Source organism: Homalodisca vitripennis, chromosome 1 (genome assembly GCF_021130785.1).
Source record: "Homalodisca vitripennis isolate AUS2020 chromosome 1, UT_GWSS_2.1, whole genome shotgun sequence".
In the NCBI taxonomy this organism is placed as follows: domain Eukaryota; kingdom Metazoa; phylum Arthropoda; class Insecta; order Hemiptera; family Cicadellidae; genus Homalodisca; species Homalodisca vitripennis.
In genome coordinates, this window is record NC_060207.1 from 58703983 (window position 1) to 58848161 (window position 144179).

General features: G+C 33.8%; 4 protein-coding genes across 6 annotated transcripts in view; all 4 read right to left on the bottom strand.

Annotated features, from left to right (window-relative positions):
• Positions 1 to 9257: 9257 nt before the first annotated feature.
• LOC124362322 (MTOR-associated protein MEAK7) lies at positions 9258 to 39447 on the bottom strand. 2 transcript variants are annotated; one of them, XM_046816743.1, is made up of 8 exons: positions 39097 to 39447; positions 36782 to 37012; positions 34706 to 34819; positions 27890 to 28265; positions 22888 to 23006; positions 21836 to 22018; positions 15257 to 15406; positions 9258 to 9485 (listed from the first exon to the last, which is right to left on the bottom strand). In XM_046816743.1, the coding sequence occupies exons 1-7, from the start codon at positions 39220 to 39222 to the stop codon at positions 15284 to 15286; spliced, it is 1272 nt and encodes a 423-aa protein (XP_046672699.1). In that variant the 5' UTR covers positions 39223 to 39447; the 3' UTR covers positions 9258 to 9485; positions 15257 to 15283. The 2 variants fall into 2 exon arrangements, with proteins under 2 accessions (XP_046672699.1, XP_046672690.1); XM_046816734.1 differs by having other exon boundaries at positions 34706 to 34861; positions 39097 to 39446.
• A 6715-nt stretch (positions 39448 to 46162) lies between these two features.
• Positions 46163 to 73500, bottom strand: LOC124362334. Its single transcript, XM_046816755.1, has 8 exons — positions 73350 to 73500; positions 65048 to 65174; positions 64759 to 64902; positions 58155 to 58288; positions 54809 to 55021; positions 52360 to 52829; positions 50562 to 50992; positions 46163 to 46643 (listed from the first exon to the last, which is right to left on the bottom strand). The coding sequence occupies exons 1-8, from the start codon at positions 73404 to 73406 to the stop codon at positions 46618 to 46620; spliced, it is 1602 nt and encodes a 533-aa protein (XP_046672711.1). The 5' UTR covers positions 73407 to 73500; the 3' UTR covers positions 46163 to 46617.
• A 673-nt stretch (positions 73501 to 74173) lies between these two features.
• LOC124362341 lies at positions 74174 to 88707 on the bottom strand. Of its 2 annotated transcripts, XM_046816769.1 has the most exons (5): positions 88597 to 88689; positions 85359 to 85426; positions 80610 to 80699; positions 80293 to 80382; positions 74174 to 75040 (listed from the first exon to the last, which is right to left on the bottom strand). In XM_046816769.1, the coding sequence occupies exons 1-5, from the start codon at positions 88615 to 88617 to the stop codon at positions 74929 to 74931; spliced, it is 381 nt and encodes a 126-aa protein (XP_046672725.1). In that variant the 5' UTR covers positions 88618 to 88689; the 3' UTR covers positions 74174 to 74928. The 2 variants fall into 2 exon arrangements, with proteins under 2 accessions (XP_046672725.1, XP_046672733.1); XM_046816777.1 differs by lacking the exon at positions 80293 to 80382 and having other exon boundaries at positions 88597 to 88707.
• A 13558-nt stretch (positions 88708 to 102265) lies between these two features.
• Positions 102266 to 144179, bottom strand: part of LOC124362353 (serine/threonine-protein kinase NIM1-like) — a 46832-nt gene continuing 4918 nt past the window's right edge. The window contains exons 2-7 of the mRNA XM_046816789.1: positions 125944 to 126096; positions 114738 to 114849; positions 114230 to 114386; positions 113126 to 113234; positions 109963 to 110205; positions 102266 to 103834 (exon numbers count right to left, since the gene is read on the bottom strand). Of these exons, the coding sequence (XP_046672745.1) occupies positions 103485 to 103834; positions 109963 to 110205; positions 113126 to 113234; positions 114230 to 114386; positions 114738 to 114849; positions 125944 to 126096 (1124 nt within the window). The 3' untranslated portion in view covers positions 102266 to 103484. The remainder of the gene's footprint in view (positions 103835 to 109962; positions 110206 to 113125; positions 113235 to 114229; positions 114387 to 114737; positions 114850 to 125943; positions 126097 to 144179) is intronic.

Below are 144179 nucleotides of genomic sequence, written 5' to 3' on the forward strand. Positions count from 1 at the left end.
TCAGGCCTTACCAGGAAAAAAAAAAAAAGGGATATGATGAAATTTATATGAAATGATGGAATGAATGATGAAATTGGCTCCAATGGATGAATGAAATGGTGATGAAATTTTCATGGACAAAGCCCGGAATGAATGAAACATGAAATTGAAATGAATTGAAACAGCTTTAATAAGGTAATCAGGAGAATTGAATAAATTTTATATGAATTTATAATTTATGACCCTTTTTTTTTTTTTTTTAATAAGATGATTTCAGATTTAAGAAAATACGAATACGCAAAATTAAACTGTTTTTAAAATCAAAATTTCTACGTGTATAGGAAAAAAAAATATTCTAGTTTTGTGTTCTAGGATAAATAAAAACCCAGTACCATTCCTTTTTTAATTATCTTTGGCTCAAGTTTCACTATAACTATGCTACATATGATTAATTACTCGTCTCTCAGCTCAATTTATTTATGATGACCTGATTATCATCTAATCTCTTTATAAATAAACTACCAATTTCCGATGAAATTTTTATACATAGTCAAATTTCCCTTTTCTTTTTTTTAATAAAAAATAAATAAGGTCACTAATGAATAAAAAAAAAAAAAAAAATTAAATTGCATTATAACACGAACTAAAACCACACATATTTGTATTATCATTAAAGGGTTTTTTTATTAATTTCACTAAATTTATTTTTAAAACTCAAGATAAATCACATCCAACTTGCTCCTGGCTGCATTATTTAAAAAAAATATAGTTTAGAATGGTATGAGTAATATTTGAATGTTTTTTTAAATTCGTTTTGTATGCTTTTGTAGACTCATAGAAGAATTATGCTTTTATTTTACTAGCGAATTGCATAGCCAAGCCTAGGAAGAAAAAGAAACGGGAAAGAAATGATGGCCCATATTTCTACTAAGGAATAATGAATAGTTTCAAAACGAAGATACCTGACTGTAATACAGAGCTCACAAGAAAGAACAATGTGCCATTCAAGTGCCAATCGCAGTTGGGTAAGTTTTGCTTGTGGTGTATGGCAAGTAAAAGCTCTTTTTTAAACACAATCTTGGTACGACGCTACAGAAAACAATGTGCCTTCATAGGAGGCAATGCAATGGTTTAAGTTGTATCTGTTGGTGTATATATAGAGAAAGTCACAACCAAAAAACAACTCTTTTAATATTTAAGCTCCATATAAACAATGATCGCCTTTCAAGTTCTTTCCAGGTGGGACAAAGTTGCTGTGGTGCTAGTTTATAGAGTACAACCAAAATCAATATTTGTGAAAACACTCAGATACAACCAATCGTGCCTTCAAGAGTCAATCAGTGAGTAAGTTGCTGTTGGTGGTATTAGAGGAAAGCCAAAACACATATCTTGTAACGCTCAGTATTGAGAACAAGAAACAGTGTGCCTTCAAGTGGGCAATCGAGTGGGTGGTGGGTAAGTTGCTCGTCCACCTGTGGGTTTTTTGTATAGAGGAAAGCCCAAAACAAACCAAACAATCTTGTAAGCCTACTCAGAGTAAAGCAGTTGTTGCCTTCATAGTGACAATTAAGCATGTCATCCCCCAAGGTGGTAAGTTGCTTGTTGGTGTATAGAGTAAAGCCAAACATACAAAACTATCTTGTCCAAGCTCAGAAACAGTGGTGCCTTCTGCATGTGCATTCAAGTGGGTTAGTTGCTATGGCTTCCTTGTGCTCCGCTGTGGTTGTATAGTGAGAGGAAAAGGAAATGCCAAAAACCACATCTTATAAGCTCAGAATTAACAGTGTTATGGTGCCTTACAAGTGCAATCGGTGGGTAATGTTGCTGTGTGGTGGTATAGACGAAAAGAGAAAGCCAAAAACAATTCTTGGTAAGCGCAGAAAAGCTAGTGTGCCTTCTAAGTGCAAATCAATGGCGTTAAAGTTGCCCCTCTCTCCTTCTTAGTGGGTTGTATTACTAGAAGATATAAGCACCAACTCCCAAAAAACAATCTTGTTAAGCTCAGATAGAAATCAATACTGCCTTCAATGAGTTCATTCAGTGGGGGCAAGGTTGCTGTGGCTGGTATAGGAGTATAAGCCACCAAAAAATACACATATCTTGTTAAACTCAGGAAAACAGTGTTGTGACCTTCAAGTTTGCAAATCACGTGGGGGAAGGGGGTAATCGTTAAGTTGCTGTGTGTGGATGAATTACAGAGGAAAGTCCAAAACAATCTTGTCTTGTCGTAAGCTCAGAAAACAGTGTTAGCCTTCTAAGCTGCAATCAGTGGGTAATGTTGTACTTGTGGTTGTATACTAGCATGAAACGCACCAAAAACAATCTTTGTTTAGCTCATGAAAGCAGTGTTGCCTTCCAAGTGCAATCACTAATGGGGTAAGTTGCTGTGGTGTATAGAGGAATCAGCCAAAACAATCTTGTAAGCTCAGAAACAGTGAGCCTTCAAGTGTCAATCAGTGGGTAAGGTGCTGTGGTGTATAGAGAAAGCCAAAACAATCTTGTAAGCTCAGAAACAGTGTGCCTTCAAGTGCAATCAGTGGGTAAGTTGCTGTGGTGTATAGTAGAAAGCCAAACCAATCTTGTAAGCTCAGAAACAGTGTGCCTTCGCAAGTGCAATCAGTGGGTAAGTTGCTGTGGTTGAATAGAGAAAGCCAAAACAATTGTATAAGCTCAGAAACAGTGTGCCTTCAAGTGCCAATCAGTGGGTAAGTTGCTGTGGTGTATAGAGAAAGCCAAAACAATCTTGTAAGCTCACAAAGCAGTGTGCCTTCAAGTGCAATCAATGGGTAAGTTGCTGTGGTGTATAGAGAAAGCCAAAAACCAATCTTTTAAGCTCTTAAACACAATATGCCTTTCAAGTTCAATCAGTGGGCAAGTTGCTGTGGTGTACTAGAGTAAAGCCCAAATACCAATATTTTAAACTCAGAAACAATGTGTTTAAAGAGCAATCAGTGGTTAAGTTGCTGTGGTGTATAGAGAAAGCCAAAAACAAGCTTGATAAGCTCAGAAACAGTGTGCCTTTCAAGTGCAATCGGTGGGTAAGTTGCTGTGCGTGTATAGAGAAAGCCAAAAACAATCTTGTAAGCTCAGAAGCAGTTGTGCCTTCAAGTGCAATCAATGGGTAAGTTGCTGTGGTGTATTGAGAACAGCCCAAACAATCTTGTAAGCTCAGAAACAGTGTGCCTTCAAGTGCAATCCGTGGGTAAGTTTGCTGTGGTGTATTAGAGGAAAAGCCAAAACAATCTTAGTAAGCTCAGAAACAGTGTGCCTTCAAGTGCACTCAGTGGGTAAGTTGCTGTGGTGTATAGAGAAAGCCAAAACAATCTTGAAAGCTCAGAAACAGTGTGCCTTCACGTGCAATCAGTGGGTACGTTGCTGTGGTGTATAGAGAAAGCAAAAGACAATCTTGTAAGCTCAGGAGAAACAGTGTGCCGTTCAAGTGCAATCAGTGGGTAAGTTGCTGGCGGTGTATAGAGAAAGCCAAAACAATCTTGTAAGATCAGAAAGACAGTGTGCCTTCAAGTGCAATCAGTGGGTAAGATGCTGTGGTGGTATAGAGAAAGCTCCAAAACACTCTTGTAAGCTCCGAAACAGAGTGCCTTCAAGTGCAATCAGTGGGTAAGTTGCTGTGATGTGATAGAGAAAGCCAAAACAATCTTGTAAGCTCAGAAACAGTGTGCCATACAAGAGCAATCAGTGGGTAAGTTGCTGTTGGTGTATAGAGAAAGCCAAAACAATCTTGTAACGATCAGACACAGTGTGCCTTCGCATAGAGCATTCAGTTGGGTAAGTTGCTGTGGTGTACAGAGAAAGCCAACAACAATCTTGTAAGCTCAGAAACAGTGTGGCTTCAAGTGCACTTCAGTGGGTAAGTTGCTGTGGTTTATAGCGCAACGCGCGCAAATTACACAATCTTGTAAGCTCAGAAACATTGTTGCCTTCAAGTGCACTCAGATGGTTTCCGCCACACACATTTGTGCGGGCGTGGGGTTTGTTGGGGGGGGGGCGTGAGTTGCTGTGGTGTATAGATAACACCAAAACAATCTTGTAAGTTCAGAAAACCTTTGAAACAATACATTCTGCATAAACCACATAGTGGATATTACTTGAGGTTGTAAATCATCAATTTTAAAAACCCCCCCCCCCCCCCACCCCCCCCCCCCCCCACCCCCCCCCCCCCCCACCCCCCCCCCCCCCCACCCCCCCCCCCCCCCACCCCCCCCCCCCCCCACCCAGGCTTATAATGTTGAACAAAAAGGGAAGTGTTGTGCGTGGACTATTGCTTTTGGCAACATTACAGAAGCAATTAGACAATTTCAGGTTGCCTACCCAGGAGTTGAACCACCTAGCAATCCAACAATAACCAAGTGGCAAAATCTTTTGTTAGAAACTAGAAGTTTGTGTAAAAAAGTACTTTAGAGGATCAAATGAGGAAAGAGAAGTACTAGTATGTGCATCAATGCTCTGCTCTCCAGGTAAACTGAAGTCACTAAGGAAGGTTGAACTTGAAAGTGGTGTTCCAAAGTCTTCAGTACAGAGAATAATTAAGAAAAACAAAATTAAGTTTTACAAAAGTCACCTAGTCCATAATATTCTTGAAGATGATCCGGACAGGGGAGTGGAATTTTGTTCTCGTATCAAGTTTCATGAGCTAGATCCTAATTGGCATACTCAAATTGTATTTTCAGACGAGTCCACTTTCTACCACAATGGTGCTGTAAATAGGCATAATTGTAATTATTACAATACCGGTAATCCACACATTCTTGAACAGACTCTACTTAAATCAAAAGGAATTACTGTTTGGACAGCTGTCAGTTGTAATTTCAGACAGTATAATGACTGAACAGTATGAACAGGTTTTAAATGAACAAGCCTTGCCTCATTTTACGATTCCAGAAATGGATCAAGCAATCTTCCAACAAAATGGTGCTCCTCCTTGTTTCACAAATCCTGTCAAGCGATTACTAAATAACAACCTTCATGGCCGTTGGATTGGTCGTGGAAGTGATATTTTAGATTGACCACCCCGATCCCCAGATTTAATTGTGTGATTCTTTCTATGGGGTTACTTAAAGGAACAAGTTTATACTCATAGCTTCAATAATGGTGAGGAATTAAAACAATCAATTGAAGAGACTCTTTTCCAGATACAGCAGAATTTCTTTGTAAGAACTTATGATTCATTTGTTAAGTGCTGTTATCAGTGTGTTGCAGTGGATGGATTAGTTCGGATAATTGTGGACTGTAATTGTAGGTTTTTTTTATGTGCTATGTTCTAATTTTCTGACTGAAATGCTTTATTTCTCTAGAATATGACAATAAATAATTTGACAAAACCAAAAATACTGTTTTTAAAGTATATTTATTTCAAAATGCCACAATTTTGTTTCAACAATTACTAGAGAGCTGAAATATTCTTAGAATATTTTTAAAACCAATGTAATGAATTGTGTACAGTTTGAAAATGTTCGGTGCCTAAATGGGCAAGGTAATATAAAATAAAACGTTTTAAAAACTCTTCGTGGGACAGTCTGTATATATATCTTTGTTGAAGTACTTGTCGTATCTAAAAACTACAATTTGAATGCCTTCTTCAAAGAAAATTTGCCACCTGCTTTCAAGTTGAGAATGCATGGTCATTCTCACTTCTTCGTCATAGAAGTACCTCTCACCAAAGTGATACTTCAAGTAACAAGAATGTGATATTACGGTTGATGACCCAAAAGAGTTAATCATTTCCTGAGTCTGAGCAGTAGTAGTGTGAGGAATTTTACAGCAAAAGATCATGGTCATAGTTTTTTGAATAAGCAGGAAATTTTCCCAGAAATAATATAATTCAGAATAAAAAAAATATTTATTTGCAATAATTTTTTTCAAAATCTGCCAAGTGAACTAAAAAATGAAAATAATTGAAAGATAAAATAAAAATCATATTATTTAAAGCATCATTAGACAGACTTGCATCTTATTCAATTGTGAAGTTTTAGGGCAATAATTCAGCATTATTGCTGATACTATTCCTTTTTGAATTTCAAAATTAATTATTTTACTTAATAGTTCAGATTTACCATATATTAACGAGTTTTAATAAATAACTATTAATGTACTAATAAACTGTACAAGGATAAACAGAATTTTGACTGACCTTGCTAGTGAAATTCATTCCAATGCGTGGAACAACAATCAATGCAGAAGAATACTGCGCAATGAAACAAAAATTTCATTGGTGTCTGTCTATCTCACGATATCTCGGGAACAAACCTACCTAAAGTCTTTACATTTGTATGAAGCTTCATTTCTATTTAGGCAACATCGAGTTTGATGATGGTGCATGTTCCTCCATAGGATTTTGTTGAACTTCAGTAAGTATTTTTTACATTGGTCTTTTGTAGGCAACAAGAAAATAGCAGAAGAAATAAATTTGTAAACAAACTGAGTGAGTACAATAATATGATATTCTAACATATGACATTTTTATTCGTAGAGTGAGCAGAAAAATTAGAGTGTAAAGTCGATATTACGTCTGTCACAAAAATTCGATTTTGTACTCTTGCATTTTTTTACTGTAATCAGCTCCCAAGTACTTGATTTTTAAAATTGACAAAACATATTTGGACACAATTTATATATATTTATATACTACCAGTTAACTGTGGCTTTGCACGTTATTTTTTAGGCTTTGCAAGTGTATGAGCACTTCTGGTTCAAGTGTATTATATATCCAACGCCAATGTTGAGTTTGCCTTGTTTTCCCCTGACCAATAAAATATATATACATACACAGGTCTCTCTTTTCTCTCAAAAGACGACTAAGATTGGTCTTTTAATTTACCGTAAAAATTACACAGAACTTTGTCTTTGATATCTGCACTACATACATAATACTTGCTAAATGTACAGTTAAATGTATATTTTTACTAACATTTTTGATTTTTTATCTGGATATTTTCTCATTCTGTACTCAAAAACAGTTGTAGAAAACGTATAAAATAAGAAGGATTGTTAGTATCAAAGTTCCTCTATTACTTTCAAGACTTTAAGTTAAAAAGTAAACAAATTGAAAATAGTAGTTAAATTAATTAATATATGGTTTTCCTGCCATAAAACAATGTTTACACAGAAAAATTTATTACATTAAAAGGCCTTTTTAATTACTACTCTTTGTTTGCTGTAATGCCAAGACCAAGATGAGATTTTTCACGGCTTTAGAGACCAGGAGTGTGGCCCGAAGGTATTTTCAAATAAGAATAAGCCTACATGTTAATGTAAAAATATCCATGTGAAATATCAGTACAATCATTCCAGTAGTTTCTAAGTGTTTAAGTAAAATATGCACACTATTAGATTTTTATTCAATAGTGAAATATTAAAACAGACACAGCATATCTTAGGTGTTTAAATTGCTTTCCATTTTGTATAATAATTCAATATTGAATCAATATGTTGGAGGTATATGCAGAGATAGTCCATGTGGTGGACACATTATAGAGGGTAGTGACATCAGATTTCGACCAGCATTCTAAAGGCATGTTTGAATTTTTTAAATGTCTTATTACTATACTTTATTAGACAATATGTCTGTGACCCATAACTTCATTGATCAACATATCAATGTTTCCACCACTTCATTACTTGTTACTTTCATCAATCAGTTATGGAAATGGTTGGACATGAATGTGAATTCAGTCAAATAATTAGTGTCATAACAAACTTTTGTTTTAAGTTTATTTTTCACGATGGAAGAAATGTAAAGGAAACAGGATTTTCTGGACATTTGCCGAGATTCAGTGATAAAAAAAATCAGTAACAACATTTTGAGATCTGCGATCAGATCTCTTCCTCAAGTGAATAATGTAACACAGAACTACAATCTAGGTTAAAATAAACAAGTCATACGAAGCATTTGACATGCATAAGTCAAGAGTCACAGCAACCATGGGGGAGCTGATATACAAAATGGTTGTTGTCCTCATTTATCCATGTTGTAACGCTCTAGTATTATTTGTTTGTTTTAACCTAGATTTTAGTTACGTGAAGGCTAGTTATTCATCTAAGGGACCAAATTACAAATCTCAAAATGTAGTGTTACCGTTTTTTTGTTTTTTTTGTATCATTGAACAATAGCAAATGTCTGAAAAAACTTGTTTCCTTCATAACAAATCTATTATTGAATCTTGCCAATTAATTCTTGGTTCTAAATCGTTTGTGGAAATTCAGTGAATTATGGATTCGGCTTTGACGCATCATTAAATGAAGCATAATTTAAAAAATATAATTTTTTTATAAACATAAAAAATAATATATTATTCCCTTCAAGCATCTTGTAGATACATACATAACTAATATAAACATTTCATACACCATCCATTTTTTGTGGAGCTGAGTTCAAGATGGCCCCCAACAACGTAAATAAGTAAAAGCCTACAACTGAAATAAACAAAAAAAATTATTTTTATTTTTCTTGTCTTCGGCAAGAGAGTTAAAGGAATGTGATTAAAACTAATAAATTATCTATAAAAGATTAACTGAACTGAATACTGATTGTACCACCTTAACTGGTTAATTGATGAAATATTATACTCTAATTTATAGCCAACTTTCATTGGATACTTTACTTCATTTAAGATTCAAGCCTTTCTTCTTTCTTTCAGCTCAATATTTCTAGATCCTTTCAGAGCATAATTTTATTCCCTCATGCGTTAATTACTCTTTCTATGCTCTGCTTGTTACTTGTTAACAATAGTGTGAATAAATATAATACTATACTCTTAAGCTTTTAAATATACCCTAATGGGGTATTTTTAGAGCAATTAAGTTTAAACATTTAAAATTCACTGACTAATAGTAATCACACAGTTTTCCTATATAAATGTATAAATTGTAATTATTAGTTGCATTGAATATCCCATTATATTAAATAGTAAACAAAAAAATGATTAAATGATTCTGGGACACCTTGAGATAATGAATGTGATGGTTTGTAATAAGGTAAGTTTTATCAGTTAATTTACCTTACAATATTGGTTGTATTTATAACTGATTGAATGCATTTCAGAATTAGCCTTTTAGTATATAAGTGTTGAATGAGTCACTTGAATCCACACATTGACAGACACTGTCTGATGTTGAATGAGAAGGACTAAATGTATTATTCAGTGGTTTCTTCATAACTAAACAAATTAACACAGTAACATGTTTTGTACATGATTTAAAAAAGATGACATTTTACTTCTAGTGCTAAGAAACGTTATAGGGAAATAAAAAGTTAAACACACTTAACATACATCCTCCTCCTTTTACTTTGATGAATGCTACAGACTTAAAAGGTAATATTTACAAACATGAAAGCCACTTACAGTACGTGAATAAAGCAATAACCATAATAACTGCGATAAATTACTATCATTTTTAACAGAATTAAAGATTTTCTACAAAACAAATTAACCAAACTCATCAACCATAAATGCTTGTGCTCTTGGCAGTTTACTTCTTCACAAACTTTCCTGGAAAATACAAAAATGGTTATAATGTATGAATTTCATGTATATGTTAAGAAACTAAAACTAAGTACTAATATAAGACAATTTTTTCATATTTTGAAATTAATTAATTAAAAAGTAATTACATTTTGATGTATACATAATTTAGTAATTAGTTTAAATGTTCACATCAACAGGTAATTCGTGGATGTTGTATTTACTGTTGCATTTTTCAATAATCATGTCTATACACCTTAATGTTTCTTTTTGGGTAAAACCTAATTGCAATTATTTAATGACTGGACATTGTGTGTTTGGCACTAGTTTACATATACAAATGAAGCCATTAGTTTGAACTACTACTGAGTTTCATTTTATGACAAACTAATATTTAAAACATATTGTTTTTTATAATTTTAGAAAGGAAGATATACAACTGGTATTAGGGATGTTGACACGACATGGCCATTTTAGGAAACATCTTATGAATGTAGGTCTAAGCCAGACTGATGAATGCAGACACTGCAGTAGTAGAAGAATCAGCAGAACACATATGGCTAAATTGCCCTGCCATGCAAAATCATTAAAAATTTCCAAGGAGCATATTTTTTCAGCCCTAAGGACATCAGAGACCAGGAGCCCTAAAACCATACAGGCTTCTGCAAAAGTCCCAGATTTGAGGGCCTAAATTTTAAGTAAGGGAGGCACAAAGGTCCTTATGTGCGGAGAATCCTCCCTCTCACTTTCCCTCCATCCCTTATTAAAAAAATGACTTTTATTATTAAATAACGTAGACCTCAAAAATCAATGATTGTGTGCCCGGTGAGGAACATGGTAATGTGAGGCATTTCTGTAAGTGCGGGCTCATACTTTATAAACCACATATATAGACAGATTTGTAACTCACGAGACGATGTCGAACATGTGTACCCAATTGAGTGCATAACACACAACTTGTGCTCAATGTGTGTTTGATCGGATACATGATGCCAGTTATGAAAGATCACATGTACCTCATGGATTATATGTAATTTTGAACGCATTAATATTTAAGTAGAAAATAAAATTTCACTATGGTAAAGATCAGATTATAGATTAGGCACTGCAATTGTGCAGTGACTGAATTCTACCAATATTGTCACCATACATTTGAGGTCATTGTAACGTATGTTAATTTAACTGAATAGAATTATTTTTGTGGTATATGATGTTTTCACACCAGCCTATATGTAAAGACACATATATATCCAAAAGTCTGTGAGAGTGGATCTAACGCTGCACATGTGTGGCACTTTTTTAGAGACACTATCTGTAGATTTTATTATTCAAATGATTCAATACTTATTATCAGTGGTGTAGTGCCGAATTTAGCGGTGCCGGAGCGACCATGGTGTAAGTATAATAGGTGTGCTACCGCGCAGATTCCCCCCGTCCCCCTCGCACAGGTATGGCATGTGTCGTCAGCTTGGCGTTCCGACGGCGGCATTACATTTGCAGACTTCCACTTAAACTGTCGTTTTACCCACTTAAACTAGAGCGATTGTAATAAATGTTATATATTCTGGTTCATTATTAAATATACTTCATAACAGTAGTTATTTCATGGTGAAAACTGTAATATAAATATATTATACTTACACCATGGGAGCGGCGAGTTGCTGGGTATAGCAATACAAATTTTTTTGATTATTAATAAAGTACATTTTATTTCGTAAACTAGGCTAACACAATTTGTAATGACAAACAGATAAGCTATGATTTTAGACATATTTTGAAAAATTACTGTGCTGTTGTGCTAATACATTATTGTAGCCTGAAAAAGAATACCGTAAAAATGCATTGTAAAAACTATTAAATATTGTAAAAGTAATATTTTTACATATTTTCAACGGTAACACGAGCATGAATATTGTGCGATAACCTCTAAAGTATGTCCAAAAATTCCTCTCCTTTTCCATTCCCATTTCCTTTTTTTGGAGGTTCTGCTATTCCTGTTTGGGTGTCGGCTGCTGAACAATGTCTTCTTAGCCATGTCATGACATAGGGGTCAGGCTTCCATCTGCGGAGCGGGAGACCTTGGAGTTTTAAAAACAGTAGGGCTGAGACATGACTTACTGTCATTGAGTTCCTTAATGGTGTGAGTATGTTATTCATACTGCTGAACCCTTTTTCACAGTCAGCAGTTTCGCAGTGCAGTTTATAAGCTCTTGCAGTCCATCAGGTACCCGCCTGCTGTTGTCCAAGTAATCCCTGTAAGCAGACACAGCTCTGTTGATGTTCAACTTGAAGCGTTTGCAAAGCTGCTCCACTTGAGTTTGGCCAAACCCAGCTTGAATATCAGTAGGCCAGTATTCGGATTCCAAAACTTTTAGTTGCTCTACAAACTCCTCGTTCTTGACAATTTCTTCGCTTAAGCTAGCGGTAAACATTCTCTTCTTTAAGTTGCTGATTACACTAGAAATCAACTGCTCACCATTAAATGATACGATTTTAGGGTTTTCATTTAACTTTACAGAAGCTAAACAGCCTTCCCTCATGGCGACTTGTGCCTCCAGAACTCTTGTCCCAGGTTTTTCTTTCAAAGATTCCAGATATCTGATTGATCTATTAATCAGTTTGTCTGCAAATACAAGAGACGTACTTCTGTTTTCCAGACTTTCAGACAACAAAGCCAATTCAGCAAGAATGTCATACATAAATGCTAAGTTTAACAAAAACTTACGGGAAGTCAGCTTCTTCAATAAACCATTATATTTGCATCTATCAGTGGATGTTCTCTCAGGATCATCCATTGCTTTAGAGAATTGACTGGCTAAGGCTTGATAACCAAACCACACGGCTGAAACAGTACGAAAACTGCTTGCTACCCACCTTGTGCTTAAAATTCTGCCGATTTTATTCATTTGAATATCGAGCTCCTGTGCACATTCTTTTAACTCTCGCTTATTCTTTGGAGATGTGCTGTACAATGAATAAAGTTTATCCATGAATGACTGGAAATGGTTAACCCCGGCTACTTCACTTATGGCATGGGGATGCCATAGACAATAACAATAGACAATTCCAGTCTGTGATTCATACAGTGCCATATGATAATATTAGGGTAAACAGATAAAAATCTCCTTGCTACACCTGAGTGCTTTCCCAACATGGCGTTCGCCCCGTCTCTTGTAAAGGAAACCAAGTTTCGTTTTACGTACTCGCCATTAAAACCATATCCTTCAAGGCACTGGTGAACACTGTTAAAAACTGTCTCAGCTTTTTTGATCAGAAAGCTCGACTAAGTCCAAAAATAAAGTACTTGGTGGTTTATCCTTGCTAAATTCACATTTTAAATATACAATGAGGACGGATTTAGAACTAATGCTTGTGCATTCATCAATGATTATTGACAGTTTTCAGAAATTTCCTTTACTTGTTTCAAAATGCGCATTTTCATTTCCTTTGAAATATGATCTATTATTTCGACCGCGCTATACCTTGAATGAAGGCCTACGCCGACATCTAACCCCTTTAGTTTTTGTAGCTCAAGCAATCCGAAATGGTCGCTGTACGGACGGTCGTTTTGAGCAATAAAATGTGCCGATCTAAACATAGCCTTAGATGAATCGAGCTGAGCTTGATTCATTTGATCAATTACTTGTGGCATCGAATGTTTGTTTGATTTGTCAATAATTTTTTGAGCGATTTTGTGAGCTTTCGACTGTTTATGTTCAATAAACTTTTTCCTCAAAGATTTGAGTTGATTTGTTCTATTTGAGCCATAAAAAACAAACATTGTACGAACGCCACTCATAAGAAAGCGAAACATGTTCTTTTTTGTAGGCTCCCAAATTACCGACTTCAAAACAAATGTTACAGCCTAATTTACCTTCCTTGAGTCTATCCAAGGAAAAGCCGCCTTCTTTCTATCCCACATATCTTCTGTCCAAATTTCAGGCCACTGCGTTCTGTGAGGGGGGGGGGGTGGTTCATCTGCTCGAACTTTCTTTTCATTAGGCTCAGGCTCAGCGAGGTTACTTATTTTAATTTTAGCTTTTGGATTTGAGTCAGTCATATTAGGGGCACTAAAAAATTATGTTATATATTTTTGTTTAGGTTTTGGTTCCATCACTTCACAAAATTCACAAACTAATAATTAAAAAATTAGTAATAGGCTTTCACAAATGTATTATAGAGGACTCAACTCAAACAAAACTAACAGTATATACGGTACGCTGTTTGAACTCAACCACTACGACTATGACTTTCGACGATAACAGCTTAATACAAGCACTCACAACAACATAGAGACCGGGAACGCGAATAACAAGTTTCGACCTGTCTGTGTAAGTATACGTCCACTCCTGCAGTAGGAGATGGACGGGCGGGGTGGTGTGGCACACCTGTCATGGGTGGAGGAGAGGGAGAGTGAGAGAGCATCCTGATTTTTATGAAGGCGCTAGTTGCGAGTTGTCTACTGCACAGTGCCTACAATTACCTTGATACCACTCAACGGACATATTAAGTGATGCGGGTTTGTTCTGGCCTTTTTATTATCCAACGACTCGTCACCCACCTACCACTCTTTACAGGCGGGTGGCGCTCCAGTTCACAGCTCCGGCTCTAGATGCTATGCCGGAGCGACACTCTGCTTCTTAAAGCTGTGCCGGAGCGCCGCTCTAGCCCCACTACACCACTGCTTATTATACTATACATTAAATACATTAATACTATGAATGAAAGACAATAATTTAACGTGACTGTCTCTGAATTTTTTTTAAACATACAATAGAATAATTTATTAAACAGGATCCGGAAGGTTAAATGTAGAAAATACAACAGGTTAACAACTGCATAAATATATGAGAAGAAATAAACAATGGCTGTTTGGAATGTAAGGTCCAACTCTGTTTGGTACATGCAGCAGAGAGGTTTTTGTAAAACGGTACCTGGCTAAATATGAGCCTGGCATTGTCATAAAATATCCTACTGATTTTGGATTCTTTGCTATAATTATTTATATATGAGCAATATACATATAAACTGTATAAATTACTGTGAAGTTTGTGCAGCATGCAGAATAAACTGGTGAGTAACAGTACTGGAGAAAAATTGTACCACTTTGAGACTATCGGAAGAAAATCCAGTTCTGCTTTCATAGTTCTGCACAATAGCGTTAGGCTACATGTGCTTTATATATTCAACAGTTTCATTATTTAGTTCAACGTTTCCTATGGCTGGCACTTGGTATTTTTTTTCAAATGATTCCTAAGATGAAAATACAGCTCAGGTCACAATGGTTTGAAGATAATAACAAGTTTAATATTTTTGAATTGTTTCTTCATAGGAAACTACCTTTATGTAAGAGACGATTATAATAGTAACTAATAATTATAGCTTTGTCAAGTATAGTAAGAAATCTTTTAATGTATTGGCATTTTTTATAACTAAAAGTAACTTACTTTCCTAACTGGCTTTGTAATTCAGTCCATATCATAAACCATAAATAGCAGTTAGCAGTCCATTCTCATGACATTTGCTAAACTGCAATAATTATAGTATCAACCAAACCATCACAAAAAAAGAAGATTTTTAGTGGTTTTATAGAAATATTTATTTATTTGAATATTAGTATCCAATATTATAAATTCATTTTGCCATTTAGTTCAGACACAAGATTTGGTGGTATATTTTTTGTTCGACACGGGAAGCCAAGAAACTACATAAAGCATTAAAAATAATTGTCTTTACAATGTAATTCGTTTACAATAAAACTACATGTAAAAATGACAAAAAACCTTGTTAATACTGACCTTGAATTATTTTTATCCTCAAATGTTTCAATTTGGAATATCCCTTCCGATCCCCTTGCTATACATCTTGCGGCCAGCCATCTCCAGCAGATGTGTATGCACAGACTCTCGTTCCAACACTGTCGTTCCTGCCCTTGAATCTCTCTCTCCCTGCACATTCACAAGCTATAGTTTATAATTATCCTTAAGAGACTAAAGAGAAACTACATGTTTAAGCTCAGCTAAAATAGAACTTTACTGTTTTGATACTGATTAATGAAGTTTTCAACCACAACTACAGTATCAGTAAATGAATCAAAGATTTATTTCCAAATGAATTATATCTACCCAATTATTGTAGTGTAAGTTAGGAGGGTTTTAAAAATCAAAATGCACACATTACATACTCACATTTTCTGTAAAAAAACAATCAATTCATTTGAAATATTATTTACTGGAAAACAACTGTTGTTCAATACAAGTCAGGTAACTGATTACGTCAACTGGCATAGTAATATTAATTGGCATACAAGGTCGTTGTAACTGTTAACAACAAACTAGGGTTTGTGAAACCAAATACTGAATCTGCTAACATATTTGGGACATACAATACATGTGTATGCCATATAGAAACATTGTTTAAAGTATTTATAAATTAACTTATTTAATATATACCTAATGAATACATAGTAAAAATACATCTATTAAATATAATTAATAACATGTTTTATAAAGAAATTACTGTTATTTTATATGATAAAAATATTAGACACCATACATAACATAAAAAAATAAAAATAATGTGACTTCCAATGTAAAAAAGATATGTTTACAATTCAGTCATACAAGTAACACAAAAATTACAAATTTAAATCATAAATCAAAATTGGGCTTTTTATTACTTATTGGCAATATAGTAGAGAGTTAATATGAGTTTTAGGTCTAATACACATAACTACAACAATTTGATTACCTAATTGTTAAAAAAAGAAGTTTGTTAAAAAAAAAAACACGCTAAGAAGATTCTAAAAACAGTAAACTTTTAGGTTTATAAGTTGTATGACAAGTACAAGCATTAAAATTTGTACAATTTGTTCTCTATACAATTTTTAATTCTATCTTTTTAAGAATTTTAGGACCTTAACATCTTGGGTATTTGAAAATACATATTACTTAGACAATTTTTGAAAATGTGATATATGTAAAATGTTTCTTATATGAGACAAACTTTGTAAATAATCTCTTCAACAGGAATCAATAGGTAATCAAAAATCAACTCTACTTTGATTCATCAGAAAATAAAATGCTATACAAATATTCTTTTAAAACTATTGTGTGAAGTTCAGGTCTTCTCTCACAAAAAATGTAGCATGTTAATTTCTAGTGTCAATTAATTTTTGTGCCATTGTAAAAAAAAAACACACAGACATCCATTTGACTAAAATTAATTCCACTGATTAAAAAAAAATTATGTAACATTAAAAACTAAATAAAAAAAAAATTAAATATATACGGTTTACAATTAATTATGATAGCAAATATGATTTGAGTTAGCTGAGTGAGAAAAGTTACCTTATAGCTTTTTTTTACTACAACATGAGATTTAATTTTTAAGTAAACCCCATTTTCTGAAATAGTAAAAATACCAAAATTTAACTTTCACAATAAATAAAAATATATACATTATTTTGTACGAGGTTTGCTTAATAAATATTGTAACTTTCATTTTTGCAGATTACATATATTTATTTTTTATTTTTTGTGATGTTATGTTGGTACACATGTATCTAACATATGCCAAACAGTTCGCGCATTTTGAATGTTCAGTTAATAGTTGACAGCTGATTTACTTGCACATGTCATAGCTCGTCTTCGATTTGTGTATATACTCAAAAAAATGAATCAATGAATCTGTATCAAACTTTGTGTTAAAAACGAAATTAAGTTCGCAGACACATTCAGAATATTAACTGTGGCTTATGAAGAGGTTACCTTGGACCGAAGCAATGTTTATCAGTGGTACAAAACTTTTTCAGAGAACCGAGAAGATGTGAATGACGAACAGTGTGCTGAACGCCTGAGCACGTCAAAAACAGATGAAAACATTGATGAAGTGAAGAAAATAGTATTGGCCAATCATTGAATCACCGTTAGAGGAGTTGCCGAGGAACTAAATATATAGATTGGCTTGTACCATTCGATTTTTACGAATGATTTGGGCATGAGACGGGTTGCCATGAAATTCATATCAAAGTTGCCCAATTTCAACCAAAAAACAGCAGTGCATTACCATTGCTAATGAGCTGTTGGACTCTGTTCGCGATGACCAAATTTGCTTCAAAGGGTCATAACTGGTGAGGAATCATGGGTTTATGGTGATGATGTAGAAAGCAAAGCTCAATCATTTCAAAGGAATCTGCACACAAGCCAAGACTGAAAATAGCGTGACAAGTTCAGATGAATGTGAAAGTTTTGGTTACAGTTTTTATCAATTGCAGGGGCGTGGTGCATCATGAGTTCTTGCCACAGACTTGAATTGTTAATACGGAATATTATCTGCAAGTTATGCTCTATTTTCACAAAACAATCTGCTAGAAATGCCTGGATTTGTGGAAGAACAAAAAATGGCTTTTGCACCACAATAACGCCCCTGCTCACACATCGTTACTTGTGCGTGATTTTTTGGCCAAACAAATGCACTAATGATGCCGCAGACACCACATTTCCCAGAACCAGCCCTCTATGACTTTTATTTGCTCCCGAAACTGAAGAGGCCCATGAAAGGACAACGCTACACTGCAATTGACGAGATAAAGACGGCATCGAAGCAGGAGCTGTAAAAGATCACAAAAACGACTTTTTTAAGTGCTTTGAGGATTGGAAGAAATGTTGGCATAAGTGTGTAATATCTAATGGGGATTACTTTGAAGGGGACAAAATTGATGATATTAATGAATAAATAAATAATTAAAAAAAAAACCAAAGTTGCAATATTTTTTGACCAGACCTCGTATACATAATGCTTGTTAATGGCTAACTTCTTGTCAAGTTGTAGCATCAGCTTTAGGATACTATCTTGAAAGAACTTGCTGTCTGTCCCTTTAACTAGTCAATTACAAACTCTATAAAAATCATGATTGTAGTAATAGTCTAATAATTTTTATAAAAATTTGTGCTACCACTACATAAAACCAACATAGTCACGAAGCAGAATGACGGCACTTGAGAGTTTACAATATAATAATATAAAACAGAATCAAATTAGTGCTTTATTTGATTTATTTAAATTATTTGGGATAAATCTCTCCTTTATTATTTCTTAGGATTACACTAAAACAAACCAATTATGAAATAGACTTTCAATTGATGGTTTTATTAATTGTTGTAGCACTATTTAACCTTTTCGCCGCGAATTAATATACCAACACTGTTCCAAGATTTACATTTTTTGACAAAAAAAAATTTTTTTTCTACAATTATTAAACATTATTATTTTGGTTCCTTGAGATGTTATACACATGTTTTAGTAAGAAAAATGCAAAATTAAAATTTTTTATGATGAATAATAAATGTTTTTTAGTTAATTTATCAAAAAATTTGTTTAAAAAAAGTTAAATTTTATACGTTGATGTGTAGTCTGAATGAACTTTAAATCATAGTTTAATTGTACATATACTCATATATGATATTGTGTAACAAGTAATTTGTACATAATAATATAAATTTACCAGTAAAGCTGAAAATGTGGTGATTCGCACGAGGCGCAGAAGTAGCAGGGAGTCCATCGTTTCACAACACTCACTTTTATACATTTAGAGTTATTTACACAAAGTTAAAACTACTCATTCTTCAATTTACTTTTTTAATCATTTCAAGTAATAAGTCACAATAAATACAAGTTAGTAGGCCTAAACATAAAAAATTAAAATGCAAAACTTTTGTCCAATATGCAAACATTCTCTTATAGCCTTACAAGATTGTCTTGGTTTTTAGCAATTGCAAGTTTTCTTATAAATCTTTATAGAGTGATAAACTTCAAAACAAGGAACTATGCACAGGGGTGGCTCATCCTGGCAAGTTTTACAAAAATATGATGTTTGCTTTCTTTTACAAGTGCCTTTCCTTTTTTTGGTGCAGCTTGATGGTAGGATACTACAGACAGCACAGTTGGGTTTGTGGTTTTTATCTCCATATTGGCTGATAAAATGGATTTTCCCTGATAGTCTGTCATCAAGAGGGTTGCTCAATTTTCGACCCTGTCGGATTGCAGTTCTAGGTTGCCATGCGCTTAGTAACCCGTCAATAACCTGTTCTCGAAACTTTTTGTGGGTTAGAGATCTTACACCATTTTGCATATTATAAGCTATGCAGCCATTTATCAATCCAATTTCAATGACAAAATGCCATAGGAGATGGTACCATTTCATTGATTTATGGCCGTAAGGATACGTAGAACAAAACTTGTCAAATAAGTCTACTCCACCCATATTTTTGTTGTACAGTACTTGAATATTGGGCTTTGTGACTTCTCGTCTGCCTGTCTTTGATCTGACTTCAATTAATTTTACTCCAGTGTCACCTACAGTAGAGAGCATGTTTACTTTTCCTGTATCTTGCCAGGAACATGCTATCATATCCTTAGATTCTCGGATCCATGTTGTTGGGAAGTCACCTTTCTTTTTCTTCAAATTTTTCATTTGTACAGGCAAATTTTTTCGGTTTGCTCTCACCGTACCACATGCTCCCAACCCACTCAACCTCAGGTCGTTGAATAAATCAACACTAGAGTAGAAATTGTCCATGTATACGATTCTGTTAGTAGATTCAAAACCTAGTAACAAATCTTTTACAACTCTACTACCCAGGCCCTCATCTTTACTATTGGTTTCTTTCCCAGAATACACCTTGAATCTCAACAGAAATCCATTTGAAGAGTCACAGAGCGACCATACCTTGATTCCCCATTTTGTTGATGGCTTGCTTGGGAGATATTGTTTGAAGGATAGCCTACCTTTAAATTTAATCATACTTTCATCTATAGAAAGTGCTTCTCCAGGCTCATAGTTGTCTAGATACGTTTTAGAAACAAAATCTATCAAGGGCCTTATTTTGAACAGTGGATCATACCCAGGATTACCCTTTGACACCTGATTGCTATTATCATTGAAATGCAAAAAAGACTTGATTAGTTGATATTGGTCTCTAGAAAATATTTTGGAAAATGCCGGAGTTTTTGTCAGCCAAAAGCCGTCTTGAAAATATGATTCTTCGTTTGGCTTATGAATGAGTCCCATTGAAATTTGCGTTGCTACAAAAGCTTTCATGTCCCTTTCATCAATTTCTTTTAGTTGATGTAGTCTAGAACGTTTGGGAATGTCAGTTGTGACATCACAACATTGTAAAGAATAAATATTTGTCTGTTCAGCTACATATTTATAGATTGCTTCAGGAAAGAATTTATGAAATGATTCAGTTGGAGTTAGGTTTTCAAATTTGACCTTAGGTGTATCACAAAGTGTAAATTTAGGTATTTTGTCTAATACTATGTTAGAACCTATTTGAATTTCATCCCACAAGGTAGCATTGTTTTGTTGCGATTTAGGCCTAGATGCTCTAGGGCTATTTCCATCTAATGGATCATCTATATCACTTTCAGAAGAATAGTCTACATTGTTATCACCTATTTCAAAATCTGAGTCCTCATTACCATGATTCAAATATTCATTAATCTCATCATCGGTTATTTGTTCCATTATTAAACAGGATAACCTCAACAGGCAAGAAATTTGTAAAAAACTATTGTCCCTGACTAGCCTACATACCTAACAATCACAGCCTTTTTGTTGTAAGATATTCACTACAGTAACACAACACTTTTTAATGTTTAATGTTAAAACACTTACTTGCATTAAAATATTAAGCAATAAAAACTAAACAGTATGAATACAATAACTCATAACAAATAACCAAACATAACCAATGTTGAATGTTAGTAAACACGGCAAAAGCAGCAGACGCGATCCTGAACAACTGCCAACATCGTCATGTGACTAGTCTAGTTCAAATGTTTACCGCGCGGCTGCAGCACTTTACAGAAGGCAGTGAATATGGCGTTTACTCACTTGGGACTATAGTCGACTTACACAGCCAACGGAGAAGTTTTTCTGCTGCTGTGGACTGAAGTCGATTTACGCGGCGAACGAAAAAAATGGTGAGTTGACTATTGTCGATTTACGCGGCGAAAAGGTTAATACAGTGGTATTATACAATGTACAGACTAGCAGTATGAAGAACTTATTTAAAAGAAAATTGAAATACCAGTTTCTTAGTAATTTTAAAATTTACACAAGTTACTCAATGAAATTGATTGGCTTAATTCATACAAATCTACCAATTAAGTGTTAGCCAGAAACCACACTGTTGTCTATCTATCTTATTTACTAGTAATCATTTCAAATCTTTCAAGCAAGGCAAGACCACTAAATTATAACATTAAACAGTCTTGATAGGAAATAAAAAATAGCCAATGGCATCAGCCAGAATCATAAAGGAAGAGATAATATTTGTAAGTTACGATAACGTTATGTGTATTTACTTTACCCTTTCATGTGGAGTGGGAGGGGGCTCACCAACCCCCCAAGCTTCCATTTTACTGATGCGGAACTTCTTCTTGTTTGTTAACATCTTGTAATCCTTAAACGTTGTGCATGACTCACTACACTCTCCAAAGCCGAACTGGGAATCTATCCACAATCCCCAGTAGTTGTACTGTCCTCCCATTCCCTAGTAACACATCAAGCAACTATTAGATGACCCCAGTTAGACTTACATGTACTTACTTGTAAACCGGTTCATTATATAACAACAATAAACCAAACAAGTTTAAAACCATATTAACACTCCAGGAAGAGTAAAATGAAAACGATAGTAAAATTTTTACTTTGCAATAGTATCTGCTAATTTGATACAATTTTAATTAATTTGATTTCATAATTGATTGTGGCTAGCTTATTTCTGTCCGAGTATAAACAATACAGCACTACTAATGTAACGTGTCATATCCAGTGTGAAATACCACATAGTTGTGATTCAGCTACAATGAGGAAACACAAAAATTGGAAATATCAACCAAAGCAGAACATAGCTAAAATCCAAACGTGTAATAGAATAGACCAAACAAAAGTACTTGCAAAAATTACATACTGTTACCCAAGGATAAGTAATCTCAGAAATGACCAAGAAGAAGAATAATTTCAACAAAGAAGATATCATCTGATTATTGAAAACCTCACAGCCTACAGGCTGTAACCTCAAAACAAAGAGGCTGTAGTGATCACTGATTAGTCAGATTGATCGATTTGTAAAGTTTCAGCCAATCACAATAAAGCTCATTCACTTGCATTACAGGCCCTGACAGTTTTGGTTTAATAGTTGCTGAATGCAGATGGCTCTCCACAGTGAGACCAAAATATCTCAGAATTAAAAAAATAATCTCAATAGTTCATTTGTCAGTCATTTGGAACAAAGAGCGCACAGATAAGTTTAGTGTACATTTTAAATTTAAGTGTTCTACTAAATTATTAGAATAGTGTATTTTATTTTAAAATTGTTATGCATGATGTTTACTGCATATTAACACAAAAACTACTGACCAATCCATTAGGAAGAGATTGTTGTTGAGAGTTGAAATACACATAATGGTCATTGTAGCCAGTGGATGGAAACATTGAAGCAACTGGGTTCAACCTAAATAAAAAACAATCACTATCTCCTGAAACAGAAAATAGTATGTTAAAGTGAAATAATGAATGTGTTGTTTGCCTTATACTTATAAACAATATAGGAAAACTTTTAACTGCAATCACCATTAAATATACACATTTATTTATTTGTTTATACGAGGGTAATTCGGAAAGTAAGGTCCGATTCACGTTAACCAGACAAACAGTAAGCGAGCAGCGAAATGCGCATGCGCCCTGACTCCCGGCATGCATTGCGCGCAGAACGACGCCATTTGCAGTGAAATCGTTCTAGTCTGCTGTTTTCTGTGCCTTTTTAAAATGTTTAAAACTATTGAACGTCCTGCTGACTGTAAAATACGGTTTGTGATACGGTTTTTGACAGCAAGGAACGTTTCAGCAGCGGATATTCATCGACAGATAAGTGTACGGTCCAAATGCAATGAGTGACAGCAAAGTGAGGAAGTGGGTGAGAGCTTTTAAAGATGGACGGGAAAATGTCCATGACGAACCACGATCTGGTCGGCCGTCAGTGACCACCGAAGATTTGGTGACAGCCGTCTATGAAAACATTCGTGAAGATCAGTGATTCACTGTTTCTTCATTACCAATAGAATTTCCAAACATGAGTAGAACCACATTGTTTAAAATTGTTTCTGAAATTTTGGATTTTTGCAAATTGTGCTCACGTTGGGTTCCCAGGCTGCTTACTGAGGACCACAAAAAACGAAGAATGGGTATTGCTCTTGAATTTTTGATTCAATATCATCAGGAAGGTGATAATCTTTTAGATCACACTGTGACGGGTGACGAGACATGGGTTTCCCACATAACCACAGAAACGAAACGCCAGTCGATGGAGTGGCGTCACTCGACGTCACCGGCATTTGCGTCGTCACTCGACGACGGCGGGCGACTTCTATGACATCGGCATTCAAAAACTTGTATATCGTTATGACAAGTGTTTAAACAAAAGTGTAAATTATGTAGAGAAATAGTGATTGATGTCAGGAATCAAATAAAACAAGTTTTTTGAAAAAATCTGATTTGGTTTTTTTTTTAAATAAAAAAATGGACCTTACTTTCCGAATTACCCTCGTATGTGCCATTGGTATGTTGCAAGTCCCACCCTTTATGGAACAAGAGTACTTAATATTTATTTAAATAGCTAAACATTTAAATATGTTTTTATTGTGCTGGTTATTGTTTTATTGACAACTTTATATTATTTTAACAATGCAGAAATACTTGTATATGAAGGTTATACTAAAAGTAGCAAAATACGCTATTTTTAATTGGCTGAGCATAAGCTAGACCACTAGTTGGTTAAAAAATGTGGGTCTCTTTTTCCTGTATCCACACATTAACAGCTAAATATTTAAGCTTTAACCTTAAATTTTGTGGAAATGCTACTCTTTATACAAGGAAGACACAACTCCATTTTAGAAATTGCAGTTTCAAGAACAGTGCATTGAGGAGGGGAGGGGGGAGTTAAAATTGCATGGTGAGTGCATTTAAATGCTAAAATATTAAGATGTGTTTAAAACAATTGTCTAGATTTATGTTTCAAGTAATAAGTCTATTATTTTGTATCTGTTTGATAAATACAATACAACAAGTTTTATCAATGTAAATACAAATAAAAAGTTGGTTTTGTTAAAAAATTGACATTTTTAGTGTGAATCTATATACATATATATATATATCTATTATATAAAAATGAAACTGTTCGTGTGTAACAGCATCACTCACAAACGGCTGGACGGATTCGCCTAATTTTTTTTTTAATTTGCTCGTCTTGATCTGTAGAAGGTTATAGGATACTTTTTATCCCTTTCCCGATTCAGGATTCCGCCCCACTGGTTACAGAAATACCCGTAAGAAATGCATTGCAGCAAACATATGTTATTAAGTGAAAGAGTCTTTTCAAATTTTTAATCAGCTGTTCTTTGTAAACATATATAATGCGACAAAAAATATATTTATATATAATTTAATTACTACACTTATAGTTTTAAAGCATAGAGTAAGCTTAAGAGAAACGACAAATTTTGTTTAAACTGTTTCTGCAATCACTGTTAAACATAGACTTTACTATCCAGATAATACAATTCAAATTTGACGTAAAAATTCACCTTTAACTGCAATATTTATTTAATATAAACCATGCTCATGCTTGATCAGAAGAGCAATGCAGATATCATAATTACTATCTTACGTTGGCTACAAATATAAAGAATGTTATAAAATCAACCTTAGTTGTTTTTTTTTGACAGAAGTATCAGGAATGTGGTACATACCTTCATAATGCGCCCAAGAAGCTCACGAAGGAACGACTATCAATTATCTCAGCAATGTTTAGAATGTGATAGAAAATGAATAAGTGAATATAGTGTACTGTTTTCAACGGGAAATTGCGTGCGAAGCCGCGGGAAACTTATTGAAATGCGCAGCGAAGCGCGCCGGGTCCGCTAGTATATATATAAATGAATGTTTGTGTGTTTGTCCTTTTTGGAATCGTGAACTATGTGGCCGATCATTATGAAAATTTGTGTGTATATGTATTTTTCCACTGAGAAGGTTTATATGCTACGCCCATTGATGTAACTCGTCACCAGACGGCGCTGCAAAAGATAAAAGTTTTCAAATCGCCTGCACATTATAAACTGCAATTGCAAGGCAGTTACGTATATTAATTAACTGCCAAATACTATTTGAAGGCGCTAAGTTATGATGTATATTTGTCTTTAAAATAAGTTTCTGGTTGAACTTAAAGGTTGAGTGTTAGACCACTTTATAATAAAGGTCATTTACGTGTACAATACACTTTTGATAGATTTTCATGATCGTGACATCAAGGCAAACTCTACATTGGCGATGGAAATATAATTTACTTGAACCAGAAATGCTCTTACATGGGCAAAGCTTACAAAAAGCGTGCGAAGCCACGGGAAACAGCTAGTGTATTATAAATAAAACAAACACGATTATGTAAAAATTGAGTTTACCCCTGTCTAAAGTACACATCTATTTAAAGAGATCCAGCATGACAGAGACAGTAGAGTATCTTGGCAATGTTACTTAGTACTTGGCATAATTTCAGTATTCTTGAACACTCATCAGGGTACTAAAGTAGGGGGCCAACCAATGGGTGACAACCATCCCAGCCATCAGTGACAAAGATGTTCAAAACATATTCTTGGATATTCAGTATAATTAAGATGAAAAGGTGTTCTCATTGTCTCATCAGGTGCACAAATGATGTTTTGGACACGATCCCAAAGCATGGTGGAGGAAATGAGTTTTCTGCACATAACCAGCTATGGTGGGAAGGGTTGATTCAATATGAATGTTGGGTTTAGCAACATTTTACTATGCTGTTTCGGTCTTGCTGGATCTCTTCAGACATACACTGTCGTCTCCAGATTGCAGAAGTCAAATCTGTGCAATATCTGATCTCAGAACCTGCATTATGTGGAAGGTGAAATGGCATAGTTGTGTTAGGTGTAGAAGCACGAGTATATTTCAAAGATCAATTATACATGTGTTTGTATGATTAAAATATATTTAAATTATGACCAGATCTGATTTTATGCCGCAGTTCTGTTTACTCATCCACATCACATTACATTACAGTTCACAAAAGTGCTGTGAATATTCGAGAATGCGTTAAGAGGTTAATTTATGACCAACACCCATTACCTGAACCAAACAGGAATGTGTATAATGCCGAAAACAAAACAGTAACCAAAGCTATTATCTATGCAAGGAGGGGATTGAATAGGAACGACTTATTATTGTTTTTTACAAGAATGAGAGAAAATTCTCAACAGTTGTATTGTTCCTATGTTCTAGGGTACTAAAAGAGATTAGCACTTGGTCACATAATTACTTGAAGCAAGTGAAACTGTAATTACATATTATTTGAAGCTTCGAAAAAATAACTTTATCCATCAGTGTATAAATTTACATTACCTTTTCATGTAATGTTTTTACCAAGCAATAAAACAAAAAATATACTTAAGGTAGAGGTAATGAATGTCTTATTTCACCAAATGAAGTTAGGGCTAAGAAGCCCTCTCTGACACTTAATCTAGAGAGTAGACAGTAGACAAATGCTTTATTTAAGGAAAGTTCACAATACTTTTAAACATTCCAAGAGCTCACAGAGCTCGTGCGGAAATCAACCTCTTAAAGGTGACTACCACAGATGGCCGAGAAGGCGGAACTCTTGCAGATAGGTTTGCTATATTCTTGTTATCTTGTGATAACGTTGTATCCAGTACACTGTGCACTGCACTGCTGATACTTTGATTATTTGAAAATTATTTGATTTCTACTTTTACAAGTGAAGTAAAAACTCTAAAAATTGAATTAGATTTATTTATTTGTTATGTGTTAGTTTTATATAAAAGTGCTATAAATTATTAAATTTTTTATTTAAATATATATTCAACATGACAGAAAAAATTTTTTTATTTTATTTCAGTATGAAATGTTTTTGTTATGATTTTAGGTACATATAAGGTTTGTTACTTTCAATAAATAAAACTATTTGATATATATTTCAAAATAACAGTTTTTTCTCTAAATAACTCCTATTTTTGTTATTCAAAAATAACTATCAGCCTTACAGACTGACAAATATATTTTTCAATGCAAACAAGTGAAAATGCAATTCAATTTACCTTTAAGATTGAAAGGGCTTGAGAGGGGAAAAGGTTAATTACTTTTCTTAATCTTATATGCTGAAAAACACTTGTTTGATACCTCTTTACCTCTTTGCATTTTTATAGTTTAGTTTGTATTAATCTTGAGTTACATCTTAACTCACTGCATAAATGTAAACAAGCCTGTATAGGCTTGCACCTATAAGGCTTCCAGTCACTAGGTGCAAGTTCAGAACATAACTCACCTACCCATCGTGGACCAGGCGAAATCTCTTCTGATATGAATCCGCCAAACGTGTGATTTTCTGCATGGACAACAATCACAAGAGCGCCTTGATTTGCTATGCTCCCAATAAGTTTAGCAAAGCTTTCACCATGAGTCTGCGTAGAAAAGAGAAATCGCCACAAAGTCCTGTGTTGGTTGGGTATGAAAGAGTTGATATAGATAACTTGAGAAAGGTCAAGGAATGTTTGTGTCTTGATCGTAGGCCAAATAGCAAGAGGCACCACAGTATCCTTGACCTCAGGTTCCAGATTGTACAGGGATCCCAGGACATAGCTGTGGAGGACTGCCACTATGACAGATGTGTTCAACCAACGTTGTAAGTTAGAAACTTGTACCTGTACATATATATTTTAGTGTAAGATATCTTCTACTATGTATTAATACAAACTTACAAATATAATTCAAGGGGCAGCTTAAAAATCAAATTTTGATTTTATTTCAAGAAACATTTTTACAATAACCCAACTTTTTATTTATTTGTTTAAAATTCACATTGTATACAGATTATCTATGTTTGAAAGAATTCAACACACCCATAATACTTGTTATTGCATATCTACAGGAATTTTAGTGTTTTTCAAATACCAACTCCTACTATCTAAGCTCACATACTTTTTCAGGGTTCACACTAAATCTTAAAACAGGGTGACCACTCAAATACTCTTTACAAATTCCCGGTTTTCCTGGTTTAAAATTCCTGATTCTCTAGTCTATTTTAAAACCAATTAACAGCTGTAATACTGTTTTAACTCTTAGGCCGAGTGGAAAGGTGAAGGTTTATTGCCACGAGCTGTATTTCCAGGAAGTGCCACGAAGCTGTGGTGGTTTAGCAAATTTTATCGCTAGTGATAAGCAAGAAATTTGGCGATGACTCATCGCTAACACTTATTTTAAGCTCATTAGTTTTTATCTCTGTGTCTTTCAATGTATCGGCATAAAATTGTATATACAGGGTCCGGCAAAAAAAACCTCCCTGATTTCAATAGGCATTTGCAAAAAGAATAAGAAACATACAGAACAATTACTTATATTTGTGAATATCCTATATGATGCCATTTTATATCACTTAGTACACTTTACTTGGTTTTGAAAATTATGTCTGATAAATGATGTCCCACATTGTTAAGACATTCACGAAATATATCCCTGAAGTTTTTCATAGTTCTTCCTGTAACTTCCCTTGGAATGGCTGCCACTTCCTGCCTAATGGCATCTTTTAGTTCTTGCAGAGTTCAGGGACGATGTTTGTACACATCAGCCTTTAGGTAGCCCCACAGAAAGAAATCACAAGGTGATAAGTCGGATGACCTTGGGGGCCAAGAAATGTCTCCTCTTAAAGAAACAAGACGTCCAGGGAACAACTCTCTTAACATTTCCATGGACCGCCGAGCAGTGTGAGCTGTGGCTCCGTCCTGTTAGAACCAAACTTCTTCTTCCTCATGGTCTAAAACAAACTGGTTGATCTTGGGTCGGAAAAATGTCTCTATCATGTGACAAAAGCGATTGGCATTGACCGTTACTGTTTGTCCATCTTCTTAAAAAAAGTACGGTCCCCACACACCAAATTTCGCAACGGCGTACCAAACTGTAACTTTTGGGCTGTGTAGTGGTTGTTGGTGGAGTTTCTTAGGATTTTCTGCAGCCCAGTAGCGGAAATTCTGTTTGTTAACAGTTCCACACAAGTGGAAGTGGGCTTCATCAGAAGAAATGAAGACAGCATCTGGGGGAATGTTTTGCAAAATGTCATCACATGCAGCCCTGCGAGTTTCATAATCTTCTTCAGACAACTTTTGGGCAACCATTATTTTGTAGGGATGCAGATGAAGATCCTTATGCAGAATTCTCCTTACACTCCTTTCTGACAATCCCAGGGCAGCTGCATGTTTAACCGCTGAACGCTTTGGATACTGTTGGATGGATGTTCTCACTCGCGTCACATTCTCCAGTGTTATTGCAGTACGAGGTCGGCGGTTTTCTTTTTAGTGCTAACCCTGTTTGTCTAAAGTTTGACACCCACAGTCTAATCGTTTTTGCATCAGGAACACTATCACGTCGGCCAAGTTCGAATCGAATCCGAAACGCTCATTGAGTAGAAATCACAGAACCGCCATTTTTAGTAAACTCCTCCACAACAAACGCCCGATGCTCACCGAGCCAAGCCATGGCGAACACTGAAAATGGCACGTACGCCGTTACGGAACAACACCCCCTCCACATCTCTAAACCCACTACAACTCACGCAGTGGCTTGCTCAAACCGGGGAGGTTTTTTTTGCCGAACCCTGTACCTTATAACTTTTCTATATGTGATGTTTGGTAAATACATGTATCCAATCCGGAAAAATAAAGAGAACAAACAATTACCAACAGCGTACTACCATGGGGTAGCCTGCAGTCTAACATTGTGGGTCAGAGGTCTGCGGTGCACTTTCGGTACGAGACAATTTTGCCAGTATACAAGGTCCAGTAAACCAAATACTCTCATCTGAACTCTACTTTTAACTTTAACCTCTTGTGGAAAATAAGCCTAAGAATGTCATGCTACTTCAAAGGAATTCACAGATTCAGAGAAATTAATATATTAAAAAAAATACAAGACATATTCTCTTCATAAATCATAGAAATGGTAGCTTATAAAAAAAGCTTCCAGAATATACTCCATTTATGTAAAAATATAGGGATGTATATTTATCGAGAATCTATTTATATGCCTATTTACATAGTACAATATACAGATAAAATATAAATTTGTGATCGTCTGTCTACCACAGAGCAGCTAACAAATTCTAAAACTATAAAAAATACATTAAGATATTACTGACAGTAAACTTCCTCTAATGAATACAAAACCTTACCAACAACATAGTCCTGCAAAGCTTTTCTATATCTATTTTTATATTGTATGTCAGTAAAGTTGTTAGGGATATGTTTTAAAAATTTTTACTCCTGAGTACGTGGTCTTTTTCTTAAAACATTCCAGTTTGTGTTGAGGCAATTCTGTATAATTTTTATTCCTTGTATTGTATGGATGTGGCTTATCATATAATTTGAAACAATTGTGTTGTTTAACATACAGACTGCTTTCTAAAATATGTAGGCCGTAACTGTTACAATTTGGAGGTTTGAAAAATGCTGTTTGACAGAGATTCAGATTCAGATTCAGATAATTCTTTATTCATAGGTATTACAGTCAATACATTGAATAGTGTCATTAACTTAAGTATTCAACATTTCTTAAAATTAGGCTAATTTTACTTTATTGCATTTATAATTCCTTAAAAGAGTATAATACTTTGATTGTTAGGTAATCCTTAAGTATTTTTTTAAACTTATTGAATGATGGTTCAGCCTTAATATGTTCTGGAATTTTGTTAAAATCAGTATCAGTAATCAAGTCAGTTTTGTTAAAATCAGTAAAGAGTCGTCCTGTTTTAAATTTAACAATATTCTTATGGCTTTTTTTTGTAAAATGAGAATCCTATTAAGATTTTGAAGAACTAGCTCCATAGACACATACACCACAAGAGTTATGAGATTGAATATAAGCATAAAAAAATAGTTTCCAGAACAAGTATGTCACAAAATGTTGACATGTGCCTTAGAGCATATAGCCCAGAATTAATTTTTCATATTATTTGGTCAGTACCAACTTTAATAAAAATATTACTTATACATCAAGTGATTTTGTTACTGTACATTTTTAAATAGTTTTTATACACAAAAACTACTAAAACATATTTTAGCAATCAGTAATTTGCGTACTACTGACCATTTGTCGACAAATAGACACAGCTGATTCGTGATGATGCACTAAAATAAATATTGAAAATACTAATTATAATCAAAATATTATTTGTTACACTACAGTAATTTGTTAACTTGGTTATATATATCTAAATTTTTCATAGAGTAACAATAAAATTTTGTCATTAGCATGGACCTATTTCATAATTATATTGTAACTTACAACTGACTAATATAACTCTTCTGATTTGTAAGGTCAAACCTGCAATGAGACAATGAGATATTGCAGCTTTCCTTAAATATTGATTTTTTGAGTAAACCTTGAAGAAGAGTTACGTCATGCATATAAGGTAACAAGAGACAAGACCTATGACCCTGCACAGGAAAGGAGCCGGGCCTTTGTGGCTCTAACTGGGCTTACGCTGATTAACAATAGTATTAACATTTCAGGTTGGCTGCAGTATTTAACATCTTCTGTACGATTGTTACACACATCTATATGTAGTCTACAAGTTACAGACTAGATGCGTAATCTAGATCCGCAAAAGTAGACTAGTTCTGTCCGCTTAAAAAATGTTTGTATAGTTTGAAAACCGCATGGTTTATCATAAATACCAAGTTTATTCATGGACACAGTGGAAGTATGTTGTGCTGCTATTGTGCTTTTATATTGCATTATTTGTATGAGTCTAAGTGTTCCGAGAAAGAAAGGAGGTGAAGGAGAACATATCCAGTGCTAGCAAACTATTCAAGTACGAGATCTGCACCACTGAGTTCTTCACTTCTCCCGACAGCGCACTACACTAAATACCCAAAAAATGATTAAACCACTTGTGACCTTTCCGCAACCAATTGCATTAAACATCTGCCCACGTGCTACCACGTTCAACCTGCTTTATTTGATAGGATGGCCTCCTAGCATCTAGGTGGCTTTTAGGCTCGGTTCACATAAGCAAGAATAAGGCTAAGGCTGATCGCAATGATTGTTCCTGGCCCGACTTCGTTTACAAAATGTTTGGTTCACATGAACGAGATCGCGACAATCTGGCAAGGTTGAATCACATGATAAACATCCATTCGACTCATTTTTCATTTAATGCTTCCACCTAATAACAGATAATAACTCCACCTGGCCTATAGATCAATGAACGTAAAGTTCAATCTGGCTATCAATATTATAATTGTTATCTTTACAACTATAGGGACGAGCTCAAGACATCTACAATTTAAAAAACACAATAATCATGCAAGACTTAATACATGAAGATGTAGGCTTACCACGTAATCAAGTACGAAGGTTACTGAATAACAACAAGGAGAAATAAATCATCAGAATATTATGATGAAGGGGTCCCAAAATCTCCCTTTGTTTGAACATTTGAGGGAATTTTCCCGCCAATAAGCCATGCTATGGAGTGAGAAGTGTACTGTGTGGACAGTGGACAGTTGGCAGAGCAGATGGAGAGTGATGACGGGACGAGGTGACCACGACACCAAGGAAGCGGGGTCATCGAGGGCCCTGGATAGGTCAAAGATGCCGGTCAGCCGAGAATGAATTATATTAGAGAGTTCAGAAGTTTGTAATATTATATTTTTGATAGGATAGTTAAACAGAGGGCATTGTACATTGTCATGTAATAAATAGGTAAGTGACAGTATTATATATTTTTTTAAATTTATTTTCCCCGTCTACTTCGTGGCAACCTTCTACTGTTGGGTACATAACAATTTTTCTCATCAGTGCTAGTAGTTTTGCATGGCAAAAGGAATAAATTTAATAATGATTTTACTAAAGGCAGCCTGTCAAATCATACACCTAATTTCAAATCCAGATGAAACAATTTTTTTGTGTATGCTCTACAACAATATATTCCTGATATTAAAACTTACTTTAATATATTATCAATAAATTGAATTAAAATTACAATTCTTAAATGGCATGTAAGAAATGAATACTTTGTGCCAAATGAACTCTCCAATGCTCCTAAATATACTTCTAAGTCACCGGGGTTGCAGCCAATAACTACGATCACACTGTTGTTGGCTCCGATCTAGGAGTAGCAGTGATTGTATGCAACCGTCGTGTTTGCAAACTGAGGTTGATTACAATCAATCAGCTCACACTCGCTTGTGTGAACCTTTTTATTTATCACTAAATCGCATCAGGACCGATCGTTAAAGAGCCGCTGTGATTAGACTAGCGCAATTATTGCTCTTGTTAACCGGGCCTATGACTGTCTTAGACAATGTCACACCAATGACGCATGTTGACATAATTATTTGCAAGTTTTTCACGGAGGACGAAAATTACAGCTTACAACCGGTTTCATGATTTTCACGGTCAGATGGGGATCCTGTTTTTAGAAATATCAGTACACAGTTTCCAAATTTCAGTTTTTTAAATTAAATTTCTACATTTATTGTTAAAAGAAAACCAGTGGTAGTTTCATCGTCTACAGAGAATGTAAAGGCAGTGCTTTCTACAAACTACGGGTAGACAGTCTGACCTGTGCATGGCCACCTCTCCCTACATCATCCATTATTACTACGACAAGCTCATTTTAATCAGTTGTGGTCCCGTTATTTTTGTTGCTTATATATCCTATTGTAAACTATTTTTACTGTAAAATAACAAGATTTCACGCTTTAACACTTACAAATTAAATTTATACAATATTCTTTATATTTTCAATTTATAAATGTTAAATATTCAGTTTGTAATTAATTTTAGCAAGAGCAACTCGAGTCTGTGCACAGGTATCATGGCCCAAGCAGGCTCATTTTCCAAGGATAATACTTTTCTTTATAGTGCTTTTTTATTTTAAGCTACTTTCTGTAATAAAAAAAAACCATTTTATATTATGCAGTTTTTTTTATATTGCAGTATTGTACATATATTTGGCAGATAAATATATTTAAAGAAATATTCTACCACATGTCTAAAACATACACATTACGCACTATCCTAATTAAAAATTACATTAAACCAAATATTCTTTAAAACTGTAATTTTTATCATCAAATATACTTACTTCATCATCATTCCTTGGCAAATCATCGCAAACACCACGTGTCACTGTTTCCATGCTTACCCGCTCGGGTTGTTTATGATAGGTCCAAGAAATATAATTGGGATCTTTCTGTGTCTGTAATCCCAGGAAAAAGGACTCCAACAAGTCTGATATATACTGTACAACAGTTAAATTGATTAAATTTACAGTAATAGAAAAAAGCATACTAATTTCAAAGAGTATGTGATGTGACCTGTTCTATGGTTAGTTTATAGATGCATATATGAATCCAAAACACTTTTATAATCTGGCCATGAACCTTTCGAAGCCAAGGTGGAACAGCATATGCCGAAGGCTGCGTGGTCAATGGAGACTTGATCTCTAATATGCAAACTCTAGATATCTGGTGACCTCCAGTTTAAATATAGCCTTCCACAAGGAGAGCAGGCCACTGCTTGGGGTGACCTTAGATCTCTGCTACTCATGGGAACACAATGAGTAGAAGTGAATCAACAAAAATCCAAACTAAACCAGAGAACTCTAGCAGCTTTAAAAAAGTAGATGAAAAAAGGGACCGACCCTGAAAGGTCCATCGGTTTCAGCCAGAGGTAGAAAAGGGGGCACCATCCCAAAACACTCCAAAAAGATGGACGGGGTGGACCACCCCATGGAGGTGGTAAAACGGTGTAAGTATACACCTCATTCAGATTAACCTCCACCATGCTGAGGGCACAACTGACATCTTTTGAAGGTTTATGATGACAGGTCTGGATATCGTCTCAATCCAGGAACCTTGGATCAATAAAGGCTTTAGGGTCCTTAGTAAAAATTCAGTGGTGGCCTTACAGTGAAGAAGAAGGAGACTCTAGAACTGTTGTTGAAGACGCACTTTCTAGGACGTCTCTAGACTCAAAATGAGGATTTTTATTCTCTAGGGGAGAGATTTGGTTGGGATCTTGTCTAAATCCAGACACCAGTCAAAAAGAATTTTTACATCTGAAAGGATTAAATGAGCAATACAACCCTTTAAGCCATTTAAATCTCCTGGGGCGGATGGAGCTTATGCGGCCCTTATCCAAGAAGGGTTGGACATCTTATTAAATACGCTGATTACTCTGTTTAGAAGCAGCTACGCCCTAGGATTTATTCCAAAGAATTGGAGATGACACTTGTGGTGTTTGTGCAAAAAAAGATAGGGATCAGACTCAACCCAACTCGTACAGACCTATATACCTATCCTTCTTCATGGTAAAAACTATGGAAAAAATAATTAATAGTCATACAAGGGACAAAACCTTACAGGTAGACCCACTAAGTAAGTCTATATCAACATGCATACATGGAAGGTAAGTCAACTACCACCGTTCTCCACAGCTTGGTGGAAGCGGAGGAGGACACCTTCAAAGAAAGGAATGCCCTGGTCAGTGTCTTTATAGATATTGAAGGAGTTTTCAAACAAGTAGCATATCAATCCATGGAGGCTTGTCTGGAACAGTTTGGAGTTCCTCCAGATGCTGTCAAGTGAATAGTAGCACTCCTAAAAAGTAGAAAAGTCACAGCAAAGATCAGGGATAATTAATTTCATTGCTAATGTTTATCACTGCTTGCACGAAACGGCCTGGGCTGTTACTGGCTACCAAGTAACCCAAAACTAAAAAAATCGTTATGAGAACAAATTATTCAACCCAACTAACTGAAACAACAGTATCCCGGTAATAGGTTAGCACTGAATAACTTATTACTGACACTAATACTGCAGATCTGTAATGGCAGCAAGTGCAGGCAGTGGTTATGCACATGTTTTATTGGTATCAGACACTTTTATCTTTCAAAATAGTAAAAAGTAAGTAAATTTTATAATGTTTTGTTTGTTATATTTTATAAATACATATCCTAGATTGTTTTTTATTCACCGTAATATTATTACTTTTTATACTGTAATTTGAAATGCAATGCATTTAAAATATAACGTAATTTGGTAAAAGTAGTTGTGGCGAGGATTCTTTACTCATGAATATTGATGATTCAATATTATTGATCACTCGAGGTTGGCCACTTAATATACTGCAGCCCTTTAGGATAAGACGTTATACTGACCTTGCACAGAGTTTTAAAAGATATCACATGTTGTCCTGAGCTGTTCTTGCTTGAACCAATGATATCTATCAAGGTAGTCACTTTTTCATCTTCATCCCCTCGTATAAGAGCACTGTATATCCAGACAAACTCCTCAATTCCAATGTGTGTTTGCTTGCCTCTAGCTTGATTCATCAAGTAGTCTGTGTAGCTTTTTAGCAGATCTGGTACTAAGTAATCTTTCCATAATCTCTGGAAAAATATCTCGATTGTCAGCCTTTAGAGAGATAAGTATATATGATCTCAGTAAGAATAATGAGAACATACAATATAAACCCACAACACCACAGTACACTATTTAAAAAATCCTATTGCAGTGGGAAACAACTTGGACACATCTTTTTTTCAACCTATTACAACACACTAGGTTTTAAGGCTCTCAGCCATCTGGCCGTCAGGAGCAGAGACAATAGCAAGAGGAACATCACCTAGCAACACTTTTATCTGCATCCTGCTACTCAAGAAAAAGTTCAAAATACCATATTGAACCGGAAACCAAAGACAACAAATTCAGTGTACTGTGCAGTGCACGGGGAAACTTTAATAAGCGGCCTACACTCGTTATTCGATTGCTATTATGGAACGGTTTGATATATTATCCAACTTTGGTGTATATAAAAATTGTATACAGAGTTATAATAAAGTACTGTTACAAGAAGAATCTCAAAGTTACAATTTTAAATACACAAATTTTACAATAACATTAGAAAACAACAAAACCAACTACAGCCTAGACTTATAGATATCAAAGAAACCTTACAGTATTTATAACTTGCCCAGCTTGATATTAATAAGTAACCGCTTTTGTGAAATGAAGGAAAGAATTCTTCCCAAGTGTTACCACGAGCCAAACCCACATGTTGAAGCTTCTTAAACAAATCTTGTCACTTGTGAGAAATATCTTACATATTTTCGTCATATTCATTGCCATTTTCAGTCTCAAAATATTAGTTACTTCTTGTTTACATCAAAACTACTTTAACTAAGAAGTTAAAATCAATCGATACTGATTAATTATTTTTAATTATTACCTAACTTAAATAGTTTATATCAACAGATGTAAACACTTTAAAATAATACACGTTGGGTAATATTTCAATTTTACATAAGTAATTTTAATTATTAAAAATGGAAGTCAATTTTAGAAAACTACACAACATTACTTTGAAAGATGATAAGACATTAATAAAATATATTGTTTTTGTGGCTTCATAATGTTGGACTCGTACCGAAAACCCCATTATGTAAAATTTGTGGCAAAGAAACAACTGTAACTGTGAGAGGAGCAAATATGGTCATCTTCAGTTTTCCTAATTTTTGTTATAATAATTTGTTTGATCACTTTAAATATTAAATTCACATTTTAATTTAAAACATATGATTGTTATTGAGGACTATAGGTACTTTTATATCGATTGTTAGCCTAGGATTTGATATGCGAATATTAGGTAGGTATCGAAGACTACATTCTTCGATATAAAAAACCGGTCTGCTTATCTTACCCTACCCTAGCGATTGAAGAATGAGTGTAGGCCGCTTATTAATATCTACCCCAGTGCACTAATTGTGACAAGCGAAAAACATCCCTCAAGTTAATAAGTTACTGATCAGTAAAATACGACAATTTTAAAAAGGTAATCACTAATGCTTGAGGGCTAAAATAATTATTAAAAATTCACCTAACCATATTATTCTATGCTAGCAGGGCCATGGCCACTACTGTAGAAGTGCACATAATTTAAATTAGCATTACGAAGTAAAGTAAAATAATACGTCTTTTATGTCCATTCAGAGACAATAATAAGTAGTAAAAATTAAAGTGCACTCACCATACTAACTTATATATTGGATAATATCCAATAAACATTACTCACTAGCACCACAAAAGAACTGCAACAGATGAACATTACTTTTTAATAACTATTTTGCTCAATTCTTACCTGATCCAGTGGTGCCTAAATGACACTGTTACATTAACAGAATTCATTATAATTATGTTAGGGCAACTTTGATCAACAGAAGCAACTTGATTAACACCACAAAATCCATTTTTAGTCAGAAATGCAGATTAATACTGTGGTGGTTAATGATTTAGTAAACTTCCAAGATTACAAAGTCTATAATGGGATTCATTTGATTTGATTTTTGACTGCACATGGACATATTAGTTGATAATTGTTTGGTTTATTAGGATCTTAATAGGTCGACATGGAAATTAGCCTAGCCCCACCTTTTACCCAAAACTGAGCAGAAGAAAGATGTCAATTGTCAATTACCTGCATATCTTGCTTGTTAAATTGTGAATGACTTCCTTTCTTTTCCAGAAATAAAGTTAGTCTTTTCCTTTCTGTAGGATTGAGAGATGTACGACTTGGCTTTTCTAAACTTTGTTTACCTCCCATTATTATGTTGTAATAATTATAGGTATTTATAAAATGATAGTATGAAGAATTAGTTAGCCTACATTTGTCATTTAATTGTACATTTGTGTGTGTGTTAAAACTCAATCAGTTCTATTTATAGTCCATTGCACAACATAATTCAAGTGATGTGTTCACACCAAACTGACAAACCCACGTAAAAATCACACATAACCTTAACCTCAATTGTCATCAGATCTACTTACAGTTCTCAGAATTTAAATTCCTCCATATGTTCAAAAGTCATAATGATTGGCTGCAGGCATAGAGTATAAAAGAAAGCTGCAGTTACAATTTCAAGCTTTGCAAAAAACACACAAAAACTTGAACTAAAATAGTCTATATCTGCAACCGAAATCAAAATATAAAATGTTATTAAAACCATGTTATTAACAAATTACGATTTTAATTTAACATTTGTTTATTTAACCGAATAAAACTATTAAAAATAGCTGTTGGAAATGATATTTTGATTAACTATAGATATATTTGTAACATGTGGAATAATGGAAAGGCTGAAATGCATTTTACTATTCATTTATTGCAATAATCACTGACGTCTAAATATTAAAAAAATACATATTTATTCATTTTCTTTATTATTGTTTATATTAGTTTTTATAATTTTCGCTCAAATCTTATATTTCCGAAATAATTACTACATTTTCATTGTCTTTATGTTCCAAAAATGAAATTGAGGTGGTTTCCGAAAGAAGGGCTCATAAGGCCTATGTGCTTTTTATCCAGAAATAGTTTTAAAAGATCCACAATGTTGTTACAGTATAGTATATATTCACAATATTCACAGCATGTTTTGTTATGATATCTTTACTCTATGGGCTGAGAGTGACTTTTTTGTAAACATTTACACAGCTGTTTTGCTAGTTAGGTGGTTGGTTGTTGGGCTACAGTGAGATAATTTTTATCCTTGACTGTGGGCCTAATTTTTAAATAACTATTATTTTACAGTAGTTAAAATGGATTCTCCTATAAAAAAGAAGATATGGATTGTTTACAGTGACGAAAGTTTAAAATGTCAAGATAAAAAAAATCAAAGAAAGTGCAGGTAGAGTAAATAACACATAAACACTTCTTGTAACGCTGTTAATTCAAAACAATTCTCTCTCGTGACTGCGTGATGCAAGGACAAATGCTTTAAAGCACTTTTTCTTCAGGACCAATGTAATCTGTTTGATTCATTCTGCAGTGGCCAAAACAAATCTCTTCAAGACTCATTTTGTCTTGTATGAATAAATCAGGAAACGTGCAAGTTGTACGAGTACCTAATAAGAAAACCCGAGGCTGAATACATTGTCATATAACGTCCTTTGAAGGAGTTAGCCGATAGATATGCCCAAAATTGTAGTTTCATTGTTTAATATCTAGGCTGAGAGTATTTCAGTCAAAGATCACGGAAAGGTTAGGTTTTCATATAAACGAGTTTTCATAATAGCAGACCCCACAAACTGAAAGCTGGCGTAATGGAGTTAATGAATGAACTTTTAGCATTCATACTTAGCGATCCAAGGCATTATAGTGCCCATAAAGCCACTTTAAAGTACTTTGACAATCCAGATCACAATGTAAAAATACTGTTTGCCAAATTCAAAGATTTTTTTAAAGAAAAAGATAAGTATATGTATTAATATGCATTACGTAAAATACTCCAAATTGTTTAAAGAGAAGTTTAGAAGTTTAGGTACGAATTTAAAAAACCTAAAACCAATGTTTGCGATATTTGTGCACAAATGAATGGAATCCAAATGACGCCTGCAAACTAGCCTTTCAAATCCATAAAAGGAATGCCGCTATGGGTAAGTTATTAATAAAGACTCCATTTCAATGGCCACAAAGGAGGTAATCAACCATCTGGTTGTTGAGATTGACTACGGTCAAAATTATACAATTCATCGTCTCAATGTCAACAGTTAATTTTATAAGCGTGTGCTTAGCTGTACCTGTTCAATATCCACGTCTACTCTACAATGAACATTAATCATTTTCTACTGTCACATAGAAACTCATGCTGGGAAAATGGAAATTCTGTCTTTCGTTTATAAATGACTACCTTACAAACTCTAAACAAGCCTAGTTTAAGGCTTTTGCTTATGTCCAACGTAACAGGTAACATACACAGAAACACCACCGTGACTAAGTTTTGTTCATGTTTTGCTAAAGTACACAATTTGGACGTTTTTCATTTGTATCTAGTTCTGGGGCATATCTTTCGACAGAGTGGCCTAAACTTTGGTCTTGTACGCAACAAACTAAAGCATAAAGGAATTATTGGATCAGCACTTTCATGGCTCGAAGCGATTGTTACATCTCAAGCTAATGCTTACCCACTTTAAATGTAATAGACGGTAACTTTATTAGGGACTTGGAATCAGCTCTTGCACAATTTTTCTTAATTTCTAAAAACAGAAAATACACTATTATGAAGTACTTTATCATGAAATACACCACCTGTGGCAGCGTACTGTGAGAATTATATCCACATGCACTCTCCATTCAAGTATCTTCCTATCGTGAACACAGACTCATTAATCAGTATACATATTCAACTAGTACCTTTAGTTCCTATTTCAGAAGCAAACGAGAAAGACGTAAGGAGTCACTCTTGCCTCAGAAAACAACGAAAGGATTGAGTTTATTATAAATAGAAAAGACTAATACTTTTAAGACGTAAGTTAGTCTTAATTTTAAGTGTTTCTTGTAAAAATATAGAAGTTTCAAGATCAAAAAGTTTTTTGTGTGGTAAGTCCTATTGATAATGCAAGCTTCCAAAGCCAAGTGATCTTCTACATAAAATTTTCTTCTACAGGTTTGGCCGTGCTTCTGCAGCACTTTTTCTTTATTTAAGCAATGTTAAGGCACATCCGGATATTTAATCTAAATTTCTAAAAGAGATTGCTTGAATACATCAGTGGTGTTACAGAGCATGAAGCCTAACATAATTAAGTTTTTTAACAACGACCTGCATTAATTCTTAAACTTAATTTTTACCACAGGAGCCAATAACTTACTCGTGCTTCAGACCGAGCCACCTAGCTCGAACCATGGCTAGTGCACACATACGAGCCACCCCCCCAGTCCACTCCACGAGAATACCTAGTACGGTCCGCATCAAACGTAGTGTAGTCACTAGCAGTCGCCTCTTCAAGTGGAGTGTATTAATAGTTCATATTGTTCAGTGACTCTTCTACTGTGGAATGGTCTGTACTCGCTTAGACCGTGAATGAAGTGTTATAATATAAAAGGAGGAGGGTAGTGTCACCCTTCCCTCTCCAGACTTCACGTTTCCTGAATCGGTCTGTTCAAGGAACACTGGGCGCGTGCGTTGCGATATTAGACAAATTCGTCGTCAAACCTAGCATTATGACCAACTTTAGAGTATAGTCGATGCACTATATTTTCTCTTTTCTATAGCTACGAGTCCAATTTCTCAGCATAACTAATTAATTGCTTGTTAAAATAATGTGGCAAATTGAATCTCAAGAAGGCTTATGTGAGCAAAGATTGAGCATTTAGTTATTTACGTTCTAATTAATCAAAAATGTATTGAAGACCAATATTTCAGTAAAAAACTTTAATAATTTAACAATATAAACCACATATAAGAAAAAACTAGATACAATTATTTCAAAGATGAGCTGTAACTAATAGTTCAGTCAGTCAAGCTGGTTTACAGCACTAAAATCTATCGTCGCCGACCATTCTTTATTTATACAAATTAATTTTTGGCGACTGGCCGCGGGCCGGAAGAAACCCTTTGGCGAGCCAGACCTGTCTCGTGAGCCGTAGTGTGAAGACACATGCACTAGACAGTTTTACGATGCGAGATTGCTCTCCAATTCTCGTGTACAAATGTCCGACATTTATGGTGACACCGCATTAGACTAGCAATTTTTATTTTCGGACACAAAACTTGAGCAATTTCTTACCAGTGTAAACACAGTTTTAACAAGCGGAAGAGCTCTCTCCTGTGCGGTGTCGCGAGCAGTATCGGACAGTTGTAAGCGAAAATTGGAGAGCCATATCAGATAGTAAAACTCTCTATTGTAAACACATCCGTACCGCGGCAGTATCGTATGTCTGACAGTTGGTTTGCGAGAAGCTGAGAGCATATTCGGATATTAAACTGTCGAATCTAAATATGCGTCAACATTAGTTAGTAAAGTTGTGACAGAACTTGCAAAATAAAAAAAGTGAAAACTACTATAGTCGAATTGATTACAAAATAGGACTGGGACCGGTGGGAGGGGCGCGGTCGACGGCTGAGAGCAGCCAATCAGCTTCGAGTAAACCGCACAGCGTTGCCGTTTTCACATCCGCACGTCACTCCTCAGTCTCAGTCTCTGCCCAGCAACCGATTCGTGCGTTTCACTTTGTAGTCTCGTGTTCTGTGTAACTATAGTGGTGTTACCGTTGTTAAACAGTCCTTTTCAGGACTTAGTTGTGACTTAGGCCTAGTGTAACAAACTATTTTGTACTTTCATAAACCTTCGTACTGGTAGTTAATGATTATATTTACATCATGAATGCAGAAAATCAAACTGTGAAAACGTCGTGGGCGTCCGCGCATTCATTCATCATAAGCGTTTACATTATCAGAACGTAGGACGTGGTGTACCTCTGCGCACTCAAGCCAGAAAACTTGTTTGCACTGCCAAAGAATATTTTTCCAACAGGAAAAAAACAAACAATGGCCCACTCTTACCCGTTGCCAAAGTTGTACAACGAACTGCAGCGGCCCTGGGCATAAATAAAAATACCGTTGTAAAAATTTGTTCAGAGAAGAAGAAAAACATCGTTGAGGGAGGAAGTGGAAAAAGTACATACCCCAAACAAAAAGAAACTTCCACGTCAGAAACGAGTTACAAACCTGGATAATTTCCAAAAAGATGCAATCCGTCGCCATGTGTATGCATACTATAGACGAAAGGAATATCCAACTTTAAAAAAAACTAATTCAATCATTGAAGGATGCCGATTTATTTAACGGTTGCAAATCTTCACTTTCACTTGTTTTAAAACAACTTGGCTTCAAGTACAAGTCAGTTGGGAAACGGAAAGTACTTCTTGAAAGACCAGATGTAGTTGCATGGCGCTGTAGGTTTCTTCGTCAAATGAAGAACTTAAATTTAGATGAAGTAGTCTGGATTGGACGAGACATGGTTTAACACAAATCACTCCCAAACAAACACTTGGACCAGACGACTCTGTTCAAGGTACAATGTCCGTACCTCTGGGTAAAGGGGGAAGATGATATTGCTTCACGCCGGTAATTCTAAAGGGTTTATTCCAAACAGCCTTTTACTTTTTTCTTCGAAAAAAAAAACGAGTGATTACCATGAAGAAATGGACCACGAAAAGTTTTTTAGGCTGGTTTGTAAGCAATCTTCTTCCAAATTTGGAAGAATCCTCAACCATAGTATTTGATAATGCTAAGTACCACTCAAAAGTATTGGACAAGGCCCCAACAATGGCTTCAAAAAAATGTTTGATGGTGGAATGGCTACAGAAATTCAACATCCCATTTGAAGCAGACATGAAGAAAGCAGAACTTTTGGAAGTAATAAATTTACACAAGCCTCGCTTTCCAAAATATGTTATTGATGAGTTAGCCAAGGAACGTGCCATTACTGTAATTCGTTTACCTCCGTATCACTGCCACTTCAATGCTATATAGAGTTGGATTTGGGCCCAAATCAAAGGACACGTTGCAAAAAACAATAAAAACGTTCACATTGACGGAAGTAACAAGATTAACCAAGGAGGGATAGACTTAGTAACAGGAGATGAGTGGAAAAAAATTGTATCACATACAAGGAAAAACCATAGAGGATGCGTGGGAAAATGAGGGTGTTCTGGAAACTGCGATTGAAGAGCTCATCATCACGTTAAAAAACAGCGACGACGACTCCAGCGACGACAGCAGTGCTTTTTCGGATGACCAAAATTTGGGAGAAGATCGCTTTGACCACCTGCTATCAGATGAATCTCAACATGACAGTGAAGATGAAAAAGTGACAGTGACTTAAGTGGGAGTGCAACAATTATGCCCAGAAGGTAGAGTACTACAATTTGATGAATTTTTATAAGTGTACGTAATAAACAATTTCAGAGTACAGCTACTAAACTAGACCTAATTAAACGTTATTGTTTTGAATGACAGTAATATGTATGTAAATAAAAATATTTAACATGTAATGCTTGTTGACTGTTTTCTTATCCTGCTTAATTTGATAGATTTACTATTTTATATATATATATATATATATATTATATATATATATATCGTTCAATTTTTCGAACAAAAATAAAACGAATATATTTTTAATTCTATTTTCCGCATGCAAATACGACAAAACTATACACTTAAAAACCATATTTTAAAATCATTTTTATGAATAGGTACTGGTTTAAAATTACATCATAATTATTAATCTAGCCAATTGTGTAATGATATTTAAAATTAAATGTGCAACCAAATATTTATTTAATTATTTAAATCAATATTTACGTGAGTTTGTTTCATTTATTAAACACCAAAACGAAAAGTATGAGCAAACAAGTGCATACAAGGTCATGAGTGAACTTGGATAGTAATTTTGTGTAAATGACCAAAAGTCACTCAAAATTATTAACCGTAATGAATAAATTGATAGAATAATAATATAATCAATTGAAGACTCAATAAACGGTCAGTGGAAACGCGCGTGGCCTAGCAGATCTGCTGTACCCTGTAACACCAAGCGACGTCAACTTGGCAACGCCGCTCCCCCCCTCCTGTGCCGAGCGCCAGTCCTATTTTTGTAATCAATTCAACTATAATTGGTGGGTTCTAATCAGCAAATCTAGGTAACATATTTGTGATATAACAGGAATGTCGAATTGTTAAAAAAGAAATAGATTATAGTAATAAACGAAAAAATAAAAATCTTTATTGAGACAAAAACAACAATGAATATCATTCTATGTTGTAACAAAACTTATGCTGCAATTATTGTACTTGAAGTTTTATTGTGCTATACATTATAGAAATATTGCCTAAATCAAGTTATCTTGCTCCTTGGTATTTAATTACGAACAAACACATTGTGTTTGACATAATGTAACAATTAAAAACTCGTATTTTAAAATAAAGACAATAATATAAGAATAATGTTTCCAATATAATGACACTATATAATTTTTCTAATAACAAAATATTTTTGAATCCGCAATTTTGATTTATAATATAATTTAAATCAAAATGTGTCAATTTTTAACTGTACAGTAATTACTATCCAAGCTTTTAAAATAATTCCTTAATTTTAAAATAGATTAATCGTTGTTAGCAGAACGGTGAGATGGTCGGAATTGATTCAGTTTTTAGTACAGTTTGTTGATGTTGTAATCTGTAAAATAAAACAAGCAATGTTAAAAAACAATTCAGCAAACTGGTTCTCCTTAAAATTTTAAACTATGCAAATTATAAAAAGAATGTATATAACAGAATTAAAAGTTTGGTGTTCGTTAAATTTCTTGATATAACAAAACTAACTTATAGGTTACAATTAAATAATAATATTCCCTTACTTTTCATCACATGTGTTGTCTTAAAAATGTAACACTTATTAGAAAGCTTGTCAGAATAGGCACAAGACACCACAACCATAATAACCTGCATTTTGATATAAAAATCTAACTGAACAGTCAAATCAAATATATATTTTTATTTTATTGGCGGAACATTAGTGAAGTCTTATCACTTGAAAGGCTGAAAAAAATTAATTTCTGTCTGTCTATTTGTCCACACGATATCTTAAAAACGAACTGACCTATATGTACTGGAAAGTTTGTAGCTTCATTTTTTATATGAGCAACACTGAGTTCGATGATGGTGCATCTCTTTGAAATTTGGCTAAGGTTAGCGGATACTTTTACTTTATTCTTATAGGTAATTATGATGGCAAAGAGGAAATATCAGAATAAATAAATATGTAAACAAACTGAGTATAACCAAATGAGGTTTCAAACAGGAGACAATTTTATTCATAGAGGTAAATGAAAATAAAATAGAATGGAAAGTCAATGTTATAAAATGATGAAGAGATTTGATCTCAGCACACTCTTGGGTTGCAGTAACATTCTAATATCACAGAAACTTTATTATTTGAATACTACTTTAAAATATAATTTAATGAACCCAATGTAAAATGTATCATGTGATAAGATATCTTAAGATAGATTACATCTCTAAACTTTAATTTTGTATGAAAATTTATTTCGACATAGAGAAGAATGAGTTCTATGGCGGTGCATGTCTAACCATATAATTTGGTTGAGTGTCATTGAAGCCTGTCACTCAGTTATCTGACACAATTTCTCTTTTGTCTGCTGGGGATGCAAAAATTTATTTTCTGTGTGATTGTCTGTATGTTTAAAAATATATATTTGTCCATCAAGAATGAAATGAACTATCGATTTAAATTTTTGCAAGCAACCTCAGTGAAACCTGTTAGGAGACATGTGGAGTGGCTACTCCTACCTTGTATAAACTGTGGTCAAAACATAATGTACATTATTTCTATAATTTACCAATGTTTACCATAGTGTACTATAATTTACAAATATTAACGCTTTGTTGGTTACACCTAAAACTTAAACCCTGGCCATAATGTATAAGATTGATACATTTGAAATAAAAGTTATTTAATATCTTTAAAACAAAATACCGTACTCTAAAATTGTGTTCAATTAGTAACATTGATATATAAAGATAATTTTGATTATTATACAGGGTGTCCAGCAACCATTCGAACAAACTTTGCCACATTGTTCAGCAGGCCAAAACTAACAAATAATGCAATATAACAGGTGCCCTATTTTCGCTTCGTTTAGCGTCTGTCTGTCTGTATGTGTTTTTTGGGGAAAAAATTACTACTCAAAAAACCACTTAAGATACAGAATTCAAACTTCAATTCAATTCAATTTCAATTTCAAAAGATTTATTTCCAAAAAATTTACAAAATAAAACTTTACAAACACATTCAAGGAAATTGACCACCCACATAGGCTGAAGCCTGTGCGTGGGTGCGAGCCGTTAATGTAAACATAATATAATATACAATATTAAGGAGGTTCAGATTAAAATGGACATTTTTTGGTCTGGTACATTATGACGAGTATGGAGTATTATCATTGGTAATAATTGGGTGAGAGGAATCCAAAGTTTAATAAATGAAAAAAAAGGAAAGTCTGTAATATAAAATAAACAAAAAAAATGCATGTTGTGGTTATGGACATAATTCTGCTCTAACGAGAGAGCCAGCCCGACGAGAAACGCGTTCCAGTACGACCGACGCACCACATCCGCGAACCGGGCCACCGCCAGCGACCACCGCCCCGGCCCAACGACGACCGCTGTTCATCAACACCAGCGGTCTGTGATTTGGGCAAACCGTCCAGCAGCCACCGCCGGGCCCAACAATAGCCACCCGCGAAGGCCCAACCAACAGACAAAGGCGCGCCAACCGCCGCGTAGGATGTGATTAACTGTAAGATAAACGGATTAGTGGACTGTTTGTCAAGGTCAGTGAAGAGGTCAAGGTAGGCTTATCACCTTAACAGTTATGTTAACCTAGTGTTGGTCCTTTTCAGTGAAAAAAATAAAACAAATATCTCATTGCATTTCAAAAATGGCGGCCGTTCAAAGTTTTCAAATTGTATTAGCTTTGAAACGGCTACTTTGACAACAAAATTCACCAGGATAACTTTTTTTAGCGTATTTTATTACCAATTTAAACAATTTTTGTTTCAAAAAGATTGAATAACAAATAACTGAGTTACAGCACCAAACGTAAAAAACAGGTTAAATCCATGCATTGCAAGTACATACAACAATGTAGTGGATTTTTACGAATAAACTTTTAAATAAAAGAAATTTTAAATTAACTGGAAAAACTAACAGGAATTACAAAGAAGAACAGAACATTCAAACAGTGACAATCACGTTCAAAAACATAGACTTGCTCAACAATGTCTTGATTAGTTTGTTTATTAGTTTTTCTTCATTTAAAACACCTGATTTGGTTGCTGATTGTTGGTCAGCTGTTTTCATGTAATATTATGCTATTGTTTTTTTAAGAGCATTGTGAATAGTTTGTTTTCTTTTTTATTTGTGTGTGTGTGTAGCACATTGATTACTGTAAATGGAACAAAAATGATAGTAATATTTTTTAGGTTATAATAATTGTTCAGTATTTAAATAAAGAACCTTAAACAAGTTATTCGTAAAAATCCACTACATTGTTGTATGTACTTGCAATGCATGGATTTAACCTGTTTTTTACGTTTGGTGCTGTAACTCAGTTATTTGTTATTCAATCTTTTCGAAACAAAAATTGTTGAATTGGTAATAAAAAGATGCTAAAAAAAGTTATCGTGGTGAATTTGTTGTCAAAGTAGCCGTTTCAAAGCTAATACAATTTGAAAATTTTGAACGGCCGCCATTTTTGAAATGCAATGAGATATTTGTTTTATTTTTTCACTGAAAAGGACCAACACTAGGTTAACATAACTGTTATGTTTGAATTCTGTATCTTAAGTGGTTTTTTGAGTAGTAATTTTTTTTCCCAAAAAACACATACAGACAGACAAACGCTAAATGAAGTGAAATAGGGTTACCTGTTATATTGCATTATTGTTAGTTTTGGCCTGCTGAACAATGTGGCAAAGTTTGTTCCAATAGTTTGCTGGACACCCTGTATAATATTCTAATTACACATGGAAGTTAATGCTGATATTTTTACTCTGTACAATACCTCTGTCTCACAAAGTTTAAAATATAGAAAACAATAGAGTACTGTAATATTTTTTTGTTCATTTCCAAATATTGATTATTTGCAGCGTATTAAAATTATGCCCATATTTCATATATTTGTTGAATAAACATTTCTTGGGTTGTGTGGAATAAGTTAAAACTTTGCTTGGATAAATAATATTTTTTTCAACTAAATATTTAATAACACCTACCATTCAAAATCTGGGGCTGAAGTTCAAAGGGGAGGGGGAGGTGTAGGCCTAGTTGTAATTTAAATTTTCATAATCATATCAAATGGGATTTTGTTGTAATACAATAGAATATATTATTTACTGTATTGACATTGTATTGCAATAGTCAATTTTAATTGTACGACTTTTTAATGGTATATTATATATAACCCAATCAGACACTGGATATTGTCTGATAAATGAAATTGATCAAAACAAAATAATAAAAAACATCTCGTCTAGGATTATACGATAATTGAATACATTTCCAAGACACTTACTGTTCCCTTGAGAAGTTTGTCTTGTGAAGTAGGCTTGCTGTTGACTGGGTACAGCCTGCTGGGGGAGGTATCTTGCCTGTGTAGGGTTCTCAGATATGGGTGGCTTAGATGACCTCGGATACACCATCGGTTTCCTGGGCGGGACAGGAGCCATTTTGGGTGTAGTTGGAGAACGCTGGCCTCCCTCGAAGTTAAACGAACTCTGAGATGGAAGTGGACGCTTGGGTGATGGCACCTTGAACCGGTTTGGGATATACTCCAGAGAGGCAGGACGCCTGTCTACTATTGTGTAATCAGGCCGAGGTATAAGTGGGGGCATTTCTGGGCGTGAACTGCTACGACTCAATTGTCGCTTGATAAACTGCGGTTGGTCACCGGCCATATATGAGAATGGTTCGAACTTGTTAAGTTCCGGTGGTACTTGGACACCGCTGCAAAAAACAACACAGTTGGTGTCAATCTAATGTTATGTATTAACAATTTCAAACATTTTTTCCCTCTTGAACTGTACAATAAACTCATGAATAGTTTTTGCCAACAATAAATCCAATAACATTTTCTGATACACTTTTTAACTATATTTGAAATGTTTGGGAGATAATATTTTTATTTAATTAACAATTATAATACAATTTTAACAGTTACTACAGTGAAAATGTGACAAAATCCAAGAAGAACTAATGACAAATTAAACATATTAAATTCTTATGTATATTAAATTGTTGTAATTATGTCAGGAAGTACATGTTTTAGGTAGATTTTGTATACAAAATCAGTTCAACTCATATTACAATTGTCTCCATGGAAGGTAGATGTAGCACCTACACAAAATTTTGACATAAAATAATTAAATTAAAACTAAAATTTCTAAGATAACCTCCAGAGTCCAAATCTACCCACAGTTCTAAAGTTCATAATTATGTATATGCATACTATACAACATGGATTTTGGAATTGGTAACTCTCCCAGAAAAAGCAGTTGCCAAATTGGCCAAACTCACAACTCCTTTAATTATGGACTTAAGAGAGAATTTTAAAATATTTTGGAATGAGTATTACATTTCCTAAAAATGTTTTGATGTATCTCAAACAATTTTTAAGATATTGATATTGTCTGTCTGTGAGTGCCTTAAATCTTGATAGAAAGGTCCTAGTGATGAACTTGATACTTGAAGAGGACTGGTAAGATGATGAAAGAGTACTTTTTACACCTAAAGAATACTCACTTCACACCCAAAAGCATTCAAAAATATTTATTGAAACCCCCACTTGTGACAGACCATTTTTTGGCTTTATTTTATTTAATCCTATTTTGTTTTAAGTTAGTTTTTTCATAAATCCACTATACGGAGTGTCCATAAATTATGTTCCTAAATTTAAAGATATGGTTCTTTCATACAAGTAAGAAAATACATTTCTATACACATAGTTCATATTCACCTAAAATAATTTATTTTCTGTTTAATTTTCCATTTCCTCCAAGAAATTCATATCTCTAAAACGGCGTAAATATAAACACTATATATATATATATATACAGTATATATATATATATATATATATATATATATATATATATATATATATATATATATATATATATATATATATATATATATATATTACTAAACTCCTCTATTTTTTTAGGAAGTGTTTAGATACAGAATGATTTGGTGATATAGAGAGATATAGTCCCATCTGAGCCTTGCCTTAGTTCATATAATAAATGGTTCCAAGTTTACAGTTCATATACACAAAAACTGCAAAGATAATACTTGCATTCAAAAACAACACTTACCTCGCCATGGGGGGTGGACTGTCTTGCCACTTGTCTGGGACAGATTCTGGCTTCACAGGCCGCCCAGTATAGTCGTACACTCGTCCAGTTGGTGGGTATGGAGATCTCGGAAATGTATTTTTTTTCTGGGTGTTTCCAGTTTCGTTCGGTTCTGTTAAGTCTAATTCTTCAATAGGAATCCCAAACTCATCTTCTCGATACCTGTTAGGAGAAAGGTCATGTCTCAGGTCATGTGTCAGGTCATGTGTTGGTGCACTGGCTGGCTCGCTCTTGGCTGGTTCACTCTCTGCCAAGCTCCTCGGTCGCACTTGCTCAGTTTCAGCTGGTTTGATGTCTGGTGACTGCTGGTTGGCTGTACTGCTGGTGGTTACCATACTTCTTCTAGTTGGCCGTTCAAATAAAGCGGGATCAGGTCCCTGATAAAATTTATCTTTCCAAGTTTTTTTCTTCTCTGTAGTAGTCAGGGGTGACTGAAAAATATACATTTTTATTATAAAAATTGCTATGAAAACAATTAAACAGTATATAATTCAAATGCATATAAATATACAATCCCTTTGTTGAAAATTTAGTATCACTTAAAAGGTAAATAATAGAAGTTTGACTTGAAAAACTGTTGATAGTGTAGATCGATTGACAAGCCTAGTATTACCATTGACAAGACCTAACATGACTCATAATGAAATATTTTGACAAGCCCCAGTTACTAATCTTAGTGAGACATTTCTAATCTAGGTTTGGATTGTCTTTGATAAATATAATTTTAGTTTAAATAAAAAAACCAGTTATAGGCTAAGTTTAAAATTATAATCTACAACTACTATTAATAAACATGTTTTTGTCATTTTTGTATTATTGTTACCTATTATTTAAAATTACTAAAGTGCCTGGGCTGAAACGTAAAAAAATGTGAAGCAGTATAAAATTCTTTATTATCACTTATTACTATAAAAAAATCAGTATATTGGTAAATTTAAAATCGCTGCATGCTGAAATAAGAAAAAAGACTTATTTTTTACTTGTGACTAATAAATTTGTTATATAATTTAAATTGTATAGAATCGTAAACTAGATAAAAATGTTCCATAAATTTAATATAAATGCTTGTCATTTTATTATTATCTCTAATGTTGTGATTTACAATAATATTTATGAGTAATTATAATGTCACATTACTAATTGAAATTTCACGTTTTAAATCATAAGAATTCTCCCTATTAAGTGCAATAATTGAGTAGCTTCCAAAACACTATAAATAGAATGTTGGTGACATTTGCATTGTGCATTAATATTAATATCTAGCTTCTTCAAATGATATATTTTATTTGCTAAATTTTCATGAAAAAACCTTTATTTTTCATATTAAGTATGTACTAATTAAAAAACCAATCAATACAAACTTTGTCATTCTGCACAATTGTGTACACAATGTCACCAAAAGAATGTTTACAATAAAAACTAAAGGTATAGTGTACATATTCACAATACAAGTTTATATAATACTATCCACATCTATAATACATTGTCAAAGTTTAAAAAATTATTTTAAAACAAATTTTATGAAACACCCTGATGATACGAAAGAAAAAAAAATCATTAAATGAGTAAAGTGAAATACCAATTGGATAATCTTTCAAATAATTTTAAAATGTTTAAATCTTTGTGTTATGTTTTATATGATTTGGCAAACTGTTGTAAAATTTTAATCCAGCATCTGTTGACTTATACTCTTATAAGCTTTCTATAAAAAAATTAGAATACTCGTATCGTTCATATTTTGTCTTGATGTAGATACATAAAGACATAAACCAAACGTAATATTATTGAATATGGGCAAAATAAACAAATTTAATTGTTTAAAAATCAGTAATTGATCTGTCTTCTCAGAGCATAATTTCAGAATAAACTTTTTAAAGTTTTTTACATGCAGATTTCAATTTCGGTCTAAAGTAATTCAAAAAATGTTCTGTTTTGAGTATTCTTCACAGTACAACTATTTTGTATATTATACTTGGATAACAATTATTTCTGTTCTGAGCAGTTTGGAAATTTATATAAAACATCTTAAAAATTCAGAAGAAGATTGTGATCATCAAAATATTTATATTAACTTATCAGGGCAGTTGAAGCTAAAGATTAAATTTCACCAATGGACTTTTCAAATATTAGCTTTACCTGCATATATACATAATAAAGAATCTTTAGTGATTAAATTAGGCATTCCTTTCGGGTAACACAAGAACAATGTTTGATGATAGTACATTGTACAATTCTACCCTTTTAGTAATAAAATCGAAATTAAGATAAATGTTAATCTTTGAACTCAGAATTGGTGATTTGTGAAATAAATTAACACTCGTTAATTTCATTTCATTAACCAAGTACCTTGGTAACATAATCATTTCCAGGCTTGACTTAGTGTTCTAAAAGGTATCAGTGTTCAGCCTACCTCTACATATTTGGTAGTGTACAAGCCAACTGCACTGCTGGCCCTGAAGACACCATAGACTAGGTATATGTTGAGCAGCCAGATAATGAGAACCCTGGTGAAGAGAAGAGTGACAAACAATGACGGCAGCCATGTTGTCACTCCACTACTGGACAGTTTGGTGAGGTCCTGCCAACTCCTGGATCCAACAAACTCAGCAAAGTCATCTGGAGTCTGGAACAGAGTGACTCAATTAAAAAAGTTAGGTTTCTAATTCAAAACTAATTATAACTTAATGTGTTGGTATCAACTCTTGCCTAAAAGTGACAATTTACAGGTACAGGATCAGTACAAGTACTCTGGTGCTTGTATTCTGTTCATTTCTGTTTATTTTTTTCTCCCTTCATCTATTATCCCTTATTAAAAAAATTTAGTAAAGCACATTATATTCTATCTTCATGTAACACATCTTCCTGTTCCAGAAAACATAATTTTAACTTTACTCATCAACAAACACCTGTTGAGTACTAAAAGTATAAGAATTCATATTTACACTCAAATAGTATTATTATAATTATATACAGGATGTTTCTAAATTAACTATACAAAAGTAACCTATAGTTGTGAAAGAGGTAAAGTACTTGCAGAAATATTTAATTAAACACTGAATGTGGAATATTTTGAATTTTATTTACAAAGGTTCAATGTCACTTATATTTATAGCTCAACAAATACCCAGTTGTAATCATTACTCTGCCAAATCCTATGGAGTAAGTCGTAATGAATGGATGCACACCTGCTTATTTTATCTGTTGTTGGAGCTCGTCAAAGTTTTTCAGAACTAGAGAAACAAATACTCTGTCTTTAAAGTAACCCCACACAAAGAAAGCCAGGGTTAAATTGGGTGATTGTGATGGCCAGTAAATTGTTCCACCACCTCCAGTCCAAGAAGGCACATTTCTTGATAGGAAAGTGCCTACTCTGTGTGCGACTTCACTGTGGTGACTTACTGTGGTGCTATGCCATATAGCTAGAAAGTCAATTCCCTACCCATATCCTCTTATCGAGGCAGGCAGAAAGGTTGACTGGGAACAAACTAAACCACCTCTTCTAGTGCAGTACTTGTGAAATAACATTATGACTGTTTGGTCACTGGGGATCATTGTTCCCAGATAGGTGCACGACAGTGTGGAAAGATGTGCTTGGTGGCTAAAATCTCCTCATCTTTGGAGTGATTGTTGCTGCTTGTTGAGATGCTGTTATGCTTCATAATTAAGGAATTAGATGATATTCAACAATGTCCAGGTACAATATTCAGTTACAGTTAACTTGGATAAAAGAAAGGTCTATAAATTTTGTTATGGCTTAAAGCACAAAACATTTATCTCAGGCAAGTCCTACACTATTTTACTCATCTATTCTTTGAACACTATAGCTATCCACATTATTGCAAGTATGAAAGTTAGATTCGTTGCTGGATACAATTTTATGAAGAATGTTATCTACATTTTGTTATTACATTTCAAGACAAAACTAAACTCGTTTCTCTTTGTTAATAATTATTCCTCTTAGGGTTTGCAATAGTTCCAATTTGTAAAGTTTGAGTGACAGGCGTATCCGTAATAACTTTCACAATGTACTGCTAAGCAAATTTAATTCTAAGCTGGCATATCTTATTAATTTCATAAAGAATATTATGTACATTTTGTTATTACATTTCTAGACAATACTCAACTTGTTTGGTTTTACAGAGTTTACAAATAACTTTATTTTTAATAAAATTGTCTTTGTTAATTCCTCCTAGAGCTTGTAATAGTTCCAATTTGTAGAGTATGAGTTACAGGGGTATGTATTCATAATAACTTTACATTATGAAAGTAATGAGCATTTTCCGGAAAAAAAGTTGTATTCATTTGATTGGTACAAATGGTTAATTATCTTCAAAATAGTTTCCTCCTGTATCAGTACACCAGCAGAGATGATTCTGTTATGCCTGGAAAGCAACCTGGAACTCCTCGACTGGAATGCCCCACAGGAACCTTGGAACTTCACCTTGGATGTTCTGCACCGACTCCTAGTGCTTTACCTTTAGCTCTTTCTTCAGTTGCGGGAACAAAAAAAATCACACAAAGCTATAAGGGCTGAAAGGAGACTGTGACACCACAAGGGTCTTGTTCTGGGTCAGGTAGTTAGTAATGACGTAGGCCATGTAACTGGGGGCATTGTCGTGGTGGACCTTAAAGATATCTTTGATGTCAGGCCGGACACGTGCGATCCGGCATTTCAGTCTCTTGAGCACCTCCAGGTAAAAAAAGGCTGTGTTGTCAGTTTGTCCTTGTTGATACGAGACTTGCTCATGCGCACTTTTTTGGGTTTGGGAGAATATTATGTGTGCTACTCAGAGCTCTGCCTTTTGGATTCACTATACAATAATAGTGAATATAATTAACCAGTATATCATTTTACGCTGTTGCGTCTCATTGATTTTATGAACACTATAATATAAATTTGGTCATTATGTTTCTAGTCAAAACTTAACTCATTTTTATTTGTTAATTCCTCTAAGGGCTTGCAATACTTCCAATTTGTTGAATTTGAGTGACAGGAGTCCGCAATAACTTCCACAATGTACCATTAGGCAAATTATTTCTAAGCTGGTGCAGCTCATTGATTTTATGAACAATATTGTCTACAATTTGTTATTACATTTCTAGACAAACTCAACTTGTTTGTTTTTGTTAATTCCTTTTAGGGCTTGCAATAGTTCCAATTAGAAAAATATTTTAGTGACATGTGTTTTTAAAATAACTTCCTCAATGTACCAGTAGGTATATTTTATTCTAAGGTAGCATACCTCATTGAATTAATCTGAATGTAAATATAAGGCTCCCAAACTTGTCCAATTGGTGCATCAGAGACTGCAATATTACCTGTCATAGTAATGATAACGGTAAACTAAAACTCAAGTGGTCCCCTTCAAAAATCAGGACTGGATCTGTCATTGACTCAGCCTGGTGTAATGTGAAATAAAAAAAATGTCTTCAACTATGAAGTGAAGTTAATACTTAATACTCTACCTTTTCACCTATAAACAAAACCTTCAAATAAAATATATTCACAGTAGCTAATAGGTTTTCAAATCTTTTCACTGTTTAGATAATTTTGGCTTAATTATTCAATGGTTTACTTGCTTAGGCAAATTAATTCTATTTGATTCTGATTTATTAATGAAATAAATATTATTAATATTAAAGAAAACCTAAAAAGTAATAAGTGTTAATGTACTCATTGCAAACTCTAAACATATAAGCTAACAACACTTAAAATGAAAAATATGTTTAACACTTCAGCTATATGCTCAGCTTACCCTTGTCTTGAATAAGTTCACAAGGTGGAAGATGCCACCTGCCAAGTCCAGGATGATAAGGGCTCCACTAAGAGTAATCCAAGGTCGGTACAAAACTGCTGCAGTCTTTCCTCTCACCTCTCCCATTGCTGCCACTACAAACAGTTATAATATTGAAAATAATCTCAAAATTGTTGAAATTTTTCATCATTGGTGAATCTACAGGTATCCATAGTTTGTTTTGTGATAGTTTGTTAATCACAAAATATGCAGCATGCATCCAATAAATAAGCAATTTGTGAATTAGGTTAGTAATTAGTAACTGATTGTATTAGTGATTTATTCACAAGGTTTTCTGTATCATATTCATTGTTTTTAGACTTCAAGTAAATTTCATAAGCATCTGCCTGTAAAAATCATGGCAGGAATTCCAGAACACTTTTGTATATATCTATTGACGCAAAGATCTCAAGACAATCTTTTGTTCATATGTTTTATATATTAATTTCAATATATCAACTTATGTGACACAGGTTGTTGCACGCAATAAAATATAGCAGCAAGTCTGAAACGGTTTAGACAACATTTGATATGTGGATGGAAGTGACAAATTTTCTTGGACGAATTTTTTAGCATCGTAAATTAAAAACTTTTAATATTATGAACTTTTACATTTAAGTAAAAGTTTAAGTTGGCTATAAAATAATTTAGTTCAAAAATTAAACATTTGTTGGGAGCTTTAAGCTGTTAAGACAACAGTTGGTTATAAACATTAAAAATTATCTTGTTATATTCCAATATACACGAAATAAAAGTACTGTCTATCCAAAATTAAAAAAAAATTACTATTATAGCTCATATATTAAGCACCAATCAAAAAAATGGAATTAAGTTTTATACATCTTGAGCCATTTTAGAATTAATCTTTTACATCATTCAACATTTCAAAATGTTTGCCACACACATTTTCAAAAGAATATATATGTCAGTATTTAGTATTATAACAATAATATATAATAATAATACTCACCAAAACTCTTAACTGACTCCAAGCATGGTACAGTATAATTACTGATGTACTTAAATATGCCTGTAAGTAGTTTGTTGGCCATTTTGTTTTAATTAATGTTTTAATATAAAAAACATTTAATATCTACAGAATCATAGGCATATCCAGGGGGGAGGGGGTTGGGGGTTGTACCCCTTCCCCCCACCTATACAAATATTTAAGTATACTATCAAAAGTATACTTGTAGTAGATCAATATAACATCGTTCAGTTTTGTTTTAATTTGTTTGATATTTTAAACCATAACAGCTGACATATAGTAAACCACAACACTCATACTTAGTAAGTTTTTGGGATGAGGAGTCCGTCTGTGACCCGTGGGGGTTGACAAACATAATAAAGACATCACTTCCCGCGCTTCGGGCGAGAGAGACAGCGATCAATGCCCATAAACGCCTGCCTACCAGTAGCCTTGATTATGGATCCTTCCTTCCTTCCTCAGAAGGATCCATAATCAAGGCCAGTCTCTTTGAACTAATTTGTAATAGTCTTAACGTAGTTCTAATCGCTTTTTGTTGTTGGCGCTAGTCGTGTAATTGAATACAGATATTGGTAATACTACAAAGATAAAATATAGGTACAAAACCTCTAGATTGCTTATTTTACTATTCAGAAATATTACAATTCTTAAGTGGTTAAATTTTACTTGCTATTACTGTTATAAACTTCTCCAGTATTCTTTCAACCAAAATTGTGTAAGATACATACAAAATGATATGTTTATCAAAATGTGTTTTTATAGTTGATCTAACTATAAAAAATAATATAATGAACGTTCAACACTTTGGTGGTGAATTTCTTATATACCTGAAGGTATGAAATAACCAATTTAATTGATTTTATAACACATTTTAATCAAATGTTTTCAAAAACTGTAAGTTCATGATTAAAGCAAAGAAATATTGTGGTCTTTTAAATAATATCTAGCTTAAAGCTTGTACTTTTTTAATGCTTTATTTTACACACTAGAACACATTTGTTTACATCAGTTTCAGGAATAAAATATAAATGAATAATAATAATAAAACTCAGTTGGCGAAAATTTCCTAGGTTGCCAACAGCAACAATGAAGCCCCTGGCATGGGTCAAATTGTACTCTAGTAATAAGTTTTAAGTTCAAACTTCTTTAATTTATAATAATAACAATTAAGTAATTGGTGGACCATTGATGTGTAAAATATAAGCGTCTTGAAAATTCGCGTCTGTTAATTTATAATTTTCTTATAAAGAAACGTTGGCTATAAAAAATTAATGATTTGTCTTTCACATCTCTTTTATTGAATACTTTATTCCAATTTTCATGTTGCAATGTTTTTCGATACTTTTCATACTAAAAATGATCAGTTTTTTCAGGATTAACATATTTGCTTCTAACAAACTGCTAAATAAAAGCTAAAAAAAGCAAAATTTTTTTATGTGAAAGATTAACAAAAATGTTGTCTATATCTTCCCTGTCAGATCTCATGCAGGTTGATGCCTGTAATAGTTTGTCTAAAACGTAACCCAAAAGAATGTCTAATATAGCAATAGAGTCCTTGTTTTTACTACTATGATGACATTAAAATCGCCAAAAACAAAAGATTTATCTTTCGTCGATTTTTATTCGTGTACGTTCATTAATTATAACGATAGTTACTAACCGATCGCTATAATACGTTTCTGTCAACTTTACGCATGAAAATCCAAAATTACACAACCAAAGTAACGAAATATTGTGCTTTGTAAATTAGATTTAACTTGAAGTTCATATTTTATGTCTTTATTTGTTCATCGCCGAGCGTTTGGCGCATCTATGCGCAATGCACGTAGTGGACGTCAACCGCTCAGCCGCGGTAAAAGACACACAATTAATAATTTCAAGTCTCGAAATTTGTGTAGTTGTATAAACAGTAAATATATCACATATCGAAATACATGTCAATTTATATCCCAATATCTTTTATTAAGGATGACGGTTTGAAATTTAAAAAAACATTTAAATTCATGTTATATACATATTATTTAAGTAATATATATATATATACATGCCCATGATTTCAAATGAAATACATGTAATACTGGTATGTATCATGTAAAATATATGTATATAAATAAATAAATAAATAAATATATATATATATATATATATAGATGTAAGCCCATATTAGAACGTATAGATTTTAAGTAAAAGGTGGAGGATGTGTCTTTTAGTTTTTAAGATATAGCCATTTTCCCGAGGCTTTGTTATTCTCATTAATACAGTGTCATTTTCCAAAACGTTACGTTTTCGCTTATTTTATATCCTGCTTGTAGAGCATAAAATAATAATAATGCTCTCAGACGGATGTCAAACTCAAAATTTTTAATATTATTAGCATTTGACATATTCCAGGTATGGGGGAGGGGGGCTCCCTTACCCCAGCTTGCCTGGGAGGTATGGAAAATTTCTAGTGGTAACCTCCCCCACTGCTTTGTCATCCTAGATACGTCCATGTCCACAACATTTACAGTAGACTCCCGTAAGTTCGGCCACCTCGGGACCGGACCCTAGGCCGGAACTTAAAAGCGGCCGCCGAACTAACCGATGCCTATTTAAAAAATGCCCATTTATTGTTTGCAAGGGTAATTTTTCAATAAAAGTTATGAAATAACCGTAAAATTAACCTTTCCAAACATTACCAACACAGAATTAACTACTAAACTAATTTTAAATTTGTACTTACCAATAAAACACGGTAATACTGCATATGTTGGGAATCAATGCGTGTAGGAATCAAACACTTGCACATAGAATACAACACAGAAGTAACGCTTTATTTACAAAACCACAGACCTAATGAAATAAAATAAAATAATACAGTACTGCACTGTACATTGGTGGTTTAGCTTCTTAAACACTTAAAATAATCTGTCACTTTTTTCTAAATTTTTGTTTCTAATGATTTTTTATGTGCAAACTCATCACGCCACTTCTTAATAAAAATTACATCGACTGCAGTTGCTTCTTTTTGCTGTTCGATGTAAGTAGCTGCCAGTTGCAAAGCTGCTTTTCCTTCAGCGTGGCTCATTTTATTTTCTTCGTCTTCCTCTTCAATCTCAGCACCATCTGCGTCGTTATTCATCTCGTTGTCCTGGCGAATGACACACTCGACGATTTCGTCATCATTCAGAACCTCGTTGTCTAGCTCCTTTTCCATGTTGATCCACTCCAAAAACATCTTCTTCAACAATGGGACCTACAGTTCGGTAGTTTGCTGAAGGTCGTGCAATAGAGCTTGCATTGTCATCAGGTTCGCCATCAAGAATGTTGTTTGGCTCATCTGCTGTTGTGTTGTTTTGATCTACGCTATCTTCTATATTTGGCCAAAGTTTTTTCCAAGACTTTACAAACGTGGATGGTGGTATTTCGTCGTATGCCTTGGCCGACATGTACACAACATCCTTCATGTTAACTGACTTCAACACTTTGGTAAGGTCTAAGCTGTCATCAGTCTCCAGTTTGGAAAGAACTTCCGAAAGTAGCTTACGACGATACTTCCTCTTGAAGCACTCAATGACCCCCTGGTCCATCGGCTGTTGAAGACTGGTTACATTGGGTGGTAGGAACAGCAGTTTAATTTCTTTTTTCATCGTCACACTGAAGATGTTCATCATGAGTAGGCGCGTTGTCAAGAAGTAGAAGTGCTTTGGCGGGGAGTTTCGATTTTGCCAAATGTTTTTTCACTTTGGGAACAAATTCGCATACAAACCATTCTCTGAACAAGTACGTGTCCATCCACGCTGATTTCTGTGACCGATAATACACTGGGAGAGCGTCCATGTTTATGTTCTTAAACGCTCTCGGTTTTGCCTGCTTTGCCAATGACAAATAGGGGTAACTTGTGAGTCCCCGAAGCATTTGAACACAAGGCGACTGTTATCCTGTCTTTGCTGGTTTTAAACCCTGGAGCAGACGTTTCTTGCGGGGTGGCAAATGTTTTTTATAGGCAGAAGTTTAAAATTTAACCCAGTTTTCGTCAATGTTGTATATTTGCTCTGGGCAAAAGTTTTTCATCATCGATAATTTTTTAAAAATCTTGCAGAAATAGTCGGTGGCCGCTGTTGGGGTTTGCTGATAACTTCTCACCACAAACTCCAATAAAATGTACGCCGTGTCTCTTTTTCCAACGAGAGAGCCATCCATCACTAGCCACGAACGCCTCTTCTGGTTGAAGCTTTGAGTGTAAGATCATGGCCTTTTCTTTTAATATTGGTCCACTTAATGGCGTTCCTCGTCTTCGTTCTTGAACGAACCACAACCATAGAGCATCTTCCACCAATTCGTGTTTGGCCTTCCTTAGTGTTGCAACGCTTTTCTAGAACTTTTTCGGTATCAATTTGTGTACAAAAGCCTTCAATACTTTTTCTGTTGCGTCGCCAGTCGTTGACTGTACTTTTGCCCACGTTTAAATCCTTGCAAATACTTTGCACGGATTCTCCTTTGTCTAATCTCTCCAGAGCTTGTAGTCTCTGTTCCATTGACTTGTACTTACGTTTACGCATTTCACTCATTTTAAAAACAGATTAAAACACGATGCCAAAACAGTTTTTGTTCAAACACACACGCACACACACAAAAACTATGAAAAACAACAGTACTGTACATACACAAAAGAAATCACAGAAACCCACGAGTAAATAAACAACAGTACAAAACGCAAACTAAAAAGAAAATAACTGACTTTGTAGGTCTACTGTAAAAATGACGAGCACCACCCAGTATGAATGTTCGAGACGAACTGATGAGCTGTTTGACAGAGCAGTAAACTAACCAAAGAATACAACGGCACTGTTAGTAGAGGACGTGCTGCCCGCTTTCTGGCTGGCGCCAAGTGCGTGTGACTCATGCTCAGCCGACCGGGCCGGACTAAGCGGCGGCCGAACTAACCGAGGCCGAACTTACGGGAGTCTACTGTACTAAATTTCTCTTATTACTTCACAATATAGATTGCTTAATAAAATGTTTTATATTCGTGGGGATTAACATTTGCAAACAATTTTTTTACGTGGCTTATAACTGAATGTAGAACAAAAATAAAAAGTATTTGAAACCTCTAGACATTTTCTTTACTTATAAATATTTTATATCCTGTGAGATTTAAAATGGAGAACTTACACATTTTTGAAGAGTTGCATAGCATGTATGTTACCCATGAGTTTTTGTCGCAATGACTTTAAAAATTAACATTAAAAACCATTAATTAATCTTCATCATAACATTTTAAGACAACAGCTCCACAAACAAGTCAACCTTTCTTCTGACTAAGTCAAATGGGATATTTAATTTCAATAATAATGTGTTTATATTTTAGTTCACACAAATAAAATAAAATTTAGTTTAATTAGTTAAAAAACCCCACAAAAGGCATTTAAATTACCAAACCTGATAATTTTAAGATACAACCAGGCGCCTCCTAAATGTATAGCTAGGATTGAAAACACAATTACTAAATGAGATAAGAGTAATAAACTCAGATAAAAAACCTAAGAGAATAGATATTTATTGGAACATAAGAGGCGATAGTGAGATGAAGTTTACCAATGAGTAGAATGGAGGCAGGTATCCAGACTGCAGATGTGACAGCGAAGGCCCATATCCAGATGTTGAGTATACGAGCAGATTCAGTGGGGGGTATGATATTAAACCCCAGACCTAGAGCTGCTGTTGCCCCCCTGCATTCCCCTGGAAGTCATAGTTATATGTCCTTAGAGCACTCAATCTTTACCATCACATGTCATAAACAATAATTCATAAATTTGAGAAAGCAATATCAGATCTGTACGTAAAGTAAACTTAAGGATAACAACACATCAGGAACAAACATTACCCATGAAGTATGTAATGTAGAGCAGGGTCCCTGTTGATGCTCCTTTATTAGTACTAAAGAAGTCCCAGGTGCAGCCATATTCCCCGATGCTGTATATGCCTATTGCCACCCAAACCAATGCCTCTACCTGAAAAACGGTAAACAATAAATAATACACGTGCAATTTTCAGGTAGTTGCTGTTTCGTTCTTCCATATATAAAGTTGGAGACCTACAAATACATTCTGACCATCAAGGTCATAAAAGAAGCTAATGAAGTGCTGTGCAGATTCCATAAGAATAATAAGAAGATTACAATCTTACATGAGAATATTCATCTCCGGCTTGTTGGCCCAGGCCCAGGCCCCAGAGACGGGTGTTTCCAAATTCTGAGGTAAATAAAGTTACAGGTTAAGCGTGAAGACTATTTTTGCCAGAGAGTTAAAAGTAGACTGCAGTTTTTTTATTGTTTGGATTTAACTCAAGACTCAAGACGTCATTTTGTGGCATAACCGTTGGAGTTTCAATAACAAGTAACTACACATTTTTTGTAGAAAATTTAATTAATTGTGCTATTGGATTTGAGCTAGGACCTTTGGGTTTCTCGGTACAGAGCTTGGGATAAAAGACTGCACTGTTCAGCTCTTCTGATTTTTTTAGATAAATTTAAATGTAGAATTTGCTACTTTTGGTGTTTAGGCTATGTCCCAAGGTCCTTAAGTGATCTGTTAGCAAAATTCAGGGACAAGAAGAATTCGGTGATAAGTTAAGTCCGAGAATAGGTTTGCCAGGAAGTTAAAACTAGACCGTAGTTTGTTTAATTTTCCGGATTTAAGTATTGAATTTGAAGGCGTTTTGTGGGTTTACTCTTAGAGATACAACAAAAAGTGACTGGAACTTTTTATAGGAAATTTAAAAGTCTTAAACATTTATGTCTCAAATTTGGGCTAAGACCTCTGGTTTAGTCGGTACAGAACTTGGGAGAAAATACTGTACTGGTCATCCATTGTGAATTTTTTAGAGTAATTTAAATGAAGACATTGCTGGCTTTCAGGAGTTTTGTAGTAATTATATGGACTAATATAGAATTGTGCAAAAATTCAAGTTTCTAGTATACCAGGAAGCGGCCTTGACTTAGTATAATCTAAGTAAAACTAACAGGGATTTTAAAGATGAATGTGATTTGGTTACCTGAAGAATAGTCAACCAGAGACGGTACTCTTTGTCAACCGAAGAAATTGATCAGGTTGTTTTTATGTCACCCAGAAAGTATTCTCAGGGAGGGTAAGTTTACTGGGGGTTAAAGAACGGAGGCTTATATCATTCAGGAGTTGAGGTAATTATAAAAATAAGAAGACCAGACTTTGTTTCATCAAAGAGTTAAGTTTAATAGACAATAATCATTGTCAGCAGAATAAGTTGATCAGAGGATTTAATTTACACAGGAGATTATCTAGTTAAGTCAGGAAACTCCCGGGAAGAATCGTTAATGTTATCGAGGGGTTAAAAGAATATGTGGTTCTTTTCTGAGGGAAGTATATCTCTCTGATGGGTTATATCTTAGCAAAACGTATACAAGTCATTCGTTTACTTAGTAATACATGCTCAATCAGTAACCGGATCGAATTGTATAAATGTAGTCACATACAAACTTAAAACTCCTAAAATTGCCAATTCGGAAAAAAGATTTTGCCATTGAGAGCTATTTTGGGCTTACGGAAGGATATACGACAAAAAGCCACTAAACCGATGGAGATAGAGCAAAACGTCACTGGATCTATTATGTAGAACACATCATTTTAAATTTAAAACAGTTTTGATTTCAGCTGCGATAAACGGTTCGGTTGTATTCAAGTCCAGAATCAAACATTACAAAACTTTTAAACGTGTTTTGTGGCTTAACGGAGTGAGAGTCACATGAACTTATTGTAGATCACATCACTCCACACTGGTGTTTTTCGTCAGATCCGAATTAGGACTGAAGGTTTAGACGCTACAGGGCCTTAAATAAAAGTCTACACGTAAAAATTTCCGATGTTTGATCAAATGTTCGATTTTGAGAGTGTTTTTCGGATGAACCGGTAAAGATTTGGAATTTGGAAAAAATTAATATGCCTATTTTGTAGATCAGACAATTTTCTAAAACTCCTATAGAATTTGATGAGCTGCGACCAGTGGTTTTGTTACTAAATGGTTTGAAAGCAAAATATTTCACAGTTTTTAATTTTTTTGGAGGGGTTGAAAAGTAAACATTTCCAAATTCAAACTTTTCCTGGGGGTTTCAAGGTAAGAACTACATTTGTGCCAAATTTTGTGTTTCCAGCACTTCTAGAAGTATGTTAGGATGTGTATATATATATATATATATATATTTTTTTTTAAAATCAAATCACGTTTATTCCCACACACAAAAAGAAATGAAATACAATATAAATCTTTACATTGAAATGATAACAAATGTAGCATTTGTATATTATCTAATTCATATAAAACATACAAAAGTATTCTAGTAATACAATTCAAAAACTAAAATTAAATAATTACCGTTAAATAATATAAAAAAGACTTATGTTACATAAATAAATCAATATAATGAATAAAGAGATGAAATATACACATATATACATATACATGTATATACACATACATATACATATATATCCACATCCATACACGCATATCTAGTAAAAACAGCATTAAATTTGCTACATAATTTCAGTATAAATTCAAATAATGGGAAAAGAGCCTACATGAGCCTTAATGGCCTATGCGTAGACTCGAGTTGAAATTGTTACGATTCGAATTTTATCTCGAGCAGAATGTAGATTAATTTTATAAAATTTGATAATTGAAAGAAGACATCTAAAGCAGAATAAACGACGGATATGACCTTGAATTCCGATGATCAGCAATATAGTGGAGAAATTATACAAAAACAAATAAAAATATTGAGTGAACAAAAATTACAAAAAAATAGGCTAATTACTTAAGTGAATGGATTTTATTATCTATAGTTTGAAGAGGAGAGGAGAGGGGACAGTACCGTCAGTCAGTTGTCAGACAGTCTAGGTCCGTCTGTAGTCAACAGAGATAAGTAACTGGGCCCTCTCACTGCTTATGAGAATCAAAAACTCCTTGACATGTTTCTTAAAAACCTCAAGAGAGGGAGAGTCGAACAGCTTGAAATTTCTAAAACTATTAGAATAATTTCGGTGCTAGATAAAAACTGATTGTTGTCGCAAATGATTTGTGTTGGTGAATAGTGTTAATTCCGACTATATTTGCATATCTTGTGTCATAAAAATGTGGGATTGTAGAAAAAAATTGAGCCGAAATGTTTGTAAATATGAATAAATAAGACTTTGATAAAAATTTTTTTAATTGGCAGAATTCCTGTTTCTTGAAACAATAAATCAGAGGGATATCGTCTACACTTCCCTTATGCTTAATAGGCCTAAAACTTGCTGCCTTTTTTATGTACAGGCACAACCTTAGAGAATTTTAAACAGTCGGGAAATGTACCCACTTCAATGCACCTATTAAAGAGACAAGTCAATGGTTAGAAAATGTAGTAGGCAGCCTGTTTGATGATCAGAGAGTTCAGTCCATATACATCCAGAGAACTACTATTTTTAAGACTTACAGTATTATTGTACACCATATACGTCTTCCACTGTCACTTGAGTAAAGCTGAAATGGCTTGGTATATTGGTACTGAGAAAGGACGAAAAAACATTTTCTGTTTTATGGTATATCATTGATGACGTCATTCACACTGTCGACAAAAAAGTTGTTAAAACCTTCAGATGTTAGGCCAGGATCACTAAGAGTAAATCTGGCTTTAGTACTAATGTGAGTCCAAGTCCTTCACAAGAGACCAAGTTGTTTTTGATTTATTTGATGAGCTTTCTATGAGATTTGAGTAGTAAGCACGTTTCTGTAGCCTGTAACTTTTGTTTATACCTAAGTTTGAGATCATTATAAACAGTTTTAACATTAATACACTGTGAGTCTTTGGTAGCATAATAATAGTCAAGACAGGCTTCTTTCAATTTATGAAGTTCTTCTGTATACCATTTTTTGCATTGGAATGTTTTTTAAACTTTACTATTTTCTTAGTTGTAAGGGGTATGATGCGTTTACTACATTTAAACATCAGAAAAGAAACAGTATGCCAAATCAGCAGGTTCTGTACAAGAGTACATGAACAGCCAACTTACTGTGCTCAGCAAGAAGATAAAATTTGTTAAACCAAGATCTGATATTTGCCTACAAAATACAGTTTTTGGTTCTTTCCTCGCTTGATAAAACTCTACCTGATCAACGGCTAATTTCAAAGTGATTGTATCATGATCTGAAGTGGACAGAGTCGGTATGACACTAGCCGAACAGTGATCAGAGTGGACATTTGTTAAAAAATTGTCAATGCATGAGTCTACATTAAAGTGACCAAGTCTATCTACTGAAACGGATGGTCTAGTAACTTCAGTTATGGTGTGTCTCATACCACACATAACTAAACATAAGCTAAAGAATTCTTGAGTATCATAGCTATGAGGCTGTAAAATATTAATATTATAGTCCCCCGCAATCACAATATTGCAATTGGAATATGTTATAATTATATAATTCACCACATTATGCAACTTAGCAATAAAATTGTCAATAGAATCTTTTCTTTTATCAGCAACTCTATAATATACATTAATAAGAACAACAGCTGAACAACAGTAAGAACATGTAGCTGTATGTGTGTGTGTGTGTGGTGTGTGTGTGTGTGTGTGTGTGTGTGTGTGTGTGTGTGTGTGTGTGTGGTGTGTGTGTGTGTGTGTATCTTGAGAAGGCTAAGCAGGTCTCAACACAGCTAAAATAGCCTACCATACTTTGTTTGAAACCCATCTGATATGGTCTCAATGCTTGGGGAGGCTCCTCTAAAGGAAATCTCCATAGAGTCTTAATACTCCATAAAAAGACATTTTGCATTCTCTCTGACCTAGGCCCATTGGATTCTCTCAGGGACTCATTTAATCATCTCAATATCCTAACTGTTATTGGAATTTTCATCCTGGATATAGTTTTGAAAACAAGCAAAATCTGACAAGAGGAAAGAGGAGTAGAAATCCAAACTATCCAACAAGGAGCACCAACAACTATGCTCTTCCTATTTACCATCTAACTAGATTTCAGAAATAGCTATCATACATTGGTGCCAAATACTTATAACATCAATATTCAATTATCAATTAATTATAAATTGATTACTTGAATCATATCAAATAGCCTCCTAAAGGGAAGGAATCCTTGTTTGAGTTACCTTGTTTGATACCTAGAAGCAATGGTCCATCTAGGACATCCTTCCTGATAAAATCAAAGCTCCTTGCTCCCACCAGCAATTGAGGAACACCATCTGCCAGTGGTTACTAACGTACTATAGTATGGAGTTTGTACATAGCTACTATGAATGTTTAACTTTGACACTTTAAATTAATTGAATGGACATGACACATTTTCAACATTGAATTACCTCATGACTAGAAAAAAACATGTAGGTTAATGTGATTAATCTATGTTCTCAATGAATATGTGAATAAAGATGACTATGATTAAAGCATTAGCTGATTATCACTCACACACTCTTCTTAACAGCTTAGAGGAGGAATACAAAACACCTGGCCTGTTATGCTTCAATGATAAAAAATTGATCAAACATTGTATTTACTCATGATGTCTTAAAATCTAAACTTTTCATGACAGAAAAATACAGTTAATCCTTTTATCATTTTACAAATCAAAGATCAGGTTTACTACATACTCATGAATGCTATATTATGAGTATGAATCCTTGAACTAGGTGACACCATTGCTGGTTGACACTGTGAAGAAAGAGTTAGGAAGGGACTTGTAGTTTATGGCTCTCAGCTGAGTAAAACCAACTACAGTATGTGCTCTTATCTGATAGCTCAGGTAATTCACTTTTATCTTTCTTCACCTCAGAATAGAACTCAGTTTTATTAAAATCTGAGAGAAAAAAAGTATTGTCCTAGTGGACAATATTTTGAATAATATTGCGAGTTGAAAAATCAATAAAATAGTAAATTCAGTCTCACCTACTACACAAAGTAGCTATAAACAAGGTGTAAAAATATGCTACTAAAACTTAGAACATTTAATACACACAAAATATTTTATATGTTGGAATAAATATTATTGATTTATTTGAGTCATTTTGTATATTTACTGTTTTTGAAGTTAAACATATTTGTCTCACAAATAAATTCAGACTTGGACTTTTTTTAATGGTGTAAGATTAATAATTTCAACAGAACATTATATAAGTGCTTTCACACCCACTTTGTGTTATGTAAGTACCCAAGTGAGAATAATATAGGTAAAAGTATATTATATAAGTAATGTAAATATTAAAGATGTATATTATGTACATATTAAAAAGTTTAATTTGTTCAAAATGCATCTAAAATAAAATAAAACTACTATTTTTATTGATGATTTCGAATGGTACAAGTACAAACTTGGTTTAAAACATCAACTGCTTAAAGATACTATGATAAGGGTTTTATTCTATCCTTGTCTTATAGCCTGATTTATTGAGTTACAATCTTCTTTTAAAATATTAATACTTGTATTTTTTATCAGGTGTAGAAGTATAAAACTATAATAATAATTACATTTATTTGTATAAACATCACTCTCATTTTGATATTAATATATTAGCCAAATATATTTTACACATTTAATCAAACTGATTTTGTACAGTAATTTTTTGTCGTCTCAGAAGAGATGTAAAGTAACAATGGTACCTCAAATATTCTAATCAATTGTCATTGATATCTCAGTCTAAATTTGATGTATGGAACCTTTCTGTCCTTTAGAATAGTGATTGAAGTTAAAATCTCTTCTAGCAGAATGGGATAAAGTGCTGTTCCCATCTTGAAACTTCAAATTTCATTAAGAATTCATTCAACATTTGTTACTAAAGGGATTTAGAAATATATCATATTTTTATGCTATGAGTAAGAAAGTTACCATAACAACAGATTCAAAAAATTATAATGAATTCTAATTTATATGTCCCTTTATTGATACTGAATGAGTCATATGATAAAGGTATATATATATATATATATATATATATATATATATATATATATATATATATATATATAGCTTATTGAATTAGTTCAGTCCTATTATTCTAGGAATAAACTAACCTTACTTTTTTTAATATGATCCTTCAACCCAATATTAGTTCTTTTAAGTCTTGCTTGAAGCTGTGATCTTATATTCTGCGCTTAAAGCAAATTTATTAGTTCCTGTTTTATTTTGTATACCCATTTGTCATATATAGCAGTGCCATATTGAGTGCAGTTGTATTTGAGTGCATACTACATTGCAGTGCCTGTTGTTTTTGTTTTAAGGCAGGTATTAATTTATATAATGATTGTAAAGTGTGCATTCTAAATCCTTAATTTTCTTAACATTAGTTATAGAGTTATAAAGTAATTTAATGGCCAGCTGTTTCTTACTTATTACAGCCATATAAAGTTAATTTATGTCTGTGTGTTTATCAATTAAAACATGTAGAACATTTTTGGTTAATAAAGGGATAACTATAATTTTTAGGGAATTCTTGCTATGCCAGTGATATTTTCATTCATAATTTAAAAACATACTAAGAAAAACAGTCCGAATCCTTTGAAAATTTTTTATTATCTCCCCAGGTTGAGAATCTACTCGTATGACCTCTCGGTTAGAGAACCACAGCTTTTTTTTGGTTGGTTGCAGTTAGAGAGTTATGACTCTTATACCCTTGAAACTCTTAAACTTTGTGCTCTCCATGGTTTTTTTTCAAATTGAGTTTATAATTCTATATACACATAGTTTAATGACTTGCTTAACCCATAAATTACTCTATAATCAACATATTATGACTTAGTTTCTTAGTAACTGTTTGTTGCCATAATCTTTGCTGTTACAAGAGTTATATAATAAGTTAAAAAAACAGGTTAAAAATGTGTGTTCATGGAATTCTTCAAAATTTCACAAATTCTGAATCGCTTTATAAAAGTTTTAGACTTCAGCATCAAGTGTCAAATTTGTTGCTAAAATTTTGTATCAGTGAGGACCTTAGAAAACACTGTAAACTTAAGAAAAATCTACTAATAATGATCATGTAATTGTGAGAAATAAAGAAATTGCACAGTGGTAAATAGATGTACTTATCTGCTTTTTGTGTATATCACCCTTCAAACAAGATTACTGTAGAAAGAGACTTTCCAGTGCTTGTAAAGATTTGCAACACTTACCAGGGTGATCCAGCCTGCTGCGATACACAATGACTTCCGAAACTCCTTAGGCACCATAATGGATTCACATCACACTAGACCTCACCACTATGCAGCTGATAAAATTCAATCGAAATACAGGTGTGTTATCATATCAAGGCTTGCTCTATATCTGGGGTTATCAGGGCTTCATGTCGTCACTCAGTAACAATAAACAGCTACTATCTCCTGCAAACTCTGCCAGCCAACGCCACCTCACTAATGTCGGATTCAGCCGACGCCTAAATAATCGTGTCCTCCGTAATAAACTTATAATATAAAGATGTGATAGACATCGCATCACATAGAAAGTCTTCTTAAATTTTATAGCTTCTTTATAATTTAGAAATGTTTCTTTCCTGCTTACCAAAGTGTAATAGGTTTTATCTAAACCCTTTTACTTTATTATTAATGATTTATGAAAATCTTACAAATGGTATTTTAGTGCTATATAGAACAGCAACTTTCCAGCTAACATGGTTAGCTTATTGAATGTAAAGTTTGAAGAAAAAAAATAAAAATTGTAAACATAACAGAATAAAATGAATTACTAACATTTAAGGTGTACCTCTGTAAATGTTAAAAATATCTTAGTTCAAAAATAAATAAAATTAACTTTTTTGTTTGTGTCACATCTGCAAAACTTATTACTGAAATTATTTTAAATGTAAAATAATTTTTGTTGGTCTACATTAATTGAAAAAAGCAGCTATTTTTGGACAGTAAAATAAATTGTTGTTGGGACAGAGCATTTTACTTTTATGTCAGCAATTTGAGATTGGGATTTTACATAAAAATATAGTAGACAAGTGTGCAAACGTTTATTCAAAACAAACTCTATTAAAAGATCTGTGAGTAAAAGAAGAGTAAATCACAGAGTACTTGTTATAGATCTCAAATACTATTACAATGATACAAACATTTTGTATACATGAGAATAAACTGTAGTTAAAAATAATATTATAAGTATATAGTTTATATTATCTAATGCAGATAATTATTCAACAAATGTATAAGTTCAGCTTGTTTAGTAACAAAATCTAGTAACAAAACGGTACAATATGTTAAGCATGTATATTTAAAACTTAAAACTTATTTTATTTTACATAAAAATGTTTACTTGTCAACCTACTTATTTCATAAGGAAGATTTTTGTTTCCTAACATGTAAACATTGAAACTAAATATATTCTTTTATTTTATTAAAAGAAACATTACAGTAATATAAAAAGTTTTAATAATCATATCAGTGTTACATTGATCAATAATCATCAGTCGTGTTACATTTAATTCCCATGTTCATCAATGTTTTGTTTGATTTCTTAATATTTTGTACCATCCCAGGGAAAATATATATTCAAGCTGATTCTGTTGTAACTGCTTCTTCTGTTGTGTTATTCTCACTTTGTTCTTTAGCAAAGTTTGTGCAGTTGGCTCCTTCAGAAGGGGGAGTCAAATAGTCAGTAATAGTTGAGAGATTAGATCTTTGTTCCCCCTCTTCCTCTTCTCCCCCTTGTACTTCCTCCTCATGTCCTCTTCCAGCCTCGCTACTTCCGATCTCCTCATATGACACAAGCTCTACCTCCTCTACACTTACTGGTGACTCTTCCGCCTTTGGATAGTCTTCTGAGTAAGTATGCTTTCTCTTGGCCTTCATCGCAGCCTTCTTTACGTCTGAAAATTATTAGAAGATTTAATAACTTTTGTAAGTATTAGTTTCATAACTGTGAAAATTTAGATCTTTGTATTTCCTCACCTTTCCAATTTAATATCGTAAATGATAGATTTAATTAACTGCTTAAAATTATCGCATGAAATTGGTAAAGCAAACATGAATTTGCTCAGCTTAAAAGATTTTGCTCACATAAATAGATTTAAACAACTAGGAACTTAAAACAATAATATATTTATATTTTTTTATTATAAAAAACTGTTAGTGCTTTTTGAAAACGGAAAACTAATGTTTTTGAAATATTATGACCTGTAATGCTCCTCCTGACGAAAATATTTAAAACATTATTGAAGCAGACTTGTTTTTCAGAAGATATACAAGTGGTCATTCATTATCATAGAAGCACAAGCTCTTCAAGACAAAGATATATTGAGTGTTCAGATTAGTTATTGACATAGTTCAGTTTGTGATTTTCAATTACTACTTATAACAACACTAAGGATAGTTTGGAAAAAGCCTTAACTATTTTATGTGAATTATGGGTGTACCCAGTCAGGACGGGGGGGGGGGGGGGAGGGCCTAGATAGAAATAATAATTAAATAATTAGATAATAGTATAACAGTGATAAATCAATCGTTTATCCCACTGAAATGATGTAAAAACCTAAAGTATCAAGAGCCACCAAAGAGATTGGTAGAAGAATCATCACAACCTAAATTACTATAGCTCCCTCTATAGTTTTGATGGGTCACACCTATGATGTGAATCATTATATGATGATAACATATCAAGATGTGATAATAGTACTGTGTAATTTTATGTCACAACAAAGCTATTGTAAAAAAAAGCAATATAGTTAAATAACTTCATAAAATCTATTCTATGATTATTCATAAAATCTATTTTTAAGTATAAAAATACATTTGTTAATATAATATATAAAATATAAGATATAAATAAGTAAGTATTGCAGTAATATAGTACAGTGTTATACAGTACTTGTATCCATCAAGTAAACTTTTGTGGAAAAAGTGAGTTGCTAGAGGTGTTGGAATGTCAAAATTTCATCAGCCATTGGAGAATATCTTTCACACAGATTATTTAAAGAAATGAAATAATCACCAGGATGAATAAAATTATAGACATTATTTATTTAAATATAATGTATTAATAGCTGAATGGTCAAACACATTATTTCATGAACTGGTGTACAAGTTTTAAACTTCTAAAACTATTTTTTTAAATTTTATTAGTAACTTGAAACTATTCACCAGTCATGAAACACTGTGCCTAACTGGTTGGAATAATACTTTGTGTGTAGTTTTATTTATTTTTGTGATTGTTTTTGCTAATACTACTTAAATAACAGTAAATTACACTATGGAAGATCTAACGATAAAATGTCTAATTCTGTAATTGGAACCATTTAGTTTTACTTAAAAGATTATGTATACAGGTTCATTAAACTTGAGTTTGTCTAATCTGGAAGTGTAAGACTATGAAACATTTAGTCTTACTGAGTATAAGTAATACATTAAGTTTAATGTATGTACATATCAATGTAACTTCTATGGAAGATGCAATTGTTTTGAATAAGATTGTGAGCTAGCCCTATTAAAAGCGTCAAGTCTCAGTTCAGTTAAAACAGGTTTGTCTGCCATAATATAAGGCATTTTGGTATTCTGAAATATCAACTTTCCCCGAACACAATGTACAACTCTAAATTCTATATTAGCTTCTGTGAGTATTCACTATTAAGTTTAAAATCAATGGAACAAAGAATATCACTATCTTATCATAGGAGATAGGAGGTAACAATTAAGTGTGAATCACCTTCAATACAGTTGTGGGCCGCCACTCAAGTGAAATGATTAATTTTGATAAAATAAGAAATCCTAGAGAATTCTTCAATAATTAGCTGTCAGCAAAGTAACATTAACGGAAGTTGTGCAATTTAGCATGAGGAAAGCATTAGGGATTGTTGCATACAGATAGTGATAATCATTCACTGCAACTACAGGTAGTGTGATTCAGGCTAAAATACAAGATCTTTATAGTGTTTTAGGATCATTGCACTACTACTGTAATCTCTATCTATATAAATAAATCCAAGAGAATGTGTAAGTTAATTTCTGACCCCAAGCCTAGAATAAGGAGGTCCTACGACATGTTCACAGAACATTATAACAGAATCTATTCCTTACAATATGAAGTTTTGCACATGTTTTAATTTCCTATTACATAACCAGAAAATCTGTCAATTAAATAAATCTTAACTCTGTATAAAGTTCATAAAAATGTCATTAACATTGCACTACAGTATGTAAAAACGAGCTACAATCAGTTGAATAAAAAAGATTTATGTTAAATTTAGCAGTTAATGATTTTGAAAGAACCATATAATATTGATTAGTCAAACACCTAGAGGGAAATAATATTTATGAAAGGGAACAACATTGATTTAGAACATATAAATCAACTTTATCTACTGCATTGGTAGAGTTTAGTGAATTTATATTAGAATCTGTATACACAAATGAACATGTAAAAGGAATATTCATCGACCTACCAAAAGTTTTTAATGGCTTATCTTTCAATAATTTACTCAAAAAAGTGAAAAATGTAGGAATCAGTAATACTCATCTAAAATGGGTTAGAATTTTATTTTTATAATAAAAAACAAAATTTTGAGATATCTGAAAAATTATAGATTGCAAAAATTTCAATTTCAATCTAACATCCAAGTAATAAGAAATGAGTGTCCCAAAGGTCTATTCTGGGTCCCTTATTATTTATATGTTACATAAGGACATGACAAACTGCTTTAATAAACTTGGAAATAAAAAAAATCATCTCTGTCTATTTGCAGATGACTCTAATCTAATCATATCTGCCAAAACAGAAGCTGAAGTAGAAATAACTGCATATTGGAACTTTCAAAATTATCAAAACATGACTCTAGCAATAATAGATTGTTCTTGAATACAGGAAAATGTAACTTTATTTCTTTCAGTACAACACAAGATAGAAAGCAATTAAGTCCTAATATCTTAATACATTATACGAGTACCTATTTAGATCAAGTCAATAACACCAAATTTCTAGGTTTCATCATAGACAAGATACTTAGCTGAGATTTGCACATTGAACAGATTATTAATAGTATCAATTCTGGAATTTATGCTATTAAAAGGCTGTCTTATTTACGCAGTTTACCAGTTCTAAAGATGGTTTTCCATGCCCATGATCAATCTCTTATTGCATACAGAATATGTGTGTATGGTAGAAGGTGGGTATACAAACCAAAATTTAAATAACAGTTCTTGTATTGGAAAATAGCATTGAGAATGTTAAAAATTAATTTACTGAACTGAACATTGTAATGGTGCATAGTCTTTAAATTTTCAAATGTGTTATGTGTGTTAGGACTCATAAATCAGTTTTAAACATCATTGTAAAACCATTCTTATAACGCTAGGAATAAGAAGGAATTAGTTTTACCCAAGCATAATTTTGAGTAGGTATGTCATTAAAAACATTTCACACGCTGGAATAAAATTTCTAAAATCAGTTCTGAAAATAATCAGTCAATGTTGAAGATGTCAAGGAACTTAAATTGAAGTAAACATATTGGGTCCCAAGTAGCACAGTGTCCAGTTTTGAGGTGAGCAACATTGCCAGCTTGTGTAACCTCTGAGAGTGTAAAAAGAATGTACAATCACATTGTTATGAAACCTACATTACTTTAATTATTAAATTAACTTAGTTGTAGTTGACACTATTTATTGTACTCATGTGCATAATATAAAGATATTTGGACTTTTAATGGGTTCTGAGTAGTAATCAATATTTGAGCATATGCACAATTATTGAACATTATAATAATTGTTTCAAATAAATTAATTGTACTGTCTTTTCTTAAAGACTGTAGTTTTGTTCATAAGCTTATCTTTACCCCCTTTTTCACTATACTTGTCATAAAAACAGGATAAAACATCGTTATAACTTTTAAGTCTTATTTTAAACCAAGTCACTCATGTATGCTTTAAAGACATTTACAGTTATATTTTTTATCTAATAAAATTAATGGTAGAAATACATTTGATAGTGGAAATTTAACAACTCTACACAATATGACTACAGCAACACCATTGACAAAATGCGTAAAGTGATTCCCTTTCTCTATAAAGTATAACAGAAGTCAGTATTTGTCTGCCACATTGATGCCAATCAGTATTAACTTCAACTGAAGTTAGAGATGACTATGACTGGGATGAATAGGAAGAAGTAGGTGATCAAATCCAATAATCTCAAGAATACTTGGTCATCTTTCCATCTGAATTGAGGTTTTGCAATGGAAACATTCTTGAAGATCATAAGCTCATAGTCCCATGCATTAAGACAAGATGAGGGTAATTAGGATGAGAAATTTCCCAAATGGCCTCATTTACTGCAGAGATGTTAGAGAACATTTTGCTGTTCAGTCAAGGATTTCTGATATGTTGGAAGAGGCAGGCCTTGTAAATGGCTTAATGACTGTTATGGTTTGATTCCAGATACGTCTTGTTGTTTGAGTTAGAGATTCCAATGATGTCCCTGTTTGATATTACAAGCAACAGAATCTGATGCAGCTGAATGGAACTAGGTAAGTTAAAAAGAATTCCTCCCAAAAGGTCATCACTGATTTCCAGGAGGCACAGAGTTATATTGTAATTCTGTTAAGAACTCCCATTGACAATCACTAATAAATGCTTATATGTGTCTGATGCACCCAGATAGGATGTACATATTGTGGAGGTGAAAATATTTTTAATTGACCTCTACTAACCAAGTGAGGATGCTTGAGACTCCTTAATATTTAGGTAAGGATTCCCCATAACATTATCCAGAATGTGGGTGAAACCATAGAAACTTGTAAATGCCTGAATGTAGTTATGCCACTATTAATAGACTGAACTATATTACAATTAATTCAAATATATTCATCTAAACATCTAGTATTAGTTTATTTACACAAATCCTAAATCAGTCCATTTTACTCTCTTAAATGCCTTGAGTTTACAAATAAAATATTTTTAATAAGTGAGTAGGTATTCCCAAGTGCCAATGAAATCATAAAATTATTTTTAATGTTTATTGTGGACATTTTAAATTCAAACCAAGCTTACTAAATATGTTTAAGTGCACAAGCACAAAATAACATGTAATACCATATTCATGTAGCCCTTAAAATATTTTTTTTCAAATTTTTACCTTTTCCTAAAAAGTACATCAATCACTGAAAGCTCTCCAAAATGTTCAGCATCTGTTTCTCCAAATAATTGTGAACTATTTTGAGCTTGGCTGAAACATAAAAAGTACTTCATGTAGAGGAATGTATTCACACACGTTTTTATGAAAATGTCAAGTGTGTTTTCTATTTATACTGAAAGTGATTATAAGCATTATTAATTTATATTACATCTTCATCAAACCTGAAGATATTTCCATTAAAATGTCTTTGTTAGTTCAATGTATATACTAACAGAACTGTAAACTAAGTGAAAATAATAAGGACAAATATTACATACCTTATTAATGAAATATTTTTTATGTCATCTTCTGTAAGCCGAGCAGGTAAAGTTGTGACGTTAAATTTGGGTACTGTTGAGTTCAGAGGTCTGAAACAAAAAATATGTTAATTATTAAAAATTCATGTTTAGATATTTTTATTTCCCATTAGAAAATTTTTCTCAGAACATAAACAAAGATTTGTTAACAAGTTTAGAATCACTTTGGTCTTACAAGCTTTGGTCTTTCAACACTCTGTTATCAGCCTAAAATTCTAGACACTAGTGTCAGTATTATTTGGGATATTATAATAATAATAATAATAAAAAATTTGTTTATTTGTTGTAAAACATGTTACATGCATTGACAAAGTCTAATTCAGCTACAGACTAAATAGCATTGTCTCTAAATAATATTTAATAAGTATAATACATAAATATTATATATATATATATATATATATATATATATATATATATATATATATATATATCATTAAAAGTCTATTTTGTTAATAAAAAAAACTCATCAATATTATATAAAGGGCTTTTAACAGCCATTTATAAAGTTTATTTTTATAAATTTTAAGAAGGTATTTTTCTATCAGATTTTTCAATTTGTTATGCACCTTTAAGCCAATTACAACATGAATATTCAAAGATTAGCTCAGAAATCAGAAATTTATTGTCACGTAACGTTACATAATTGTAGTAGATAAGATCTACAATGAACAGGTGACTCGTCAGTATAGTTTAAAATATACTAATCCTAATTTTAAAAAAGTTATAAACATAATTAATAATTAATTGATAAATAATCAATATTAATCGCACAAACAGTGATCCAGTAAGTATATAAAACATTAAATTCTAATGATACAGGTACAGGTTATAATTCATATTAAAATTAAATAAAGATAGATGTAGCTATTATTATCCTAAAATAAAATAATTTACAAAACATAAAACACATTTAAAAATAATTAGTGATAAAATAAATACAGTGGATTTAATATATATACATCAAAATGTTTTGATATGGTAATTTAATTAATGAAGTTGCATCATTTAGAAAATCAGTTTCTGAATAATATTCTTTCTCTATTAAGATATGTTTTAATTTTATAAAGAACTTTTCTGGAGGCAAAGAGGATAGAGATATTGGAAGTTTATTGTAAAATTTTAGTCCTTTGTAATAAGGGGACATTTCAAATAATTTAGTTCTATGGATTGGGTATGTAAGTCTGTCTCTCTGTCTTTGGATTATAATCATAATCATTTGTAGTGATATTAGTAAGTTTTTATGGGTATACATTAAGACCTCATATATATAAAGTGACGGAATGGTCAATAAATTTAGCTGTTTAAATATAGACCTACAGGATGATCTAAAATTTAATTTTGTTATAATTCTCAAAGTTCATTTTTGCAATTTAAAAATATAAATTGCTTTGGAGGAAGAACTCCATGCCAATATACCGTATTTCATGTGAGGAAAAAAATAACCATAATACACTGTCATCATCACTTGAAAACTCACAATATTTTGTAAAACTTTTAAGGCAAAACACGCAGAGCTCAGCTTACTGTCTAATTTTTCAATATGATGTTTCCAATTAATGTTTTCGTCAATGTATAATCCTAAAAACTTTACTGTATTAGAAACACCTACCGATTCATCATTGAAATTCACGGTCTGAAGAATAGATTTATTTTGGTGTGTGTTTTAAATGAACAATTTCTGATTTTTTGCTGTTTAAAAATAAACCATTTAGATTGAACCAATTATTTAATTTTAAGATAAGTGATGAGATTTTACAATGCAAACTTACAGTGTTTAGGTCTTTTACTATTGCTGTTGTATCGTCAGCAATATTAAACTTTCATCTGTTACTTCCTGTAGGTCATTTATATAAATTAAAAATAATGTTGGGCCTAAAATGGATTCCTGAGGCACCCCCTTACTTACAGACTTCCATTCAGATTCATATTGTATGCTTCCAATTTTAATCAAAGTTTTTTTGTTTCCTAGATTGGAAATAAGACTTAAACCAGTTTAATTCTCTCACACCATAAAATTCCAATTTTTTAATAAGATTGTTATCCATAACACAATCAAAAGCGTTAGATAAATCGCAGAACACACCAGCAGTGGCCCGCGACTCATCCAAGGCTTGAGAAACCTCATTTACCAAATGAGCTAGGGCCCCTTCAGTGCCATGATCTCTCCTAAAGCCAAATTGATTTTTATGAAATAAGTCATATTGTTCCAAATATCCAGTCAACTGAGAATTTACAACACTTTCAAAAATCTTTGAAAAAACTATGGGAACTGAAATTGGGCGATAGTTTTCAATATCTCTATTTCCTTTTTTAAAGATAGGTGTTATCACAGAATATTTCAGTCTGTCAGGAAATTCGCTCTTCATAAAAGAGAAATTAATTAGAGTATATAGTCGACAATATTCAATTAAAATGTTATTTCTGTTTCTTGTGTTATAATTATGTGTTTGTGTATGGTTTATTGAGTCCTTATTATTTAAAATGTAAACAGATAAGTCAAATAAATATAAATTAACTATTGTAAGAATTCCTTGGTTAATGAAAACAGGTTTACAATGATCGAGATGTAACAGGTCAAATTACGACATTTGAATATTCGCGAGGAATTGGCAGACTGTGACGTCAATGAATCGGCAGACTGTGACGTCAGTGAATCACATGTTGTCGGAATTGAAATTTATTTAACTAATAACGAAGAAATTTATTGAACTTTATACGGGAAAAGATTTGATCAATTAAAATGAAGTAAACATAACCGAAATTCATGTTTTACAAAAACACTAAATAGAATTACGCAGAAAAGCCAATTGTGGGATGAATGACTTGTATATTGATGACGTCATAAAGCACATGTTGCTAAAAATTTAAATAAAAAGCTTTGAAAAAATAATAAAAAGAAAATAGAAAGACTTAAATTGATTAATTATAGTAAACGTGATAAATTTCGACAATTATAAGAAAAGAATCAAATTATATTTATTCGTGAAGACGCTGATTTGAACGAGAGAGGGGATGAGTATTGTTTTGAGTCGGTATCTGTAGTTTTATACGGAGATTCGGTCTTCTCTCACCAGACTTGAAGCAAGGAGGTTGTGTTGATTCTCCTGGGATAGTAGTGATCTGTTGTATAGTGTATTGAAATTTTAATGAAGGATGGGATATTATTTTAGATTTTTAAATTATCAAAGCATTGCAAGGTGAGTGAAATTATAATATGTATTGAGAGTGTGACATGGAATAACATAATCTTAATCATTAATCTCATGGTCACTTGGTTTGACTTTCTTTGAATATCCCCTTTATAAAAAGTGTGATGGAGTGATATTGAATTTTTTAATCACTACTTAATACATTTTAAAACCTGAGATACACACAGACTTGTTGTTGGTGATAACACCACAGACATTCAAATTTAATAAGTTTTAAGCAGTACCAAGGGAATACAGCTAGCATTGGGCAAGATGGCGACCGATACCATGATGAGCAACATGGTACAACAACGTGCCACTGGTGACAAAAAGGCATACAACTACATGGTGAGTCAACAACTCTAAAGAACCGACTCACAATAAATTGACACAACCACGTGGAGGGGATCCGCAGCAAATTGCAGCAGTCAACGTGTGGGTGACACTCAACAAATTGGCGCTACAACCTGGGACTCCCATCAGAGATATTCAGCTTTACCAACAATTCTAACAGCTTTCTTTTGAAGCACCAGTATTTCCTGAACTCCAGCACTATTTCCCCACAGTATCCATATCTCAAAATTTACTGAAAGTATCCAAAATATGCAGTCTGAACATCATTTTCACTTATGCAGCAAGATAGACGTCTCAATAAAAAAATAATTCTAGATAATTTAGTAGACAGAAAATCAATGTGAGGCCCTCATGAAATATTATTGTCAATATGAATTCCTAAAATTTTGATTACACTATTTGATTCAAGATTAAAACTATTATCAGTAATTGATTTTAAAGTAAACAAAATGTTTTGAGTTTTAGTTTCATTCATTAAAAAACAGTTTTCTTTAAACCATATTGATGCCTTGTTTATTGTGGTGTCGGTTAATTTCTTTAGTTCATTCGGGTTATTACTACTATTGAAAAAAGTTGTGTCATCAGCGTAGAGAAGCGTATTAGCATCAACAGCCAATGTTATGTCATTTATATATAGGATAAAAAGTAAGGGTCCAAGTACAGATCCCTGAGGGACACCGTACTCTATTTTGACTTCCTGTGACCAATTTCCTTTGATATATACTTTTTGTGTTTTATTGATGAGGTATGATTCTATAAACTCAAGGGCACTTCCATGAATTCCATAATGCTTTAATTTGGCTAAAAGAGTAATGTGTTCTACACAATCAAAGGCCTTACTCAGATCACATAAAGTGGTCTGAGCAAAGGCCTTATTTTCAAAAGTTGACAGTATATTTCGTATTAGCTGTCAATGGCATCAATAGTGGATTTACCTCTTCTGAAACCAAATTGTGATGGACTTGAAATTTTATTTTCTTCTAAACAGTCACCTATTTGGTCATAGACCAGTAGTTTTAGTAATTTAGACAAGTCTGGGATGACAGAGATTGGGTGGTTGCTACTTGGATCATGATATTGTGAAAGAATGGCAATCTAAATCTTGGTCTAGGGTCTAAGTCCAAGTCTAGGGTCAAGTAAATAAATTTGTGAATCAATCTGTTACCTGTCACTGGATGGTTCCACAGAGGCCAAAGTTCCAATGCACAAAATTAACACTGCAACTGGAACAATCTGTAAACACGTAAATACAGATATTTTAATTACTCATATACAGGTACATTACTACATACTCAAAAAGGTTTTAAATATGTAAGTTATTTAAATTTTTACTTTAAAGTGTAAACTATAAAATGGTGTACACAAATAACATGGTAGACTGATGCAGGTTGATAACAAAATAAACTTAGTTAACATTTCCACAAGCAGAGGTTGGTTATATAGTTGTCTATATAACATTGAGAATATTGTCACTGTGCTTCTTGTTAGCCAAATTATTAAATTAAAGTATAAATAAGAAGGTCACACGAAGGTAGTTGGATTTTTCAGACTATTTTCCATTGTTCAGTGATGAAAAAATCATTAGGTACATTTTGCGATCTGCAATTTGATTTCTTCTTTAGATTTGGAATTAAAATTTAAATGCAATCTAGCTTTAAATGAATAAATTATACCAACGTTTTGTGCTTTTATGTTTTGTTCATTTTAACCTAGATTATTGTAATGTGGTAGGTCCTTTTCGACCTAAGGAATAGATCAGGTTGCAGGTCTCAAAATGTAGTTTATTGATTTTTTGTATCACTAAATAAATGACAAATGTCCTACAAAATACTGTTGCCTTCAAAAACCTTCCTTCATCAGAAACAAACTTCAAACAAAGAATGACGGGCACAATCTACTATTATGTGATGAAATATTCAACTCAACTTCTATCGAGTTTAGCATTGAATAACGTCTATTGTTAAGGAAGAAACAATATTAAGAAGAGAGAAAATAAATTATTGTTATTATTAGTATTTACTTCTAATCGTAAATATGCTGTTAAGACTTTGAACAATAATTAACAACAAGTAAATAAATAAATAACCTTTATTTGTCTTATGAACTCTTACGAGTTATTAACAGAGTCAATAGTATAGCCAGTGAGACTAAGTCAAAACAGTTTTTAAGACTATATAAGAGTCAAAACTTAAAAAAAACATACTTTAAAATAAAAAATTTAAAATAGACTTTTAACATACTTTGATGGTATAAAATAAACACATTTGACATCATTACTTATCTTAAAGAAAATTTATGTAAAAATTGTGGCCGATTCATGTAATTAATTTAAAATTTTATTACCACTTTTAGTACACCACATAAATACTAGACACTACTGTAAAATAAACTATAGTGTGATGTGTTTACAATTTTAAAATGTAAACAGAATAGGGTCTACAGTTGCTAAGGTTTTATGTTAGATACATTGAAAAACTCATCCATTGAATAATAATAAATAATAAAAAGGCATATCTAGAAACCAGTTGTAAAATTTAATTTAAAAAGTATTGTAGGGTATTTAGCTATTAAGGTTACAAGTGGTGCAATGGTGTTGTAGTAACTGTTTTATACCTTGTCAGCCTGTTAATAAATTGTTTTATCAGTTGGTGTTGTCAAATGATAACAAAACACAAATTAACACTTACATATCAACGATGACAAAAGGTGATCTTGCTTACAGTTAAATAATACAGTAATATCTTAAATTGATATTTCATTTCAAGAGCACATAGTGAAATACAGAGTATATTTTACTTTACCTCCACTTTACTTTTTCTTATATAAACAGTAAACAGTACGAAATATATTGATATATGTGTTATGATTAGTAATAAATAAATGTACAGTGTTGTATTGAGAACTGAAACTGTTACTGTTGAGTCTAAAAATATACAAATGAGTCTTGCAAATGACATGAATGTATGTCTATCTGAACATAAAGCTAGAGACCACACTGCTTATATTGTGAATATATTTATTTTTTTATTTTTAAATAGAAATATTTTATAAACAAGCTATATATATATATGAACTGATTAAATAATCACAAGATTAACTGTACTGTTAACAACGACTAAAATGATACTCTTAAGTTGAATAAGGCAAATAATACAGTGCAGATGAGTTTACACTCTGGTAGAAGGGTGGAGTAAGTAAAATGGAATACTTTTGGAATGGCTAGTTCAATGGCTCGAATGTACCCCGCTCTCCTGTACCCCCATTACACCAAATGTGAGCTCCCTACAGTACTGGACCATAAATAATAAAAATATTGTTAAAATTGGTTAAAATTTTATTAAATTTAAATAACCAATACATTAAAAATGGAAAAGTATAATTTGTAAACTTCTTAGAGGAGCAAATTGGTTTAATATGTTTTTTTATCTTGGCTGATGGTTATACAGTACTGTATATGTACTGTGTTTTTAATGAATTCCTTTTAAGAAATTTTTGAAATCCACTTTTTTCATTCAGATGTTTCAAAACAAATATTTCTACTAGTGACCAAAATTCAAGTTTTTGGACCATAACAAAATTTATATCTGTATCATGTACAGGAGAGAAATTAAAAGGTGTAAAATTGGATTACAAACTAAACAAAGCAAGAAATCACCAGTTCTACCAAAAGTTTAATTTAATTTTCTTGATTTATAATTATTATGATTTATAAAATACATATAAATATTAGCATAAGCTGTTCCATAAAACCTTGGTTAGTAAACAGTTCACAAAGTTTTCTTGCTTTAAATTTCTTACAAATTACTCAGCATTACTACATAAAATTCAATATTACTGATACTGAATGTATGTCATTACCTCTTTGAGACAAGTGAGGGCAATGACTGCTTCTGAAATGGTATTTCCACTTCACTTAAGGAATAAAAGAGATGTATTAAGGGGAAAACTTTTAATTTATTGAATTGCAGTATTACATAACGAGTAATTATTATTACTATTATCATTATCTGTGATCTTTCAAACTTTGATTGATTCCATATGCACATGTTTTAAGAAGATGCATCTACAAAGGAGAGAAAGGTTTAATTAATTAAATATTTTTATTAGTGTTTATTTTAGGTTTAGATTGTATTTATGTCTATTAGCAGAAATGTGTAGCAAAAATATACTCTATTTTATTATATTTATTGTGTTGATCGCATTATAAATTAGGATTGACACCACACAACAAATCTGTCCATATTAATATTGTTCTTGAACAAATGACAAATTAATTTACAAAAATTATAATAGTTTTAAAACTGAGAAATACTTATTACTCTAAGAGAAGTTTCAGAAGAAAATAAACTAGTTTACACAAATTATGTAATAAAATTAAATGACTTATGTAACTACTTGCCCACCTGCGTTTCAACTGTGAACATGGTAGAGGTTATGTCAGGCGAGTACGTCTCTGTAAGACTTAAATAGCTTGAAGTGCTAACCAGAGATGACCAAACATGCTAATTAGTCATAATTTTTGCTAGCCACCAACCTTATGCTATGGTGAAACCCAGGATGTAAATTAGCGGTGTTCACTCCATGAAAAGGATCACTTAGAAGGCACTAAGCTGCCTCATTAGTTTAGTGAATCCCAGGAATTCATCTCACACTTGATGTACTCTACGAGACTGTTAATGTTTTACATAAACTGTTGAAAAATGTACATTTATGAGAAACTAAAAAGAAACAAACAGTTAAACAAACTTGCTGCTATATCTAAAAATGTAGCTATTATAAGCAACAGTATTATTTAAAGTGTTATGTATTTTTAAACTGCAACATAAAACTTGTAATTGTAAATATAAAAATTATAGAATATTACAAAAACCTTTTGTGGGTAGTAATTAATTTTACAAACATATAAACTACTGCATTTTGATCCCAACAAATCTAAAAGGTTAGCTTCAAGATTTTAAATGCTAAAAATGTATAGAACTGATATTGTATTTAGTAGTTAAAGTCTAGCTGATGTGATATGTTACATTCAATGGAATCCCAATTTTCCACTTCTTCGCAGGCCTAGTTAGCAGTGCTTCTGATATTTCATAATAATTCTCTTGACTTATTGATCAACATACCTTTCCTACCTATTTCCTTCTAGATCAGGTGACTATATCCTAGAGTTGGGGATTAAATTCCCTCTCTGATTATAGCACATTATATTGTATACAGAATAGATCTTAATCAAACCTCTTCTTTCTCTAATTATCTTTCACAAAACCCATGATATTTTTAATTGTTGTCAATCAACATTAATTTGAAGCATTATTGAATATTTTGTAGAGAAAGTATATATATGAATTATCTTAAGTAATTATTATCTCAAACTCATGCAACAAATTTATATATAAAACACAATCCCATCTTGATGTATTCCTCTTTATTTTTAAGGTAAATAATTATTTGAAATAACACTTTTGATTTCACCAACTTTAAAAGGCTTATTTTACTTTAATAATTTACTCTGGTTTTTGTTTCATAACTCAAATACACTTAATTAGATTTCAGTTCATAAATTGTACATATAAATTCATATTACGCTTTAGAATGTACTTGCACCATTCAAGACACCTTCAGGGTCCACTTAGAAATGATGTGTGAATTGTCTGACTGCCAAGGTATTTTCAAACCTATGATTTAATTAAACTTGTGTTATGAAAGATTATGATCTATATTGAATGTAATACAAAGTACGACAACAAGCAGTTGACAGACACAAATCTGAACTCATGCGAATGGTTAAATAATTAAAATATGTTATATAAATACTGTTTGTAAAATTATTGATTTTGCTACTTATTACAGGAACTAGTAACAAAGATTTGGTTGGAGAAATTACTGATTCAAACATTATGAGTACATTCTGGCAAGTACTGTATTTTTGGAGGCCAGGTATTGAGAGATTTGAGATAATAGGATTTGGTTACTATTTTTTGAGCTGTCTAAATTTGGACACACATGTAAAAGTATGGTGTGTCACAACCAGGTTGGATTAACGTTGGATTATGGACATAATTCAGATGTTAGTTTGTGTGAAAAGTACCCCAGGAGGGTTCACTTCTGCTGGCTTATACCTTCCAGTTGAACTTAATGGGTGCAACAAAAACTAATGCATCACTTACATCTGGGCAACTCCAAAAATGTCCAGGCACATCACTTGCTCCAAACATTGAGATATTTGAGTAAAAGGATTGATAAATAGGTCTAGTGTACTATAAAGATGACTGTTTGAGTGGGTTGAACTCCCTCAGTGTTGCTAACCTGAACATGAGGAAGTACTGTCCCCTAGTCACTTTGACTAGAAGAGGCTGGAACATAACTAGTCTCTCCTTCTTCTACAGTAACATGACTAAGTTTTCCTCAACCTCTTGTCCTAAGTAAACAACAAAGTGAGACAATTAGATTTGCTCCATCATGTAGCCACTTTTAATCAGACCAATAAAATCAACCTAAAGTGGATCAGAGCATGTGCTTAAGTCTAGAAACTGTAGCCTACATTAGCTCTCCTGGTTCAATAACCTATTATTAACACATTAATACTTCTAATATACATGCATCTAAAAGACTTTCACTACTTAGAACAATGTAAACTGCAATTCTTCTGTTTTTAATTCTTTTGTTAAGTTAATTGGCTGAGCATTAGTAAAAACCTATCACTCGAGGGGATGGAAAAATTCATTCAAAAAAAGTCTTTTTGTACAATACTCAAGAACGAGCTGACCTATTAACTTGAAGTTTTATATGAGGCTTCATTTCTATATGAGGAACATCGAGTTCAATGAGATTTACAAGTCACCTTGTGGGATTTGGTAACATTTTAACATTAACCGTATAAGTTACAATGTTATCAATGAATAAATCATAGAATAGCAAATTTATAAACAGATTGTAGCATAATTAACATGTGATAATTTAACATGTGATATTTGGTAGATTGGTTGCTAAGACCTTTGTTCAATTCTATTAGGTTCTTTGATACTCCATTGTATGGGATTTTACATTTTTTAGTCAAGATAGAGTCTGATGATGGTGCAAGCTCCTCCATGGGATTTGACTGAGCGTTAGAAAAACTTGTAACTCAGGGTGATATCTTGAGAATGAATTGAGCTATAAACTTGAAATTTCGTATATTTTTACCTAAGGAGTCTGGTAAAATTTGAGTTCTGTCTCTCTGTTTATCTGTCTGTGTATGTGTCTATCACTGGATATCTCAAGAACGAACTGAGCTATGGACTTGAACATTTGCTTGTAACACCATTTCCACTTAAGCAATTATTGTGTTTGATGATGGACATGTCACTCTATGAAATTTGGCTGAGCCTGTATGTAGTCTAACTATCCGTAGGATATCTTGTGGACGATTTTATCTGTAGACTTTTAAACTTTGGATGAAACTTCATTTCTTCCAAGAGTAATTTCTATAATGATGTCCAACCATGGAATTTGGCTGGGAGCCTTTGAAGCCTATCATTTAGTAAGATGATACAATTTCCTTTTGTCTGCCAGAGAATGTAAAAATATCTTTTCTGTACAGTTGTCTGTCTGTTTATCTGTCCATAGGACATCTCAAGAATGAATGAGCTATAAACTTGAAATTTTACCTGCAACCTCGGTGAATCCTGTTACGTGACATGTAGTGTGGTGTACTCCAGCCTTGTTTTACAAAACCATTACTTTACTGTAGGACAAAATCAGATAGCGAATAGATGAAGCATTGTTACAATTGTTGTACTATTGGTAATTGACCTTTATATAAGTGCAAGATCTTTTCAAGTTTATTAGTATATTATACCTATGGACCCAAAGTGATCATTTTATTGTTCAATGCCTTTACTTTTTACAATATGTTGAAAAACCAAATCGCCAAACAAGTATGTTGCATGTGTTAGAGTAGTTAGGCTACAGGTGTTAATATGTCACATGTTAAAGTCTAGGTTTGTTTACAAATTTATTTAATCTGCTACTTTCTTGTTCCCATCATCGTTACCCATAATGTAATGATATTTGTTAATGTTCAGCCAAATCCCATGGAATTACATGCACTATCATCAAATTCAGTGTTGCCCATATAGAAATGAGGTCTTAGGTCAGTTCATTTTCGAGATATTGTGCAAAGAGACATACAGAAATTCAAATTTTCCAGCCCCATGTGTGATAGGCTTTGCTAATGTTCAGACAATGATAAGTGATCATAAACTAAGATGTAGACTATCCAGGTCACTGAAGGTATGGACTTTGGCATTGGACATTGAATTGTAAAATACAGAAAAGACAGAGTTCCAGTGATTTAGGCTCCTTGTAAACAGAAAATTATTGTTGAAATTGGTCGTTTTAATGACACTTGCAAAGAAAAAGCAGATCTTATGTGTAAACAACTACCATGGTCTCATCTTTTAATCATCCATTCATATTTGAAGTTACTAAGGTTAATCAATAAACATAGCACATACCAGTATCCTCTTCATTTGGAATCCAGCCAAACTCCTTAGTGGCCATTAATGTGTTGAATCTAGCTGGTGCTATTGACCATAAAAGCTAGGAGCAAGGTTACATCTCATATTTTGTCCTTCATTTATAGTCACGTTCTTTATTCATAAAGGATACAGGAACTACATACAGAACGCCAAAATAAAGAGAAAATATAGTGTGTCCATAAAGTATGGAATATATGAACAAATTTTACAGTGATTTACAAGTAGCTGTTAATTTTTAGCACATGTGTCTATAAAATACTGTTAGTTTTGCCAGTTTCAGTTTTGGCCACTTTCAAATCTGTAACTTTTATTATTCAGAGTTGAGTTATAATGGGCAAGTTGTTTCTAAAATATAAAATAGGTGAGATCAACTTGAAGTTGTCTTTAAAGTTTTTAAAATGAAATAAGAGAACTATTGAAGTGTAAGTTATGATACTCATTATTTCTATAGTAAAGAGTGTAACTAAATTAAATGAATTTCAAACACTTATGACAATAATAAAAGTGTTTCTTTTTTTAGGTATATAGTAATGTGAAGGTTGTAAGGCAAATTTCAAGCAGGGTTTTTTGAATAAGAAGTTAAACAGTTTTGTAACAAATAAGTAACTTTTGGAAGTAGGGAGTGCTTTTCAAGATAAATAAACGTAATTTGTAATATCAGAAAATGGTAAGTGAGTTCCTATTACTATGAACGCTTAGTAAACAACTAATTATAGTGAATATTTTATTATTTATTGCCAACACTATGAGTCAAACAATTAAACCACTTAGGTTTCACTTTAATTTAGGTACTAATCCATTGATACAATAAGTTTTCGTGTTTTATATGATTAATCAACTCCAAATAATAAAAATTTACAGTTTCGAAGATTCCAATTTTTCTAATAACTTTCCTATGGATTGATATATTGAAAAGTTTTCACTGCTGAACTTAAAATTAAAAAAAAATTAAATTTTAAGGCACTCGACTCCATTCACGTTTGAAATATTAAACCCAAGATGGTCAAAGATGCCCACTAACGTTAAAAACTGACTACAATAAAAGTTTCATACTTTATGAATGTATACCAAAAATAAAGAGGTACCAGTAAGTCAATATAAAGGTTTGTCATTTATCCCATACTTTATGGATACACTGTATATATTAAATCAACATTCTATAAATAAAAATGTTGAAACAAATGAAAATTATATTGTTTTGAATATAGAATTTTTTTAAGCTTTTTGTCTAGTTAAACTTACCATTATGCAATTAACATTTTTCATGTTATTACATATTTTATCACATAATAGAGCATTTTGTTTAGAATATCTCATACTCTAATCATTATACCAATCACACTAATATTTTCCACATTACAAATTTTATTTCCATAATTAACTTTTATATTTTATTCAGTTAATGTAATAATAAATTACCAAATTGTACCTCACATCTCCAGTTGGTAATTGATAAATGGTAATGTAATTTTGCTTGTTATTCACAAGAAAAGGACATTCAAAGGAATACTCAAAGTCGGGCACCCACTCCACATCTGCTGTCAGAAAACCTTTCACGCTAAAACTAAGTGAAAAACATCTTTCAAACAATTCTCATTTAAGTTGGATATATTTAAAACCAAATCAACAGAGGTGTGTTCAGGAATTAATTAAGGAGAGAGGAAAAGTTCTGGTGGTTAAGAATGTATGGGTACTATTAAGAAGAGAAAAATAAAAATAATATTAAGAATATGTGTTAACATATTATTATAATTTTGAATGGTTTTAGTTGTATGTGACTAAAAACTCACAAGATGAAACAGAATTTCAGGGGGACTGGTCTCCTATATCCCTATTTGCATATGCCCCTGTAGATGATTGTGTAGTATGAGAATACAATTAATTTGATTTAAGTTTAGAACTTAGAAACAAATTCAGTTTCAACACTGCTTATCTTCGAGTTGTTCTACCTTGCAACATGTAGTCATAATTAATACAGTGTACAATCACCACTAAGTGTTAAAGGCATAGACCATTGCCTCTTTCAGCCCATATTACGCTTACAATGTTGTTCATTAGTATCAGATAGTTTTTCATTTCACAGTTTAGACTCGTTATGCACCTTTGAAATTCATTTAGCATTTTTTACTCAAGCAACATATGAAATGAGAAAATGGCTCTCAAGCTTTGTCTTTTTCACCACTACAATTCTCCCACTCTGATTTCTTTCACTACATCAGATGTTTCTTTCATTAGAAACTTCTTTATCTACTTTACCTTTTTGCTGTTTTATTTATAAAATTTATTATTTCTCTTCCAACCACTAATTACTCATTAATTGGATGAAAGTTAGGAATTCTTCTTCGTATAAAGAAGAAAAACATAAAACTTTCTTGAACTGAATATGTTTTTAAACAATATGTGAATATATTTATCACTCCAAGGTCCCAATTTTGTGTTTATCACATTTATCTCAGTAGATATAAGTATTACAGAAAATTTTATATCAGATTTTGGAAAGTAGTAAATAAAAAATCCTTTATGCAACACGTTTAGTGTCAAACTTCTGTCTTCTTCTGTCTTCAGTGCCTCCGATCTTCACTCTACATAAATTGTGCCAAAGAGAAAGTTGTAAGGAATTAAATTTACTCCAACATGGGATTTTGGTTATCAGAATTTCAATTATGAAATTAATCAAAATTTAAAGCTTTTAAATTTATCAAGAATTAAAAGTTTTAATGGAACGAACGATTCCTTCTAAACATGCACCTAGTAAAAGATGTTATTTTAAACATTTAGCTCATTATAATACTTAGATATAATAATACTTAGTTTTTATTCATCTGTCTATGGTATGAAGTGATCTGTCATCCCCTTATTTTGCAGTAAATCTGTCAATTTCCATTTCGCCACAGACTTGATGAAATGGTTGTAGTGGTATTTATAGAGATTTTTTCTTTGAGGCAGTACACCACAGGAAAAACAGTTTAAAGCCTCCCTGGAAATATGTTTCAAAGATCCCTTTCAAAATTTGTACAAAAAATTAAAAAAAACTTGATTTTTGAAACATTTTACAAATTTGATTTTGTATTTGTAGATTTTAAAATAATAATGATAGATTCATATGCATATTGCACATTGCAATATAGTTCCTGATAACATTTATAATATTACGATTATTTTGTTTTTGTCAAAGAGGAAATGTTTCTTCAAGTGGATAAAAAGCAGTAATGGATAAATTTGGCATTTAGTAAAATTTTTCCTTAAAGAAAGTTTTTAACTAATACATGTTTCATATTAGTTAAATTGGTTCACCAAAGACAAATAAAACTTTTTAATTGAACTAATTAGGCACATAAGAAAAAAATAATTACATATTTTCAGGTATAATTATTTACACTTATCACAAATAATTAATGATTAAATTGTTGTATTCTAACACTGAATTGCCCTTAAATTCAATGCTATACGTAAAATAGAAATATACACATGCATAATATATTGCTAGCAGTTTTTTATATCTGCTTTTAAAGTCAGAAAAGATATCAGATATCACAGGTCCAGGGAACCAAGTGAGTGGTGTCTGTAAACCCGGAGCCAGCCTGCTGCACATCGTCTTGCCATCGAACAGCCACTCTATGTCCTCATAGTGAGCACCAATGATGTTGCAGTGGGGAAGGACAAGGTAATTTACAAATACATGGAGGGAATTCTTCAACAGCTTAGCTCATCCTCCAAAGTGCTAGTAGCTACCCTTCCCCACTGCCATGACTTAGCTCCTAACAACGCAACAAACAGGACGATCAGGATAGTGAATGGCTACATAACGGAACTCTGCAATCAGTATAAGGATGTTAGAGTACTAGAGGTGAACTGCATCTGACGTCCTAACTTTACTGCCCACAGCATGCACTTGAGAATTTGGGGCAAGAGGCTTCTGGCACGACTGATTGTGCGGAGACTGGCCGACTTTGGTTCCTGTGAGAATCATCAACAACCGAACTCGGCGGCACCTTCTCCAGCGGCAGTCCAGCCTGTGGAGCCGATGACTGTTGTGTCCACTCCCTCGAGACCAGTTCCTCTGCCTGCGACGCCAGGACCAGCTCCTTCGGGACTCATGCTGGTGTCATCCCCAGCATGCGCGATGACACGTCCTGGCAACAAGACCTTTGCCGAGGCCGTCACCAGCTGTTCACCTGCCACTTCATCTCCTGTGAATTCTGATAAAACTGATTGTGTTTTTTTAGGGACCCCACGGACGGCGGATGGGCAAAATTGACTGATGCTACCCAACAAATATAAACGAATTCAAAATTTCTCAATCAGGTTCAAATCGGACTGCTTCACCAAAATGCCCAATCTGCCACTAACAAGCTTGACGAAATTCAATTAATGTGTGAAGAAACGAAAACAGATGTACTTGTTGTAACTGAGAACAGTTTCAATGACAAGAGCATCGACCTATGCTAAATTCCAAATTTTACATTGGCTAATTCATATTGCCGACAACTTTCCAAAGGAGGAGGAGTCGCCATTTTTGTCAAAAAAAATTATTCTTTTTCTCCCTTTATCACTCATCAAAACTATCGAAAAACACTTTGAAGCAGTTGGGATAAAATTCAATTCAAACAGATCAAAGTTTACCGTCATTGGAATCTACAGGTCTCCCAATGGCAATGAGGAACATTTCTTTACAAATTTTGAAGTCCTACTGATGGATTTGACTAGCCATCAACAGGGTTATATCCTAATGGGCGATCTTAACATAAATGCGATGGACATTAATCATCCTTCCACCAAACGATTTGTCGACTTGTTAAGATCATTCGACCTTGAGATGTTGGTTAAAACGCCAATGTGTGTGACACAGTCTACACAGTTGACAATCGACAATATCTTAGCTAATCTCCCAAGTGTCGCAGTGTCCGTGGTCAATACAGCTATCTCGGACCACTACGGACAAGAGGCTATTATTAGGGGAGTAAAAATCGAGAGGGAGCCCAAAATCACTAAAACAATAAGAGATTTAAGGCCAGGAAACATCGCTCTCCTCAACACTTCCCTTTCCAAAGAAAATTGGAAATTCCGAGAGTCAAGTCTTTCAGTAGAACAGCATTTTAAAATGTTTAGTGATCACTAAACTTTCATGTCAACATGTACTGTCCTCTCAAAACCATAAAAGTTTGTCTCAAAACGGTAAACAACAAATGGATCACAAAAGGAATTTTAATTTCTATAGAAAAACTTAAATTTTTCTCAAAAATTCAGAAAACATCTCACAATGAAGAATTCAAACGGTTTTTTTCGAAATTAAAAACTAATTTACAGAAAAGTGATCCAGGCAGCAAAGGCATATGATGTTTCTAAACCAATTATATTATCAAAAAATATTTCTTAAACTGCTTTGAAGATAATCAACAATAAAAACAAATCATGCAACAATCAAATCAAATTAAAAAAGGGTGACAGACTTGTGGAGAACGTGGTTGAGGTTGCGAATAGGCTTAACAGATTCTTCGGATCTGTTGCTTGTGAGCAAGGCCCTTTACCCATCACCGCCACAAGGAATCCCAAGACAGAGACAGTGTCGAGTAGCCTCACTGGCACTAGCACCTGTCGTTGAGGAAGAGCTTGAAAAAATAATTCGGCAGCTCCCAGCCAAAAAATCAAATGATTTAAATTTAATGTTGATGTGGCTAATAAAAACATGTTCAAAGCATATTGTGAAACCATTAACCCAATTAGTAAATTTCTCTTTTGAACAAAAAGTTTTCCCCTCACTTCAAAAAACCGCGAAAGTAAGCCCGATTTTTAAGAAAGATGATCCCCACTCCCCACACAATTTTAAATTACCGGCCTGTCTCAATTTTGCCAGTTTTGAGCAAAATATTCAAAAAATTTTCTTGGTAAGAATGCTTCAATTTTTGAATAAGCACAACCAGCTATCTGAAGACCAGTTTGGCTTCAGAAAGGGTAAGTCGACAATAGACCCAGTTGTACATCTAGTCGATATGGTTGTAGAGGGGCTAGAACGTTGGGATGCCACAGTGAGTGTGTTCCTAGACTTATCGAAAGCATTTAACTGCGTTAACCACGTTGCAATGCTTGACAAACTTCAAACTCATGGCATCTGAGGCATGCCTCTCCAGTGGCTCAGGTCATTTTTAAGCCATAAAACTCAAATTGTCCAGATCTCAAACAATTTATCTCAACCAATTCACCTAAGCTATGGTGTCCCACAGGGCTCAATTCTCAGTCCAATTCTCTTCCTGATCTATGTCAATGATGTAGGTTCATCACTTCTGCACGGAAAACTTGTGCAGAATGCTGATGACACGACTCTCTGTTTCACTAGCAAATCAAAATTGATTCTGGAACAGCAGAGTTTTGTTGAGATCAACAACTGCGTCCAACATTTCAACAGCCTCAATCTTAAGACAAATTCTGCAAAATCTAATTCTCTAAATTTTGCTTTGCGATCAGTAGACAGGCATGACGAGCCAGCTGTTATGTTGGCTGACACAATGCTGGAAGAAATCTACTGCTCGAAATTCCTGGGAATATACCTAGATCGAGGGTTGACTTGGAATAATCACATCGATCACGTTTGGTCCAAATTGGCCTCAGGCATTTATGTTTTGAGGTCTCTAGTCAAATACTGCCCTATTCAGGTTCTGATGATGGCGTATTATGGCTTGATTTATCCCCATCTCACTTACGGGTTGGTGTTGTGGGGAGCTTGTGCAAACAATCAATTTGTGAGAGTGTTCAAGCTGCAAAAACAAGCAATCTGCATTATTGCTCTGTCGAAATTTAGAGAGTCGTGCAAGGAAGCCCTCAAAAATTTACAACTGTTGATGCTGCCCAGTTTCTATATCTTGGAAACAACTCTGTTTTGTATTTCTAAATGTACCATGACAAATGGCCGAGACATGCATGCGTATGAGACTAGAGGCAGAGATAACTACTGAACTGCTAGACACAGAACGGTGGTTTATGAACGGTTGCCTTCACAGGCAGATGTTCATTTCGTCAACAAATTACCGAATTCAATAAAAAACGCTCCAACGCCCAAGGTGTTAAAAACTCGTTTGAAACGCTTTTTATTGTCACAAGCATTTTATAATGTAGACGAGTTTTTAGCATATAATTGGGAGACCACCAATTAAAAAGACTGACTAAATCCGTCGCTGGAAGTGGGAATCATTGGCCGATGAATGGATGTATGTAAATTTGTAAATTGTGTGTTTGAATGAGATCTATTGTGGGGTGTATGACAAAATTCTAGCAAGTAAAAAGTTGACTTTAGCCATGCGTTGTAGAATGTTCCGGCAATAAAAATCTGATTTGAATTTGAGATAATACGTCTTACTGAATCTATTCGATAACAAGTGATCATGCTGTCTCCAAGTAAGACTACCATCAATATAAACAATGATATAAACATATATTTCTTTTCTCGCATTATGTAATGATTACAAAGAACAGCTTATTAAATTTGAACAGGCTCTTTCACTTAATAACATATGTTTGCTGCAATGCATTTCTTACGGGTATTTCCGTAACTTTTAGAGACCAGTGGGGCGGAATCCTGTGAACTTTTATAATATTTTAATACTTATTATCCTATTCCCGACGAAGACAATTCCAAACACACAAACATCATCAAAATCGGTCCAACCGTTCTCGAGTTATAAATAGTGTAACTAAGATGACTTTCTTTTATATATATATATATATATGTATATATATATATATAGATGTCATTGAACCCCAGATTAAATAATGATACACTATCTAGTAATCTTATCAGGCAAGGTAATGAAGTGAGAGTACCACACAACAGAGTAATGTTCATAGCAAACATTACTGTCTTTTACTCAGCACTGGAAAAACTCAGATAGTAATTTTTTATAAGCGTAGCAATAGATCTAGATCTTACACCTTCTTCCTTAATACCATCTTGTGCTCTGTACAAATATAATATTGTTAAAACAAACCAATATATTAATTAATTCATATGTTCATCTATTAAAACTCATAAAATTTGGTAAATTAAAAGCAATGAAATTAACACAACAATAAAGTTCTTACTATAAAATTGTAAGGTTGTGAATATTCTCATAATCACCTGGTAACTGTAAAGTCACAATCTCAGTCAGAATTCAGTCAGCAGTGTTTGAATAGTATGCCAAAAGAGCTAAGTAAGACTAAAAAGTTTAAGTTTAAACACAATAAGTTGTAGATCTGGCTAGCTTCAGAGTCATCCATTCTACTTATTGCATGGTCATATTCTACAATACTAAAAAATGACATCTGTTATATAAGGGACAGTATCACTTTTGTAAAAACTAAATAAAACTGTCCCTAGGTTATCTGCCAAAAGTTGTGTATTGACTATAACATCATCACTAAAAAATATGCTTTCATCCTACTCTAGTTTAGAAGAAAGTGGTTTTTTAAAGTATTCTATACTTTATTTCAATGACTTTTATTTTCTTTCCAACTTCAAGGGAAAAATGCTATCTTTGTCTCTTTCTAATCTATTGCTGTGTAAGGGACATAAACAAATATTAACTTATTGCTTGTCTTGTATGTAAACTACAAATAATAGTTAAATATAAATTAGTACGTAGTACTATTTTTTAACAGTATTTGTTTCAGCAAGTTACAACATTTTCAGTATTTTCATAACTTTTTCATTGAATATTTTACCCAAAAACCTAACCTTTCCTTGGAGCTTCAGTCAAAAAATTGTCAAGCTTATAACGTACCCTGTTTGAACTCTATTAATCTGTAATGGACACACATATTACTTTAATTATTTATCAATCTATGGTGGGGGTTCAGTTACTCTTAGCCAATGAACAAAAATTAAAAAAAATGTGTAAATTCAAGTACCAATTTTGTGTCATTGTAGAACATAGCTGACTTGGTTATATGTTTATGACAACAATGATTTTCCTGACTTTTTTAATTTTGTAGTATTTTACTGTGTTTACAATGTCTTTCTAAATGACGGGTTTAAATACAATGAAAATAGTATGCATGGTTTATAATTTTTCATATAAGTAATTATTCTCCATGTTTTTATGTGTACAAAAGGAAATAATTTATATGTGCATATACCTGTACATAACTTGCATTTGTCTGGATCTGTTATACCTATACATGGTATCCAATGGAGTACACTATACTGGTTTGGTGAACTGGTCCATACTCCAAGAAAGAGATATGCAAATTTATGTTCACATCAAAATCATGTATGAAAACAAAATAGGTTGCAATAAATTTACATCTTTTATAGTGAAATATTGTAATTTTTTCATACCTCCAAAAGTGTATGGTTGGACACCTGAAGAGATGTATTGTATTCTAAGACATTTCCAATGTAGGATTATACTTTACAAATCATAAAGACAGGCAGATTTGTAAATACAAAAATAATTTCTGACATGTGAAATGTCTGAAAATTGTTTTTAGGTTCAAATAACGGAAAATGAACTTCAACTGAAATTTGTTATAGAATAAATCAAAATGAACTGCTAGAGATCAAAGGTGTAAAAAATACTGCATATTTACATAAAAATATTTACTATCTAGTAATTGAGTTTATAATTGTAATTAATTTCTTACAACTATTTGTCTTTGAGATTTATAAGAGCTTGGTATTTCTACTAGGCATAACATCGAACTTTTGCACTATATTTCTTCAGAGTCTCGTAAAGTCCACACAAGACTAAAACATTACATATTTAATAAAAAAGTAATACAAAAATATAAAACTAACAGGAACATTCTTTACAGTGTTGAGGTTTAGTATATACAACTATAAAACTACTGATATGTGTCTACTAGTATTTACCAAGCTATACATACTATCTACATACTGTTGAAGTAATTTTTGTTGGTGGAACATTAAGGTTGACAGACAATTATTGGTAGACTATAAAAATACACTACCACATGAGCATTGAACTTTTGTCAATAAGTATATTTTAATATCATAGTGGTAATACTCATTCTTAGATTCTAGAGGTAACAACTATGAGCTACTCAAGAGAAACAATAATCTCGTTTAGACTGATAATAATTAAATATAAATCATAGGATTCAACATCATTATTTTCTTTTTTTAAATATTATTATTTAAAAATAATTATATAAAAAAATGTTGTATAATGCTTATTAACTATTCAGATTTAGTAAGTTCACGTAATATAATCCTATTTATTCAACAGCTTAGTAACATGATTTTATATTAGCTGTAACCATGTAATCTTTACTCTAAATACCATTTGTGCACGTTTCCAAAATGCATTTTAAGTATATTTTTTAACTTTTAAAATACCAAAGAGCCCAAACATGCCTAGTGTTGCATCTAAATAGTGATTCTTCTTTCATTGCATTTCCTTTTTTGTCTCTTTTTGTTTTCAATGTTATAAAAGTCTGTCAGTTAAGGATTTAAACTCATTTCGTGAACAAAAATCAAGTATTTTTAGTGAAAAACATATAGGCAAAAGGCATATAGGCTTGGGTCAAACTGTAACTGTAATTTATAAAATTACTGAAGAACTTAATTAAAAAATAACCTAAAATAACTACAATACAAAGCTAATAGAGTTCAATATTATTTTAAAAGAACTCTTCTTTTTCTAATAATGAAAATAGAATATTACTCAAAAATGAGTTTTGGTCAGGCTACTATGCTAAACTGAGCATGCAGTAACGGTAGACAGGTTGTCATGGTTATATAACTGTTACTAAAAGTTAAAATAGTTACACAGAAACAGAAGTTACAAGAGAACACATGTCCTAGACTTTGGAACTCGAGGAGGAGGTGCGATAGGTGGCAGCAGGGCATTGTTCTGCAGGCGGTGTATGACAATACGGTAGGTAGCAATGACAGGGCTCCGTGCCCCTTGGTGTGTCTGCTCACGTAGCATCTCCGCTGAGATACCCATGGCCGACAGCCGCTCCAGCCCTGTCCGTTCTATCTCACTTAATGACTGCTCGGTATTAACTGTTGGCAACATGCTCCATGGCTCACACTCCACCTGACTCCTGGTCGCATCTTTCATCCACTCCGACTCCATAATTTGATCTACAGTCAGCCGATCTTTAGGGGTCTGTCTGAGAATTGCACCTAAAAACATTATGCTTGGTTAAATTGCATTAAGTATTCAGAAGGAAACTCAATACTTACATAGTAGTATAAACATCACTTTCCATTATTATTTTATTTTTTGGATGAGGCCTTTCAAAACCAAAGGTTTCATGATCAGGCGAATCCAAACAAAATGTTAGAAAAGTGTTGTTTTTACTAACTACTAGTTTTAAATTATTTCCAATTGCCCAAACATTTTCAATACATAATTAACATACCATCCTGTAGATCAGAATGAAATAGTTTACTATCTAGAATATAAAAATAGTTGTCTAATTCTATGTATACCACATTTTTGGGGAAAACACTGTGCAAAATTCAAGCTTGTTTCTTGCACTAATTACAAAAGTATTCCTACAAAAGAATGGAACAATTAATTGCTTAACTCTTCAAGAGTATGGTAATGTAACAGAAATTTTTACATGCTAATATCAATTATCTACATGAACAGTGTGTTTTGTGATTAATTCTTTCCATTATAATAATTTAATAATGTATTAAACATATGTCAACATATGTTACTTTATTCTCACAGCTATTTTCTTAACAAATTTATAATGTTAGTTCTTAGGCATACATAGCCACTGTCATAACTAACTGGCAAATCACTTTTAACTCAACTTTTTCATGACATTGTTAAAAAAAACCTGTATAAAATGAACCCAATGTTCGGATACTATGTTTGGTATTGTCTGTAATATGTATACAAAATATTAAATGAGAGTTATGTTTTGATGGTTTAATTAGAATTAAATATGTAATTTAATGTGAAATTTGTATACTTATGAACAATTAATTACAGACACCTATTTTAACAAGGCCTTATTTATATATATGAATGAAAAGGTATATGTGAAAGATGAAAAGGCTTGTGACAGTGTAAAATAAATAAACAAGATGGAGATATTTAAGAACAATGGGAAAACTGTTGAAAAAGATAATGATTAAAGAATTATATCGTATATGGAGCAGAAAGCATGAGTGTGAATAGATGACATTAAAGAGGATATTAAAATGGGAGGTATGTTAGGCAGGGGTGTAATTAATATACATATTACATATTATAATTATACTATGATTAATACTTATTTTGAATAAATTATAAAAGAATGTCTTGGTACAAAAGAAAAATGGATATGAGTGGGTGAAAAATTGAATGCATTAAGCATATATATAGACAGCTAATACAACATTAAATAATTTGAATTTATAAACAACAGCTAATTTCAGAGGAAAATGTACAGAATAAAAATATCATAAATTACATACTTTATTTGGCATTATCATAAAATATAGAATGTTCCGTGATAAATTGATAGGTATTTTTTTTTTATTGTTGAGATAAAAATATAGGTAAAGTTCCTCATTTAAAGGGTATAGTATCACTTTAGTTGAAAAAGATTCTTATGGTGGCGCAAATAAAAATCACCTTGCTTATAAGAAGTAAAATAACAAATAAAATAGTATTATCACTTTACGTATGTAATACATTTTAGACAATAGACAATAGACAAACTCTTTATTAACAAAACATCAAGAATTGCAATGGCGTCAAGTTTTACAAAGTTGGTTCTTTATCTGCCATCCTGTTCTTCTCCTTTCCAGTTCATGAACTCATCCATGGAGTAGAATGGTCGGGCCGGCCAGCCATCTGGTTAGTTTGGTCTTCAATGTATTTCCTTGTAGCATTTTTATGTCCTCCGGAAGGTGGGTTGAATAGTCTTCCTGCCAATGTAGGATGGTTTCCCTCGTAAACAGAGCAGTGCGGTGTTGTGGCAGGTGGAAGTTTAAAGCTTGGCGCGTGTTATAGTTATGAAGGTTGTGGCCTCGTTGTAACTCCTCTTTGACAGCATGCATTATGACCTCTCTAATGTAAAGGCTAATGATCGTTAAGACACCTTCATGAATGAAGGCGTCTCTGCAGCTTTCCCTTGGACCGAGACCTGACATAATTCCTGACTGCTCTTTTCTGTAACAGTAGGATTCTTTTTTACGTTTCCTGCTGTTGTGCCTCCCAGACCACGAGACCGTATCTCAGGTGTGACCTCGATCAGAAGCATAGTAGGCGATCCTTGTAGTTTGCGTCATCACTGGCACTTTTTACTCTTTTTAAGATGTATAAAACATGTGTTCAGTTTTTTTTGAGAGTGTGTGTCAACGTGATTGTTCCATGATAGGTTGTTATATCAATGGTCATCTCGAGGAATTTGGTTTGGCTTTCCATTGATACATCAGGCAGTGCGGGAACGTCCTCTCGTCTCCTTCCAAAAGCCAGTTGTTTGGTCTTTTCAGTGTTGACAACCAGATCGTTTTCGTGGCAGTATTGGTATGGTAAGTTTAGCGCAGTATAGGAGTTGACTGCCATATTGTTAGGTGTTGACTCAGACATTAAAAGTGTTGTGTCGTCGGCGTACATCAGTGGCGCACAGTGTGTGCCTAAGTACTGCGGCATGTCATTAGTCATGAGGATGAATAGGACTGGTCCGAGCACTGAGCCCTGAGGCACGCCTCTCTTGACAGGCAGGGGGTTTTGATCTCAGTGTTTGTGAGAGATTTTTTGTGTCTGCATTGAATCTCAACTGTCTGGCTTCTCCCCTCCAGGTAGCTCTTGAACCACTCTTTAACATGTCCTTTAATTCCAAGTTGTTCGAGTTTGTAGAGGATCAGCTCGTGCCCCCAGGCAGTCAGTCAAATGCCTTGCTGAAGTCCAGCATGATACCTTTGTGACTATGTTTTTCTCTTCTATGTTGTCGATGATAAATTCCGCAAGTTTAATAATGGCCGATGTTTTGTGGACCTTCCTTTAATAAAACCGTGTTGATTGACTGTTAAGAGGTGGTGTAGCTCACAGTGGTCCATTAGTCTTTTCAGAACTACTTTCTCGATCACCTTAGAGCATGTTGGGATCAGAGAAATGGGCCTGTAGTTAGTGGCTTCTGTGTGGCTTCCACCTTTGAGCTTTGGGTATACTTTACTTTGTTTAAGGGCTGATGGAAAATGGCCATGAGCAAGGGATAGGTTTATTATTTTTAACTATAGGTTGTATCAGTGGTTTACTGCAGTGTTTTAGCATTCTTGCTGAAATTTTCATCAATCCCTGCTGAGGTTTTAGGTTTAAGAACTCTTTATTATGGCCTCGACTTTCATGTTCATTAGTGAGAGGCAGCTGGGTTAAATCGTGGTTTGTGGTTGGCTTGCAGTCTGTTTTCCTATTCTTGGCTGGTGACTTAGGGTGTGATCTGCTATATTTGCAAAAGTATTCATTAAGGTGGTTAGCTATTTGAAGAGGGTTGGTGATGACGTCTCCTCCAATGTTAAGTCGTGGTTGGAATAGTTTAGAACATTTGATTCCTCTCTCACTGTTTATAACCTGCCATAAGGCTTTTGATTTGTTTTCGGAGTTAGCTATGTGATTTTGCTGCTGCTTTGCCGTTTATTTAATTTAGCCTGATATCATATTCTTTTTTGGCCTTGCTCATTTCATTTTTATCTGTTTGTGCACCTGTGAGCTCGTACGTTCGGAGCCATGTCAGATATGTTGCTTTAAGACGATTGGTTTCCTCATCCATATATATTGGTGCCTTCCTTTTCTTTTGTCTCACGGTCTTCCTAGGGCATACTCATGTTCATGGTTCCGATAATGGTTGATAGAAAGTTGTTGTAGGCTATTTCCGCTGAGTCCGAGTTAAGTACATTTTCCCAGTCTTCTTGCTCCAGCTGAACCTTCAGAAGATTTAGGTTTTCTTGATTTAGTATTCTGCAGATTGTCTTCTTTTGGGTTGGTACTGATGTTGCGTGGTTTTATTTCACAGAGTTGAGCAGTGTGGTCTGAGACTCCGGCATGAATTACAGTTGAGGTTGTTTGTTCCTTGTGTAGGTTCGTGCATATAAAGTCTATTGATGTGCTAGACGTGGGGGTGACCCGGGTTGGGGGGGAGTGGCAGTCTTGAGATGTTGTGGCTGCTTAAAGTGTTTAATTTAGCATTTGGTTGTCCCTGTTTGTTGTCAAACCATCAACATTAATGTCCCCCATTACTAGAAGTGGGTGATTTTCTGCTTTTGTCTCCTCAATTGCTGCCCGAAAGTAGACTCAGTGCTTCTTCCAGCCGTCCTGCTGGAGTTCTATACACGCCAAGAAATGTACTGTTTGCCTTTTTCCCCATGGTTAGTTTGATCATTGCCATTTCAAGTGTCAGTTCTTGGCTATAGCTATTGATATTTATAGCCTGTACTGATGTTTCCAGTTCATCTTTAAACAAAAATGGCAATGCCTCCTTTTTTGTGAGTCTTGCGACTGAAGTGTGTTGTTAAGCAATAGTTTGGCACTCTGGTGTTTTCTATTTGGTCCTTCTTTAGCCCGTGTTCACCTAAGAGAATGATAATGTCTGGGTTTATTTCAATCAAGTAGGTGGTTTAGCCTATTCGTTTTGTTGCTCAATTTCTTGCATGTTTTTGGTGCAGGATGGAGAGTTTATTTAAAGGATTTGTTAAACTTGAGGTGGCTGTTGGTTTTTCTGTGTTTACTGCAACATTTTGATGGAGAACTGGAGGTGTTTTGTCTTTTAGTGGCTCTGGGTTTGCGGCTCCTTTTGAAGCTCTTGTCCTGTTTTTTCCCTAAACTTTATTAAACGGCATGCCTCTAAAAAATGTTTGGCAGGGTCAAATTGGTTGGTTATTGGTTGTATTGAGGGATTATCATTCCTTAGTTTTTTATAGAGCTCAATGTTGGTTGTTATAGAACTCTTCTATTGTTTCATCTGCAGCACGTGGTATGGCTGTCATGGGTGGGCCTGGCTGGATTTTACGAGTAGTTGGGGCCAGTAATTTTTCCTTTTGATCTCTTTAGTGACGGTTTTACGGGTGGAGTTTGCATGTCCCTTCCAGTTTTGGTTGTAGACCTCAGTTTTTCTGTCGGAGTTTGTCTGCTTCTCCCAGTTGAATTGTAGTCCGGGCTTATTCATCTGGATTTGTCTTCTTCCATCCCTTATGTTTGTGAGGGTTCTGTTGGTTTCCTCTGTATAGTCCAGTGTTGTTTGTTTGTCTTTGCGCTCTGTATTTTGCATTTTGCAGGGATACACTAAAAATATTTTTCTTTTCCCCATTTATTTTGAGTCCTAAAATTCTTTATCGGTCGTGTTGTTGGGGTTAGCGGGTAGTGGTTATTTGACACAATTGAAATTGGAGGTTTTGGGATGCTATCACTCTTTATGTTCATCTGTTCTTGTATAGTCTTGATGAGTAGTTCTATCTTTTCTTGTTTTATTTGAATCTGAGCAATTTCAGCCACAAGAAAGGGGTTGTTTCCAGTCTCAAGTCGATGCGTCTGCGTTTCTGCATCCTCTTTTCCCTCGGAGAAGTGTTCTCCTTTGTTGTCAAATCTAGCGTACAGGTTTTGTTTCAGGTCTTTTATTTCTTGTTTGAGTTGCCGGTTTAACCTGTTCATAATTGTTTTTAAAGTTTCTTCTTTTTCTCTGTCTATTTCTTCAAATGAATTTTTTCCAGCTTTAATACGAAGTAGTTTTCTCGTTTTCAAGCTGTTTTTCAAGACTGTCTATGGTTTCCACTAATGAGTTGTTTCTAGTTAACAGGAGTTCGTTTTTGTTTATCAGGTCATTGATTCTTTCCTCGTAGGCTGCTTCATTTTTGTTTGTTGGCTTCAGTCATTTGAGAAGCTAACTTAGTATTTTCTAGCTCAAGTTGTGAAGGTCATACTTCAGTTTACTGTTTTCAGCTAGTAGTGCGTTTCCAAACTTCGGCTGCTAGAGTTAGGGAATCTTGTAAATTGATTTCCTCTCTATTAAAATTTTGTACCCTTTCTTGGATGTCATTTACAGTCAAGCTTATGTTTGGTTCTGGCTCTTCACCCTGCTCGTTAGTGTTCTGTGGAGCTTCGTCCTCATCTTGAAAATGAGTAAGTAAGTTTTAAGTAAGTAATTCTTATTAAGTACTTATTAATCAATACTAGGGCTGCAATAAAAGTGTTAAAAAGAGGACTCACAAAAATATTTTTGCCAACTTCATTTTAATATTTAAAGGGACAAATTACATGTTAGTATTTGGCCGTTATAGCGAAACCCAGAGTTAAACGTCACACTAGATATACTCACGAACGAGCACTCGACAAGGCGATGACAGATGGGGTGGAATAGTGATGACTCCCAGGAGGATGCTGCGCTTGAGACCTGCAATGGAGTCGGCAGGAAACGGCATGTGACCAGTTGTCATGAAGAACATCAATACTCCGAGAGCCCAAATGTCCACCGGACCTCCCTCGTATGATGCGTCCTGGAACAGCTCAGGAGCAGCATATGGGGGTGATCCGCAGAATGTGTGGAGGAGTTCTCGAGATCCTGCAATGATCAAATCAGTCTCATGGGATATTTTACTTCACCAAAGCAGTTTAATAAAGAGTAATAAAATCTCTTTAAAAAATTAGGGTGCATAACTTACAACTGCTTTTGATTTTTTGAATGAAACAATAAACTTTGCAATGTGTAAAACGGTTATTAATCCAAAATTTGGTCAATTGTCATAGTTTATACTCATAATGATCACTGGGCTTTACTAAATTTTTGGTTTGATGATATGACCATACACTGTGTCCTTAAAGTATGAAATATATAACAATCTCAGTAGTAACAGAATTATCCGTTAATTTTTGGTACATGCTCATAATATAAGTCAAAGTCATAATCTCTTTATTTACATAGTCTTCAAGACTAGTATTTTTTCCTGAATAAAGTGATTTTGAACTTGAACTTGAACTAGTAGTGGCATCAACATGATACAATACATAGTAATAAGTCACTTGTTTATTAAAATTGTGGTTCATCGTAGGTAAAATCGTAATTTCCTGTATTGTTGTTTGCACAATGCAACTAAGTTAAATAATTAATTTGATTAGTTTCAAATTACTGTCATATATTTAGAAAAATTTTTAATGTGGGTGTATCTAGCTGAACAAGCAGCTTAAAATTTGTCTTAACAACCTTTAAATTTTAATATTGGAACAATATTACCTTTATAACCTTTATATATTACCAATATTACCTTTATAACCTTTATATATTACCAATATTACCTTTATATATTTTATATAACCTTTATTTTTTTGGAACAATAATAATAATTCAAACTAATTTAGTTAAGTTAAAAGTACTGATTATTTTTTAAATAATGGGTATTTTTACACGTCCATAGGTCCTTTACTTCATTTAAACATTTCATATTAAAAGTTGATTCATGAAAGTTTTGTGTTTTAGTAGAAACTTCGTAGATTAACTCAACTTTGGATACTAATACCACTTACAATTGGAAAGTTGCATCTTTCTTAACTTTTTAACTGCTTGACATATCCAAAAACAATGTTTACCATTAACATTAGAGTAAAAAAAATGTATAGTAATATTGCAAGTGATCCTATTCGTATTTGAAATATTAAACTTAAATACAGGGTGACCAAAAAACCTCTACAACTGGCCAAACAAAAAGTGACTTATCTGTTATGGACACATACTAAAAATCAGTGAGAAATTCTAAGTTGCTTTTATGAGCTATTATATATTCTTTTATCTTCAAAATGTTTGATATAGTCTACTTCAAATGGCACACCTAATGTGCAGCTACAAAAGTATGATAAATTTAACATATGATGTTAAAGAATCAACATGTATAATATTTGCAATACGTATAGTTAGAGTAAGTTTAGTTGCCCATTTAGAATAGTTTCTTTTGAAATTTATATTCTCAGTGCAAAGAAAATCAATGAGCTGATTCAGTATTTTGGACCTATCGTACAGTGTCATGGCCGTTTCTCATTGGTGGTACTCATTGCATGGTCCCATTTGTTTGTCTGTCTGCTGTCCTAAGAGTCTCCTGATGCCTGATCCAGCAGTGTACCGTCGGAGTCATTCTAAGCTTGACCTGTTCTGGGAGCAGTCAATCGCGAACCTTTTGATTTCTCGTTAGCTGTAGTAGTCTTGTCTTGGAACTTGCCGCATTATGAAGTAGCAGAAGCAGTATTATTTTCTCTAGGTGAGTGGGTATTGAACCCTTGTCTCGTAACTCAACAAACCCTTTGTTTTCTTGTTGGTTGTTGTATTGCCGTCTTGAGTCCCAATGTCCTTTTTTAACTCAGTTGCAGTAGTATTGCCGCTCTGAACTTCATCTCGTGTGCGATAGACAGATGGATTACCTCCAAACTTCTTTCCCACCTCGATGCCAGTTATTGTTGAAGTGACAAGAAAAAGGTGTTGTAAATAGCCGTTCAACCATGGACTTCGCTTCAACGGCCTGGAGGCCCTGAACTAGCTGGAAGTGCAGTTCCTGGGTGACAACAGGCCTGAAGCTAGAACAATGTTGGTGAGTTGACATTATCCAATGAACCCTTCTCTTCTAACCCTCATTAATAACCCTATCCAGCAATGGGTGTCTTTTTATATTACTCTATAATCTAAAAAAGATTTATTGGTTGTTTCTGAGCCACATCTTGTTGTATACAGTAGTCCTATTGATGTAATTTAATACAGTCTACTTAAATTGTTTATTAAAAAGTTGCTCATTAACTTTTTTGTTTGTTATATCTCTATAATTTTTGTTTATTTTTGTACTTGTTTCTATCAGTTTTTAATTTTGAATAAATTGCTTAACTTAGTTTGAAAAATGGGTTAACGTTTCAGTCGCAAAGTATTGTTTTTGCAGTAATATTTTTGCTCTGGAAATTTCGGCAACTACTCCCCTTCATCCACACTATGTAGACTATTGATCACATTATTGTTGTTCAGCTGGATATTGTTGGACGAATTCTGGGCAGACACGATCAATTAATAAGTTATATTGAAAGTCAGAATACGTTTCTGCATTTATTTATGTTTATATTGCCTCACTTCATTGAATCAGCTCATTGAAACTAGTTTTATTGTGGAATAGTCAACTAACTCTTGTTTTTAATTTTACTGTATTAAATACCGTTTGTTCCTTGTTTGTTAAATGTAACAATGTATCTTTTCTAAAGTGGCTTAGTTTAATTGAATATTTATCTATATTAGTCACAATAGATATGTTTAAGAATGGGGACTAATTTATAGCTAATACACCTCATATCTTTCAAGTTTATTTTACATTACTCTCTGTTAGTTAATGTTAGAACAACTCTTGAATTTAAATCCTTCTTTTCTAACCCTCAGTAATAACCCTTTTCAGGAATATCTGCTTTTTATATTAATCTTTAGTCTATAAAAGATTCACAACAATTAAGCTATGTGTAAGTACCAGATGTGAGTTGTGTGCTGAAGCCAAAGTCCCCAAGTTTGACCACACCTCTCGGCCCTAGAAACACGTTCTCAGCTTTGATGTCTCTGTGGATGATGTTGCGCTCATGCTGTATAAAATATCATATCAGAGTATAAAATAAATTGTAAGGTAATTAGGATTGTAACATAGATAAAAAATGTAACTTAATTTAATACTAGAATATTATATTAAAACTGTTGATTTAATCAAATTACTTTTTTAAGATTGATTTTAAAATATGAGTTTTACCCCAGATCGACATATTATTAAACCAATCACCTATGACGAATAGCATGTCATCTGAAGACAAGTACTATGTATAACATAGTAATTTCTTTACTCCTCCATTACTGTTAATGTTGTGTTTCAGTGTTGTGCAAGTATTTGGAAATAAGATAATATCTTATTTATCTGTATTATATTATAATACAGATAAATAAGGGATAAAACTTGTGATTATAGAATTTTGATCCACATTGACTGGGTGTTAAAAGCCTACTTTGGTTGTTGTTCAGCTTGTGAATGTGACACATCTAGGTAATCATGCACTGATCCTCATAAACACAAGAACTACCAAACAGTTATAGCAAATAGTTGGCTCAGGCTAAAATGCATCAGTAACACCACAGACTAAAAATCTGTGGCAACACTGTTTAAAACAACAAACAGTTTGAGAAAATTGAGAGTCAACAATCAGGACAACACCTAAGAGGTTAAAAAACCAGGTTAATATTTTAACCTGGACCATCACAGTTACTTCTTACAACTGATTGAGATTAAGTAATGAAAATCAACTACAGGGAGTTTCCATACTGTACTAGTTATCATCTTTCATCTTATACCTTACAAAAGAAATATAAACATTCTAGTTTAACTGGTCTTATCATTTAAAATTAGTTGTAAAGTCTGAATGGGCCAAACTAGTTCTGATTTGCACAACAATACAGATAATTCACTGTATATATTACACAACATTTTTCTTCCTGTAAGCAGCATCCCACTTTATTGAGATTCTTAAGCAATCTTACCCGTCTTGATTTTGTAATTCTTCGCATGAGTAAAAGTTACCAAAATTATACTCACAATGTGTTTTACTGCAGACAGCAGCTGTATGAAGATGGCTTTAGCTTCTGGTTCTCCCAGCTTTCCTTCCGTTGTCAGCTTGTTGAACAGTTCACCTCCATTGGCAAACTCCATCACAAGATGGAGCTTGCTGTACGTTTCCACTACCTCGTACAACCTGTATATCAACTTAAGTTCATAGATGTTCTACTGGACTAGAATATTTCTGTAAATAATCCATAAACAGCTAATGTAATTTATAACAATGAACAACAATTAAACAATTAAAATCTTACTGATATTCAAAGGCCATAGTTTTAGATATTTTTTGTATTGAAATAATTTTGTGCTTTATATATTAAGCCTAGTATATTAATAGTTTGCTGCAGTGCCCCAGATTGAATTATTAATTGGTTATTAAATAAGCATAGATGAAGAAGCTCAATTAATTAATTGTTACAAATAACCCAGTTTTATTTTTTTCATTTGATCCAAAGTTACAATCTATAATGAGATGGCATGTGTTTACCTGATGATGTTCGGATGGTGTACTCTCTCCATGCTGGCAATCTCGCGTGTGAGCATGCGCCGTGCTTTAGCTGTCAGCTTAGCCTTGTCCAGCACCTTAATCGCAACTCTCTCTGTAATATTTTACATGAGATATTAGTTCAAAAACAATGGAATTATCTGAAAAATACCATTATATTAACAATATACTACCGATCTGAAGGATATCAGGAAGAGTATAAGATATCAGGATATTAGGACGAGTATGGGATATCAGAATGAGTATAAGGATATTAAGATGAGTGCATATGATGGAAATAAACTACTGGCATATTGTAAGAAGACTGTGAAGGTGATTCATGGAGAAAAAGAAATCCTAGCAAAGGGATGTTTGGGAACATGCCATAATCTGCTGTAACAGATAAGCATATCTTATGACACTGATACCATATTTTTAGCTCAGTGTATCTAATAAATGAAACTAAGTTAACATTCAGAGTTTTATTAGTATGATTTTACCACAAAAATGTATGGCATTAAATATTAAGTAGTAAATGGGTAAGAGCTATTAAATAATGCCAGTAAATCTTTATTATGTTCACTTTCCACTGATAAAGAGTTGGGAACATTGATTTGGTAATGTTTAAATCCTTCATAATCAAAACTAAAAATTTTTGTTAACATAACAATTAAACTACTGTAATTACACATCAGCTTGGTACTATTAGCACAGTTTGGAGGTTCCCTCTCCTGCAGGAATACAACTGTGTGAAATTAAATTCAAGTTTGGTTTTGAGGCACTAAACAGTTTTAAATTTTTAAATTTAGAGTAACATATTATACAAAATTAAGGCAGTTAACGTGTTTGCAAGGCAATGCATACATAATTTTGTACTTATGTACGTTTGGTGGTTTGGGGTTCCAAGGTCCATGATTGGAGAAAATGTAAAACAATCCCATGGGAATTCCGCCATGAGGTGATTGCAATAGATAGATTTACAAGACATCTACATAAAACGAATTTCATGCTTTTCATGAGAATAGACATTTGTATATTGGTTTTAATCCGCTATATTTGGTCTTAGACCGGTAGACATAGACTGACCTAATGATTAGTATTTTGCATACAATTCTATAATAAAACACTATTTTCATCTTCTGCAGCAGTTGCAAGGCGAATTTTGTCTAAAAAAAAAATAAAAAAATAAAATGTGCATCTAAATGCACATTTTTATTTGGAATGTTTTAGTCAAGCCAGTTAGATTTAGATTTGTCTTTATTGTACAATTTTATTGTTTTTGTTTTGATATCAATTCCACCAAAGATGTGTTTATGTAGTTTTTGTAAATTAAATTAAAAACAAAAATGAGAGTTTAATATAATATGAGAGATTAACTTTAGAATTTCGTCTACATATTCATTTTGTGCAGATAGTTTCTGAAACGCCAAACAAATAAATTCTCACTTTCTACTTTTTTCATATCTGTATATTTAACCCAATGATTTGTTCAATGCTATAAATTGTGAAAATAATCAATGACATTGTGTGTATCAGTTCATACAGTATAATGTGATGTAAACATTATGAAGTACAGTAGTCCCTCTATAGTCCAGCCCTGCACCAGTCCCCTGGTCCTCCCAGAAATCCGGCCAATAGACAAACGGCAGGGTGTCATCAATTTGCGATCCCAGCTCATAACGACAGTGTATTTAACAGCATTGTTTTCCCGTTTTGAATAGTCTACATATGATAGAGGAAGTATGTGAAATCTTTTATGATAATTTTTATTTGTCTGCTTATTTTGTCGTTCATAATTTATGGTGGTTAGTCAGTTTTTGTATTGTTTTAAGTTGATAAATTTTGTATTGTATAGTTAATGATAATAACACAATGAGGTTATACTGTACTGTGACATTATTAGTGGTTGGAAATATTATCTGATATAAGAATCAGCATTTTATTACGTTTTTATATGAATCAGAAATTATAAACAAAAGTTTCTAAAAGTTGTTAGTGATTTGAAACTTGGTCCGGACCAGGCGTATAATGCCCACGAAAGTGGACATTTTGGAAGCTATTAAAAAAAACACTCGTGCAATAAAATGCTCCAGGCCGAAAAGTTTAGAAAGAAAGAATAACAACAAAATTTAACAACAATTGTACATCTTCATGATAAGAATTTACTTTTTAAGTAACAATACATTATATTATGTAATTTAAAGGTCTTTTTCAATAAAACTCGAGTAATTCAGCTTTTTGACGAATCTCAGACATGTCTCGTCTGAATTGTGGCGGATTATTGAGAGACTACTTACTGTACAATTTATTTTATGTCTTTGTGGAATACTCAGTATCACAAACACTACAGCCACTGAGACAACCGCAGGTCCGAGCTAAACACTCCAAAGTGGACAGCCACCAACAGTAGCTGACTGTTGTCCTCCTCTAGCCCCACACTGTCAATCACTATACACTACTGCACAATATGGCAGCGTACCTTAGCCCACAACCCTCAAAACACTCCAAAGTGGACAGCCCACTCAACAGTAGCTGACTATTGTTCTCCTCCAGCCCCACACTGCCAATCACTACTGCACGGTATGGCAGCGTACCTTAGCCCACGAGCCCTCACAACACTCCAAAGTGGACAGCCCACTCAACAGTAGCTGACTGTTGTTCTCCTCCAGCCCCACACTGCCAATAACTACTGCACGATATGGCATCATACCTTAGCCCACGACCCTCAAAACACTCCAAAGTGGACAGCCCACTCAACAGTAGCTGACTGTTGTTCTCCTCCAGCCCCACACTGCCAATCACTACTACAGGATATGGGAGCGTAATTAGCCCACGAGCCCTCACAACACTCCAAAGTGGACAGCCCACTCAACAGTAGCTGACTGTTGTTCTCCTCCAGCCCCACACTGCCAATAACTACTGCACGGTATGGCATCATACCTTAGCCCACGACCCTCAAAACACTCTAAAGTGGACAGCCCACTCAACAGTAGCTGACTATTGTTCTCCTCCAGCCCCACACTGCCAATCACTACTGCACGATATGGCAGCATACCTTAGCCCACGAGCCCTCACAACACTCCAAAGTGGACAGCCCACTCAACAGCAGCTGACTGTTGTTCTCCTCCAGCCCCACACTGTCAATCACTACTCGATGTGTATATATATATATATATATATATATATATATATATATATATATTAATATATATATATATATATATATATTAAGGTATATATATATATATTATATATATATTAAGGTATATATATATATATAATATATATATAATATATATATATATATATGTTTGTTATGTTATTAACTCCACTTACAGGGTTATCTATATATATTAATGTAATGAAAAGTAATTAAAACCCTTTTAAAAATCTTTTCATTGACATACATGTGAAGGAAACAGGATTTTTCCGGACATTTGCCATCGTTCAGTGAAACAATAAATCAGTAACACTACGTTTCGAGATCTGCAATCTGATCTCTTCTTCAGGTAAATAACTAACCTAATACATAATATTACAAACTAAGTTAAAATAAACAAATCTTACCAAAGCGTTGTGGCACGCCTAAGTCAGGAATCACAACCTACATGTTGTTTGTCAACTTCACTAACTCTATAAACATGCACTTAATAAAAAACTATACAAAACACTAATCATTAAAACAGAACTACTGAATACAGGTCACAATACGTCTTCATTCGTCTACTAACCACCTACGACTGACCGTAGTGTTACTGCGCTTATAATATAAATATAACTTAACAGACGGGTAGAAACACATGTGAGCAGTTCGCTGAGAGTGGTATTGGATTGTTTTATTGCACCTCCATTTTATGGGTTGCAAGATGGAAATGACTATTTACAAATGTTTAGTTACTCTCTCCCAATTTTGGAGAATGTTTAATGGAAACAAAATATTTTAATACTACATTTTTACACCCATGTCATGTTGTTTAATAAAGACATCCAACACTTTTTGTAAATGTTATTGCCCAGGACATAATACGAAATCTGCAACGTTGATGTATGCAACGTAAAAAGAAGCCTCTTGATGAATGGACAAGAAGGCTAGACCTGACCAGGATCAATCTTGTAGAGGTAAGTGGGCGTGATACAGTCCTGTGGCTTCTCAGCATTTTGTAAACTGGCATTATGTAAGGGTGTGGAGAGGGGGAGGGCTTCGCTACAAGTGCTACCAATACGTGAGTGACCCGTGTCGAGGATAATCAAATAAGCGCAGCGGCTTAGACAAGTGGCACACGCGTACTGGGCACTGGGCTTCTGCTGCAGTAGACCGATATCTAATAAACTTAATCCGATATTATAACATCACTAGGAAAAAGTGTTGTTTTTGGTGCGCAATCGTGTTTTATGAATGAGACGAGCCCGAGTTTGGAAATGCGATTAGGCGCCTAAATACACTGTTATTCCGTATGGTGAACAACGGGTTTTATCTTACGGAAAATAAGAATCAAAGTTGCACGTTTTATTAAATTATTATTCAACATAGTAAAAATGTCAATTCTACACATAAATTCAGCTGTATTTTTTGTATTTACTTCTTCTGAAACAATAACAAGAAGAGAAGAAGAAGACTAACAGTTTGAGGTTAGTGCACTGAAAAAACTTGAATTGCGTATCAGCTGATTTTTAAAATCTCTGTTATAATGAAACGAAAAACAATCCCATCACTTTATGGACCAACTTAAGTATCAACAACAGTTGTTATTTGTCCAGTATGATATAAAAATATTTTATGCCCCGGAGTGTTTTTCTTGTATAAGCCTCAACACAAATTTCAATATATGTCATTTTATTTATTTATTTATCAACGGTACAACAATCTTTCAACAATACATAACAAAAAATAAACATATTAAATAAAAAAATAATGTGAATCACATTAAGCTCATGTAGCAGACATTGCAAACAATTTAACAATAACAAAACATCCAGTCAAAATAAGGAAAGTCTTCATTCACGTGCGATTGAAAAACTGGAAACCCCTCCTCTTGAAAGTAATTACCCTCATTTCTTCAAGGAATTCCAATTTAGAGAAGAGTTCATTGCCTAGGCGTTGGAGTCGAGATAGAGCAGCAAAGTACTCCTAGTTTATATTATGTTGCCTGCCAAAGATGTCTCTAGGGCGAGTATCAGTTAAGGATGCGGAAATCGATCCGACTGAGGAGAGTCAATAAAATGGTTAAGAAGCTTGAACGGAAATGTGGTGTCCTAAAGTCGTCTTTTACTGAATATGGACATGAGTTCAAGATAATTAGCAAGGTTTTCAAATGGCACTTCAGTATAGGCGAAACCAAATTTCGTTCCAAAAAAAACGTAAAAATCTCCATTTTATCATTTCCAAATATGAAATATGTTCATTTGCACGAATTGTGTAAAGGAAGCTAAGCGTCCTGTTGGCTCTGGAATACTCTTTTTCAATTTGCCCCTGGAGACAGGGAGAGGTATCAAAGATAATACCTAGATCACAAACTACAGAGCATCGAATAGTGTGGTCACCTTTTGAGGAACAGTTGTGAAGGATAGGTTCTTTACAACGATACCATACTGTGCCATATATGCAATATGTGTTTTGTGTTTCACCGAACGCATTGTCATTTTGTTTTATCTGTCTCTATATTTGTACCCTTGTTATTCATTTTTATTGATTGTTGTTGAATCTCGTGTATATTAACCGGAGTATTGCTGGTGTTGTCCTTTGGATGTACAGAATTTGCCACTGTTTACTAGGAATAGTACTTTTGGCTATTTATTAGTTAGTTGAAATCATCAAATAAAGTTAGAGATGAGATAACCTCCATGATGAGATAACATAACTTCATCTACAAAGTCGCATACGAGCATGTACTTTAAGGCAGGCGAAAAGAGTAGAATATACACAATACTAAAGACATGAAAAACCTCAGGAGAAAGCTCCACAGAAATGTAGGCACTCTCAATGTCAATATTTGAAGTAGGAGTGATTTGAGGCTTTATCTCGGAGGTAACTGTAATGAGAACATCTCCACCGCTAGATTTTGTACTAGTTTGGGCAGATCCGCAGATCTGTCCATCAGGTAGACTCTGTAGGAGGAAAACCCAAGTTCATAATTGGAAATTTCAGAGGAAAGGTTAGACTCAGTGAGTCATATAATATCATAAATACAGGAAACTATAGACTTTTCAATATGTCATTCATTGTATGGAACCCATTAAATTTACATTCCGATTGTACAATAAGATGCTTGGCTGACCTTTAACTTAATTAGTTTTTTGCTTTTTACAATTTTTGGAATACCATTGAAGTACTTAAGGCTGAGGTCTGTTTCACCACTCATCTTCCGCTCAACTAATTCTTTGAGGAGTTCCTTGAGCAACTTGCGTTCATGGTCAGTGCAATCTCTGGTAATGGAGACATCATCAAAATGCGTATTCACATCCGTGAAATCAAAAGTAGATAATGACTTTAGAACATTAACAGAGTTGAGAGGAGTCATCAAGACAAGCTTAAGAGGACGTGGTCTGTTGGCAGATTGTTTACCAATTCGTGCAGTTTTCAGGTAACAAATATCTATAATTGGACAAAGGATGACTATCAGATCTTAATTCTTCTCAAGGTCGTAGTACCTCTTATTCGAATCGATGTCTCTACTAGAGCTTTCAGGCAAGTTATAGACAAGAAGGTAAAGGCTCGTCTAGCGCGATCATTGAGCTCATATATGACTGATTCTGTTGTCGAGCCCGACTGCTGATTCCTTCCAATTTTTTTTTCAATCTGACCTCAAGCGAGGTTCAAGCTAATTAAACTTTGCATAACTGTCCTAGGTCCGAGCGTATTTCATTCATTCATTCATTCCTTGACATCTCCCATATAATCAATTTTATCAGTGATGAGACTTACAACTTTTTACATTAAGGCCATCAGTTTTATTTTATAGAACGAAAACTGATTAAAAATCAGGTGCTACATAGTCAGAACGATTACATGTCCATTAAGTCTTAAATTCGGGGAAAGTGTATCATAATCATAGTTAGAAACGTTTACAAAATTTCAATAGAACCATCGACCACAATCACCGTCGCATCTATTCCCCTATTCGAGTCATTGACATTCACCTTGCAGAAGACACACGCAGAAGCATGGTGAACGTAAGACAAAAAAATACATATTTATACAGTTTACGAAAGGTGAAAACAATCCTGCGGACAAATGGTAGCTACTGGATCCACCACCAATGAGTGTGCAGTTATTATAGCACTAACATGTAAAGCCAGAGAGGTACTAGACGTTATCCAAAAGGCAGTAGCTAGGGGAGAAATAACTTGAAACTAGTAGATAACCGACAAACTGGTTTAACAGAAGATTAGTGACGTCTTAAAGATGTGGGGAAAATTATATTAGAAAATATTGTGTACTAGCAGTTACCCGCGGTTTCGCGCGCAATTTCGTAGGTTTTGCATCTGCATGAGCACTTATGGTTCTAGTAAATTATATTTCCGACACCAATGTTGAGTTTCTCTTCTTGCTACAATCAAGAAATTATGTAAAGTGCATAATTATGGCCGTTGTAATTTAGTCGGTCTTAGTACTTTTTGTTCCATAGTTGATTTTTCCTTTTCCCGACCAAGAATATATATATATATATATATATATATATATATATATATATATATATATATATACACCCAGCTCTGAAAAAGCCTACTTATGTCAAATGACAACTAAGATAGGTTTCGTAACAGTCTTTAAATGTGTAGTAAAAGTTAGACTACAGTTGCTGTGCCTTTAATATCTGCACTGCTAGCAGTTACACACTGTTTTGTATCCAATTAAGTAGGCGTTGCAGTTACCCGCGGCTCCTTGCGCATTTCATAGGTCTCGTTGTTACGATAAAAGAAAACACACCAAAAAGTGTACATTGATGGCCTTTGTAATTTACTTCCTTGTTATTTATTTTGTTATTGTTGTTGTTGTTCATAGTTGATTTTGACTTGTTTCTTGACCAAGAAAATATATATCACAGATTAGAGATGATGTAGAGTTGATATTGGTACGTTAAGTTCAAATGCACAGCCCAGCGAACTTTCATCTAGCATAGTTCTTGCCATCTGCTTCAAAGATAATATATTCGAAGTAAAATAATGCAAATTTAAAATAGTTGTTAAATTTATAAATATATGGTTGTTCTGTCATAAAACAATGTTTGTATAGAACACTTGATTACATTTTACCGGCCTTTTTCAATTAATATTTCACAACTTTAGAGACCAAGATGGGTTTTTTCGTTGCTGTAAAGACCAGAGGGGCGTAACCCTGACGGATTTTAGAACTAAGAGAAGGCCTAAATTTATCCGTAAGAATGTTTATGTACAATTTCAGTTCATTCGGTTTAATAGTTTACGCGTGAAAACAAAACAAACAAACAGAGGCACTTTCAAATTTATAATACTATTAGGACTTTTGGGTAAATATGAGGAAAAACATAGACGCTGATTATTCACAACTCCTAACTGATCAAAAACAAAAATCATTATAAAATTACTTTAGACTTTCTAAAATGTCTATAGATGTATGTAAGTTATAATAATTGTCTCAGTTATACATGAAGATTAAAAGTTTTAAAATGTATGAAAAATTTAAATCTACCTGTTAAAAATGTTAAAAAAATACAATATATTAAGTCTATATTACCAGCATTGTGAAAGGATTACAGAAATACTGAAAAAATTAACCTTATATTCGCTGAGTCCAACCTTATATTCGCAGCAGACGACAATCCTGCTAATCATTTCATAACAAGATCCTAACGACAATTTCACTAACCAAAAAAATGGACAGGTTACCTAATTGCACACTGTTGTACCATGTATCCAATCATGTCCTTTATTAAAACGTATTGTTTAAAAATAATGAAGGTTATGTAGTGTTTGCCTACAGTACATAAATAATCTTACATTGGGAAAACATTTTTAAAGTTCATACTGTATAGTTAGTAAGCGTAGCTGCCGATAGCCAGATGTTATGCTGTTTGTTTAAGAAAGCAAGAATGTAAACTGCAAATAGGTGATAAAAATAGTTACGGTTTCTATACAAGATTAAGGAAAGTGTTGGTGTGGCTTCATAACGGATATGTAGATTTTATTATAAAAATATTACGAAACTATTTCCAACTGTGAAATAATTTGTAAAATACATCAGTGTGTTTTCGTAACTATGTGTAATTAAAGTCGATAAATAATCTATAATGGAGCATAATTTCACGGTCTTAGTAATATCAGTGTTCTGAATTTCCAAAATATAAAGAAACACTGATTGAAACAGAAAGCATTTTAAATTGTTTTCACATAAGTGAAGTTACGTCTGACCAATGGTTATTATAAAATAATTACAGTATAAGCATTAATTAGTAATTATCAAGCATTATGCATCTGATACTGATTATAAGCTAATCCGTGAAATATAATAGTTTATTTACGACGTGTTTATACTTATTCACATTTCCTGTTTGCCATTTTAATACAATTTGACAATGAATTTTAAGTTGCTATATTTTATATTTAAAAATATTAATTCCCTTCCAGTCATTTTTAACTACAAAAATGTTTATGTAAAAATACTTCGCGGTCACTCAAACATTTCATGAGTTATATTGTTATTATTTAAAAACATTTGACAGATTCTAAACGAATCATATTTTGAAGAATCTGAATTACGTGTAGAATTTGTAAACATACGAGGTAGTGAATATTCTTTGAACCACCCTGAAATGTGGTATACCGCATCAGAAAAAATAACGACTATATTATGTCCCCCGAAAAATTGTATGACTAAACTTAGAAATCACTAATGCTTTTTAGTGAATTTATTGTACATAGGCCTACATTCATCAAACGTCTAAACATGTTTTATTTAAAATAATAATCTTATAGTGTTATTTACCAACCCTTCATATACATTGTCACAATATTACCTCTCTTTTGTATTAATTTCACTTTTATCCAAAGTAAAGAGTCAATCTTTTACGAAATGAAACTCGGGTGTTTTTCATTTACTTCTATTGAAACAATAACACAGTTTTAAGGTTAGCGCACTAAATATACTTGAATTAAGCGCCCGCTGAATTTTCAGATTACTGTTACAAGGTAATGAAAAAGATAACTTTATGTGCATAAGTATCAAAACAGCCGTTATTTATGCAGTATTATAAAAATATGTTTACATTTTTTGTGTGACTTAGGGAACACATAATTCTGTAGCCAAATTGTATTCAATTTCTTCTGCATGATTGTAAGCAGAGGAAATAAAAATCTTCCATTTAGTCAGTAGAATGGATAAAGAATTAGTTTGGTTTAATTTAGAATTGTATCCTTTCCTTTCTTGTTCATGATTACATCTAATTTTCGTATGTCGGCTGCAAGTTGCAAAATAATAGATGTAGCACATACACAACGTTTTAAGTCCTATCTCAGTTGCCATTCACATTTACAAAGAAAACAACATTTGCAACCACTATTCCGCACCAAACAAAGAGGTAATTATTTTTTAAATTGTTTCAAATCATAGACAAGAATTTAACTTTATTGGAATAGTTTTGATAAAATCACAGCAAGATCAAATCTTAGAAGCAATGAAAGCTCCAATGTTCGACTCAGTTTTTATGTCAGATCTTAAATAACATACAAAAGAACATCACCCAAAATAATATATTTGTATTCCACGATATATTCTATTTTAAAACTCACTCAGACAATCATCCATATCGTCCATTTACTTTTGCATTTAAGCCCGCATGGGTCTCGAAACAACTATTATCAGCGCTAAGAAGAAGTTACTGTGGTGATTTAGTTCTCTGGTGATTCAGAATATTCCAGAATGCGGTAACAACGAACGTTATTAAACATTAGTCCTATGACAACGAATTCGAAGCATGGACAATTCAGAGGGGATATTTGTTACGTCTTAACGACATAATACATTTTAAGTTGCAGACAAAATATAATGGCAAACAACTGAATTATAAACAAATATTACTTTCTTAAATCACAGAGTATCTGTAATATCAGTATCATTTAATATGATCACATTTCACGAATAAAACTAATATCTATAGTTCACTACCATTGGTTTTGAAACCTGTAGTACCTACAGCCATGCAATTAACCCTGAAGATCAGAAAATTATTCTCACCTTTGGTAAGCTCGTGGATGGCCATCTTGACGTAGGAGAAGTTTCCGCGGCCCACCTCGCCCTGGAGACGGTACAGGCCAACCCGCTTACCCAGGCTGGTCTCCTGCTGCCATTTATGGTCATGGTGTAGATTGTGTATACACTTCTCGTAAACTGCAACAAAGAGAGTACAATGAACCTGATCAGTAGATTTTTCATTAGTTTTAAATTCATGATAAAGTTATGATAAAGAAGGATAACCATATGATTCCAAAACTATTGTCTGCTTTACAACAAAACTAAAAGAACCTGCAATGAACAAGTAGATAATAACCGTAAAATGACAGTTTGGGATAAAATAAAACATGACTTAGCACTATGTCGGACAGGAACGAAAGAAAACATCGACACATATGTGGAAATTTTCTGGTCTCAGAAAGCATTTAAACCGCTAGAAGCCTTCGATTTGTAGAATTTCGTGAGCCCTGAGAATCCCTGGCATACGCGAACTTTCGACTTTCATGAACTCTTGACCTCTGACCTCTGATGCTCTTGGCGTCAGAAAAGTTTGTAGCCTCCAGAAATTCTTGAACTTTTGGAGCCCCTGCACTAGGGGTTTTCACCTTTTATTATCTTCGGGTCTTTTGAGACTATCAGCCTTGGGACCCAATTGTCATCTGGAAGATCACAGTTTCTAGAAATCATTTTACAACTGGAGATGTTGGCTTCTGTCAGCGAGCTTGTCAGTAGTGTGATATCTCAACGACTAGGAAATGTCTTCCACCAGAAGCCTTCAGGCTATGGAAAGTTCTTGGAATTAAAGTTTTGTATATATAATGGAGTCGTACTCAAATTATGTACTAAAGTAATAACGTAAATCCAGATGAAGACGAGAAATAACAGGATCCCAGGATAGAACAAAAACATATCTGAGGAACGGACAATAATTCTGGGAAATATCAAGCTTTAAACTTTCCAACGTTAACGTTAACTAAAGAAATGTGATATTTTGTTCATTGGAATTAATTATTTATGAAACCTGTAATAATAAACACCAAAATGTGGCCTTCGTGAAGTATCAGATTTACAATAGTAATTTAACGAAATCGTTTTTAGCATACTTCTTAGCTAATTTAGTCACGGATCTTCTGCGAAAGTGCCTGTGTTTGATTGTCTTGCTTTCACGCGTGAATTATTCAGCCGATTGTACTGAAATTTTATATGACCATCCTTAGGGTCCCTGATATGAATGTAGGCCTATTCTTATTTCGAAAATCCCCTAGGCTATGCCCCACTGGTCTCGAAATATCCCATGTTGGTGTCTAAAGTTGCGAAGTATGATTGAAAGAGTCTGCCCAACTGTTCTGTGTAAAATTTGTTTTATGGCAGCACAACTACACGTTTAATTTATTAATAGTCTTCAGAGAATAGAGTAAGCTTGATAGTAACAACACTTATTATTTTCAACCATTCTACAACCGCTGTTAAGCGTAGAGTAAGAAAATATCCAGATAAGGAAATTAAAAGATTTAGTACCAAAAATATACTTTTAACTGTACATTTTATAGCAAATATTAAGTATTACATATAAAAGACACAGATACTATCTAACTTTTACTATAAATTGAAATACTGCTGTAAAACCCACCTTAACTGTCTTTTGACAGAAGTGATCTATCTTCTCAGTCCAGCATTTATCTTGATCGGGAAACAAGGCAAAATCAACAATGGAACAGAAATACTAAGACCGTAGTAAATAACAATGGCAATGAATATACACACTTTTTTATAGATTTTCTTGATCGTGGCAATAAGGCACACTCAACATTGGTGCTGCACACAAAATTCACTCGAACCATAAGTGCTCATACACGTCCAAAGCCTACCCATTTGCCTTCTAAAAAGTTTTACGTTACGGAATTATTAAACATTTGTAACCAGAATTGGAGATATTCCAGAGATATGCCACTCATAAGGATAAGGAAAGTGAACATTTCAGTCTGAGCACAGTAACGTGGTGATACCGTCTGCAGGCACTTCGCTTCTCGGACAGTTCATATCGATCTCGCACCAGAACATATCTTGTGTGAGTCAGCTATCACAGTGAGCATGACAGATTAGGTCTACAGGCATCTCGCCACACAGATATCTCATATCGATCTCGCACCGAAACGTATCTTGTGTGAGTCAGCTATCACAGTGAGCATGACAGATTAGGTCTGCAGGCATCTCGCCACACAGACATCTCATATCGATCTCGCACCGGAACGTATATTGTGTGTCAGCTATCACAGTGAGCATGACAGATTAGGTCTGCAGGCATCTCGCCACACAGACATCTCATATCGATCTCGCACCGGAACGTATATTGTGTTAGTCGCCTATTGCAGTGAGCATGACAGATTAGGTCTGCAGGCATCTCGCCACACAGACATCTCATATCGATCTCGCACCGGAACGTATATGGTGTGTCAGCTATCACAGTGAGCATGACAGATTAGGTCTGCAGGCATCTCGCCACACAGACATCTCATATCGATCTCGCACCGGAACGTATATTGTGTGTCAGCTATCACAGTGAGCATGACAGATTAGGTCTACAGGCATCTCGCCACACAGATATCTCATATCGATCTCGCACCGGAACGTATCTTGTGTTAGTCGCCTATTGCAGTGAGCATGACAGATTAGGTCTACAGGCACTTCGCCTCTCGGACAGCTCATACCGATCTCGCACCGGAACGTATCTTGTGTTAGTCGCCTATTGCAGTGAGCATGACAGATTAGGTCTGCAGGCATCTCGCCACACAGACATCTCATATCGATCTCGCACCGAAACGTATCTTGTGTGAGTCAGCTATCACAGTGAGCATGACAGATTAGGTCTGCAGGCATCTCGCCACACAGACATCTCATATCGATCTCGCACCGAAACGTATCTTGTGTGAGTCAGCTATCACAGTGAGCATGACAGATTAGGTCTACAGGCATCTCGCCACACAGACATCTCATATCGATCTCGCACCGAAACGTATCTTGTGTGAGTCGCCTATTACAGTGAGCATGACAGATTAGGTCTGCAGGCATCTCGCCACACAGACATCTCATATCGATCTCGCACCGGAACGTATCTTGTGTTAGTCGCCTATTGCAGTGAGCATGACAGATTAGGTCTGCAGGCATCTCGCCACACAGACATCTCATATCGATCTCGCACCGAAACGTATCTTGTGTGAGTCAGCTATCACAGTGAGCATGACAGATTAGGTCTGCAGGCATCTCGCCACACAGACATCTCATATCGATCTCGCACCGAAACGTATCTTGTGTGAGTCAGCTATCACAGTGAGCATGACAGATTAGGTCTGCAGGCATCTCGCCACACAGACATCTCATATCGATCTCGCACCGAAACGTATCTTGTGTGAGTCAGCTATCACAGTGAGCATGACAGATTAGGGCTACAGGCATCTCGCCACACAGACATCTCATATCGATCTCGCACCGAAACGTATCTTGTGTGAGTCAGCTATCACAGTGAGCATGACAGATTAGGTCTGCAGGCATCTCGCCACACAGACATCTCATATCGATCTCGCACCGGAACGTATCTTGTGTGAGTCAGCTATCACAGTGAGCATGACAGATTAGGTCTGCAGGCATCTCGCCACACAGACATCTCATATCAATCTCGCACCGGAACGTATCTTGTGTGAGTCAGCTATCACAGTGAGCATGACAGATTAGGTCTGCAAGCATCTCGCCACACAGACATCTCATATCGATCTCGCACCGGAACGTATCTTGTGTGAGTCAGCTATCACAGTGAGCATGACAGATTAGGTCTGCAGGCATCTCGCCACACAGACAGCTCATATCGATCTCGCACCGGAACGTATCTTGTGTTAGTCGCCTATTGCAGTGAGCATGACAGATTAGGTCTACAGGCACTTCGCCTCTCGGATAGCTCATACCGATCTCGCACCGGAACGTATCTTGTGTTAGTCGCCTATTGCAGTGAGCATGACAGATTAGGTCTGCAGGCATCTCGCCACACAGACATCTCATATCGATCTCGCACCGAAACGTATCTTGTGTGAGTCAGCTATCACAGTGAGCATGACAGATTAGGTCTGCAGGCATCTCGCCACACAGACATCTCATATCGATCTCGCACCGAAACGTATCTTGTGTGAGTCAGCTATCACAGTGAGCATGACAGATTAGGTCTGCAGGCATCTCGCCACACAGACATCTCATATCGATCTCGCACCGAAACGTATCTTGTGTGAGTCGCCTATCACAGTGAGCATGACAGATTAGGTCTGCAGGCATCTCGCCACACAGACATCTCATATCGATCTCGCACCGGAACGTATCTTGTGTTAGTCGCCTATTGCAGTGAGCATGACAGATTAGGTCTGCAGGCATCTCGCCACACAGACATCTCATATCGATCTCGCACCGAAACGTATCTTGTGTGAGTCAGCTATCACAGTGAGCATGACAGATTAGGTCTGCAGGCATCTCGCCACACAGACATCTCATATCGATCTCGCACCGAAACGTATCTTGTGTGAGTCAGCTATCACAGTGAGCATGACAGATTAGGTCTGCAGGCATCTCGCCACACAGACATCTCATATCGATCTCGCACCGAAACGTATCTTGTGTGAGTCAGCTATCACAGTGAGCATGACAGATTAGGGCTACAGGCATCTCGCCACACAGACATCTCATATCGATCTCGCACCGAAACGTATCTTGTGTGAGTCAGCTATCACAGTGAGCATGACAGATTAGGTCTGCAGGCATCTCGCCACACAGACATCTCATATCGATCTCGCACCGGAACGTATCTTGTGTGAGTCAGCTATCACAGTGAGCATGACAGATTAGGTCTGCAGGCATCTCGCCACACAGACATCTCATATCAATCTCGCACCGGAACGTATCTTGTGTGAGTCAGCTATCACAGTGAGCATGACAGATTAGGTCTGCAAGCATCTCGCCACACAGACATCTCATATCGATCTCGCACCGGAACGTATCTTGTGTGAGTCAGCTATCACAGTGAGCATGACAGATTAGGTCTGCAGGCATCTCGCCACACAGACAGCTCATATCGATCTCGCACCGGAACGTATCTTGTGCCAGGCAGTTAGCATCGACCTATCCACCTCGAATTTACTACCGTTTGCCTACAGGGCAGTATTTCACGGAATTGGATCCTTAAAAGTTGTGTCGTAATGTTTATATCCATTTAGTGGCCTTTCTCTCAGTTTCTCATTTGTACGTTTCTTCTCCTAGCCTATGTTAGCAATGTAATGAAGTAGATCGGAAGTGGCTAAAGAAATTCTGTTTTTTATATCCTTGTGAGGAAAATGGATTACTTTAAATATTTTAAGCATATACACTACATTGGACAAGCCCTGCATATTATATCTTTATAGGTTTATCTACAACATTGTAAACTCTGTGGATCAGATACATTTTTTATTAGCTCCATTGATCTCAATTTTTAATATTTCTATATGGCAAATTCTAAGTTTTAAACCTGAAAACAATACTGAACTTCCTGTCAAAATGAAATCATAACTTGACATACTAGCAAATAGTCTAATTAATACGGAAATAATCTGTATAATTACCACTATTATTATTTACTCAGAAAAATTGACACAGGAAACCTGTTGCACATAAACCATATACCATATACATCCCTACGTAGAGCGGGCCTGTGGGTCAAGAAAAGTCCAAATATCAAGTTTCACGGCAAGCAACTCACAGCACAGACATGCTACCATTAACTGTTTGATTCGTATTTTTAACTTTATTACTTGTATTTTTTTTCTTAAGAAATTATTCATTTTCTAATAGTTGTGATTTTGAAACCTACTGTTATTATAATTATTTAAACGAAATTCAATATCCTAAACTTGTCATTGCGAACATAGCGTACGGGGATAAAATAATACGATTGTACGTTATTAAGTTTTTTCTTTGTTCGTTAGTTTGATTAAGTAAATCATTATCTTAGTGCCAGAACATAGAGAAATATATATTCTTTTAGATGATCCTTTAACATATGTCACAAAAAACTCTGATTTAAACTTATAATTTTCATATACACGTGGACAAATATTCTAATTTATCAGTCAATCTTCCCTCACCCAGTGCGCGGCGACGGAGTTGGCCTTCTTGAGCAATACCCTCGTCGTAAAGCTGAAGCTCTCTAACTATTATGTGCAATGGGGTTATCCGGTTAAATACTCAGTAGGAAGGTAAATATAAATTTGATATTTACCCAATTGTCACTTAAATACCCAATATTTTGTTTTAGAGTTTGATACAACACTTTTTGTTGTGTTGATGAAGTCTTGAGCAAACTAGTATTTAAACACAGCCATTTGAAACCTTAAATTGGAATTATCAACAATAATACACATTCAAAATTAAAAAAAGTAAAACGTACGTCTGGGTACTTTAGTATTTATAATATTTTGCATCGTTATTATTTTTTTTTAATACTTTTCTAATTTTTTTCTTAAACTGAGATGAAATGTTGGAAAATACCTTTTATTGTTTTAGTATATGCTGAAGTATTGTATAACTATTGGTATCATTACATCATAATTGTATAATATCTCTATCCAGTGGAATACAGACATAAAAGCAAATATACAGGCATAACAAAATAATTTTACAGGACCCTTGGTGCTAGCTAAGCAAAATACACTAAATTTCAAGCGTATAGCTCGATTTATTTTCGAGTTGGAGGCTTTCCCAATGCTCAACCAAACCCCATGGTTGCTATAATGGAATTCTATCTTGCCAATAAACAAATAAACCATTTCAATTTTGGTCGGGTAAAATTGATTATTTATACATTTTCTGACTGTTTGTTACAGATAAAGTTATATGAAATATTTCTTGTCTTTGCCACGTACATGTCTTTGCATATGATTTTTTATTTTATTCTATTAGTTGTGTTTTATATAATTTTTACACCAGTATTTGCGTTTTTGTACTATAATGATATAAAGATAATAGGAAAAGGAAATAATAATAGGATAAACCGACACATGTTATATCATTAGCGTAATGAAACAAAAGTATTGCCACCTATACTGCCAATGTAACCTTATTACATGTTTTATTATATTATATGATACCTTTTAAAATAACTGTACTCAGTTCCTTTACAAATCTGTTTATTCTGCGATGTTACCGGCACTTTACATTCGGCACTTTACATTCGTCTCATGGTAATGAGACGAATGTAAAAATGTTTGCTTTTGCGCTCAGTAAAATCCCTTGGAGTGACATGCACCATCATTGAACTCGATTTTGCATACCGTACAGAGTTTTATGCATAATAAGTGTTATAGATCAATTTGTTCTCAATATATTGTATGGACAGACAGACAGAATTTCAATATTCCAACCCTCGAGTGATGCGATATTCATTTAAAGCATTTCTTTGAGTTTTTAAGGTTACAGGAAGTTATAGGTCTATATATTATATTTCATGTGTGCTGAATCCCAATGTATTGTAGCTGCTGTTAATTTTAATAATTGTATAATGTTGTAAACTGTCTAATAGTATAACAACGCGGGAAGATAAGTTTACTTACATTTCCCAAGGTACACGTACTCCGAGACGGGAATTTAAATTAAAACTTAAAATACCCGGGGTATTACGAGCATTGGGTATTCACTCTTATTTAATACCCGGGGTATTACGAGCATTGGGTATTCGCTCTTATTTATGGGTATTTTAGATCCCTAATTAAGTGACGCTAAATATGTTACAGGATTGTTGAGAGTTGTTAGTATTCATTTCGATAATTAGCTACCACAATGTACACTGATATACATGATAACTTTAATTATGACAGAAATTAATTATTAATAATCTACAGTTGTGTCTTCCTGTTTGGTTGTTACTTGGTAGTCATTTCGGCAGAAGGGAAAGTTTGCTTATATTCGACGTCGAGTAATATTCCAAGATTCAAACAGACAGAGAGTAAGCCATAGTTATCGTTTGTTTTAATATACGTGTAGTTATAGTGTAACGATTTCCTAAACCGAAATGTATATTCTAAGAGAAAAAACTAATTCAAAATTTGATGACCGTTATTAAATTATCGCCATTGTAGCAAGTAGTTGAGCCTTGTAATTGAGATATGGATGAGCCGAGCTGTCAAGGGATCCTACTAATGGGGTTCACGTTACAGTGCGGCGCGGCGCGGACAGTAACAGAGAGCTTTGGTTGTTGTAAACCTTCACAACTAAATTTCACACGCACACGGCCAGGCCAACCCAAAAGCACTAGCTCACTTTACTGCAATGTCAACAGCAATATTTAGAAAGTATTAGAGTAATTAAAAATAATAGAACTAAGTTTGCTAATATCAATAAATAAAATTGCACCACAAAATTGTTCTTTTGTTCTCGCTTCAAATTCGATACCGTTCAAAGATCTGAAGAAAAAAAACCGAATACAATCTAGTTTAAATACGTGTACAATAGCATAGAAGGTGTAAACAAATCTCGAGATAGCTTCATTATTCAGTACTCGTCCAACTAATAAAAGTGGATCTCTGAACTTGGGCGGAGGGACTAATAAGTGTTGTTGTTGTAATTCGATCAAGTCGTTTCAATTTATCTTGCAAATCTACAGAATGTTAAAAATTTTTTAAACAATATTAGTTGCTAACAGGTTTTTTTATTGTTACTTTATTGAACAACTTATGAAACTCCAAATGTTATCCAATAAGGTTAAGGATCTACCCTCCCAAAAAATGACTAAGAATGTTCAGTTTCCAAAACAATTAGACATTTAAAATTTATTTACATTAAAAAAATTTAAAAACATGTACAAATAAAAAAATATTTAATACAAACCGTATGGTTTGCATCACACGAAATTAAAGTTAGTAAGAGACAATATTGTTTGTATATTTTAAACTTTGACTTTATCTCAAGTAGTTTCAGTCCTGTAGTAAAAAATAATTTTAATTGATTTATTCTAATTTGTTAACAAGTCTTATCCAAATAATAGGCACTCTAAACCATGTGATTATAAAACTCGTACAACCGTTGCAGGTGCTCAAACTCTTGTCTAAATACGAACTCCATTAGCCCAATTTTAATGACTGTCCACGAGGATGCAAGACAGTTTGCCTTTTCTTCCTGTTCTTACGTTTTTAGAATCTCTGGTATTTGTGACCGTCATCCTATGTCAGCTGATAAACGTGTGGATGGTTCTTCTGGTAAATAATAAACAATAACAATAAAGATGAAGGTACTTAAAGAATAAAACAACTTGTTACTAAATACAATAAAGGCCAGGTGGTATAGGAGTATACAACCTATCAGTCCTTTACTGCCATGGTACCAAGATATGAGATTTAGCAGAAGGGAAATAGTAAATATAATCATACTAAGAATAGGACATGTCACAGTGAACAAGACTCTTCATCTAATGAAACTTTATTTCACTCCTCTGTGCTTAAAATTGCACTGCAGGAGTGAATGAAACTGCGGATCATCTACTAATGAAATGTCCACAGTTTGACTATGCAAGGAACTCATGTTTCCAACAAATTAGGAGAATAACCGAATGACGATAGCTTAGAAAAACTCAAAAGAATTTTATCCAGTTTTGACGCAACATTATATAAGGAAATAAGTCGATTTCTGACAACCATAAATAGAAACATATAGCCTAATCGAGGATTAATGATCGAAGACAATCGCAGATGAAATCAGTGCAAAAGTTTTATTAAGTGAAAATTGACTTCATGGTTTAATTCCAAGTCAGCCGTAAGGCATTTATTTAGATAATAAAAAAGCAGATTTTGTCACTTTTCTAAAATTTAACCTGGTGTAGTAGGCCTACTAATTTTTAAACAGCCAACTAATTCAGTACCGAACAAGCAAGTGATATCTAGGAAGCATTATCTTTGATGTTTGTTACTTTTGAAACAGTTTAAATACTCAGTTTTGAAACTTTCTCACCGTAAAATTACAGTAATGTTTCGTTAGTAAGTTACCTACAACAGTGTGGAGGCTTTTGAAATGTTTTGATGGTTTTGGATAAGTGTTATCAAAACTTCACTACAGCAGCTGCATGGTACATTGAACGCTTTCATGAAAACGTCACTACTAACAAAAAGTATTTCAAAGCTTAGCTGATCGTGTTCGAGAAACTGGAAGTGTGCATTATCATGCATTAAATCACAACAAAGCCACTCTACGTTATGTTATCGTCTTTCGTAATACACTTAATGTGTTTCCTAATAAATGGATAGGACGGGGTGCAACAGTCAGTTATCAAGACCAGATACTACAGAGAAATTTAGCGTTCAGTAGACAACATCAGAGGGCGGGTGGAGCTTTGCATTGGCAACGATGGGAGACAGTTTGAGCACCTCAAGGACTTTTCAAATTATTAGTAATGTTCAACTGTCATTATTAACATGTATTGCGTGAATAAAATCTTTTAATAATTTGAAATTTATACTTTTGTCTACAGAACCGAAACCCCTTGAGACAAAGCCAAAGTTTAATATAAAACTGGCGTTATTTTATTAAATTTAACGTGATGTAATGAAACCATGTGATTCTATTTAATATTTTTTTTAGTTATAAACGTGTTTACATTTTTTTTAATGTCGAAATATTTTGCGAACTGAACTGTCTTAGTTATTTTTTTGAAGGGTACGTCCTCACCAATTTTGGGATTTGGAGTTTCATACGTATTTCAACAAAGCAACAATAAAATAAACCTGTTAAGGCTGTTTTTTTTAGATTTTTTACACCCTGTACATATACAGTACAAAAAGATAAACTGGAAACTTTTTTTTAAGATCTGTGTCAAGAGACGTATAAAACGAGATATCACAAGCCCCAACTTTACATTTAAAAATTTTCGAAAACAACAACTCCACACCTCCCAAAACCACCCTCACAACATCTTTGGGAGGTTCAAAATAATTTTATCTAATTATTTGGTCACAAAATAGGGGGAGGGGCGGAGTTTCTATCTTCACTTGTTATACCGTTACTACAATCAGTGGCCCAGTAGGTCTTGGGTTCACTCTGTATAAGCCTAGGCTGAAGTAATGTGACAAAACTTCAGAGGCTTACAAAGCTTTATATTATCCACAAAGGGTAAAATTTAAGTGCAAATATGGACAAATTGGACAATTTAATCAGGTAGATAAATAAACAACGGGAAAATTTTTCACCGTGTTAAAATACATAGACTGATTGTCGTCTTTATTGTCCTTAATTGTCGTTCTATTCAAGATAGAACGAACTTGAATATTGTTGAAATTTGATTGACGCGTTTGTTGTGAGAAATTTCTGTTCCATGGCATTTAAAAATATGATAAGACCTTCCTGATTAGATTTTTGAGCGATGCGTGACAAAGCTCATGTCAATACTGGAAAATCTTGCAGTACTAAGGTCACTTACTATACACGTAAAGTAATTCCTTATCTATGTCCTACCTAAGATGTGATGGGATCTATTCTTTTCATTAGTTAAACCGATTCATCACATCTAAACTATACACAAAATATCCTGGTGTGTCCGTATCGTATGAACATGGTAACTAGCAAAACAAAGTGGCGTAAGCCACTTAAAACTTTGTCTTGTTTCGCCATTTTGGTCACAAAAAGATAAAGAAACCAATATCTTATAAGATAAAGCGTGAGATAAAGAAAACCGCTTGAGATCTGTGATTTTTTAAAATAATATTTTGGAAACAATTATATCTCTATTCAAAGGATATTTATTTACAGTATAATTAGCACGGATTAGTAAAATAAAATAGAGGGACAGAGTTTCTTTACAAATTGTATGTCTATACCTGGTATCCTAAAAGTTTCACCATCCATCTGAACTTGTGAACAAAATTTTCAAATATCTTTTGCAGTAAAGTAACTACCATCAACTGAGTATGTTTTTATGAATATTAAAATTTCCTTCATTCTCAAAGTGGAGGTATGGGACAACTAAAAAAATGTAATAGGGGTCTCGATTAAAACCTCCAATTAAAGTTCTTGTTGAGACAAAACCGACGACACCAAAAAAACTAGTACAGTACCTTTTGAAAATGGCAATACAACATTATTAGCACACTATTTTGCATACTTTAAATTTAGGTACTTCTTACTTTCGAAATTCTTCTCCATTTAAAAACTATATTTTTTTAATTAGATTTTTAAAAGTTCAATTTTTTTAATTTGCACACTTCCCCTAAAATGGGTGGTAGAGGTAATAAACCAAAAGTAAGGAGGGTTGGTGCTTTCTAATCGCATCGAAATATTCCTCAGATGATCTTGATGCATGTCCCCAAAAGAAAATTGAAAAAAATGTTGAGGTGCAAGAAGAGCTTTTGGAATTCAGTGTAGGTAGAGATACGAGGCTCGTATTCAGGCTATTTCGGTATCAAACGTTTACATCCCAGTCTAATTGACACGATTTTCAACATCTGGGAAATGTGGTTTTATAACGCACAGGTCTCATTACCCAATTATGTATAAGAATGGTCGTTTGGCTGCCTTGACGGTGTGAGGCGGTCTGCGAGCGATTGATGATCGGTTGTCACGTCATCCCTTACTACCACTGTACGGCACGTCACGCCCGTCATCACTAATCATCATTAAACTGTACGAAGAACAGTCTTTAAACTACTCAGATTGAAGTTAGTTGATGAGAGTCTATTCACACTAGTTTCTTTAATAGTGTTTAGATCAAACATTTAACGCGTGTAATTTGCATAACAAATGTTTTCCTGGATAAATGTGTTATCAGTTACCTAGAGAGTCCCGGGTTTGAGAGTAGAGTGCACACAAATAATCATGTGAACCTAGCCTGAAGTGATGTGACAAACGATACTAGACTAGCTTCACATTATCCACCAGTGGGAAATAATGTATCTCTCTATAATATAAAAATGAAACTGTTCGTGTGTAACAGCATCACTCACAAACGGCTGGACGGATTCGCCTAATTTTTTTTTAATTTGTTCGTCTTGATCTGTAGAAGGTTATAGGATACTTTTTATCCCTTTCCCGATTCAGGATTCCGCCCCACTGGTTACAGAAATACCCGTAAGAAATGCATTGCAGCAAACATATGTTATTAAGTGAAAGAGTCTTTTCAAATTTTTAATCAGCTGTTCTTTGTAAACATATATAATGCGACAAAAAATATATTTATATATAAATTTCTTTACACTTATAGTTTTAAAGCATAGAGTAAGCTTAAGAGAAACGACAAATTTTGTTTAAACTGTTTCTGCAATCATAATATATAAAAATGAATGTTTGTGTGTTTGTCCTTTATAGACTCAGAAACTATTGGACCGATCACTATGAAAATTTGTATTTTTCTATGTAGAAGGTTTATACGCAATGCCCATTGATGTAACTAACCACCAGGCTGTACTGCAAGATATAAAAGTTATCAAAGCGCCTGCACATTATAAACTGCAATTACAACACAGTAGTTACGTATATTAAAATATCCAAACACTATTTGAAGGCAAAGAAATATACGGGCAAAGCTTAAGAGACGCGTGCGAAGCCGCGGGAAACAGCTAGTTATTCCTATATACGATTCATCAAGTGTTTGCTATTGCAACTAACCAAAAGAACGACAGCAAAGCTATTTTCAACAAACTTCACGTTTGTAAATTTAAACCGCTGCCACTTACTTAGAATCGGATCGGTGGCAATGTGTTCTAATAGGGATCTTTAATTTGATATAACCTAATGTTTTATCTTAAATTGTCCGAAAATATAAATCCGTTTCCAAAAAAGCTGACATGTTTGTAAACTATGGTGGTCATTATTTGCATATTATTGTATTGTTACGCACAGGTTGGTTTTTATTTATAAACTACACTAAAGATTTATTCGTGTACACGATACTACTACCCAATTTAAGAATAATATATTCGCTTCTTTATTACGAGTATGTTTGAAAGTACTCACACCACGGTTCTTAAACATGTCAAAACAGGCCATTGAATAAAACTTTGATAGGCTTGCACAGCTCCTAAACACTCGTCATTTATACTTAACTTACTCAAGTAAAAAATAAATTGCAAAGAATAACAAACAGAACAATATTGCAAACGTTAAAAAATGTTCTAGTAAATCATACTCGTTAAATAGCCTAACGAGTATTTATTAATTTGTTTATAAATTTATAAATTTGTTTACAAATTTAGTCGTTTTTGAGATGGTGGCGAAATGGCGAATGGGGCATTCTTTATACTTCCACACAATGAATTCCTTTATCAAAGGAACAACTAAGAAAATGGCAAAATGCAAAAAATCAAAACTTTATGACTTCTGCAAATATTTAATATTGAATAATTTATTTAACAAAAATTGATCTTTTATAGTCATGAAACCGGTTTGTAAAAAACCGATGCGATGGAGTATGGAAGAATCCGACAGATCGTTACGATTTAAATATTTTTACGAAGCCAAAATCGGATTTGTGTAGATAAATATAATAAATAACGAGGCGGTTGTGGATTGTATATGTTCTGCACATAATTAGGACTTTAAGACAAATTACCTGTAACATTTTTACAGATGCAGCAGACAGACATTTGCTACTTGCAGAAGAAAAATATCTCATTCCATTTTTACAACGCCAGCTGATTAATTCAATTCCCTATCTTTCGCCAAAGTTGACGAAGGGGCCGTGACTTGTTAATCCCTCAGTTGGCGCAGAACCCTAACAATTTTACCGAAATATCAACACTCGGGGTTTACTAAGTGGTGTTTATCGCCCGTTGCCGTGCTAGTTAACCGGCAATTTGCGTCAGTCCTACATCAGTTAATACTTGATGTGACTCAGCTTTATTCTTAAACGGTAAAACATTCTAACTAATTCCACGTAATTAAGGTCGCTCAAATCAAAAGAAATAATTCACCTAAAGAAATTAATAATTTATATATGACAAAAATAAAGCAATATGTTTATGTTTACAGTTATACGTGTTTTGTATATATACTGTTGAAATGATTTGTCGTTAATAGATCACAAGGTTTAATTAAGTCCACGAAACTAGGGCCAATCTTCATACAACTTGTATATATACTGTAGTTTTCTTGAAATAAGCAAGAAATGGAAGGCTCAGAATGGAAAGATATCAAAAGGGTTCAAATATGAAATGAATAATTTTAAAATTATCTATATATATATATATATATATATATATATATATATATATATATAATATTTTTTCTTGAAACCACCTGTCATACAAGTGAGTAATAGTTACATCAACGCCAGCTAACCATATACAGATCGACTAAGTGACGGAAAGTGGTGACTTTCTCTCTCTTTATATAGTTGTCTGGCGGTGATATAACTATTATTTATGACTAGTGAGATAGCCACAGAAAATATAGAGTGATATTAAATACCCTCCTATTTCGACTTCCACGAAAACTCTTACGGATGACGATCCGGTTTCTTTCTTGGGAGAAATATCTGAGATTTCAAAACAAACCAGGATGTGTTGACTCATGCAATGAAAATTGGCTCATGTCTTCTACAGTATGTGCTGGTATTGACCTAACCATCACGTTTTTATCTCTTCAAACGAAGAGATAAAACAAATGTTTGAAACAACTGTTAAATTATTTATTGTTAGTTGAAGACACATATAACTGTATTATTTCAAAAATTAATAGGTAGTAAAAAATTAAATAAAGAATAAAATTGGAAGAACAAATATACAATTTGATCGCTCATCTCTTTTAAATTTGTACTGACAGATTGTAAATGATCATATGGGATTTCTCCTAACCCAGAATGTTGATAAGTCTGAGATCCAGGCAGTTATGTTACCGCAATATGAACGTAGCATAAACGTTTATATCCACAACCTGATGGGACCTGTAACTACGATGAACCGAGTTATATTAACATTATCTTTCATTTTGATCTAAGGCGACATAGTGACGCTGATGGCTGTGAGGTGAGAGGGTTGTCAGATCGTCCATGTCTTTATTTATTTTATCAGTAAGGACTTTTAGAAATAAAGATAACAACACTTTTTAGGTGCCCTCACTGGGAATTAGAATTTCTATCAGACTGTTCGCGAGATAAATCGGTGACGAACTCGTTACGAATTTGGCTGTTCTAACCATTTATGAATTTGTAAAAATAAGACTGGTCGATAAATTTATAGTTTAATTATTTTAATTAATAAATTTGTGCTAAAAATAGCTCAAGTTAGTAAGGACTTATCTTAAAAGGCTTCATTTCATTGACTTTCTCTTGGTGTAATTAGTATTGTTTGGGTTTATTAACGTACAGACAGCAGCACCGTTACGTTCTTCATTGTCCGATAGTTTTTAGAGTCCTAACTTCTCCGGTTGAACCATATTTATGTCATATCTACATTAATGTCACCTGAGTGGAATGATGTGTACTCGCTGTTTCTGTCATGACCAAAACCACAGTTGGTATTGAAACGTGAGACACGGAAATTGCTACTGTAACTAATATTACTATTGTCCAATCGGTCTATTCATTGGACTATGCATCATTTCATCTGTACTAGCAGGCTTGCTAACGTCCTGGATACGTGGTGTAGGATCTTCTGACATGTGAAGTTTCTTTTCATTAAGATCTCTCTCTTTCGACAACATGTATTACGTCCATTTCACTTACCTAGTTTTTGGCTCTGGATGTTCTGGGTCAATATATTTGACAATAAGACTACTGTCAATGCTACCAATTCCTTTTCTATTCATGTATTTTTAATTTGACCCATTAGCATCTCGGCATTTGTCTTGAATTTCCATAGGGCCTTCATTTAACATCTTCGGTACCAGAAAGTAATCAATATGCAATAGCGTTGTTTTAAAAATTGCTGTACTGAGAATATCACAATTTTGTGATAGTTTCTTCGGCTTCACTAGGTGTTGTAATTTAGTTTATAGACCACACAACAAACTCAAATAGTTCACAATGGCTGTGAACAATTTTTTCTATTGCCGAAAAATTTGATAGAGATGGGTTTTGTGAGTTCAAGGCAATCTTTAATGAACGGAGTTGGGGTGCTTAATCGCAAGATGGTATTTCTGGCATTTGCACGCGTTTCTGTTTCGAATCAAACGCATTAAACATAATGTGTCCAATACGACGACAGCGGCTGCAGCCAGCACAGTTTATTCAGTGTAGGTTGAACTGTGGAGCAAGAGCGATTTTATTCGACACTGATGAGAGACGTCGTACATCAGACACGGTCTGTCGGTACACAATTGACGCTCTAGATCTCACGCTTCGGCTGCTGCGGCAGAGTGAAGAACTCTACTTCTCAGAACCACCATAGGCAGGGCCGTACCAAGCTTTGGCGGGCCCCGTCATGTCCCGGTGTGACGTGTGCAAGTCCCGGACCTGCACATAGGTTCCTCAGAGTGAGTCTATAAAGTCTGGGATGCATTCTCTCAGTTGCTTAATGATATAACCATAGGTATCACCTGTACTGAATCTGGCGGAAGTAGTAGGATAGCTGAAAAGAATCGGAATTGATAGTTACGAAAAATTCTCACTATTAAAAAATTGCCAGAGAAAACCTCAGATTCAATACAGCGGGAAATGTATACGGTCAGGCTATTAGCCTCCAACGTATGTATGGGGGGACAAGACGAATTAAAAGGGGTGAATATCTGGGTACCAAAACCGCTTCACCATTTATTTTTCTCCTTACCCATTGATGTTGGAGGTAATTTAGAAATCGTATTAATGGTTATATGAACTGTCCATTCCTATAAGCGATTTAAAGTTAGACTAATGCCTTTTTGAATTTTTTAGATAACGTTATGTCGTGAAATGTCTAAAGAACCATGTCTTTAGGTGGTTCTGATTTTAATTAGAATTATTGAAGTCACACTACTACAATTTGCATTAAAAATTGCTTAACATTATTTCATATTTCCTTACATAATAATACGTCTTAGATTTATAATGATAGAAACCTTCAGTTTTAAGTAACTACATGAGTTACTTAAGTTCATGTACAATTATAATTGTCAAAACAATGTATACAAATAATGTGTTATAGAAAACAATTTCATAATGTTCGAATATTTTTGTAACTTTTATACTTTTAAGTTGTGCAGGTATAATTAAGATTGTCAAGCTTTACAGTGTTTTCTTCGCGATGTAAATATTAATATGTACTAGCTATATTGCCTTCTAT

Coding starts and splice junctions, on each gene's coding strand:
- LOC124362322 (XM_046816734.1), bottom strand. CDS start 39,222: ATGGGAGGTAAACAAAGTTTAGAAAAGCCAAGTCGTACATCTCTCAAT. Junction 23,007..27,889: donor GCCTGGTCCACGATGGGTAG/GTGAGTTATGTT, acceptor TTTCTGTTTCAG/GAGATAGTGATTGTTTTTTA. Junction 22,019..22,887: donor AATCTCTTCCTAATGGATTG/GTCAGTAGTTTT, acceptor ATGTGTTACTAG/GGAATGGGAGGACAGTACAA.
- LOC124362334 (XM_046816755.1), bottom strand. CDS start 73,406: ATGGTGCCTAAGGAGTTTCGGAAGTCATTGTGTATCGCAGCAGGCTGG. Junction 55,022..58,154: donor TGAACTTATTCAAGACAAGG/GTAAGCTGAGCA, acceptor ACTCTGTTCCAG/ACTCCAGATGACTTTGCTGA. Junction 46,644..50,561: donor ACAAACTTCTCAAGGGAACA/GTAAGTGTCTTG, acceptor TTTATTTTACAG/ATTACAACATCAACAAACTG.
- LOC124362341 (XM_046816769.1), bottom strand. CDS start 88,617: ATGTTCACAGTTGAAACGCAG. Junction 80,700..85,358: donor GTGGAACCATCCAGTGACAG/GTAACAGATTGA, acceptor TTTTTGTTTCAG/ACCTCTGAACTCAACAGTAC. Junction 80,383..80,609: donor AAAAATATTTCATTAATAAG/GTATGTAATATT, acceptor TTTATGTTTCAG/CCAAGCTCAAAATAGTTCAC.